The sequence below is a fragment of the Podarcis muralis genome, chromosome 9 (genome assembly GCF_964188315.1).
Source record: "Podarcis muralis chromosome 9, rPodMur119.hap1.1, whole genome shotgun sequence".
In the NCBI taxonomy this organism is placed as follows: domain Eukaryota; kingdom Metazoa; phylum Chordata; class Lepidosauria; order Squamata; family Lacertidae; genus Podarcis; species Podarcis muralis.
Genome location: NC_135663.1, coordinates 35043402 through 35187580, shown reverse-complemented (window position 1 = coordinate 35187580; position 144179 = coordinate 35043402). Strand labels below are relative to the sequence as shown.

The following is a 144179-nucleotide window of genomic DNA, read 5'->3' as shown; positions in this document are numbered from 1 at the left end:
TGCCAGAGGGTCCTGGAGAAGTGGTCTGCTCTTCTTTCTGCAGTCCCACTCTGGGGTGCCTACCCAAGAACACACACCAGGAGGGAGGCCACGGAGAAGGATTGACACAGGCCAGGAAGCGTCTGGGCTCTGGCCAGCAGGAGTTCCGCCCAGGGGCAGGCATTCCTTTGCTGGCTGTGAGGAGAAGGAGCTGTCGCTACAGCCTCGAAGGCCCAGATCTGGTGAGGCTCACCTCCCCACAGCTCTGGAAGGCAGCAGCCAAGCAACTTCAGTGAGATAGCCTGTTGTGGGGGTGCTGGGTTGTGTCCCCTCAGAATTTTGTGCCTGGGGCCATGGGCCCCCCTCACCCCCATGCTACACCACTATGTTCTACCTCCCCCTTTCAGAAGCAGTGTGCCCGTGAATGCCTGTTGTTGGGAATCACAAGTGGGGAAACTGTTGTCTTGTGCTCATGTCTGCCTTGCAGGCTTCCCACAGACATCTGGTTGGCCCCTGTGAGAACAGGATGCTGGACTAGGTGGGCTTTTGGCCAGATCCAATGGGCTCTTATATAAAACTCTTGCACTTGTATGCTTCTTACATTGACCAAAATGAAAGTTCCTTTAGGCCTTTAAGAAATAAAACACATTGCTTTAAAGGTGTCATGAATTCTGCTCAGATTGCCAGTATGTATTTATTCACAAAGGACTCAAAATAGCTACCAGCTCTCTTTGCTGAAAGGCTGCTAAGACAAGGGGCATCACTTTCCTCCCCTCACCTCTGGAGTTTGTAATCTGAATTCTGTAAAAACAGAGAAACAACTTGTATTCTCCAACAAGCCACTGATTAGATCAATTTCGATTAATTTTGGATCTGCTTACGGTTTCGTCCCTGTGTGAATTTGGTTTGAGCCTTCTCCATTGTTGCCAGTGTTTGTGCGATTCTATCTTTATGGGGAGACGTTTATATGGGGTGGCGTCTGTCTCCTGGAAAATGCTTTTCCAGCTCCTGTCGGTTGAACTTAAGGATCTGTGGCAGGGGGTTTGAGATGCCGAGCATGTTTATATCAACAGAAGTAGAGAGGGTTTCTGTCCAAACTCTTTCCTAAATTGTCATACCTTGAAGGAAAGCAAAGCAGAAGACAAAATTTATTCTCAGAGCTTGACGGACCATGCATTATTTATACTTTAGAATCTTTCACTGTTTTGGTGAGAAAGAAGATATGATCCCTGAAAGCAGCTGCTGTTTTCTTTGCATATTTATAGGAGGCAGCTTGAAACTAGCAGTGAAAAAGGTGAATTCCATGTTGGGGATCATTGGGAAAGGGACTGAAAATAAACCTGCCAATATCGTAATGCCTTTAGACAAGTTTGCGGTATGGCTACACTTAGACTCCTGTGTAAATTTCTGGTCATCTCACCTCAAAGGGGATATTGTAGTGCTGGAAAGGATGCAGAAAAGTGAAAGTAAATAGAACAAGGGGCTGGAGAAACACCTGTATAAGGAAAGGTTCCAATGTTCTGGGTCATTTAGTTTAGGAAAAAAAGGTAATGGGGAATATGGTAGAGGTGTACAAAATCTGGAAAATTCAGAACAGACAAAATATTATATTATCTCCAGAGTCAGAAGTAGTTGTTGGCATCCATCTGTCTTAAGAGACAATGGAGTGCGCCTCTGGGGGTGAAGTCGAACTGCTGTGTTAGCAGCACCAAAGTGACCTCCTTGGAGTGCAAGACTGGGCAGTGTGTATGGAGGTCCTGGGTTGCCCAGACAACAAGACCCCACTCTTGGCCTTGCTGATGTGGTCCAAAGGACAGCAGAGCAATATGTTTGACAGCAGCTTGGCTACAGGAGTTGCTGGAAGAAGGCTCCACTCTGGATTTGTAGGGTTTACTCCTTAGCCTTTTCCTTTCCTGAAGATGCCCCACAAGGTGGTGGAGGTTTAGGATCAATTTTCCTTCTCCTAGATGGGCTACCTTTCCAGACTGATGAGCCCCATCTGCCCTTCACTTCTTTCACAGCACATGCGGCAACTGCTTTCTTGAAAGTTGGACCCATTATTGGTCTCATCTGCTCAATCTACCAGAGCTGGTCTTCACATACAGGGAAGTCCCTAAAGCATCAAGGGCTTGAGACACTGGCTATCCTCACCTATTTTAGCCAACCAGCTGAAGCCAGGGGGTGGCTGCTGTCACCTGCTGAAAGCTTCTAGGAGCCACAAGTGAGAACTGAGTCCAGGGTGGCGGCCAAAGGTGGACAAACTACCCCAGAAGGAGTGCAAAGTGTCCCTACCAGAGGCACTACCCCATACACCCCATCAGAAGTAGTATGCCTCTGAATACAAGCTGCTGGGAACACAAGTAGAGGAGTGCTATTGCCCCCAAGCCCTGCTTACAGGCTTCCCAGAGGCATCTGGTTGGCCACTGTGAGAACTAAAGACTGGACTAGATTGGATCCCTGATCTGCCCACTCCCCAGTGCCACAGTCTCCCCTCTCCCAAAATTGTAAACCCAAGACTTCATGCAAGGGCAGGGTAACTCAGGCCAAGCAACTATGAGACTCAGGGCTAGCAAGTGAGGCCCAATTTGAAGCAGTGGGGCGCAACTTGATTATTATTTTTTTTGGTAGGGCCCATTCACGGCCAAAGTCTGCAAAATCTTATAGATATAAATAAAATCTATCTAGACTGTCCTGGTGCAGGGGCTCCCTTCGGAGCGGCACACGGGGCCCAATTTGGCCAAATTGCTCCAATTGCCTTAAGGTCAGCCCTGATGAGACTGCAGGGGTTGGACTGACAAGCCCTGCACCTTCTAGGTCCCTGGTTCAGAGTACAGACTCAAGGACTTGCTATGTAAATAAAGGGAGAGGCACTTATTGAAAATCAGTTTTGTCACCTCTTCCCCCCCAGACCCCGAGACAATGAGCCCAGCCACTTTTTATTCACAGTCGCATAAGCACTACACTACAGCATGGCCATAAACCTGTAAGTTCAACCACTGAAATATACACCCAATATGTAGCAATGGAGATTTGTGTTACTGCTTTATGAATGAACACTGTGTTTTATGAATGGACTCTGTATTTTGTGAATTACCTAAGAGCCACCAATAGGGCTCTCTAGAATCTGACAGCTAACCAATTGGGTACTACCAAACAGCGATCCCTACTGCTGAAATCAGGTAACCAGCAGGGAATGCTTCAGGTCAGCCTTTGCACTGTTTACTGAACGCCCCCTGCTGTGCAGATAATGGAGAAAGCTCGTAAATTGTATCCTTTCTGGCATCCTGGCCAACTCTATTATGCTGGTGTAAACCCTGGTGCACCAGAAGCCCAGAATAGCAGTAAATAAAATCCGCTCATACATCAGTGACTAATAAGACTTGTCAACCAGTTCTTCCAAAGTCTTCCTAAATTATAAAGTTCCAAAATACAGGCCAAAAGAGAGCAGGTCTGCGAAGAGCGAGGCATACAATGGGCACCACTAGTGAAAAGGCCCTCCTCCGTGTAGCTCCTCCCCTGTTATTTGATAGGGTGCCCACCTGCCCTCCTTCTTGACATGGAATGCTCTCTATTGGAGTCTCCAAGTCCAGTACAAAGACCATAAGAAGGGAGAGCAGGGACCTTGAAGTTCCCAACAGCTGTTAAGCAAGCAAGCAAGCAAGCAAGCACACAGGTCATCTTTGTCACAGTCAGGATGCCTATGTCCTGGTCAGGCCTGCACCCAATTTTGTTTTTGTACAAGCTTGTTTGTCCTCAGTAACCAAAATTATATTATCAATATATACAAGCAGAAAAGTTGTTTTCCTTCACCTTCAAGGAATTGTACAGAACAAAGTGGCACTAATACAGAAAAGTTCCAGGGTGGCAACAGAAAGCAAACTAAAAATGCTTTTGCAGTTCATCAAAACTATCCAGCAATATCAAGTTATAGGAAAACTGGTGCTATTAACAGTAATCCTTCTCGTTGGTTAATTGGTTCGGCAACTTCCATGCACATGATGTGCTAATTATTTCCCCCAAGAGTTAAATGATAACTAATCAGAGGCAGCTACAGTTGCAAATCGCAACAAAATATCTGTGAAAGGAAGAGGAGCAGATTTGCTCAAGTGAATCATAGAATCATAGAATCATAGAGTTGGAAGAGACCACAAGGGCCATCGAGTCCAACCCCCTGCCAAGCAGGAAACACCATCAGAGCACTCCTGACATATGGTTGTCAAGCCTCTGCTTAAAGACCTCCAAAGAAGGAGACTCCACCACACTCCTTGGCAGCAAATTCCACTGTCGAACAGCTCTTACTGTGTGTGTTGCAGGTAGAAATACTGTTTGTAATGAAGTGTGAGCAGTAGTTTATTTGCTCAAATTAACAAATAAGAAAGTTTTGAGAATTTAAATTCTAGATTAAAATTGATTACTTGAGAATGGAATTGTAACAATCTGGTGGGCAGACCAAAGCACTCGTCAAGAAAGCTATGAGATTCAGGTGAGGGTCAGATGCCTTGTCAATCCCAGCAGGTATATAACAGGAATACCCGGCCTGCCCAGGATTATTATTATTATTATTATTATTATTATTATTATTATTATAAACTTCTTAAAAGCTGTAGCAAGTATACTTTCAAGGTTGCACTCTTTTCTACTTGGCTCATAACTTACAAGAAGTGCAAGGTATGGAGATAGCAAAAGCTAAATCAAATGAGAACACCAAAATTGACCACAAAATGCTGTACGTTAGCATTTTCTCAGCATTTTTTTGCTGACAAGTCTCAGCACTCCTGGAAAGAAATACTAACAAAAATCTGATTATAGGGTTCCTTCCATGCTGCAGCAACTGTTTCATCTGAGGCAGACAGACTTTGAATTGGTCATTGTGGTACATTCTCTCCATCCACCAAGTTTGATTTATGGAATAAGAGATGGGATAGTAAGATTTTAAAGTGCCCACTACTGAGTTGCTCAAGGTATTCAGGCTTGTTTTAGGAACTGATGAAATACTATGAAGCAAGACTGTGCCCATGTGGTTGAGGAGTTATTGAGGAACTTATTCATTATGTATTGCTTTGCTGCCTTTACAGAGAGAGGAATTTCTGGGACTCTTTTTATCCAGAATGGAAGGCTGTCTATTGCTGTATAAGTTAGAAGTTGTGGATAAATAACACCTTTTGAAAGTGGCCCAGTTTGCTGTTCTAGCAGTTTAACTTAGGAAGGACTTTGTAAACAGGAATGTAGTAGACAGTAGAGGTTGTTTTCAGAATGCCTAAAAATCTGTTTATTTTCTGTCCTTTCTTCCCTTTCTCCAAGGGAACCCCAAATCTTAGGTCCAGCACTGGTTGATCTCACCTTCCTTCCCTACCTATGCTACAAAGCCTGAAATGAGAACATAGACCTTTTCTCCCCACTGAGCAGAAGGTGTAGTGGTTAAGAGTGGTGGACTCGTAATCTGATGAACCAGGTTCGCTTCCCCACTCCTCCACATGCAGCTGCTGGGGTGACCTTGGACTAGTCACACTTCTCTGAAGTCTCTCAGCCCCACTCACCTTACAGAGTGTTTGTTGTGGGGGAGGAAGTGAAAGGAGATTGTTAGCTGTTTTGAGACTCCTGAAGGGGAGTGATAAAGCGGGATATCAAATCCAAACTCTTCTTAATAGTAAACTTAAGCTGCCTCTGGCAGTGGTGGTGGGGATAAGCAAAGCAAATCCAATGTACAGACTTCCTTCCACTCGCCACAACACTCAGCAAATCATGGGAGAAGCTCAGGGAAAACACATTCAATACACTACTATTGCTGTTGCCACAATTGAGTCTGGTGAAGAGGACTGGGGGGGGGGTGGTGAAACCAGGCCTTCCATGGGCTTTGTGTACTATCTCAGCAAGAACAGCCAGATTCTTTGCCTCTTCCCCAATAAACTAGACAAGACCATAAATGAGCAACTTTCTGATGCTTCAAAGGTATAATAATGAGTTGCTGTTAGAAAAATTATGATGGGGAAACTGAAGGTTTCAAATGGTTGATAGGATTCTGGTTATGTGCAAGAGCACCTGAAACCATGAGTTTTCAAGGGGAGCTCAAGTTAAACAGACAACTAAATAGTGTATTAATCATTCTACCACTGCTGCTGCTACTATGTAAAATAGTTCATAATTTACATTCACTATCTGCGCCAAGCTGACTGAACAGCTGCTTTAAAGAGGCATTTTACTGTACAAGTGACGCTGGCTCTCTGCCTAACATGTCTCACAGGGTTATTGTGATGATAAAATGGAGGGGCAGGAGAACCAGCTTCCATTTGCTCCTTGGGGAAGACTGGGATATAAATAAATAAATGAGCAAAATAATACAGAATTCCTGAGGTTATGAGTTTTTCAAGTGTGGTAACTATCCCGGAAATTATTGTGGGTTGTATCTATGCATTTCTGAAAATCTACCCAAAGGCGAACTCCTTTATTGTCTCCTGAGACAGACGGATGCCAACATGCTCATGGACATGTTGAAAGTAGACATGTGTCTACTTAGGGGAAGGCAATCTAGGTAAACCAACCTGTCCGTCAGACCACACTGATATTAATTATTACAGACTTTAGTTATCTTTTAGGCTGATGCAATTTGTATCTAGTTCTTCCATTTACCCATCCATTAAAAAAATCTTTTCTATTACTTTGACATCCCTTAAAAAATCGCATCACAATTTCTTCAGGCCTTAAAAGAATTCATTTCCTAAGAGTGCCTAGTTTTCATGGTGTGGAGATACATGTAATTGTCCACAACAGAAACTGGAAAATAAAGCTCCAGCATTTATGTCCAGTGTTTATAGAGGCATTTGTCACACTTTTATTTTCCAGAACTTGTATTCATCCAAGATTTTAAATCACACCAGCAGTGATACTTGCTGCTGTCTCGGAGGCAAGTTGGAATGCACAGTAAAGGAGACAGACTATTATGAAGAGTGACATAAAATATAATTTAGGTTATTATACCACTGAAATTTGAGAGGTGAGGTCACCAGAATGGAACTGTGATCTTATTTCTGTTAACATTGTCAGATATCTAGGAGTCAAGGAGAAAGCTGCAACCTAGAAGAAAATAAGTCTTCCAATTAAAAACTACAAATTAAAGGAACAGAAGCATATGGCTGTCTACTATGATAACAAATCTGGCTATTGTAACCCACCATGGCATGGAATGAGTCCCCTACTCTCCAGCAGCAGAATTATAGCATGGAAAGTGTGTGTGTGTGTGTGTGTGTGTGTGTGTGTGTGTGTGTGTGTAACTGAGATTAGTGACAGGTTTACTATCTGAGGCCAAGGTGTAGAAACAAAGTGAAACAATGATTTGAAGATAGAGAAAATGGACAATAAGGAATGACGAAAGCAGTAAAAATTGGAAGGGAAAGTCTAGTCGCAACTTTTGTGATGGGATGAGGAGAGAATTCTCTTAGTATTATCATCTTCTCTCAGGTGGGGATAAGCCATAGATGAGATTTCATTCTTTTCAAGTTGTTCCTAACAGCTGGAAAACCCATTTTAAATATTATGCTCAAACAGAGAAGGGAGTTGATAATCCTACATCCAAACTTCACTGTGGTTTTTGCCCCACAACACACAACAAAACTTTAGGACAGTTCGACCTGCCTCCAAGCTACATCTCATGACCCAGAGTGTGCGTTAAAGCTGAGGAAGGTTCTTCTTGGCTTTAAAAACATGCATTTTTTATTGAAAAAAATCAAAGGTCTCTTTGAAGTTTAGGAAAACAGACACAACAGGCAGAAGAACAGCTGGCAGTGAGCACAATGAGTGACTAATTATCACGAACAAAAGTTCTCACAGTATGAATAAAGCCAAAGGCTACATGCAGAGATCTGTGTAGCAAGTTTAAAAGATTTGCGGAGGGGGGAGGCAGGAGAGTAAAGAAAAGAAAGAGATTAAAATCGACCTTAAATGTGCAAAATTGACAGAGCAGTAAACACTTTGTAAGCAGGACATGCAAAGCCAGATGGTAAATATTACACAAACAAACCCTATCTCTTTATCCCAAAGCAGTATAGCGGTTCCAATCCTATGCTCACTTTCCTGGGAGTAAGCACACTGAACGCAGACTTATGCTGAATAAACATGCATAGGCAGTGGCGTAGCATAGGTGGTGCGCAGCCGGGGCATGCTCCTCATGTCGCCCTCCCCAAGCCAGCCTAGCACAGCTTCTTGAGGCTGGATTCTGAGAGTGGCATGAGAAGGACCCCGGCCACAGTGCATGGCTGTTGCATCCTTTTCATGTGCCCTCCCTGAGTGGAGTGTTTCAACTATGGGGCGTGTAATTCTACTTTAGGTGGAGATATCACCAAATTGCAGTTCTCTAGCAGCCAGCTGAAATCCAATGAGGTAGATGAGTTCCCTATTTGGCAAAAATTATTGGTGCACCTGTAGCTCTGCTTATATTGCAAATGGCTATATACGTAACTGAGGAATCTGTCTAATGGTAACTTCCACATTCTGAATTTTAATATTTGTTTCCCAGCTTTTCTTAACTCGATGGGATCATACTCCAATATGCCAGAATAATCTCTTAAAAGCTCTATGGAGGCATTAACTAGAGCTTCTCCTGTCCTTGGAAAAGCCTTTACCACTGATCCCATAGAAACAATATTGTGGGGTGGGGTGGGGGGTTTCTGCTTGCTTTACCTTTTGACCCCCTTTTGGCAGCTGTAAGAGGAAAATATCTTTTTCGTTCATCCTAAATTTAAGTCAATGAGGTGAAAAGGGATTTGAGTTTCAAATCTAGCTTGTAAATGCTTTTTTTCTTGAAGCGTTACATAAAAAAATGGAATGGTGCAGGTATATTTGATAAAAAAATATTTAAAAGTGTCTAAAATCCTTAGAGCTTTATATGCATGGTTAGAAAACACAGGAAGCCTGTCTTTTTCACAGCAGGTAAAGTCGGCCAGAAAATGAAAATACTTAACAGAATGGGCAAAAGAGAGATTGACTCTGAAATCCCCAAGATATTTTCTTTTTGAGCTATCTTTAAAAAAAAAAAAAAAAGTTGTTAGCTAAAGTTATGGTAGAGGACAAGTGATGGAGTATACTCAGTAACTGAATTATGTCTTGCTTAACATGAAGGGCATCTAAAGGGTAGGAGACAGTACCCAGAGATATTAAACTTATAAGATTTCTTACCCGAGTTCACCATAAGATCCCAGGATGGATTACAACACTTACATACAGTATCTGTTATAAAAATAATGATGCCTAGAACTCTTCCAAATGGAACAGAGCAAAATAAACTGAGCAAAATATAGGTGGGTCCTAACAATAAATGCAGGTAATTTGCATCTTACAATGTGTGAAGGCAGGAACCGCTAGAACCCGGCCCCCCCTCCCAGGTGGAGGGCTGCTTGTCTGGTTTGGGGAAGGTGGTGTAGGGACTCTGGGATCACAGCTGTTTGTACAGGTGTGTATGTGGGGGAATGAATAACTGTAGAGTGGGCTTCCTCCACTCTCCATTTATTTATTTATTTTCCCCACCCACGCAAAGCTGTGCTCGCATAAGTAAAATAAGCACAAGATGCGAGTTACCTGTACGTCAAGTGTCAAAAGCCAGGGTAAAGGGAAGATAGGACATGTGAGGAAGTACCTGGGTCTGGTCCCACCATTCCTCCAAGCCAGGCTCTCGGATATCTCCCAATAAAAAAAATTAACAAATAGTCCAGCGGCACCTTAGAGACCAACTAAGTTTGTTCTGGGTATAAACTTTTGTGTGCATGCACACGTCTTCAGATACACTTGCTGAATTACAACTTATTACTAAACTGAAAACTATGGAGAGACCTGGTCTGAATAGAGATATTGGATTCTTGTCTCATTACACATGCTAAAGCTATTTTTCGTCATCTGCATTTTGCTTTTTCCTGTAGGACTAATTGCGGTCGTTAACAGTTGTCAACAGGTTTATCATACCCATTCAGTCAATCACCCATCTCCTACTACCCTTCTGGGGAAAAACCCACCCCACCCTCCCACTATATATAAGGGTCTGGTGACTTCTGTTTCAGTGTATCTGAAGAAGTGTGCATGCAAGCGGAAGCTTATATAGTCGTACCTCGTTTTGCCAAAAAGGGTGCAGGGCAAACTGATGCGTCTGTGCACACGCGCAGAGCAGTTTGCATTTCTGCACATGTGCGAAGTGTGATTTAGTGCTTCTGTGCATGCGTGAGCGGCAAACCCAGTTTCGGTACTTCCGGGTTTGCCGCGGACATTCGCCGGAATGGACGCTAGACAAGGCGGACATTCGCAGAGGTATTACTGTACCCAGAACAAACTTAGTTGGTCTCTAAGGTGCCACTATTTTTGAAACATTATTTTTGCTGCATTGTTTTTTAAAAAAATTATTTTGTCTGCGTCAGACCAACCTACCTGAATCTCTATCTTCCAATAATTCTAGTCAAATGCAGAAAGGGCACCTGAGATACATGACATTCCTGACTGACAGACTTTGGCTCTCATTTGTCAGAAAGATTCTACAGACACTTCCTCCAGGGAGATGGGAGCAAGCCTTTAAAAAGCAGATTGGCCTTGCATCTTGTTTCCTCCTGCAAGGCCTCTCTGGGTCTTCCAGACCATCATTGCTGCTTCCTTGTTCGTAGATGTCAGAGACTGCCTCCCGGTCTCAGCTCACAGAAGACCAACGCTAGCCATTAGAACTGTACAGAAGTCTTTATTGGCATTTAGTTTCCATTTCCAAACACTAGCGTGCGTCTCTACGTCTGAACCCTAGACCAGCGAAGCCTCGTCTGAGTCTCCGCCCCCTGTACACCAGCTTAAGACTCTAGCCTTACTCCACCTTCTACGTTTCTCCTTCCTCCTCTGGGTCCTACTACCCCCCTGGGTGCCTTCTTTCCGGGATGCCTCGGAAGCGGACCCTTCGGACTCCTCCCCTTCTCTCCGGCGGGCTTTGGGACCCGGCTCTCTCTCCGGACTGCCCATTGCGTCCCCCTCCTGTACATTTGAACTTGGCGCGCGCGCGCTGCCCCTGACCTTCCTTTTGACCGTTACCTCGCTCTCTGATGCAGGCGTGGCTAACCCTGACTCATGTCCTTCCGCTGACGGAAGGCTGCCTGCTGCCGATGTTTGGGACTCCTCCCCCTTACTGCTCTCCGGTGGGAAAGTTGGTCCCGATTTCCAGCTGCTGCTCTCTGAATCCCCTCTGGCCCCTCCTTCCTGGGGTGTTCCCTCTGGCAACCCCCTGGCTCTGACCACTGGGGCCCCTTTCTGTGAATCCTCTGATTCACTGGAGAGACTTAGAGACCTCGGATGGCTACCCTCGCTGACTTCTCCCTCAGATTCCTCTCCCTCGGTCTCTACTTCCTCCCTCTCCTGTCCCTCTGCTCCTGAACCCCTGACATCCATCCCCCCCTCGAAGCCCCCCCTTCCCCCCTCCCCTCCTTCCGGTGCGGGTACTGGGTGCTCCGTCGTCGCGGGGGTGCTTGCCGGATACAGTTCATCCCCCATGTACTCGTCAACGTCGCTCTCCTCTGCTTCCATCTCTCTGTCTTCATGCTCGAACCCCACGTTCTCCCCCAACACGTCCATGTCCGTCTCGCCCCTCTCCCCCTCTTCGGGTGGTCCCATCCAAGGACCCCTCAGCCACTTCCTGCGCCACTGCTCCTCTGGTTGATCGTCCCACCAATACGAGTGGTCTGAGGCAGACCCCGGTGGCGAACCCACCTGAGAGCTGGGGACTGGTGCCTGTTCCTCGTCCGAGTCGAACCCCAGGAATGTGCTGGCTGAAAGAGTGGGGGTGAAAAGCCAGTCATCGAAATACTCTGCTGGCATGGGCCTGTGCGGGAAGAGGGCATGAAACTCCTCTTTGAGCAGAGGTTCCTCCAAGGCATAGTCCGGTACCCAGCTGTTGGCACTGGCCGGGGTACCCTCTCTGGCTAGGAAATATTCTACTCCCTCTTCCCCCCATCTGGAGTCCAAAATCTCTGTGACCTCATTGATGTGTCCCTTCCTAGGCGGCCCCCTCACTCTGGGCCCTTCACTGCTCTGGTCTGGTGCGGTGTCTGGCTCCTGAAACCTATGAGGTGCTTTGTAGGGCGTGAGCACCGATCTATGGAACACCGGATGCATTCTGGAACCCTCCGGAAGAGCCAACCGGAAGGCCACTGGATTGACCTGCGCCTGGACTTGGTAAGGTCCTAGCTGCTTATGACCTAGCTTCTTCTTAGCTAATGATCTGGTCGGCACTGCTTGCGCTGCTAGCCAGACCCAGTCACCCACCTGTATGTCTTCCCCAACTCTTCTGTGTCTGTCGGCCTGCACCTTGTATGCGTGCTTAGCTAGTTCTAACTGCCTCCTGAGCTGTTCGTGGACTTCCTGCAACTCTGACGCTAAGGCTTCCGCTGCCTGTGGCTCCCCCTCCCCCACTCTCTCTAAACCCGGGAAGGTTCTGGGATGCCTCCCGTTGTTGGCGAAGAACGGCGTCACCCCCGTCGACACGTGCTTCGTATTGTTGTAAGCGAACTCGGCGAGCGGCAGGTAGTCCACCCATGTCGTGGGCTGCTGGTTGGCGTAGCATCGTAGGTACTGCTGCATGACGGCGTTGACCCTCTCCGCTTGTCCGTTGGTCTGCGGGTGTCTCGCCGACGCCAAATTGACTTTGACGTTCAGAATGCCCATCAGCTTCTGCCAGAAGTTCGAGATGAACTGTCGCCCCCGGTCGGAAAGAATAGACCGTGGCAGACCGTGGACCTTGAACACGTGGTCTATGAACAGTTTGGCGGTCTGCTCTGCTGTGGCTACCTTCGCACACGGAATGAAGTGTGCCATCTTAGTAAACATGTCCACCACCACTAGCACTGCTGTCTTTCCCCTCGAGCTGGGCAGATCCGTGACGAAGTCCAGGGCCACCCTCTCCCACGGTTCAGACGGTGTCTGCAGCGGTTCCAGCAATCCCGCCGGCGGTCTGTGAACTGACTTGGCCCTTTGGCAGGTGTCACATCTCGAGACGTAATCCGCTACTTCCCCCCGCATCTTGGGCCACCAAAAGTCTCTGGCTACGAGTTCGACAGTCTTTTCTTTGCCAAAGTGCCCTGCGGTGGGAGCGTCGTGTAGCTGCTGCAGGACCCTTGCGCGGAGGTCATCTCCCGGCACGTAGAGTGCTCCCTTGTGGAGGAGCAACCCATCGCGAATCTGGAACTCGTCGGCCCTCGCTGTGCCCCTGTGCACCTCCTCCATCTTGGCCCGTGCGAAGGGGTCTTCCCGCAGCGCGCGACGTACGGCGTCCAGGTCCACGGTTGCCGACGCGCATGCCCACGCTTCCGGTGCGAAAATGTGCTTGGCCGCCGACGGTGCCGCCTCCTCCAGGTATTGCGGCTTTCTGGACAATGCATCCGCCATCACGTTGTTGTCGCCTGGGATGTACTCTATCTTGAAGTCGAAGTCCGCGAAGAACTCTGCCCATCTAATGTGTCTCTGGTTGAGGAACCTAGCCGTGCGCCAGTACTCCAGATTCTTGTGGTCCGTGTGGACCTGCACTGTATGTCTGGCTCCGATGAGGAAGTGCCTCCATGCCTTGAATGCTGCATGTATGGCTAGCAACTCCCTGTCCCAGATAGTGTAATTCTGCTCCGACTTGCTGAGCTTCCTCGAGTAGAAGGCGCACGGCCTCCAGTCCCCCTGCTGGTCTTGTTGCAACAGGACAGCTCCCACGGCTCTGTCTGAGGCGTCCGTCTCCACCCTCATGGGTCTGCTGGGATTCACATGCAGCAGCTGCTCTTCGGACGCGAAGAGACGCTTGAGTTTCTGAAAGGACTGCTCCGCTTGCTCCGTCCAGATGAATTTCTTCTTCTTGGAGCTGAGCGTGTCGGTGATGGCCGCTGTCTGCATGGCAAATCCCTTGATGAACTTGCGGTAAAAGTTGGCAAAGCCGACAAACCGCTGGACTTCCTTCCGATTGCGTGGGCTCTTCCAGTCCAAAACTGCGCGAACCTTGGCGCTGTCCATGGCGAGCCCCTTGTCCGACAACTTGTAGCCCAGGAAATCCACCTCCGTCACGTCGAACTGGCACTTCTCCAGTTTGGCGTACAGCCTGTGCTCCTTCAGTCTCTGCAGAACTTCCCTGACATCCCTCTCGTGCGCCTCTCGCGATTCTGAAAAAATCAGGATGTCGTCCAGGAAGCATACGCACTTCTTGTAAAGGAGCCCCGCCAGCACGTGATGCATAAAGGCTTGGAAAGTGTGAGAGCCATTTTGTAATCCGAAGGGCATAACTCTGTATTCGTAGGTGCCCAGTGGCGTGAACATGGCCGTCTTCCACTCGTCTCCGTCGCGCATGCGAATCAGGTTGTACGCGCCACGTAGATCCAGCTTGGTGAAAACGCGTCCTTTCCGCACCGTCGCGAGCAGGTCGTCTATCTTGGGCATGGGGAAAGCTGAGGGCTTGGTTTTCGAATTCAAGATTCTGAAGTCCACCACCAGTCTTTTTTGGGGCGTATCCCGCTTCTTCACAAAGAATACGGGACTGCCTCCCACCGCTTTCGACTCCCGGATGAACCCACGCTTCAAATTGTGATCTATGAACTCCCTGAGTTCTTGCAGTTCATCCTCAGACATGGAGTACAGTTTCCCAGTTGGCAGCGTCGCCCCCGGCAGGAGGTCAATCTTGCAATCATAGGGTCTGTGAGGGGGTAGCTTGTCCGCCTCCTTCTCGCAGAATACCTCCAAAAACTCCGCATACTTGTGGGGTACTGCTTGCAGCGTGCCCAACTGCAACTGCGGGTCCTCCTCTTCCCCTTCCGGGCTGGGTATAATGCAGTGTTCTGCACAGTAGGAGGAGCCAAAAGTCAGGTGGCGCTGGTACCACGCCAATGCTGGGCTGTGCCTGTGCAGCCAACTCATGCCTAATACTATAGGCGTGTCGGACAGCTGGGTGACATTGAAACTGATAACTTCCCGGTGATTCCCAATTTGCATCACCATAGGCGGCGTCTGCTGCACCACCTGCCCCCCTAGCAGTTCCCTGCCATCCACCGTGACAACCTTCAGGGGCAGTGTGGCTGGCAGTAATGCTACGTTGTGTTGTTGAATGAACTCCAATCCTATAAAGTCTGCGTTACTGCCAGAGTCAATTGTAATAGGCACTTCTAAGGTGAGTCCATTGGGCAGCTGAAGCGATGCGGTTAGCTGCACCACTGGCTTGGGCGGGAGGGGGTCTGTGGGCTGCAAAATCTCTGGGGACTTCCTCACTGACTCGTCTGGCTGGGCCCCAGTGCCTCCTCTTCCAGCCAGACCTGGTCGTTTCCCTGCTGTGGTGCTCTCTGCTGAGTTGTTTCCAATACTGTCACTGAAGCTGCAGTGTGCTTGAAACTCCTCTGGGGACACTCTTTCGCCATGTGCTCTGCACTCTCACATATATAACACTTCCTGTTCCTTCTAGGCAGCTTCGATTTTACTGCTCCCGGCGTTAAGGCTCTGGTAGCTGAGTGAGCCCTAGCACCGCCAATCTCCATCTGCTCCTCGCCCCCTCCCTGTGGAGGCGTGGACTGCGCACGCGCTGCCTCTCTGGGCAAGAGGGAGGGCACTCTCGCTGGTGAACGTCCCCAACGCCCTTCTTCTTTGCTCCACGGACGTTCTTCCTGCCTCACCCCAATAGACAACGCTCTTTCAACCACTTGCTGAGTGGTGGTGGGTCTCTCTCCCCTTGCCATCTCATCCTTGATCTGTGCATTCAGACCCTCCCAAAAAAGGTCTCTAACCGGCGGAGAATCCTTATCCCAATTCAGCGCGTTGACCAATGCAAAAAACCGGGAATGATACTGCCTTACGCTGGCTTTCCCTTGTCTTAGCCCAAATATGTCCCTCCTGGCAATGTCCAGGTCTATTTTGGATAAGAAACAGGAGTCCATCGCCTTAATGAACGCATCTGCGCTTTGGAGCGCTGGATCCTTATCTCTCCACAGGTTGCGTAGCCATGATTTCGCGTCCCCATGCAAATGAGACAAAATAAACCCCACTTTTTCCCGCTCATCTCTAAAGTCTCTTTCCAGCAGCTGCAGCGCAAACAGCACATCTGCTCTGAAATTGGGGTACTGCTGCAAATTCCCATCAAAGTGAGATACAATGCTGCCTCCTCTCTTCCCCAAACCGATCCCCTCGGACCTGGGTGCTGGGATCCCCTGCTTTACAAGCCCTTCCAACCTGGCTTGAAGATCTCTGCATGCAGCTGCCGCTTCTTCCTCTCTCTTCCTGGATGCGATTATTTCAGTGTTGAGTAGCGTCACCGCTTCTTGCAGGGAAGCTATTTTCTGTTCTGTAGTCATCTTGCCTGACTCTTGTGAGCTCGCAAGGCACCAGTCTTCCACCCTCCCTGCCTCGCTTCCTTAGCGATGCTTGAGGCGAAGAAAACCGATGATAACTTGAGACGAGGCTTACTGTCAGAGACTGCCTCCCGGTCTCAGCTCACAGAAGACCAACGCTAGCCATTAGAACTGTACAGAAGTCTTTATTGGCATTTAGTTTCCATTTCCAAACACTAGCGTGCGTCTCTACGTCTGAACCCTAGACCAGCGAAGCCTCGTCTGAGTCTCCGCCCCCTGTACACCAGCTTAAGACTCTAGCCTTACTCCACCTTCTACGTTTCTCCTTCCTCCTCTGGGTCCTACTACCCCCCTGGGTGCCTTCTTTCCGGGATGCCTCGGAAGCGGACCCTTCGGACTCCTCCCCTTCTCTCCGGCGGGCTTTGGGACCCGGCTCTCTCTCCGGACTGCCCATTGCGCCCCCCTCCTGTACATTTGAACTTGGCGCGCGCGCGCTGCCCCTGACCTTCCTTTTGACCGTTACCTTGCTCTCTGATGCAGGCGTGGCTAACCCTGACTCATGTCCTTCCGCTGACGGAAGGCTGCCTGCTGCCGATGTTTGGGACTCCTCCCCCTTACTGCTCTCCGGTGGGAAAGTTGGTCCCGATTTCCAGCTGCTGCTCTCTGAATCCCCTCTGGCCCCTCCTTCCTGGGGTGTTCCCTCTGGCAACCCCCTGGCTCTGACCACTGGGGCCCCTTTCTGTGAATCCTCTGATTCACTGGAGAGACTTAGAGACCTCGGATGGCTACCCTCGCTGACTTCTCCCTCAGATTCCTCTCCCTCGGTCTCTACTTCCTCCCTCTCCTGTCCCTCTGCTCCTGAACCCCTGACAGTAGATCTCTCTATTGATATATGGGGTGTGTGTGTGTGCAGCCAGTGGGGATGGAGCAAGCCATGTTGCCCCACTTCCTGGTCATGACCTGCACAATTATCATGTGAAAGGCGCTATTGGGTCGTAGCTATTGGCAGCTCTCCCTTTTCTCCACCTTGAAGTTAAATAAGAATTTGAAGGTATACAGTGCAGCAAAAATAATGTTTCAAAGTAGCTGGCACGATGCAGATTTTTGGAATGGGTCAACTAGCTTCTACTCGCAAGCTTGCTGCTAACTCACAGTAAGTGTAACACTCAAATATCAAAGCAATGAGAATCAAGGAGAAAATAATAACAAAAGTGCCAATTTTGTACGTGCAACCAGTGTGCTGTGTAAAACAACTTTATAGCAACAACATATCTAATAAAATGCTGTAATCTTTTGAAAATACAATAGAAAATATAGTTGCAGTAAAATAATTGCTTTTGATTGATTTTAGGCACGCTTATTACTTGCTCTGTGGGTGTTCTGTCACTTGTAATATGAGCTGGACTTCCACAGAGAAATATCCTGGAGAGAACAAATTGTTCAGGCTCAGAGACAGACCTGTTAAAACTTTGTTACTCCAGTCTTTTCACATGCTTTCTATGCAGACTTGCTGACTTCTCCAGATTTGATTTTTTTTAAAAAAAATTGGCTGACTCTCAATGGAACATTAAAAAAGAAGAAGATAAAAAACCCACCTTCTTGAATTGGAAAGGTTATCTCATAGCATACAATGTTAGAAATAACCTTTCCATACCCTAACTTTAAATACCAGTATTAGATATGCACACTAATTGGAAACCTCTCTTGCTGATAGTTTGGAAGTAAGTGTTAAATAATCAAGTATTGACTAGAATATTATTTAATTTCTTATTTTAATTTTTAATGTCAGGAATGTAACTATCACTCTGCATTGCGAAACATGAAATAATCTGGACTTCTGAATTTTAGGACGTGATCCCTAACAGAGGCCAGAATGCAAAGCACAGAACAATTAATTCCATGTTTCCTAGCAGACTTTTGGCTTGTGTTTCTCAGTCAGCATTTATTTAGGACACGTGGCAAGCCACTTATGAAACTCAGGAAACTTTTTAAAGTAATGTGTGATAAAGGCACAGAGCCTATTTAAATAAAAAGGCCAAAAATCCTACTGAGCATTCCCAAGTGAGCATTCCTTTGGATACCAGTTGTAGATTACAACTCCCATTTCACCTGAAAAAAGGAGATAAACCCACACGTTTACCGTTCCTTAATTATCCTGATTCTGGGCACAACTTACACTACAAAGTTTTCTCCAATGCAAAAATGAAAAATTAAAGCCTGACCCTTTTATTACTTGGATGGGAATGATAAAGTTACTATGAATGTGGTGGATCTTATCCATGCAATGAGTTGCTACCTTCTCCAAAATGGCAGCAGGAAGTTAAGGCATTTGAGTAGCTGAGGGCTGAGGCAGGGGCCTCTGGCATTTTGCCCCCGCTAGCTGCCTAGTTTACCTCTGTGGCTGAGCCAGCCTGCATACAATGCAATTTTAAGCAAAGTTCTCAGAAATTCAATAGTCTGGCTATAATTGCGATGCATTGGCCAATGTACTATTAGAAATCTAGGATTAACAAACAGGCAAGACACAACTTTGGGAAAGGTAAAACATAATTTTTCCTGCTTGCAACTACTGACCTCACTGCACAGCACCACCTGCTGGCCCTTTTGCTAGCACCACAGCAGACATTCCTATTTTCTAATGCTCATAAGGCACAAAAAGGTATGTCTTACTTTTCAGTTGTGGTAAAATGGGTGTCTGTCTTACTTTTCAGTTGTGGTAAAATGGGTGAATTTAGCAGTATGGAGATATATTACTTTGGCACCACCTGGCAGCGTATTCTAGTTTTTGTAGAATTATCATTACACTTTTTTTTTGTTTTTTGTTTTGATGAGCAAGACATAAAAACAAAGCTGCTGGCATCTTAAGATAGATGCTTGCATGCTAAATGAGTGCACAAGTTATGAGCTTTTTGCCACAGATTACTTCGGAGCATAATGTTTATGTTAATAAATGGTTCAAATTTTATCACAGGAGTGCAGTACCTGGAAATTGCTTGGGCCAAAGACATGCATATGTTCTAAGAGTGGTAGAAAGGATTTGAATAATGCATATCTCTGCATGGAAAACAATTTTCTTTGGGATGCTGGGGTGCTGTGTTCAAACTCCTTCTACCACACCTGGAAATATTTGGGTACATTCCACACTGTTGCTTTAAAAATCCAGGAGGTCGGATGAGGACTGTTGTATTTCTAGAGGAGGTTCTGTTGTTGGTGGGAATTTCAGGTATATGGTTGTGAAAGTATTTTATTCTCTTGATAATTATGCTGTTTTAAATGTGCATTTTATATTTGATTTCCTTTGGTAATGTTTTCTTTTGAAACGTTTAAGATAATCTTTGTTGTTGCTAACTTTGTTGTGGTAAATGTGCATTCTGTAGTTGACCTTCTTTGGAAGGTTTTGTTTTGAAATCTTTGCGATAATATTTTAGTTTCGTGTTTATTATGTTGCTTTGAATGTATACTTTATATTTGACTTTCTTGAATAATGTTTTATTCTCAAATGTTTTATTGATGTTTTAATATAGGCTGAAAATTGCCTTGAGATTTTTTTTCTTAAAAAATATAAAGCGGCGTAGAAATGAAAGGAAGAAGAATAAAAAAAATGGATCATCTCCTTTTATTTTAATGAACTGCTGGTTAAAGTGTATTACAAAATAAATCTGAATTTTAAGCACACTTAAAAGTGCACAGGAAACCTTGACCATTTCAACAGTGAAGAGGTGAAGCAAAGTCTTAACATTTCTGGATCCCTGATGCTATACTTTCATCAAACTCTAGCACAATTTGGGCCTTTTGCATTGGTGTCTACTCCTTAACTTCCCTGGCCACACTTCAACCCTTTTAGCTCTATCCAGAATGCTGTTACCAAGGTAATTTCTAATAGTTTAGACCAGGAGTTGCCAACCCTTTGGGACTAGTTGAGCATTTTGAATTTTGAGAGAGTGCTATTACCGCCAGTAACAAAATGGCTGGTATAGCATAACACAACATGGCCGCCATGAGGGGCATGGCATGACACAAAATTAGACATCACAGTCATAATGAAGCTTTCCCCGTAACTTTGTTAACCATCATTGTATTTCTATTCTAGAAAAGGTTTAACCTTTTCTGCCTGCCATGCAGCAATGAAAGGCACAAGAACCCTGCCCCCTGGGTTTATTGCAAAGGGCCCCCTGGTTTATTGCGGTCATAAAAAGGCTGAGAAGCAGGTCACTGACCTGCTTGCTGTAGAGTACAACTAAGTTGTAAAAGTGGTAGGTAAATAGTAAGGTTTTGCCATTCGGCCTCTCAATATACAAAGAGTCATTTGCCTAAAGGTCAAAAAGGCTAAGCATCTGGCTGGCTGGTATTTTGGGAAGCGTTTTAAAAGCTGTTCCTTGTTTCTTTTTAAATTGAGATCCTTTTACTCTGCAAAGATTTCTTTTCCTTTTAAAAAGCTATATATATTATGTATTAAATATATTGGCTTAAATGTAATTATGCAAAGGATTTAAGAAATGCTAGATTCTTATTTCATATAGTTGTAAGAGTTGTATTTATCCTGAAATTAAGTCAGCCACCAGCCTAGCCCCCCTGCCGGACAGGAAGACGCCATCTGGGCGGTCCTGATATATAGTTGTCAGGCATTTGTTTAGAAACCTTCAAATGAAGGAGATCTTTCAATGTTGATGTGAAACTCAAGATCCTTGACATATGTTTAAGATAAAAATTTAAGATTAACCATTTGTTTTAGAAGGCAATAGGGCAAGGAGGGCAAGAGGTGAGCTGGTAATTAAGATTCCATGTAAGATATATTATTACTTATTTGTCATTTATATATAGCTCTTTGTCTCCCTTATAAGGATAGAAGGAAATGGGTGTATCTATTGTGATTGGTTCTAGCAAACAGCCAATAGGAAATCCAACCAGGCTGATTGGACAGAGGCAGCCCAAGGAGGAGCAAAGGGGGCTGGATTAAGGGAATATAAGTGCTGGCCATAATGGCAGGAGGCCAGGCCAGAACTTGGTAACCATATACCACTGTGCCTCTCATTTATTTGTCTGACAAATAAATTATTATTTTAATTTCTCTATTGCTGCGTTGAATATTTCATTCCAGCTAAGCGTTAACCACAAGCAGGGTGCTACATTTTATGGTGCGCCTGTGACTCGGATAAGTGGTCTGCTGGAACGCAGTCCCTTCGCCCTATTGGGCAGGGTACAAGAGAGAGGATCTCTAAACTGCTTTTCCAGCGCGCACTGGTAAATTTTTCCAGGGGGAACGCAGAAGTCTCGTCTGTCTGATACCCTGCTCACTGGCGGCGACGGACCGGGGGGAAACGGAACCAACCAAGGGTAAGTGCACAAAGGGATTTTTGGCCCTCCAATTAATTGGGAGGAAGAGAAGTCTTGATCAAACTTCTGCGTCTCAGTAAGTGGGAACTGAGTATGCTAGGTGGTTGGGTATATCAGATGGTGGTCTGGTGGGGGAAAAGGGAAGAATGGGAGGTAGAGTGTGGTGAAGTATCTTGCGCATTGTATGTGTGAGAAAGTACAGAGCAATCTGTAGCTGACCTGAGTGTGGAGTGGGTAGTACTTCGGTTCCCAGTGAGGCGACTCCATCTGGGCAAGAAACCCCACGAAGCGTGTGTGTGAGTGACTGAGTGGATACTTCACAGGGCCATACAATGGGAGTTGGGGGTTCAAAGGGGGGAAATACACCTCTTGAATGTATGTTAAATAATTTTAAGAAAGCCTTCTCAGGGGCATATGGAGTCAAAATGACGCCAGAGCGCTTGAGAACGTTATGTGAATTAGAGTGGCCGAAACAAAATACTGGATGGCCATCTCAGGGAACTTTTGATATAAATTTAGTAAGCAAACTTTGGTCTAACATCACCAAAGAAACTGGAGGGTGCCCAGAACAATTTTCATATATAGATTCCTGGCTGAGCACATTAAATAAAAATCCTCCATGGATAAGGGAATGCAAAGTCCAACGATGCAAATTATTGGCTGTAAAAGCCGAAGCTAGGAAAGGAATCTTGCCAAATAAACTCAAACCCATTTTTGAGGGACCAGAGGAAGAGGTGCTTCCACCTCCACCCTATGCTCCACATAGAAGGGAGCCTAATCCAAACCCTCCACCAGTTGTAACCCCAAGGCAAGAAAGTGGAACGAATAATGGGGGTAGAGACACAGAACTTGACTCCTTGATAGATTATGATAAATATCTTCAGGAGGCATTGGAGTCCTATAATGAAGCCCAAGCAGAAGTGGTTATTCCATCTGTGAGTCCCAGTAGAACTCCATCTACAGTCTCTTTTAGTGGAACAACTGATTGCCTACCCCAAACCCCTGTACATCCAAGTCCTAGAGAATTATTACAGAAGTTACAGGGAGACCTTAATCGGTCAGCAAGCAATACAGCCAGGCGTATAAAGCTGCTAAAAGAACGCCTTGGGACAAATACCATCCCCTATGATTTGAGGCCCCTAGAGCAAAGTGAAGAAAAAGGTCACGTAGTAGCCCCTCTTAGAAGAGTATTTGATGCACTTGAGGAGCCTGTGCTGGTTAATGGGCTACCTGGACCACGGCCACCTCGAACTTCGACCCTGCAGTACATTCCATTCACAACTACGGATCTGATGAATTGGAAAACACACACCCCATCTTTCGCAGAAAAACCTCAGGCTATGATGGACTTGGTGACCTCAATAGTAAATACTCATAGTCCTACTTGGACAGATTGTCGCCAGCTCCTGAATACTCTCTTCACCACTGAGGAAAGAAGAGACATAATTGAAAAGGCACAGATATATTTGCGTGAGCAGGCCAGAGTGGGAAATATTTTTAATATTGACCGTCATCTCCAAGACAACTTTCCCTTGGAAGATCCTAATTGGGATCCAAACAATGCAATTCACCTGGCCAGGCTTACCACCTACCGCCAGACGCTTGTGCAAGGTATCCGCAGGGCGTGCCAGAAGCCCACTAATATGTCTAAAGTCTCAGAAGTAGAACAGAAACCAAATGAGAGTCCGGGAGACTTTTTAGAGAGGCTGCAGGAAGCCTATTGTATATGGACTCCTTTTGACCCTGAAGCCCCTGAAAACAGTAGAATGATTACTGCTACATTTGTGGCCCAGTGCGCTTCTGACATTCGTAAGAAAATTCAGAAATCAGAAGGATGGGAAGGGATGCTGATGAGCCAAATTATGGCCATTGCACGCCGAGTTTATCGGAATAGGGATGAGGCTGAGAAGCAAGAGAAGAAGAAGTGGCAGAAGGAAAAGATGGTAATGCTAGCCACAGCAGTGAAGCAAGACTACCGCCCCTTAAATGGAGGAAGAGGGCGGGGAAGGAATCCACCACTGGGAAGGAATCAATGTGCGAATTGCAAGAAGGAGGGTCATTGGAAGCGGGAGTGTCCTGAACCCCTGAGGTTGGAAGAAGTACGCCCAGGCCCAGGCCCAGGCCCAGGCTCCGGCCCAAGAAACCAGGGACGGGGACGGGGAATGATCCGAAATGGAAGATATCAGAGACCTGGACAAGGACAGAGTAGAGACAATTTCATTGGACTGGCAGAGGAGGATTTTACCCAAGACTAGGAACGACCGGACTCCATAAAGTTAGGCTTCCAGGAGCCCACGGTCACGATTCAATTAGGGAGCCATTTAATAGACTTTATGATTGATACTGGGGCTGAATACTCAGTACTCCCAGAACTATTGCAGAAAAAGGCATCCAAAAGTGTAGTCATTAAAAGTGCCACTGGTCAGTCAGCTAAGAGGTCTTTCCTCCAACCTTTGGAATGCCAGATTGGGGGACATCGTTTAACCCATCAGTTTTTGTATATACCTGAGTGTCCAATACCTCTCTTAGGTAGAGATATGCTGTCCAAACTGCAGGCCCAAATCACCTTCACTCCTCGAGGTCCAGAAATGAAACTGCCATCAAAGGCAGCAGGAATAATTACCCTCTCAGTACCTAAGGAACAATCATGGCGCCTAATGTCAGCCTTGCAAGTCCAACCCACATTGGATACAGAATTAAACAAGCTCCTCCGAACCCTACAGGTGCCACCAGGAGTATGGGCCGAAAATAGCCCACCAGGAATGGCCAAGAATATAGCTCCAATTGTAGTAACCTTAAAACCTATGGCTACCCCTGTATCTGTAAAGCAATATCCTTTACCCCGGCGAGCAGCAGAGGGCATCCAGAAACATTTGGACCGCCTATTAAAATATGGTCTGCTTAAGCCCTGCCAATCAGAATGGAACACACCTCTTTTGCCTGTTCGGAAACCTGGGACAGATGAATACAGGCCAGTACAGGACTTGAGGCTCGTAAACCAGGCTATCGAGACCTTGCACCCAAATGTACCAAACCCATATACCCTGCTGAGTTTGATCCCACCAGAAGCAACATTTTTTACTGTATTGGACTTGAAAGATGCATTCTTCTGTTGCCGGCTGGCACCACAGAGCCAACCTATATTTGCCTTCCAGTGGGAAGACCCTTTAACAGGAACAAAAGGCCAGCTAACCTGGACAAGATTGCCCCAGGGATTCAAAAATCCCCCAACTTTATTTGGCACTGCCTTGGCGAAGGATCTAACAAGTTACCCCTCAATACCTGGAGAAAAGGTGGTTCTGCAATATGTAGATGACCTTATACTAGCAGCAAAGGATTTTGATACCTGTAAAGAAGGGACAGAGGAACTGCTCCACTTGCTCTGGCAAGCTGGCTACCGAGTTTCCCAGAAAAAGGCACAGTTATGTTTAGAAAAGGTCAAATATTTGGGCTTTGACATCTCACACCAACAACGAGCATTGAGACCAGAGAGGAAAGAAGCTATTTGCCTTATCAAGGAACCTACCACAAGGAAACAACTTAGAGGATTCCTGGGAACAGCAGGGTTTTGTAGACTATGGATACCTGATTTCAGCAGTCTGGCCAAGCCCTTACATGAAAGCACTCGAGGTGCAGAAAAGGACCCATTCGTATGGGGACCTGAGCAGCAACAAGCCTTTTTAGTTATCAAACAACGACTTATGGAGGCCCCAGCCCTTGGACTGCCTAATTCGGAAAAACCCTTTCAGCTGTATGTACATGAACAGAATGGGATTGCAGCGGCAGTCCTGACCCAGAGATTAGGAAGTTGGAACCGTCCAGTAGCTTATTTGTCAAAACAATTGGACTCAGTAGCAAAAGGATGGCCTCCATGCCTAAGGGCAGTAGCGGCCACTGCAAGCCTTGTCAAAGAAGCTGATAAATTTACCTTCGGCCAGACGATGTATGTGAATGTACCTCATGCTGTTCTGACACTCATGGAATATAAGGGTAGTTATTGGCTAACGAACCCAAGGATGGCTAGATACCAAGGCCTATTGTGTGAAAATCCCAGGATTCATCTACGAGTAGTGAATATGCTCAATCCAGCGACTTTGCTGCCCCTACCAGAGGTAGATGATGAGGAATCACATGATTGTCTCCAAGTAATGGATGAAGTTTATTCCAGTAGACCCGATCTGAAAGATGAACCATTGAAAAATCCAGATGTTGTATATTATACTGATGGTAGCAGTTACCTGCATGAAGGTGCCAGACGAGCAGGGTATGCTGTGGTCACCAATGAGGAAGTTGTGGAAGCTGAAGCTTTGCCTGCCGGCACCTCAGCACAAAAAGCTGAACTTATAGGTTTAACTAGAGCTCTGCAATTGGCAGCCGGATGTAAGGCAAACATCTATACTGATTCTAAATATGCCTTCTTAACCCTGCATGCACATGGAGCTCTATGGAAAGAAAGAGGTCTAATAGGAGCCCACGGGAAGGCCTTGAAATATGGACCTGAAGTAGAAATCCTGTTAGAAGCAGTATGGGCTCCAGAACAAATTGCTGTAATGCATTGCAAAGGTCATGGACGAGGAAGGGATCCAATAACCAGAGGAAATCATGCTGCTGACAAAGCAGCCCGAGAGGCAGCCCAAAAGCCTGTGGGAGGATTTATAGCAGCCCTCATACCAGAGGTAGTTCCAGAAGAAGTTAAACCTCACTATACCCCAGAAGAGAGGAAGTGGGCTGAACAGGAAGGAGCAGTTGTGAAGGACGGTTGGATGATCCTGCCGGACAATAGGATTTATGTACCTCATCATCTAGCAGGCACAATTGTAAGAAATTATCATGAATCTACTCACCTTGGCGGTACTGCAACCAGAGAGAGTCTCAGTCGGAAGTTGTATATTATTAACCTATCACAATTAGCAACTTGCATTTCACAGAAATGTGTTCTTTGTGCTAAAAACAATCCCAGGCAGGGACCGGTACAACCTCCTGGAATCCAACATGTGGGATATGTCCCCATGGAAAGTCTAATTGTGGACTTCACAGAGCTGGTCCCTTCTAAGGGATTCAAGTATCTCCTTGTGTTTGTAGACACTCTTACCGGATGGGTTGAAGCTTTTCCCACCCGAACTGAAAAGGCACGAGAGGTAACTAAGAGACTCCTCACTGAATTGATCCCGAGGTTTGGATTACCTAGATGCATTGGAAGTGATAATGGGCCAGCGTTCATTGATCAAGTAGTACAAGAAGTATGTCGAGTCCTACAAGTGAAATGGAGACTGCATGCAGCCTATAGGCCTCAGAGTTCAGGGAAAACTGAAAGAATGAATCGGACTCTGAAAACCCAATTGGCAAAATTAACCCAGGAAACGGGATTGGGATGGGTAGATGTGTTACCCATAACACTGTTTCGTGTTCGGTGTGCACCCACAAAAAGACTTAAGTTGTCATCTTTTGAGCTCCTGTATGGGAGACCGCCCTCCTTTGTTCAGGATATTCCAGCTGATCTTAAACAAATAGGAGACCATGTGACACAGGGACAAGTGCAATCTCTCTCCCGTGTTTTTGTTTCTCTTAACAGGTGGGTCCTCGAGCGCACGCCGTGCAGCATTGCCGAGCCGATTCATCAGTTCCAGGCTGGCGATAGCGTATGGGTGAAAGAGTGGAAACGTGATCCACTCGCACCTAAGTGGCGTGGACCTTACACCGTCCTGCTCTCTACTCCAACAGCGGTGAAGGTAGCTGAGGTGACCCCCTGGATTCATCACTCCCGTTTGAAGAAGTCCGAAGGCAGTTGGACGTGCAAAGGTGACCCCTCTAATCCTTTAAAACTGACTCTCTCCAAAAACCCCTGTATCTAGCCCTACCGGGAACGGGCTAGGTCACGGGCAACATTAGACGACCGGCCTGCTGCAGCCACAACCTGGAAGCTGGCTGACCTGCGCACGCCTGAAGCTTGAGGAGCATCTGAACCAGTGATTGTGAAAGGGAAGATTCTCTTATACAATTGATTGACTGCCCCCCCTTGTGGAACAATTATCAGAGATATTACTCATTGGGGATCCTCGGGATATATGTTTTGGTCTTGGTGGTTCCCCATTTCTGTCACTGGGGGAATTATATTGGGACTAATATTTATTTGCTATCACAATAAGGTAATCTTTTGTGGAAGGAATGCATATGCTAGACATCAACATGATTTTATTATTAATCCTGATCCCTTGGGAAGGGGAAGGGTCCTTGAATCTGACCAAATTTGCTAAATATGGATTCAGCCATGACCACAATATGTGGGTAGGTTTAGCTGAAATGGTAGCCAATGTTGCAAATAGGACCAATTGCCTTGTTTGCTCTCTTGGGCCAGATGATTCAGAGGGAGGTATGCCCTTATTACCGATACCATTAGATGCCATTGGTATGGTAAGCGAAATGCCACACCAAACAGAAATACAGAATTTCCCCGGATGGAACTCAACTAAACCATTACGAGTTATACCTGTACAAGGGGAATTCTGTGTACATAAATCATCAGATGCAGCTGATTCTACCATGATAGGCTCTTCTCATTGTCACTATACTTGGGATTATATTAAGAATAGTCATACCTGGGCACACGGTACTACCCATCGAACTCGGAATACCTTGCCCTGTGCACCTCCTTTTATTCATGCATGGAAAGTGGTATGGAACATAACTGTGACAGAAAAAGGCAATCTAACATACTGCACTGTGAACTCTCTACCTCTTTTGATATTTCGCCTTCTGTACTCCACGTACCAAAAACCTCAGACCCGATGGTTGTGGTGGATATGTGGAGAATGGGCATACAAGAAACTCCCTTCCAAATGGAGTGGGACTTGTTTCCTGGGATGGGTATTACCACCAATGTGGATTATGCCCACTAGTTCGGCCAAGCGAACACGAAGGAATGCTGATATTTCTCGTATAGCAGGAGGAAGTACCCAAAGTTGGAGCGGTACTGATGATTGGCCGCCAGAGCGCATTATAGCCTATTATGATCCTGCCTCCTGGAATCCTGGTGAGCTCATACAAGGGGCACGGGATCCTATTTATAATCTAAACAGAATAATTCGATTGCAAGCAGTAGTGGAACTTGTAACCAATGCAACGGCCCAGAGTTTGAGACTTATTGCACAACAGTTGGATGAAAGTAGAGCCGCCATTTTGCAGCTGAAAATGGGAATGGATTATGTACTTGCCAGGCAGGGAGGCCTATGTGGAGTCTTGAACTTGACAGGGAATGCCTGTTGCTTTAACATTTCTGATAATGGTGAGGCAATCCGTGTGTTGGCTACAAAGATGGAGAATATAGCACATGTCCCAGTACAAACATGGGAAGGATGGGATATGGGATGGCTCACCAATTGGTTACCTAATGTCACAGGACTCAAAGGGATACTATTGTCTTGCTTGTTTTTCTTGACAGTAGTGGTAATGGTTTTATGTATGATGCCATGTATCATTTCATGTTTTAGAAGTACAATTAGCAAGATGGTTTCAAATGAAACTCTACCTCATATCATGGCCCTATACAGAGCTTTACCTCAGGAATATGATGAAGGTCAAGCTATCAAGGACACTTGGTATGAAGGTCCTTGAGCTTGAAAGGGGGGAATGAGGCATCTGAATATAGACTGCATTTTTAATCAAGGCTTATATTGGCTTATATTTTGATCAGGTTCCTAAAATTCTAAAAATAATGTTTCTTCCAAGGTAGAAAACCAGCAAGCGGCTCCAGCAAGCAGCTGGCAAGCAAAGGGCCCCCTGGTTTATTGCGGTCATAAAAAGGCTGAGAAGCAGGTCACTGACCTGCTTGCTGTAGAGTACAACTAAGTTGTAAAAGTGGTAGGTAAATAGTAAGGTTTTGCCATTCGGCCTCTCAATATACAAAGAGTCATTTGCCTAAAGGTCAAAAAGGCTAAGCATCTGGCTGGCTGGTATTTTGGGAAGCGTTTTAAAAGCTGTTCCTTGTTTCTTTTTAAATTGAGATCCTTTTACTCTGCAAAGATTTCTTTTCCTTTTAAAAAGCTATATATATTATGTATTAAATATATTGGCTTAAATGTAATTATGCAAAGGATTTAAGAAATGCTAGATTCTTATTTCATATAGTTGTAAGAGTTGTATTTATCCTGAAATTAAGTCAGCCACCAGCCTAGCCCCCCTGCCGGACAGGAAGACGCCATCTGGGCGGTCCTGATATATAGTTGTCAGGCATTTGTTTAGAAACCTTCAAATGAAGGAGATCTTTCAATGTTGATGTGAAACTCAAGATCCTTGACATATGTTTAAGATAAAAATTTAAGATTAACCATTTGTTTTAGAAGGCAATAGGGCAAGGAGGGCAAGAGGTGAGCTGGTAATTAAGATTCCATGTAAGATATATTATTACTTATTTGTCATTTATATATAGCTCTTTGTCTCCCTTATAAGGATAGAAGGAAATGGGTGTATCTATTGTGATTGGTTCTAGCAAACAGCCAATAGGAAATCCAACCAGGCTGATTGGACAGAGGCAGCCCAAGGAGGAGCAAAGGGGGCTGGATTAAGGGAATATAAGTGCTGGCCATAATGGCAGGAGGCCAGGCCAGAACTTGGTAACCATATACCACTGTGCCTCTCATTTATTTGTCTGACAAATAAATTATTATTTTAATTTCTCTATTGCTGCGTTGAATATTTCATTCCAGCTAAGCGTTAACCACAAGCAGGGTGCTACACTTTCTGTATTCCAATTTCTAGTTATTTTATTCAGCAAATCCCCCCCATAATTTCTATTGATTTTCAACATTTCTTTTCTTAATTACATAATCATTACAGCTAGAAACCACTTAATTTCTAAACCAACATCGTTCTAACATTCAATAATTTTACAATGTTTTTTAAGATAGTCCTTAAATTTCTTCCAATCTTCCTCCGCCGTCTCTCTTCCCTGGTCCAAGGATTTTGGTTGTTAGGGGGAAAGGAAGAGCAAACTATGGAGAATCCAAGAACTAGAAAATAAGACAGAAACAGGAAAGGTGCACTAATGGGAAGGGGGAAAGAGCAGATCTTTAGGACCCCAGATATCCCTATTTGTTGTGTCCAAACAAATCAACCCACAGCTCTGACTTCATTCATTGGATAAAAACACTGAAAGGTGGGAGCAGGTGGCCTGATTTATTTCACAGAAATTGCTTAGAAGGGTATCTGCACATTTTGCTTGCTAACTTTCTAGGAGGGCTAGAGACTTATTTAAAGAGTGGTTTAATAGTCAGGGAACACTGAGAATTATATCTCTGAGTTGAATAGGGGTATCCTAACTACTCTTAGCCTTCTTAACAAACCACACTTCCCAGGATTCTTTGAAGTCAGCAGTGATTATTAAAAATGGCATGATGCTGCTTCAAATGTGTAATGTTTTATATGGGGCTATAGCGCAACAGCAATGGGCAAAAATAATCCAGAACATGTATCATATTGAAAGTTACAGGATTTCAGCAGGAAGCTGTGGGATATGCACTGACTGGAAATGAAGCAGTGTGACCATGCCGACACTTGCAGGTGCGAAAAGTACTGAAACTGGGATTGCAGGTGACTGCCCCAATAGCATAATGAGCAGAAATAATCATGAATGCACAATAAAAAGAATGTATTGGAGGGGCCTTGTGTGAAATATTTTAATACATTTGTCTCCCCCCCTTTACTTTAAGGCTCAATTTGTAATTTATTTGAGCTGCTATGACTGATTATCCACCCCTTTAAAATCCGCACTATTTCAGAATCCCAGTACTCTCTCATCAGATTCTATATACAGACTATATGCCTTGGGATCTATTCTATTGCACAAGACCTGGTGAGCTTTCTCATATTTTTAAACCACAGAGCGTAGGGCTTGCCGATCAGAAGGTCGGTGGTTTGAATCCCCGCGACAGGGTGAGCTCTCGTTGCTCGGTCCCTGCTCCTGCCAACCTAGCAGTTCAAAAACACGTCAAAGTGCAAGTAGATAAATAGGTACCGCTCTGGTGGGAAGGTAAACAGCTTTTCCGTGCGCTGCTCTGGTTCACCAGAAGCAACTTAGTCATGCTGGCCACATGACCCGGAAGCTGTCTGCGGACAAACGCCAGCTCCCTCAGCCAGTAAAGTGAGATGAGCGCAGCAACTCCATAGTCATCTGTGACTGAACCTAATGGTCAGGGGTCCCTTTACCTTTACCTGCCCCCCACATTCCTAGGGGACCTATTTACAATCCAGGAAGTTTCTCCACACTCTTACTCCTCTGTGCCTCAACATGAAGAAAAACAACAGCAACAGAAAGTAGAAATGCGATTCAGCTGCTTTTATATTTTCCTTTCATGATGCTTAAAAAGAAATTCAGTTAATTTGAAATCCATTCATTTTAAATATCTGATCAAATAATTAAGTGGTTATGCTGAGATTGGGGTATGGATCTATTGCAAATGTATCTTAGTTGTATGGGCTTGATTGGCTTGATTATTTTTACAGCTTTTATTTCTGCAACTTGTCCTGGATGCTAGGTAAAGAGGAAATTGCAACATCTTCAGGACATGTGGAAGATACAAGCCACAGCAGCCTTGCCAAAGCTAAACAAGCCTGTGTTGGGTCAGTGACCCAATGCGAGACCTCATGGAGGGCCTTACGCATGCTGCCCTGAGCCCCTGCATTGAAAAATGGTGGGAGATAAAACAAGTAAACAAAGAGTACAGATTAGCAAATTCTGTTGATAGAGAAAGCGACATGAAAAACAAGCTGTCATCAAAATAGATGACTGCTGTGTATACCCAAATGCCAGTGACGTGCCAGAAGAAAATAGATGGTCCCCTGGTTTGCCGGAGAACCTTACCCTAATGTGCGGCTCATGCAATGCTTTTACTAATAAAGAAGAGGAAAATGCATTCTGCATCTGCCCTGAAAGCACCTTTATATATAGTATTGTTTCCTGGAATTGAAGACAACCTGGAGTTGAGCCCCAGAACAAATTATGCCATGCACATTTATCCATATTTATAACAAAACGTTGCCGTGTGGAGTACTGCTATTTAGCGCCAGCCAGCCAGCCTTTCAACAGGATACTATTGCACACCCCTTCTCCATTTCTACCCCTTACAGTCAGTCCGTTTTCTGTGCCTAGTCATAGAATTGCAGAGTTGGAAGGGACCACAAGGATTATCTAGTCCAACGCCCTGCAATGCAGGAATCTTTTGCCCAACATGGGGCTTGAACCCACAAGCCTGAGATTAAGAGTCTCATGCTCTACCAACTGAGTTATCCTAGGTTCAACTAGTGAGTATTCCTAGTCCTCACTGACCCATTTATGAGCCCCTTTCTATTAGGTAGCCCCCAAAGTTTTTCTGTACTACTTCAAATCTTGGGATGTCCTCCCTCAGCCCGCTAGCAACAGTGTGGATGGTGTCACTTTTGCGACATAAGGATCAAGACTTGGAAAATAAGTACACTGTTAGTATATAGCACATCCTGTCTTTCTTCCATGATAAAATTCAAGGCAGTTTACACGAAGGTCTTATCCACAACTCCTCTTGTTCTGCTGCTCTCTCCCCCCCCCCCCCAGGGAAAACCACTCTATAGCGCCCAATGGAAACAAATGGCAATTCAGGTTTCCTCTGGATTGCCATTTGTTCCGATTGATGGCTAAAGAGTGGGTTTTCCACTGGAAAGGAGCAGGGTAAGGGGAAAACTGCTCGGCCCCAGTTTTCCAGGCATAGCCCATGTGTAAATGTGTTTCCATTCTAGTCTTCCATCCACACAGTGGCCACTCCAGTCCTGGTTTGTTTCAGCAAGGTAGGTCCATCGTAAACTGCACCAAGCACCAAATACACAGATGACAGAGGTTTGGTGCAATTGCTCTTTAGTAATGCACAGGTGTTTTATCTAGGACAAGCTGCAATTAAATAAGCCCGCCCCCTCCTTTCTTCCAAAGTTGTTTCAGTGATTTCTGAATTGTCCTAGTTAAAGTTGGCCACTGGTTTGAAACAGCTGCTCTGTGTGAAAAGTTGCTGTAGTCAGTAGGAATGCACCTCAAAGTCTATTAAGGCTCTAGAAAAGAAGCACATTTTTGAAATGCCATGTTTGCTTATAGTGATAGCTCTAGTGGCAAGGAATGCTGGATTTGGTGTCATTTGGACACCATTATGCTGCATCAGTATAAAAGCAATTACTCTAAATCTGGGATGCTGGGTTCACATGCATTAAGGTTAACAGCGTTCAGGAGATTTGTGTTGACTTCAACAACGAAACTAGTTGACCTTTTCATCCACAGCTGCCTCTTTCGAAAGCTGAAGTCTTTGCCATTTGGCTGGATTTTCTATCCCATCCTGTTATATCTCCGCCTTAGATATGCTGAGTTGCACAGCAGTTTTCTTTGCTTCTTAAAACACAAATTACTACCCCCCAAGTGTATACCAGAATGGGAGGAATGAAAAAGGAATTTGCTTTGGGTTTTATGGCCCATTTAAGGCACCGGCTCAGACAGGTGGAAGACCAGGGATAGGCATATGTTCTACATAACGATTATGTAAAACATAATGCAGCCAATCCAAATGCATATTCACACATAACAGCTGTCTCAGTTGATTCTTCCAACTGAAGGAAGGACAGGAAAGAATGCACAAGGGAGGCTTTCATGCAGGGCTAGTGCCAGACTTTGGGGACTCACAACAATGCTGTCGATGTGCCCCAGAACTCCTACCCACTGCCCCGTGCAGGGGCAGCAATACCTGCACCAACCTCCACCCCCAACCAGAGCAAGAGATCTGCCCTGTTCCTTGCCATGCATAATGGTGGCCGCTGGCTGAGGAAGGGGGGTGCGGGGGGAGCGCACTGCCCCCGGCAGCGCGATCCTGTTGGGATGCCATCGCAGCTGCCTCCCTGCCCACACTGGGTGCCACATCCCCAAAGGCAGTGTCCTACGCCCTCAGGATGAGCACCACACCCCTGCAGACAGCACACCATGCCCCTGGGACACGCGCCAGTCCCACCCCTGCCTGCTCTCCTCCCCCCGGTGCTGGAGCATGAAGCTCCGCCACTGATGGTGGCCACTTCACTCTTCTCCCTCCTCCTGGGCCACTACTCACCACACTTCCAGGTGGGTCTCTGGAGCTATTTCAGCACTGGATGTGAATGCGAGCCTAGCTTGGCTCTCGTTTACAGCGGCTGCCTGGCGTGTTTAATTATCCACAATGCACTGCCCAAGATCTATAAAATTCTATAGTATATCAATAGATTTTATAAATCTATAGTTCTAGTAGGACCAGAATTATAGTTTTTATAGATCCATGGGCCTGGGTAGTGCAATTGTGGTAATTAAACATGTTATGAAGTCACTGTAGACTCAAATGCGGCAGCATGGCCTTCCCTCCAATGAAACAACTCAGAGGGGTGAGGTCTGCTTGGGGAGTGGTGGCAGGGCCTTGGGACCTCCGGTCTGTACATAGATTGTATACATCCTTTGCCACAGTCACTCCAGAGGGCCCCAGTGGTGGTCACATGGTAGACTACAGAGATCATTTGTTCTCAGCTAAATAAAAAATGCTGACTAGAATCTGCTTAGAGATGTTAAAGAGAGAACCGACTCCCCCCCCCCCCCGCACGTATTCTGATAACGTGACAAGATTGTTTGTTCACTCTGGGTCAATAGCAAGTCCTATTACTGTACTGTTTTGCTCCTACCCTTTTATGTAGCTAAATGTTTATCTAAGGCAAAGTTCTTCACTCCAGCTCTCAGAAGGGGATAGTGCGGTGACCCTTCAGAAGGAAAATGCGAGGATGCATGCAGCCCAGCTTGAGACACCCTTAAACACCCCCAAATGTAGGTAGGAATGGGTTGGCTTGCTGTGCTGACCAAGGAGTGAACAACAGGACTGGAAAAGGATTAAAACACTGGATAGTTTGTGCAGCTGTGAGAATGAAAACAATGCAGTTGGGAGTGGAGCGTTTCATTTTTACGATGACTGCCTTGGATTGCTATCCCTGTGGACTCTTTCTGCAGTTACGTTTAGTAGTGTATGTGTGATATGAAATGCCAGCACGGTATGGTGTTGCACTAGGAATGTGGAGATCCGGGTTCAAATCCCCATTCAGCCATGACGTTCATTGGGTGACCTTGGTTGGGCCAATGACTATGTCTCAACCTCACTTACCTTACAGGGTTTTTGTGATGATACTGGCAGGGGGAAGTTGACAACTTCTTATGGGAAAGTTGGGATATAAATGTAGGAGTTGTCATCAGCACCAGCATTGTCATTTTCTTTTTTATATTCCACAAAATATGCTCATTTTGTTTAAACCCCTTCAAATTTAAGGAACGTTAATTCTCCAGTTTCCCTGTAACCACAAGGGAGAAAAATCCCAAACAAAAATAAAGTCCAGAATTAGTTTATTATCCCGCCCCCCTTTTTAAAAAAAGGATTGTAAGGTAGGGAAATTATCTGCATTATGTTTATGTCTTTTTCAAGAATACTTTAATCTTAAAGATGCTTTAATATAAGGTGCTAGAAGGATTTTGTGGTTGTACTTGGCCTTGATTTTGTAATACCTGGTGCTGTCTGGGCAAGATCTCCGAATCCACATCAAGTATGAGCCTGTGATGCCCTTTCCATCTAAGCTAGCTAGAGCCCATTAATAATAGTCTCATTAAAGTTGGGTGTGTTTTATGCAACAGGCCCTGTATGTTTGAGATTAAGGGATTTTTGTTCTCAGCAGATTAATGCCTTTCAAAAAAGTTGGTTCAATTCTGGTTTTCCAGAATCATTGGCTAAAATATCTTGACATCTGGAAGAACCTCTGAGCCTTTTTACACATTGCAAATCCTACACAGAAAATTCTTCCACTCAGGAATTGATGCAGGACCCACAGTTCTACCCACAGTTCTCTCTCCACATTTATCCTCCCAGCAATCCTGTGAGGTAGGTTCAACTGAGAGAAAGAGTGACTGCTCCAAGGTCACACAGGGAGCTTCAAGGCAGAGTGAGCATTTGAAAGAGGTGTGCATGCACTTCCCCCGTTTCTGTCTCTGGGGACAGGGGAGAAATGACCAAATGGCACTCATGGCACTCGCTCATTGGCAAGAACTAAGAAGATGGAGAGCAAGGGCTTATGTGGTGGTGACTAGCAGTGCATGTACTTTGCTTATTTTCTGAAACCACCATAGATTACTGCAGCAAGTATGAGAAGTGTTGCAGCTCTGAAGTTAATAGTCTTAATATGCAACCAGAAAGGGGGACTATCTTTCTTCAGTTATTCAGATGGGCTTTGGATTTCAAAAATGTGGTAAACCACCCCTGATCATTGTGCTGGTCCTCTGACTCAAAGTCCTCTTTTGAGGGCACCTGGCTGCTCTGCTGAAATAAATGGTAAGAGGCGCCAGCACACTTAGCCTTGTTAAAGAAGCTGAGGACATTTTGGACACAAGGGGAACTACAGCAAGGGCAAAAGCAGGGGGAAGATGAGAACTATTACATGAGTGTTTGTGTGAATGAAAGGAGCAGGAGAGCCAGAAGGCACTCTCAACCACTAGGACTAAGAAGTTACTTTCCATATATTTCTACGCAAGAGGGCAGCAGCAGGCTACAGTAGATGGGAAGGAAGACCCGTAAAGACTACAGGTGACTCAATTCATCCCTTACAGGAGGAGGAGGAGAAAGATGGTCGTAGTGGCTGGGGACTTGCTACTGTGGGGTACAGACTAAGGACGCAGCTGCCTGTTGACTGGATGAATTGACCCATGAAATATCTCTGGCTCTGGTGTGCAGATCCAGGGCACGATAGACCAAAAAAGTTGCATAAATTGTAATACTTACTCTTCTGTTGTCCAAAGTTGTAAATTTGTGAATCTGTTTCAACTCCTTTAATTTCTACAGAACGTGGAAGGACAAAAGAGCACAAAAGACTGTGCTCTCAATATATCTGCCAGGAAGATTGCCAGTTGCTGATCTATGTCTTTTTGGTTCCTGGCTTGTTCTTCTATTGGTTTTAAGACCTATTGCATTTACTGTTTGAAAGTCATTGCTGAGAAGTGATTGATAAAAGAGACATGAAATACATGGCAATTATCCACCATTTGTAAAAAGAAAAATGGCAGGGATATAAATAATGAAAATGTTAAAGAGTTTTGTTTTCGTTGTTTATATCAATATTTCATGGGGAAATTTTCCTTTAGGAACTTTCTACTTTGAATTTTAAAGTTGATTTTAATAGAAGAACATGGCTGACTGGAAGAAGTAGGTATCGATTTCAAGGCAGGGGGCATTACTGACATAACAGCCTTTTCTTCCAAGGAGGCTCTGAATTGTCTTAATTTTTGTTCTGACAAAAGAATTGTATAGATCTAGTAATTTTTACCATCAGTTTGTTCTTAATGTGTGCTGATAACTTTGATATTCTGGTTTATGACATTGCAGTTGGAGTGGAAAACAGTATTTTTACCAGGCTGAAGGTGTGTCAAGTCCTGCTTGTCCTTAGAACCCACTCCACAAGATATCCCTAAATACCTTCATCCAGGGGTCAGCAACCTTTTTCAGCTGTGGGCTGGTCCACTGTCCCTCAGACCATGTGTGGGGCCAGACTATATTTTGAAAAGAAAAAAAAGAACAAATTCCTATGCCCCACAAATAACCCAGAGATGCATTTTAAATAAAAGGACACCTTCTACTCATGTAAAAACATGCTGATTCCTGGACCGTCCATGGGCCAGATTGAGAAGGTGACTGGGCCGCATCTGGCCCACGGGCCTTAGGTTCCCTACCCCTGCCTTAGCCCAACGGGCTAAGGTAATAAACAAGCAATCATATTTTTTCAGAATCTTTGACAAAGCACGTCTGTCCCCTATTGACCAGCAAAAGGTAAAAGCAAAAAAGTAGGAAGAGACTACCTGAAGAGAATGTCACATTTCATGACATGGCTTTGACAGGATTTGGCACATGTGAATCTGGTTTAAGGAGTAGGCCAGCAACCTCATACCAGAAAAGTGTTTTGTTTTTTGCTTATCTAAGTACTTGAGCAACTAATGTCAGGTAGCACCAGGCCTTTGGCCCCAGTTGCTCAAATGCTAACTGTAGATGAGGCAGCTCTTGACTCATAATTAATTTTCTAATCATCACAAAAGAGGAGGAATAATGATCACTTGCATGCTGTAGATTGTGAAAGTGCTATTCTTAACTGATTTTGAGTGAACCTCTAGATTACATGTCAAAAGTATTTCCTTGAAACCAGATGTCTCTGTTTCCTAGCCAGCAATGAAGAATATATGGCATGATGTTTGACAGCTAACCTGTAACAACTATCTAGGATCCCTTGAAAGGTTTGGGGAGTTACAGTACTACCTAATAATCAGATAAAGGGGATATTCAAGCCTCTTTACCCTGGCTCTTCACAAAGTTATATTTATCCTCTGGGGATGGTGTTTGTTGAACACAGGTAGTAATTTTTCTTTTTTCCAGTTACAGTAATGTGATGTTTGAATGTATTAGGGCTTCTTCCGTGATTGATAGCTCCAAGGACTTGAAGTACATGCTTTTGGTATTCATAAAACACTGGGAATGTAAAGTGCTTAAGGGCTAAGATATGCTAAGATACAGGGTATAGATATAAGATATAGGGTATATAAGGTATAGTCACCATATTGGTCAACACTATTAAGCCTAGATAGACGGTCCATTCTGGAAGATAATGCCTGATAGTTCCAGCGCTGTTCAGAAATATCTTTTTGTCTGCTGTTGCAAGCTGGCTGGGAGGTGGTTGCCTTTATTTTTAAGAAAGTTAATTAAATTTAATACATGTGGGGGCAGTGATGAATAATGGTAATTTATTAAAGGAGACTTGGTTTTTGAGCAGGGTTCTAGGTGGGAAATAAATGGAGAGTAAATTAACTGAAGAGGGGATGACTGGGTCATCTGGACGTGGGGTGATCTCGAAGTGTGGTCCTAAGTAACTGAGGCATTTATTTTATTTGGGTTAATTTTGATTTGAATGGCAAATTAATTTGCTTGCCTTCAGTGAGATTTAAATAAGTTCTCTAGAAATTGGTTCTAGAATTCTATCTCTACATAAATATTGCCTAATTCCAGTGTTATGCGAATCTGTGTCCTCATTTGTCTTCTATTTTTGGTCATGTGTACGTGGCCATCCTGAACACAGCCCAAGGCATAATGTTTCTGCAGCTCCCAGCCTGCCTTCATATGGTTTGTGGCCAGTGATGCAAAACAACAACAACAACAATTTTATTATTTGTACTCCGCCTATCTGACTGGGTTACCCCAGCCAAAAGAACTAGTATCTGTAACAGATGATGAGATACTATGAGCATGTGTCAATTAAGGTGTCACGTGAAGGTAACAAAATAAGGAATTACTGTTCAAGACATCTAGAGATTGGTCTGCCAGTTGTCAAATCCTGATCCATACTATAGAAGTAACTTCCAAGGGACTATAGCACCTGAATGAACTGAAGGTATTTCCAGTTATAAGTGTAAATTAAAACAGAAATACTGAATTCAGAGAGAGAGAGAGAAAGAGAGATCACAATGTTTTGCAATTTGTTATAGTTAACTCTAGTGCCTGAATGTAGAGCACCCTTGAGCACTTAGTTTCAAACTTGACTAGATTTGGTTCTGAATTCCAGAACTATCCGCTTCTTGGTAAAAAGCTCTGCAGACTCTGGCAAAACTCAGAATGCATGCAGAAAGCTGAACCCCCTCCCTTCTCTTGTTGGCTAGAGCTGAGGCCAGGTGCTAATGGTCTAACTCAGTTACATATTGTCATCAATCCATGCCTTGGGATTGTACTTAGTGAGGCTTGGTATGCTGTCACATGACAGAAAGAAAACTTTGAAGGCACTGAGCAGGTTTTGCTAAGTCTGGTATGGATCTAATGAGAAAATCTGGTTCAAAGATGATCTGGAGCCTATTGGATCCCACCCACCCTCAAACATCTAGCAAAGTAGACCTCCTTTTCTTCATGCACTCTGGAAGAAATGTACTGGTAGCAGCTCCATGTTATTCTGCGATTTCAAAATTTCGCCACAATGACACCTTTCCTGCCCCAAAACTTTTCGCTTTTGCTGGACCTCATTTATACAAGTACCACTTAAGGACAGAAAGGTGCACCCTACCAGATGCTGGCATGACTAATAGACAAAAGCTGGGGAACTGACTTCAATAAAAAATAAAAATAAAATAAAATATATGATTGTCTCCTCTCCCATTTAACAGGTAATTTTTGTCCAAGTCTCTTAATATCATGAGACTGTCTTGGGTCATGGGTTGCAGAACAATTATGGTGATAAATGTTAATAGTCCATTTAACTGCAATTAAAATTTTCTGTGTCATAAACTTTAAATTAAAAGCTAATGCCCCCTCTTCCATCACTTTCCATAGCTGTTCTACTACTGTTGCATTTGCCAAAATAGGTTTTGCCGAGGTGTGCATTGTGGGTTGGTGACAACAAATGGCTGCATAAAGCAGATAGTGGCACAGTGCTGTGTTTTCATGTGTAGCCTACAATGTCTTATTAGCTTTGAAAGAAGGTGGTCTCTATGCATGTGTGGGGCATGACCTTGATTAAGAGCCAGATGCCAGAACAGCCTGGCTGGCTCTAATAAAACCAGTGAACCATATAAGTAGCTAGATCTGAGGTTAATTTTTTTCTGATGTTTTTAAACCATTGAAAGGTACTGCAATTAATTTCACATCTCCCTAAAGTGAATTTACTAGAAACCTGCATACATTCCAGGATCCAAAACACTGAATGGGTTGTTTGTGTTCAGTATGGCTTCAGGAGATTCCCTTTTGACCAACTTACCCACAGAAGCCACTTGAGACCCCAGTGACAAGTTGGAATGCAGGAGTAATCCCAGTCCTGTTACTTCAGGGGAAGTGCCACTCCTCCCAGAACAGGCTGCACACCTAATTTCTGGACACAGAAGCAACCCACCCACACCACTTCCATCTTATCAGGATTCAGCCTCAGTTTATTGGCCCCTATTCAGTCCATCACTACCTCCGGACATCTATCCAACAACATCACAGGTTCCTTGATTCCTATTCAATGGAGATAGAGAGCTTGGTGTCATCAACGTACTGATGACACCATGATTCAGGTCTTTGAGTGACAGTTCCCAACAGATTCATGTGGATGTTAAATAGTGTAGGAGGCAGAATAGACCCTTGTGGGATGCCCCAGCCCCAAAGCCATGGAGCCAATCAACAATTTCCTAGCAGTTTCCAACAATTTCCAACAATTTTTTCTGGCAGCGACCTTGCAGGTAGGAGTGGAAACTGTAATGTGGTATATCCAACTCCTACCTTCTTGTCTTACTCCAGAAGAACACCATGGTCAATAGTGTCAAAAGCTACTGAGAGGTCAAGGAGAACCAAAAGGGTCTCATTTCCCTGTCTCTCTCCTGATAGTGGCCATTAGGATGGCAAATGCTGTTTTGGTGCCCAAACCTAAAGGTGTTATGTTGCCACCTAACTATTTTAGGTCTCACTATTTCCCCAAATTAAGGGGAAGCTTCAGGAACAGCCTCTGACGCCACACAAAGAAGTTGCAGTCAGAGTATTTTTTCAAACAAATGATCAGAAAGTCAATCATTATTTCACTTTGAGACTGCTCATGCATCGGTGCCAAATGCCATGTGAACTAATTTTGCATCTGATCTTCCCATTTTCACCACCCAGTCAAATGGAAAGCCACCTCCAGAGCATCTTTCCAGGACTAGATCTTATTGTTCATATTGCCCATCTGCATGCAAGTAGTTTCAGTAAATAAACAGCAGTGTCAGCAGCAGGAAGTGAGAAAGTGTTGTTGCAGGGAGGGTTTTCAGGGAAGGGATTATTGCCTCTTTCCTTTTCCGGTAATTGCTGTTCTAGGGAAAAAACTACATAGAACGTTTATTTCTTCTTACAACCAAGGGCATCAGATCAGGAAAACAATTGCTCCTTTCCAGTGGTGTGGAGAGAATTTCATATGGCAAGAAGAGGGGTATCCAATATTTGTAGGGGCTTCTGCAAACATGTTAATTCAGAATACATCCTGATTTCCTTGCACAATGTTTTTGCAGGGGTTAGACTATGCTTAGTTTTTATTGAGCATTCATTCTGATTTGTTTACAGGGTGGTTATACAACAAGGAGCATTTATCCTGCATCCATCCAGATTTGCTTGCGGGATATCTACATTTTTTACTATTACTTTTTCATTCATCCCATGCTTTTTTCAGTGCATTTCCCCATCACTTTCCTAACTGCAAAAAGTCATTTTTTAAAAACTGGATTTGTTGCACAAGGGTAACAGAGCACTTCAATCCACTCTCATTGTGCAAACCTTAAGTTCTGGCATGCACCTGAATTCCTTGTACAGAATAGAGACAGTCTGGTTCATTCACATTGGGAATTTGAGTGGGGAGGATTCTGATATCTTTAAACTGGACATTGTTTTCCAACACACCTGGGAATCTCTGTGCTGAGGAAAATGTATAACCTGTAATGATGTGATGAGAAACCTGTGGTCCTCCAGCTCCCATCAGCTCCATCCAGCATAGTCAATGGTCCCTCAGGAAGGTTGGGCAATGCGGTTCAACATCTGGGGAGGGCCTCAGGTTCCCCATCCCCACTGTAATGTACAGAAAACAATATGAAAAAGTCAGGGAAACGTTAAAATACAAAGTAATACAACGTGTTGATCCTTGCTTTACTGTCACATATAATCAAATATTTAAAACCAAACAGAGCTAAAATGTTTGAAATGCAAATATCTTTGCACATTGTTTGAGTGAAGGTGATATCCTTAACTGAAGGCAGGAAATGATAAAGGATATCGTTATGGTTTTAGATTGCAAGCCCTGAGAGGGTAGGGACTGCCTTGTTTTAAGTGAATGTATGTAAAGCCACCCTGGGAGTCTTTCTTGGCGCTAAATAAATAAATAAAAGTGGGGTATTATATCCTGCTGTGCTTGGCCCTATTCAAGCATTATATGGCAAGTTAAAGAAATCTTCACCTAAGCTCATTTATCGGAAACCAACAAAGACTGTTCAGTTTCGTGGCAATAACTTGGCATGCTGTGGGTCCTCCGACATGCCTGATCACTTTCTGAAGCTTGTCAACTTCCTGTAAATCTTACCCCCCAGGACTTTATCATGAAGTAGAGCACTGTTGTGGGAGGTGTTTTTTCTGTAAAGCGAAGTCATATCTGGCTCCTTTTAGAGGAAGTGTGAGTGCCAATTAACAATGGTAATATGGGTGATCTTGCAGCAATTGTTTACTTGGAGTTTCATAAAGCTGTTGACTAGAGAGATGGGTGAATTTTGGCTTCTTTCCGCTCCTCGTTTTTCCCATCTACAGTTCAGTTATCCACATTTCTTCATCAGTTTGCAATGTAAAAACAAAACAAAACAAAACAAAACAAAACAAAACAAAACAAAACACACAGTAGAGTTGGAAGGGACGCTGAGGGTTATCTAGCCCAACCTCTGCAATGCAGCAATTTCAACTAGAGCATACTTACCTGAAGGTGTTTCTCCACCCTTGTTGTTCAGCCTGGACACTAAGATCCAGCACCAAGGGCCTTCTGGTGGTTCCCTTACTGCGAAAAGAGAACCTACAGTGAACCAGGCAGAGGGCCTTCTCGGTAGTGGCGCCTGCCCTGTGGAACACCCTACCATCAGATGTCAAGGAGATGAGTAACTATATAACCTTTAGAAGACATAGGAGGCAGCCCTGTATAGGAAAGCTTTTTAAGGTTTAATGTTTTATCATGTTTTTATATATGTGGAAGCTGCCCAGAGTGGTTAGGGCAACCCAGTCAGATGGGCGGGGTACAAAAAAATTAATATTATTATTATTATGGCCATCCAACCTCTGCTTGAAAACCAGCAAGTAAGGAGAGTCTACCAGCTCTCGTGGGAGTCCATTTCACTGTCAAACAGCTTTTACTGTCAGAAAGTTCTTCCCGACATTTCGTTGGAATCTCCTTTCTTATAACTAGAAGCCATTGGTTCGGGTCCTAGTCTCCAAAGCAGGGGGAAACAGCTTGCTCAAATCCTGTATGTGACAGCCCTTTAGATATCTGAAGGTGTCTGTCCTCTCTCCTTTCAGTCTCCTCTTTACCAGGCTAAACACCCAACTTCTTCAACTGTTCCTCATAAAGCTTGGTTGGGAATTGCTTCCTTCATGCAGGCTTCCTATGAGCATCTATGGGAAGAACAGGTTGCTGGAACAGATGAACCTTTAGTCTGATCTGATTAGCTCTTCTTATTTTATTAACTTGAATTAATGTGGCATTTGTGAAGTAAGGCATAAGAATTTGGCACTAAGGAGGATTTAGGGGCATCCTCTTTCTTGGGGTTATTTCTGAAATACCATTGCTTACTATGGGCATGCTTGGAAGCTTATAGTTACACAAACAATTTTGTCTGATCACTTCCACCAAAGAAATGAAGGCCACCAGGAGATATCAATGCTTGGCTTCCGGTCCAGCCTGCCTTAATGGAGGCAGCCCCCATGATAGCGGGGGATCACCGGCAAATGAAAAACAAGGATGACAGAGGGTAAATCACCCTTGCAAATTCCTCCCAGGGACAGGGGGAATGGGCTTCACTCGCAGTTCATCTTGGTACCTAGCTCTCGCTCTGGCATGGAATGTGGGAGGCAGGTAGGCGCTGAGTAGAAAAACAATTTGCATGGCAAAAACCCTCCTACGCCACCATTAAGAAGTAAAGGTTCTCCTTTTAATTGGATTTTTAATTGGCTTTAATATACCGTCGTGTGATGGAAAAGGTTTGCAACAATATACTGCGGAACATATCGGCTACATGAATCAAAGGTTTGAATTGAGATAAGATTTTCTTCAGCGTGAGAGTCAGTTGGGGAGAGGGAAGGCCATTTTATTTTATTTTAAGTTTCATTTATATATTTATGGTTCAGCAACCCCTCTCTGGAATGCAAGACAAAAAAATATTTACAAGTGAGGAAGGGATGTTGGAGTAATATTAACACGCAAAAATGGAAACTGCTTGTGATCTGAAATGAAGAAAGGAGGGGGAAGGGGAAGCTCAAGTATGACTATGTTGGAAAGACAGAGTGGAAAGACAGAGTACCGTAATTCCCCTCACCTCCGTTTAAATACAACAGACAAGGAAAAAGAGACTGAGATTTGTTTGTGCTACTGACGGAATGTAATCTAAGATAAGGTTTAATTGGGCCATAAATCTCTAGCTGGAATTAAAAGAATTTTGGGGCTGTGATAAGAATGCTGCAGAGATTCTGGGAGTTGGAAAGGAGTGTTAAACCATCAGCACATTTGAAAATTATCTATCTATTCCTAGGCTAAGGGGAGAATGACAAAGATCTGCTAAATGTTTTACTAGTGAGACAGAATGGTTTCTAACAGACTGTCGCCTGTTCCAAGACACAGATGCAAGGGACGGAGAGATAAGACTTCTGAGAAACTTCAAGATTCAGTTCCGCCCCAAGCTATTATGGGAAAAAACAATAGCAGGGAAGTGAAAGAGACAACACCATATATGGACAGGAGGAATCTCCATGGATGTAACAGTTTTTACACACATGGCAGAATAACGATAATAGTTTGAGTTCCTCGCTTGAAGCTTTATAAATTTATATATTATAACATCACAAATGGAAATCATTAATTATGTAGTTGTTGACTAAGGGATTATTATTATAACTGAAATGTAACTGATATTAATTAAGATTATGGAACACAGTGATATAAGATCGGAAATGCACCCAAACCACCATGTGGGGAGCCACTTTAACTAAGATGTATTAATTGGAAGTTGAATGGCATTTTGATAATTGTATAATTTGGGAATTAATTGGTCATTGTTATAATTTGGCTAATATTGGGAGCATATTGTAAAACTAATTTTTAAAATTACAAAAAAGAAAGAAGAAATAGCAATGCTTGGCTAAAAATGCACCCTGCAATTAGCAGTCACGCCACAATCCACCGTCCTAATCATGCTAGGTATATCCTGTTCCTGATACAAAGAAATCCCTTTGTTTCTAAAGGAAGAACTTTTCTCTGATCACCCAGATTGCTTATGTTATGAAACCAAGTAATCGTTATGATAACAAAAGCTCCATTTAGTTTCTGAAAGAATAAAAAATTCAATAGGCAGTGTGCGGGCACACACACAATGTGTATATTTACACAGAGACACAATAAGGCTGCCTAAATAAAGCAACGGAGCCCTTGGGCATCTCAAACTAACTTATTTGCTGCAGCAGGAACTTTTGTAGGAAATATATTGCCTTACTAGACACAGGCTATTTGGACGGACACACATGCAGCTACTTTTTCTGCCGTAACATTTAACATATTTTTCTGCATTTGCTCTAATTTATGCTCAGCTTCTTCGGCAAGTAAGAATTCCCCCACCCCCTTTGAGTCTTAGGATTGGTTGCTGATATAATTCAAGTGTTTTGACATATTGAGGGGGAGAAAAGGCCCATCATCTCTTTGGCTCCTTTGTTGTGAGTTCTTTTGTTCCCTGCAACCAGCCCTCATACACTCAAGATGGATGTCTGTAGGTGGAGGTGTAGCTTGAAGAGAAGTGCAGGGGAGATTGAATTTGTTCAGTGCCTGAGCATCTCTGATAAGGCCATCATTTGCTTCTCTCGTGGAGACAATCTGTCAGTTGTCTGATGCAGACCTTGCTCAGGGCCTGGCTCCTGCCACCCATGGAGAATACACACAATTACTAGGTAAATGCTTTGATACTTCAACCCTTTGGCGTTTCTAGACTGGGAAAAGGAGCCGTCAGGGAACTCTGTCCTTCTGTTGCATCTTTCATGTTTTGTCTCTTTTCTGCCTCACATATTTGTACTCTAAGGTGAATCTCCCCCTCTAGAAAACATTTATTTCAGTTAAACCCCTCAGCCTGTACCTAAATTGCTCTGATTAACAATATAGCCATTTCCTCACAAGGAAATCATCTTCTTCCCTCTCTTCCCTTGCTTCTTCCTATTTCTTTTTCTCCTGGTGGCCAGATGAGAGGAAGTTAATTTTCACTTGAATGATTTTGGGATCAGGCTGAAGGAGCATGGAGCAACATCACTAGCTGCAAAGCCATTGGTTATCTTGTCCATATGCCTTCAATCCCTCCTAATGATGCTGGGAGTTTAGCAATCGCTGGTGCCAGTTCCATTTTACTGCAGTCCAGATGGAAGCTTAATGCTAATAGTGAGGAGGATTTGAATGGGAATCAAGGTTATTCATGACCTGCCCTGCCCCTTCCTGTGGAGCCCTATGGATTTTTGCCATGTGAACCAGACCTCTCTCCCATCCATCCATCACCCTGCTCCTTTTATCCCTTCCATAGAACAATGGCTCAAATTAGTTTACACAGATGTGTGCTTGCGAAAGCCCCTTTGAGCTCTGCCACATTTGGGTCATGCAGCTTGAAGTTTACAGCTTCACAGACTTTTTTTTTTTTAAATGGGCATCTACTAGGATGAAAGACAACACAGAAGGAATAAATGAAACGTGGAATAATTAGTGCTTTTTGTTGCTGGTTTGTTGTTTATGTTGAGATAAATATTTGATTTCCAGCATTTTAAAATATTCATCATACTGCATAAAAATGGTGAAGAGCATAACAAAATACCCAAGTCATGAATATTAAGCTTTGGCATTGGCAATATTTCATTGCTTTGGTGAACAGCTACTAAATTTAGAAAACGGAACAGCAAAAAGGAATTAGCCGTTTAAGAATCACTAGATAACTCTTCGTTATTCGGGAAGATGAGGAGGAAGATTTACATTTTATGCAGCAAAAATGCTTGCTGCTTGTGTAGTGGGATCTGCTGAAGTGAACACCACACAATGTGAAGGGGGAGATGTTTGTGCCTGTGGATATAGAACCCATCAGGGAACGATGGGCAATGGCAGCTCCTTGGCATGCAGCTCATTTACCCACATGGATCTTGTCTTCATATTGCATTAATTATCATCACCCCCCAAAAGAAATTTGAAACTGTAGTTTTATGAGGCCTTGGGGCTTACAAACAGAATTCTGACTTTACTATCCTTAGGTAAAGGTAAAGGGACCCCGACCGTTAGGTCCAGTTGCGGACGACTCTGGGGTTGCGGCACTCATCTCACTTTATTGGCCAAGGGAGCCGGCGTACAGCTTGCGGGTCATGTGGCCAGCATGACTAAGCCACTTCTGGCGAACCAGAGCAGCACACGGAAACGCTGTTTACCTTCCCGCCGGAGCGGTACCTGCTTATCTACTTGCACTGCATGCTTTCGAACTGCTAGGTTGTCAGGAGCAGGGACCGAGCAACAGGAGCTCACCCCACTGCGGGGATTCGAACTGCTGACCTTCTGATCGGCAACCCCTAGGCTCTGCGGTTTAACCCACAGCGCCACCCAAGTCCCTATCCTTACGAAACTACAATTCACAGGTACATCATAAACCTTACATTGCATTTAAAGAGATTTGCAGTCCAGTCCTAACAATGTAGTCCTATATATACCTCCTTAGAAATAAGTTCCAGGACAGGCTTGCCTCTATTTTTGGTCATCCTGCTCTAATTATGTTCCTGCCTCTTTATGTAATCAATGATCCTGCACCAAATGATATCCTTAAGTGTAGAATAGCAATAATTCCCAAAGGTCCAACAGTAAAGCTTCATTGCATCTGGACTATATTTTTATCCAGGCCTATTATCCCAGCTATGCTTGGTGCCCATTGACTCTAAGCATCAAGGTCAAACACACATACACAAAACCCATCACTTCTGGCAAGCTGGTTTGTGACCCTGTATGTTTCTTACAGCAGAAATGCTATAAGAAGCAGCAGGATCCACTTGCAGTCCTGTCCACCCCCCAAATTTTGTTGCAATGAGCAAAGATGTCCTCTGTCTGTTAGATATTCTGGCCACTAGGCAGCAGCAGCAGCAGCAGCAGCAGCGGGTGATGCATTCCTTGGAGAGTGGATCTGCTGGCCCTGTGGATCCTGCCACCAGCCCTGATTCTGACTTTGTTACCTTGGAAGCTGTTTGACTTCTTTATCCTTTGCCTTGTTCAGTGCTTCACCTAGAACCAGCCAGTTGCTCTGGAGTCTGGACTTGCCTCTTTGACCTTTATCCTCTTGGGACCGTTTCCCTGATATGTTTTTGCTCTATTATATGTGCACCCTAACCCTGAACATCTCCTTGAGATGTCTCTGTAACAACTTGGCCCTAGGGAACATGTTCTGCAAATCTACTCATGATCCAGGGTAATCCTGACTACAATGAGCTGCCAGACTTCCTTGAGTGTAAGACTGACATCTTGGACATTCATTAAAAAGGCTGGTTTTCTTCATATCCAATAGAATGCTATCTATATGTATATCTATGTGTATATATGTATGACAAACTACCAAATCCTGGTCTGATATTTAACCAACAGACCCGTCTCTTTTACAGTCCAGTAATTTCTCTTGCAACATTACGTAGTAATTTCTTGGATGACCCTTGCATCTTTCCACTTTTCTTGGTATGGTTTCCTTCCATTGCTTGTCCAAAAATGTGCTTTTTTTCTGTTGCATTATTAACAGCTGATGCTACTATTCACATAACCTTTTTCCTGACTTCTGTCTTGTTAGTCAGCCATGTTTTTGACCTCCTGCCCTGACTTTTCCAGGAGGGAAATGTCAATGGACAAACTTGTAACCTGTTTTGGTGACCCTTAAAAATGCTGTTGATTTCCTCCCCTCCCCTTGATAATTTTATAGCTGTTGTCGCTTGGCAAAGTGCAGAGAGCGCAAAGGTGAGTATAATTATGGCTAGAGGCAAATCCTTGAGATGCTGAGCAGGGTCATAGCTCTGACTTGAGCTGGAATTTCAAATGAGGAAAATCTAGTAGTAGAAGGAGCAAAAAGGCAGAGACAGGAGGGGTGTGTGTGTGTGTGTGTATTCTAAAGAAACATAACAAAATAATAAAACTTTTCTTTAGAAAATGGTTCACGTGTGACAAATAGTATGTGGTTTTTCTAACACCCGGAAAGCTTCACTGAATGTTTAAATTTGTTCTTGTCTAATAGAGGTTTAAATACCCAATGATTATCTGCGTTTCTTTTAAGGCTGCTGCCAGTTCACTTGGAATCAAGATCAGAATAATAATTTGAGGATTCTGATGGCTTTGCTTTCCATAACACTTCCCTGGAGTCTGCTTTAAAGATCTTTCATCAATTTTTCTTAGGCAGGAATTTTTTTTGAGACAGATAACATGTGTGGCTGTTTTAGCAATCCCTTTATGGCTCAAAGATTCCCATACATTGCTGTATGATTGTATCCAACTATCAGAAGTCACAGTATTAGACTTTGTATTGTGGCTGAAGGGAGTCCAAATTAATCAGCATTTCAATGCGGGCTAGAAATATGCAATTGGGGAACTGGCTGATTAGTTCAAATCAAGAAGTCCTGGTCTCTCTTTGGCCCCTTGTTGACATGCTATGTATCTGACATAGCAAGTCTATGTTGCATTGGCTCCATGGCCAATAGTCTAGACTTCCCCAAGTCTTCATTGCCTGCCCACTTTCTTCTCCCATCTTAATTTTTGTCTTGCTCCTTCTTTCTTTGATTCTCTCCTCATCTGCATTATATATTTAAAGCACTATGATGACACTTTAAACAGTCATGGCTTCCTGCAAAGAATCCTGGGAGCTGGAGTTAGTTAAGAGTCCTGACAGTTAAGAATCCTTTGAGCATCCATACAGCTACCATTTCAATGCTCATTTACATGATATAAAAATCACATCTACATGAAGATAAATACAGCTGTAAAGTGACACCCCAAAACCTTTAAAAAATATATTATTTGATACATACATGCAAAATGGTAGTAAGCTGAATTATAAGAAGACCAAGAAGACAATTACATCCTCGATCCTTCCTATCTTTCAATATAACATTTACCTAATTAACAGTACGGGTTTCTGACTTCTTGAAACTTTCATTCATTATGCAGAGTGCTTGAAGTCAATGTACATGGAATTTTTATTTATAAAGAGAGAAGCTGAATATGTATGAGGTTTAGCACTGCTTAATGATAAAAACCATAATAATTGCATCCATGCTATTAACAGAAATGCACATTTTCTGTTCTTGTTGCCTTGGGATCTGTATTTTTTTTTTTAATATTCCTTACACATATATTCACAGGAAAATACACTGTAAACTGGTTGGCTTATCTAATCAGATGGCAAGATTTGAGTTAAAGCAACAGTATGCTAAAAGCTCCTAGACTTGAGGCATGCTTTGTGAATGGAACTACATGTTACACATGCCTGTGTTGCGTTCTTCTTCTCTACCGCACTAATATCTCAGAATGCTTAGCCATATCATGATGTGCCATCCTCCTACACTCTCCTATCCCCTCCTGCTGTTTCTAGCAACTGTTATTCAGAAGTATCCTGCATCCTACAGTGGAGGCAGGCCATAGCCATTGTGGCTAGTACTCATTGATAGCCTTATCCTCCATTAATTTGTATAAGTCTCTTTCAAAGCCATCCAGAATGGTGGTCATCAATGCCACACTATGCACTCTGTAAAGAAACACTTTTGTTGGTCCAAAATCTTCCAACATTCAACTTCATTGGACGTCTACGAGTTCTAACGTTATGAGAGTCAGAGACAAACTTCTCCCGATCCACTTTCTCCAGGTCACACATACTTTTATACCCTTCTGTCATGTAGCTTCTTCTTTACTTTTCCTTCTATATTAAAAGAACCCCAAATGCTGTAACTTTCTCTCACAGGGTAGTTTCTCCACCCTCTTATTTTTATAATGTATGCAAGCTACACCCGTAAAATGAGCAATAACTGGTTTTATTTCCTAGTTTCTGTTATGCAGTTTTTAGACTGGCATCCATCTTGGCAGCGCTCCTAATCCTGGATAGCTTGATTGGTTAGAGGGTGGTGCTAATAATGCCAAGGTTGCAGGTTTGTTCCCCGTATAGGGCAGCTGCATATCCCTACATTGCAGGGCGTTGGACTAGATCAGAGCTTTCTAAACTTTTTATGTTGGTGACACACTTTTTAGATGTGCATCATTTCGCAACAGTAATTCAGTTTTACTAGCAGACCAGCCCTGGAAGGAGCGCTGGGAGCTCGGCACACCTACACACTGCAGCCGAGACACTAACATGTCACAACACACAGTTTGGAAAGCTCTGGACTAGATGATCCCTCCCAATGCTATGATTCTGTGATCTGAACATAATTATGCCCCAATTATGCTCAGCTGCAACTTTCCCCTCTAGAAACACTTTTTACTTTTGGCCACTAGGTGGCAACCACATAAACAGATCTTTCCATTTGGGTTGCCCTTTTCTGAACCTTTTCCAACTCCACAATATCCATTTTTTTGAGGCTAGGCGATGCAAACCGTAAGCAACTTTCATGTGTTTGCATCGAAGGGTTGTACATTAGTACTTAGTATAGTACTAGTACACCACACCCCATGAGTGGTATTCAACATTAGCGATACCAGCAGCTGGTCTAGGTATGGCAGGTTTGCACCATCTGTGCATGTAAGAAAGCTTTTAAGTAACATCGCTGCAGAAATTCATCATCTAATCCACTGGGAGGAGGGTAATTCATCATTAAATGTGAACATATAGTTCATGCTGTATTCCTGTTATTCACAGAAAGATTTGACCACTTCTATACATCAGGCGGGACGCGGGTGGCACTGTGGGTAAAACCTCAGCACCTCGGACTTGCCAATCGCATGGTCGGCGGTTTGAATCCCCGCGGCGGGGTGCGCTCCCGTCGTTTGGTCCCAGCGCCTGCCAACCTAGCAGTTCGAAAGCACCTCCAGGTGCAAGTAGATAAATAGGGACCGCTTACCAGCGGGAAGGTAAACGGCGTTCCGTGTGCTGCGCTGGCTCGCCAGATGCAGCTTGTCACGCTAGCCACGTGACCCGGAAGTGTCTGTGGACAGCGCTGGCTCCCGGCCTATAGAGTGAGATGAGCGCACAACCCTGGAGTCTGGCAAGACTGCCCCGTACAGGCAGGGGTACCTTTACCTTTACCTATACTTCAGGCATTGGTTGGCAAATAAGTGTGGAGGAGCAGCTATCTGAGGGCTTGACCACACTTCCTCTTGTGGAAATTAAACTCTAGTTCCCATCTGCAGAGTATGCGGGAGACTTACTAGTTTGACCCTTTACTTAGTTCTTTTTTTTTCCACCTAGAAAAACCACGCAAGACACTCTCAGTTTAAAGTTTAACATTATAACTTTTACTTGGCAGTTGCCGATTAAATATACAATGCAGGTAGGTGATACTAAAACATGTTACATAGATTAAACTATTAGAGACTAACTGATACTGACGCTGAGGCAGACAACAGCACAACAGAACATACCTGCTTTTCTGTTAAGACTCTTCTACTAACTGCCATAAGTCTACCAACAGCCGTAACTGCCACTGGCACATGACATCACAGAGTTCTACAGTTCTTGCAATTAACCTTTTACATAGGCATTTGGGATGCTAACATCCCACACCTCTTGTCCCACTGCTTCCCCCCATGGAAAACTGCTCTTTAGCACCCAATTGGAGCAAACCGCAATTCAGGTTTTCTCCAGATTGATGTTTGCTCCAATTTAGCACCAAAGAACAGATTTTCCCTGGGGAAAAGAGCAGGGCAACAGGAATCACAGAATCATTGAATTGTAGAGTTGGAAGGGACCCTGTGGGTTATCTGGTCCAACCCCCCCCCCCCCAATGCAGGAATCTCAACTAAAACCACTCAGACCTGTGCTTTCTAGGCACAGGACAAGCAGAAGTGTGGACCAATCCTGATTTGGCTGGGCACTTCTTCTATCTTTTATATGTGTACGTTTTATATTCTTGTCATTTTGCAAAAGTGTGAGCCAATACAGTGGTACCTCGGGTTACATACACTTCAGGTTACATACGCTTCAGGTTACAGACTCCGCTAACCCAGAAATAGTGCTTCAGGTTAAGAACTTTGCTTCAGGATGAGAGCAGAAATCGTGCTGTGGCGGTGCGGCGGCAGCAGGAGGCCCCATTAGCTAAAGTGGTGCTTCAGGTTAAGAACAGTTTCAGGTTAAGTAGGGACCTCCAGAATGAATTAAGTACTTAACCCGAGGTACCACTGTACTTTGTGATGTGCAAAATGGGTCATAATAAAAGTTAAGAATTGTGGGGAGATTTGGTTCCAAAGTTTCACTCTAATCGAGAGACCAGAATGCCGAAACGTATTCCATCATGAAATGTACACTTAAAAAAAAGGCTTTTTGCAAAGTCTAATGACTACATCGTAGCTTTAACCAAACTCTACTAATCAAATATTTTGAGCACTTTAAACTACTGGCATTTTGCAGACTTTACAAAGCGGAGAAATAAAAGCTTTCCCACCAGTTTCATCTTGTTACTGTAATAAGTTTTTCGGTGTTCCTCTCCTGGATAAATAAATCAAAAGGTTTTTAAAATATGTTCACTGTGTGACTTTCATGCTTTTCTTTCTTGTTGTGAGCTTGCCAAGATGAGTGAATGTTAAAACATACAAAAGAGATCACCATGCTTCTAGCCTCACTTAAGGAAAGCTGTAAAGTAGGTCAATAAAGCATGTTGAGGCAATTATATTGTAATCCAAATCCTGTAAATTCCTGGAAGCAAAACACCGACAGGCATTCACAGCAAATTTATTTTCTTTTAAGGATTGCTGGCTCGCATGATGCCATCGCTCTGAGGATGGGAGTTCTTTTTCCACTCTGCATAGCTGTGGGTTGTTAGCAATTTCATGCTATCTAGAATCGTAAGCAACAATGGAAAGTGACCCTAAACTTTTATCTACCCTAAAGTTAAACTTTAAACGATTCCCCATTTATATATTAAGATTTGTAGGAAACCTCATTGAAAGATCTTGTGGAAATCCTATTAAAATTCCATAATAAATCCTATTAGGACTGCAGTCCTAAACACAATTGCCAGGGAATAAGGACCATTGAACGTAATACAAGTTCTCATGCGTAAGAGAGGGTGGTCATGCGTCTTGCTTTAACACAGAACAGTCATGTGTTTGAATGGCAGTCTGTGAATGTAAATGTTTTAGTATCTAGTCAGTTTTTTTAGAATTTGCCTGTAGGCCACCTTGGATGTAGAAGTGGTAGCATGAACATGATTTAATAATAATAAAAAAACCCTAATTATTATGTTTTGTTCTTTGCTGAAGATATAGGTTTTTACAGTCTTTCAAGCAACATGTAATTTTCATCATTGAAAAACATATCATTCCGTGCAGGCATGTCTGTTAGTAGTGCATGCCTTAAGTTTTTCCCCAGATAAAATCCACTAATTAGAAGTGCAAGTTACTTGTAAAAGCTGAGCTTGGTTTTTACCTGTAAATTTAAATTAAAGTTAATCTCCCCTTATTTCTGCATCATGTGACAGTGTGGGCACAGGGTGTGCCAACGTAACTTGTATACATCGCAGGTCATGCCACCAAGTAGAACTGGGGGTGGGGCGGCCCCTTAAATGAAAATCTGTGGGTCCCCATGGCCCCACATAGATGGGCCTATGTGCACGGGAGTAAAAGTGCTGTGATGGGAATAGGGAAGGTGGGTGCTTCTGAGACATTCCAGGGTCTAGCAACTCTTCAATTTTGTGATTCTATGATCTCAGCTGCCTTCAAATAGATAGCTGGTACTGTTTTATCTTCATGCTAATAAATTCTCAATGAATGCTCAATAAATAGGTCATCCGGAAGTAACCCGTCTTATTTGTGAAACAAGAGTGCTTTGGCATTTGGAGAATAAAACTTTCTTCAGTATTGCTAATTTTGATATTATGATTGGGTTCTTTATCTCCATGCATGTTGCTCGATATTGTGGCCATAGTCCAACATAAAATTCAACGGCCTTAAGCCGCTGGTTTTAATCGGTTTAACTGTGTCTACTTTTGTTCTGGCTTTCGGTCTCTTCCTCTCGAGTGCAGCAGAGAGTACGGCTGTGTAAACCATTCAGTGAATTCAGAAGGCTTGGCATAATTATTTAGTTTTGAGATTGCTGCTGGCGTCGGCTGTCTGCATTACACCTACATTCCATATCAGAGCACAATGGAGTTTCCTAGGGCTATGAAAACTACTGGCACGGTGACATGAGGTCACACACTAGCAAGAAAATGGGTGCTTAAAGAAATGAGTTAAAGACTTCTCAGTAAGAAATATGGCATGTGAACCTTCATAGACTGCTTTGCTTCTGTACTCTGTAAAAGAAAGGAGTAAGAATGTAAGAAGTTGCTAATTGGCTTCCCTAAGTTTGTAAAATTAAAAACCGGCAGTGCACACATATGAGAATCAGCATGAGACTCAGTGGAATCCTCTTGCCTGCAGAACCTGAGCTGTACACTATAGTGCACATGCCATTATCTGCAGTAGATTCAGCCATTTCACTTCTGCCCTGGGGCCTTGGTGTCTAGGATATCTATTGGCCAAGCTTTCATCAGAACCAGTGGAAGAGAAAAAATGGGGAAACTTGCGGGCTAGTTGATACAAATGCAAAGGATCCTAAGAGATGCCACCCCTCTATTGGTAATAATCTCCCAAACAGGATCTTCAGAAACATTGGTTTGCCTTTTAAGGAAGAAGAAGAGAAAATCCTGGGTGTCTAGGTTCAAATGATACCATTTGTAGAATTGTTATGTTCTGTTGTTCATCACAATTTATAGTACACACTGAGCAAGAGTCTCAACATCTTGCCAGAGTAGTTTATAACTTCTATTTTCTCTTGAATTTTGCTTATATAGACTTTTTACTAGTCATATTTTTACCTCCTTTTTGTGATTCATAGGGTCCATGGGGATTTGCTTATAAAGCTCACTAGTTGATAATAAGCAAATTGTGCTCATTGAATTTGAATACGAGTGTCCTTTTCTTAAGTCATTAAGAAAGAGAGTGAGCCAAACCACCTCTGTTATATTTCCCTTGGGCACATTACTGCTTAGCATGGTCTTTCCTTAAAATTGGCCTCTTCAGTTTTAAAAATCTATGATAGGGCTTCATCTTTTCCCTCTGGATTCCCAAGGCTCTTTAACTGGCTGATGTGAGGTGGTTTATATAAAGGCTTGAAAATGTAAATTAACCATATGTACTGCTGCTCATTCTCCCTTGGGACTTGCTAATTTAAGGCTGGGAGATGGCGGAAGGCAGTAGCACTCTTAGACGCAGGATTCTTTTTCCAAGACTGAGTCAGCAGAAGTGGTTCACCCTGTGGTGAGTAAACTTGGACTCTGCCCCCCCCCCCCCGAGCATGCTCCTTCTGCAGGTGAGACCAATGGCCCTTCTAGCCTGTGTACAATGACTGGCAGTGGCTCTCCAGAATTTCCAGCAAGGATTCTTTCCCAGCTGTAACTAGAGACGCTGGGGACTGAACCTATTACCTGCTATTACTACTAGTTTCCGACTACCTGCTGGTACTATTGTTAATGGCATAGTGAATACTTCATCATTAACAATTCCTTTTAAACAAGCAAGGAGAGAGGTAGTTTTCCAGATCCCATACATGTGTTGTTTTCTTGATAATAGAACTTCTAATATATTCTGAAAAAGTTTTACTGTATGCTACTGGGAATCCATATGACCTAGATCATAATGTTATAGATTTATAGGTGCTAGAATTGAATTAAGGTTTGGGGGTGTCCAAGCTAATTTCTTTGGAGGTAGCAGCTAGACTCATGTGTATTTAAGTTGTTGTGTGATAGTCCCTGTTAACATTTTAATTAGTGTGTGTGAAGGCTTATTAAGTCAGACCCTGTGTGCTGGACCATGTGGCAGACATCCTTAAACCTGTGAAATCAACATGGGCTCAAAGGTAATGGAGTCAGCTTAATTTTCTTTGAGGTGAGAGGCTGGGGGGGGGTTTAGCACAACAAAGCATCAAAGAACTAGGTGTGAGAATGCAGATGAGTGGGCATCTCTCTGTGTTACAAGAGACCAGGGCTTTGATTATCAAATTGGAATGTGCCTGTTCTCTGGGAAAGGCAAGCTGCAGGGCAGGGGTGCAGCTGCCTTTGGAGGAAGCTGGCGCTGCTTGGGATGTGATGCTCAGAATCTCCTCCCAGTAGGCACAGGTTGTATATATGTGTAAATCAACCATATGTCATAAAGACACCACAGTCTCCACTGTGCCTCACTGTCCAAAAAAGAACACAGACTCTGGTAAGTGCACCTTGTATCCCTGGAATCTCACACCACTTGGAGGCGTGTAACATTATTTTTTGAAATGCTTCTCTTGACACTATTGTGGAGTTGAATAATCATGCCACCATTCCTTCTAGCTTCACCGCAAACCTGGAAGATAATGGAGCCTTTGACTAAGGATGATAATGTAGCCCATGTTTTGTTTCCTCTATGTGCTTCCATAAGCCTTCACTTTGCACGTCTAACTTTAGAGTGGGGCTTAAGCACAAGGAGTTAGAATATGCTCAGTATGACAACAAGGCAGAGCACCTCAGTAACATCAAGGAAGTGGGTAGGCACTCTGGCTCTGTTTTGCAGAGAACACTTGTCTAGGAGGGGCTTGCTTGGATCTGCAAAGATCTTCCTGCTTATACCACCATCAAAGGGAAAGGCTTCTTAAACTACTGCCTCGCTTGTTCCAGCCTGTAACTGGTAGCCATACCTCCCCTGCCGGCCGCCATAGGGATGTTGTATCAAATCAGTAAATCAGTCCTAAGGATCCAGGGCTACCAGAACTTATACTGGCACTTGACCCCCACTAGAAAGATGGAGCTTAAAAATAATCAATATCCTACAATAGCCTTTTGACTCTCCATCTGGCTGTGTTTGAAGTTTAGCTGTGTGATTCTTGTTAAGCAGAGAAACTCCATATTTTGTTGTTGCTGCTAAGATGTCTTTGTGACCCAGAAGGAATATGTGGAGATGTATTTTAAAAAAGAAGAGAAAAGTCAGAGGACAACAAAGAGAGGAAATGTACAGCTGAGTAGGGATTCTCTTTCATTTTGTCAACAGAATTTGGATACCTCCTCTGCTTCTGCAGTAATATTATCATATCTCTCCCCCACCCACAAATTCTGGATTTGGCTGTGAGAAAGGGCTTGATATACCTATTTGCTCTTATTTAAAAGCATCATTCATTGAAAATTTGTTTTCTTCTTTCTTACTTCTACCACTGTCCTGAAATAGTCCTGAAGTTTTTCATCAAGCAGTGGTTTAATGGTCTGCTGGATTTCTGTGTTGCTAATTGGTCTTCAATCCATGCTTGTTTCATTCATTTATTTTGATTCAGTCATTTCATTTGGAAGCATAGGTGCCCATGCAAATGCACATACTGAATGAAGTTGCCAGGGCAATCATTATGGCAGGTAGTAATTGCCATTTTAAAATTCTGCGTAGCTGCTTTGCCCTGTAGAACTACAGTGCAAATACATGTAAGTTGTAAGCACCTTAATCAAGCTGCCTCCGGCATAATCCTTTCCACTTTTTTCTCAATTAATCATGTAATTTAATATGAACTCAGACCAGGGTGGAGGAAGAAAATGAAGGAAGTTTGTTCTGCATCACCACTTTGCTTATTTGACTGGCTTTTTAGGCCCAGCATGTAGTGAAATATGTTTGGAGAGTCACTGCAACATGACTACTCCTGTTCCTTACCATGATGGTTAATGCTGTGAAGTGACAGCAATCTCAGGGGCAGGCCTTATGGCGGGTTTACTTTGCATACCATCACTGCAGAACCCCTGGGTTACAACACCTGTGTAACCACATCACAGGCCCAACCTAGGTGCTTGTTGCTGTTATATGGCTGCTGGGAGAACATTTTTTAATACTGATTTTATTTATTTTCATGGTACAGAAGATAATTTTTGAGAAAACAGTTGTTATAACAGTAAAAGGTAAAGGTACCCCTGCCAGTACGGGCCAGTCTTGACAGACTCTGGGGTTGTGCGCCCATCTCACTTAAGAGGCCAGGGGCCAGCGCTGTCCGAAGACACTTCCGGGTCACGTGGCCAGCGTGACAAAGCTGCATCTGGCGAGCCAGCGCAGCACACGGAAACGCCATTTACCTTCCCACCAGTAAGCGGTCCCTATTTATCTACTTGCACCTGGGGGTGCTTTCGAACTGCTAGGTTGGCAGGCGCTGGGACCGAGCAACGGGAGCGCACCCCGCCGTGGGGATTCAAACCGCTGACCTTTCGATCGGCAAGCCCTAGGCGCTGAGGCTTTTACCCACAGCGCCACCCGCGTCCCTAACAGTAAACAGCAATAAAACTTAAAAAATTGTCCAGTAGCACCTTAAAGACTAACTAAGTTGCATGCACACAAAAGCTTATACCCAGAACAAACTTAGTTGGTCTCTAAAGTGCTGCTGGACATTTTTTTTAGTTTTATATTTATTTCGACTGCGTTAGACCAACACGGCTACCTACCGGAATCTAGTAAACAACAAGTAATTTGTGCTGATAAAATTGGACTTTTATCATGCCATGTGTTAAAGTTTCATTTGATTACTCTAAGAGATCACGCCACATTTCCCCATGAGTGCAGGGTGGATTCCTGCCACAGTCTGAACAATTTATGTATCCAATAAACATTTGCCATACATTATAAAGGAATATGGATTGTGTTTGCCCTTTGCCACCCTCACCTGGCATGTTAGTTTCTCAGCCAATGCTATTGACCATACTCTGTTATACCAAGAATCAATGTTCAGCTCATCACCGGTATTCCAACATCTGGCTATCTCCATATGAGCAACAGTCAATAGAAAGGCTAAGAGGTCATCTTTTGGATAATCATGAGCAGACAGAATCCTAAGCCCAAGTGGTGCTCGTGCAGGGGACATTTCAATTGTTTTGTTGTATATCAAGCTTATTTGTTTGAAGACAGCATCCCAGAAGGGTTTGATGATGTCACAACACCACCACATATGGAAATATGTACATTTGACTGCGCATCCCCTCCAACAATTGGGATAGACTTCCTTACATATTTGGGATAGCCTCACCGGTGTATAATGCCAGCTATGCAGAAGTTTTAATGAGGCCTGGCAGAACACTTGAGTAACCAGGTTAAATTGCTTCTCCTGCTAATGAAGCTAATAGAGATCTCGGGTCCAAGATACCAACAAACGTTTCTCCCTACAACATGGCAAGGACATATTGCAGCCAAGTGTGTGATACAGAGACATTACATCTTCAGCCAGTTTCTTGTAGTTTTCTGACCAAGAGAAAATTATCACTTCCTTTCAAGTTTCCCAGTACTTCCACTTCCACTTTCCCTGAGCCCAGCCTTGGCTGGGGAGTGTGGGGTATAAATTATTATTATTATTATTATTTAGTTGCTCCCTGTTGGTGAGGACCAGGTCCAAGGTAGATGATCCTCTTGTTGCTTCTGCCACCTTCTGGGAAACAAAATTGTCAGAAAGAATGGAGGAATTTGTCGGACATTGCATTCTTGGTAGAGTTTGAGGTCCAACAGATAGCGGGGTGGTTGAAGTCTCCCATGACTACTTTTGAATGTTTTATAATCTGCCCTGGGGAGGTATCATCCAAGTCTTTGATCTGGACGTGGCAGCCTATAGAAGACGCCCATAGTAAGGTCGCTGTAAGGCCATCATCTCATGTCAGCTATCATAAAGCTGTGATGTCAGGATTCAATTGCATCACTCAGCTGCATGCCATTGATCCTGAGGGTGGCGTGTGTGATGGGCTGATGCAATATGACACCATATGTCGCAACCAGGAGTTGGAAATACAGCATTGCCAAATGAAATTATGTCCTCAATGTGAAGTGGTTTGTTTATACACAATCGTCTTTGCATTTCCTAAACAGGAGACAATAGACAAATTTTATTGTCACTTTTGTGTTTAGCACCTCAAAATTAGTAAAGATTGGCTATTTTCATTTCAGAGGCATTTTGTGCATTGTGCAGTGAAATGTATCATAAAGACAGAGGGAAGAAAAACAGAACTAAAGCTGTAAGTATGCATACTTCCCTAAAAAAGGCTCTGTACCACTAGCAGTTTGGAGATCCTTTCCACATGGATCCTTTCCACAAGCCTATGTCTCAGGAATAATGCATCCACACTGGGGGGACTAGTAGCCTGGCTCTTCTATATGCATGCTGCACCAAAGGTCCATCTGAGTTATGTCCTTTTACCTGCAGCATTTGTCAACATATTTTCTTTGATCTCTGATCTAAAATGGTCATTGTGACCAACCTGTTTAATTTAGGCTGCAGACCTGGCATATCCTTGTAGTACTGTGATGTATATTTACATGTAATGATTCACTGACATTTTATTTTAAGCTTCAGAGGAAGACCAGGCAGTGGGTTGGAGGTGCTTAATGCTTTCCCTGCTGGTCTGTGGTTCAAGATTTTATTGATGTATACATTTATACTCATTCTGTTCCATTGGGTCAGGGCAGCTTCCAGCAATTTCACCAGCCTCTTTTTCTTTTCACAAACTTCTCACAGTCTAATTATCCACACTTACCTGTCCTGTGTATTTTCCAGGCATGGTCTGCACTTTAAAGCTCCATGTCTGTACACACTTTTTCTGCTCCAGGAAAACCTGTTCTTTAAAGCTGAATTGGAACAAACAGCAATCCATGGAAAGTTTGAACGGATTGAGGGGAAAGAAAGAGGGGGAAACTAAATGCACCACCTTCTTTCATCCCACCAACATTTTCCTCTTGCTGTTACTTCCCTTATCCCAAAATATAGGTATCTGACAATGTAACACTTTGTTCACCTCTGCTTCCAATTTTCAGACCACCAGGGCTGGTGCAAGAGATTGCGATGCCTGAGTCTCCTCCACTTCTTTCTTTCCTGCCTCACCCTGCTGCTGTTGCCTCTCTTTCCCCTACTTACCTTTTTTTTGCCACTGCGTAAAACTACACTTTTTAGAATGGTCTTTACATTTATTTATTTAGACATTTACCCCTGGTTTTCTTGATAAAATAAATTCCAACAGTCCATATGGCTTAGTATTGCTACAGTAGCAGTGTCTTTCCAGGGTTTCCGATGGTCTTCCTTAGAACTACCTGGAGATGCCAGGAATCGAACCTGGAAACTTCTGTTTGTCAAGAAGATGTTCTACCACATAGAGATGGTGGTGACAGTTTGCCTCACTCATTTTGTCTCCTGCTCATAGGATTTATGGTTCTTGATGCCCCCAGTAATGTGAAGGCGACCAAGTCTTGCTGGCTTCTTGTCATGCTCAAAGGACTGTTGGCCTTCTATTTTTAAAATGTTGAGGCAAAGTTACACTTAACTACACATTATATGTATCTTATCCCTCAGATTTCCAGAGTAAAGGGTGCCTTCGAGGTTCCCTGCCAATCCCCAACAGACAGGGAAAACTTCTATGGCTTTAAGATTTATGTTGTCCTGCTCATTGCTGAGTGCTTCCGTGGTAAGTGGCGCCTTCTGTTTTTGATTTCCAATACGTAGCAAAAGTTTATTAATATACATTTTCTTCATGTCAAAGTTGGATGCCATCCTTGTTGTGAATTGATATCATCTATCTCTGTGTGAAACATTTTGTCTGATTCTATTATCTCTCCCTTTTCTGAACCCCCACAATTTAAGATGTGCAGCGTAACTTTCTCTTTGCAAATTGTAACCATTCATAAAACAAAGTCCTATCATGAGCTCCATTTTGAAGTGTTCTGACATATGAAATGTGTCTGCCTATGCTTTTAGTTATTTGTCAGAGAGTCCCATTTGAAAGGTTCAGTGCTGCTAATTTGCTGATCTTGTGCTTTCCCAATTGCCTGGCAGATGTTAATTTCAAACAAAGGCTTACATTTGCTCTGAGATTGGAATTCCGTCTGGATTGCACATTAATATCTGAAACATATGACTGACTGAATGACCACAAGGGAGTTTTACAAGCTTTTGTCCTATAATTAAATTCTGACTGGCTAGACTAACAAGATTTTGTCTAGATGAAGGCACATACAGTAGAGTAAAATTATCTGGTTCTTTGAGTTGTAACACCTCATAACCAGCCAGTCTTATTTGATAGTATAAATGCATTTGGAGGCAGGATATATGTATTGGTAAATTTGCTAATCAGTTATATTGCTGGGCTTTGTAGCAACTTGCTCTTAAAACAACTGTTGTTAAGGGAGAAATCTGATTATGTTAATGCTCCTTAGCAAGGGAGTCATTCTGTGCTAAATGATGGGGGGATATATTAGTTCCAGCTCGACTTCCAGTTCAGAGAGGCTGATGTACACGAGTCCCACTTCCTGAAACAAAAGACTTTGGCTCTTGAACAGGAAAGCCTGTAGCTCATTTTGCTAGTTGTGTAGCAAAGCCATGCCATTGTTATGCAGTAGCCAATGTGTTGTTGCTTTATCCCGGGCAAAATTAAAGATGAAGAGAATGTAGATATGTTAATACCACGCTGTTCCACTAATGCCCTGTCCAGACCTTGTGCCTGTATAAGGAATGCCAACATGAACAGAAGGCACAGAGGGTGCACATGCTGCTTGCCCCACCTGTAATATTCCAGTCCCTGTGCCAGTCCCTGCTTGCTCTGCCCCTGACCAGTGCCAATCAGAGCAGCATCCAGGAGGGCCTCGACCTCACGCTCAAAGAGGCCTCAAATTTAGATGCTTGTTAATTTCTTGGCATTTGAGAAGTTCTGCACACTGTTTTTATGCTCATTGGAGCAAAATGAGACGCACCCTCTTAGCTTAGAGCTGCAGATTTAAGCAAAAAGGAGACATGATTTGGAGAGATGTCAGGTGGGTTTTGGATAATCGAGTCTTACCAGCGCAACTGAAGTTAGCGTTCCAGGTGGAGAAATCGAAGTTGGAAACGGAATTGTTAGAGCCTAAGACTAAGGTACTTTCAAGAATGTATAACTTGCTGTTAAAATGGAACACACAAGATGAAACAGTAAAATCAGCCATGATAAAGTGGGCACAGGACATTGGGCATAATATCATGTTTGAGGACTGGGAAAGGCTGTGGACTACTGGGTTGAATTTCACTGCTTGTAATGCTTTAAAAGAAAATGTAATGAAAATGATATATAGATGGTACATGACCCCAGTCAAACTTGCAAAAATATACCACTTGTCTGATAATAAGTGTTGGAAATGTAAAGAAAATGAAGGAACATTCTTTCACCTCTGGTGGACCTGCCCTAAAGTGAAGGCTTTCTGGGAAAAGATATACAATGAATTGAAAAAGGTATTTAAGTATACCTTCTCTAAGAAACCAGAGGCCTTTCTTCTGGGTATGGTGGGCCAAGGGGTGGTAAAGAAGGACCGAACATTCTTTATGTATGCAACAACAGCAGCAAGGATACTTCTCGCGAAGCACTGGAAAACACAAGATCTACCCACACTGGAAGAATGGCAGATGCAACTGATGGACTATATGCAACTGGCCGAGATGACCGGCAGAATCCGAGATCTGGGAGAGGACACGGTAGAAGAAGACTGGAAAAAATTTAAGATTTACTTGCAAAAACATTGTAAACTGTATGAATGCTAAGCAGGATGCTTGATTATAAACAATTTGGCACCATTAAAATAGATGAAGCGAAGTAGGAAGATAGGTTAAAATATAAGAAAAAACAATCTTTATTTTGGATAAACATTTGGTTAAATTTAATTGATAGTTAGACAGTAAGGATGGAAGTAAGGTGATAATTTGCTGGACTAAATTCTTTTAACATGGAAGGTAGGGGCGGGAGATGTGAGGAGGTCACAAGAAGATAAGAAAGTATGTTATGTTTTGTTATAACTTGGTTTGTCTATTATATTGTAACTTAAAAATTTCAATAAAATATTTATAAAAAAAAAAGAAAAGATTTAAAAAAAAAAAGAGTCTTACCAGCGCAACTGGATTCCCCCCCCCCCATGCCCACCTCAAATTGGTTCTGGAGAGGGTTCAGGAGAACCCCTAGAGCAGCATGTGAGGGGACAGGGGTGAGGCTTGTTCCATCCAGCAAGTTGAAAAGTTTGCACCGATGGAACGATAGCCATAGCAGTGCGTTGAATTCCTCTCATTGTGTTTTTGTAAACTGATAAAGATTTGTCATATTAAAGAGTATTAAATGTTCTTAAATATCCATAAAATATATTGGCCCTGATAGTACAAGATAGTGATGAGCATGTCCTCTTAGATCAGCTCATTGTACAAACAAACTGCTCACTCTTTTGTGTCATTATTTTCATTTTATTATAGCTATGGGCCTTAAAAGCTGGAAGTGGCCTGGGCATTCATGTTCCACAAGTATTGCTGCAGTTGACTCTTCCCATTGCTCTCTGTTTGAATTGCCAAGTTAAAGACGATTCTTCTTTGCCTTTAACACTTAAATAAAATGGATAGTTTCAGGAGTTGTGTGGTTTCTTCCACTACCACAGGATTATAAAGGAGGAAGCTGCAACAGCTGCAATTCCGCATTCTGTGTGATTATTAAAGGAAACACAAGCCATGTCCTGCATTAAGCACATGATTCTGTTTCACCTTAGAAGGCCAGTATGAAGAAATAGGTGTGATGTTGTAACAGCTGCTTGGGAAGTTTATTTTCACAGAGAAGAAGCTGAAGAAAGAAAGAAAGAAAACTGAGGCGAGGTGCAGTATGGCAGATTATCTCTGCAGACTATAGTCATGGAAATACTGGACAGAAGGGGAAAGGCCATAGTTCAGGGACAAAGCACATGTGTTTCGTGCAGAAGGTCCTAGGTTCAATTCCTAGGATTTCTAGGCAGGGAAATCCTCGAGAGCCACCGCAAAGCAGTATAGACAAATACTGAACTCGATGGATGAATTGTGTGACTCAGTATAAGGCCGCTATGTTCATATTATGGCTGAAATGAAACACCATTTGGGTGTTGGGTGGGGCTGTTGTGAGGGACTTTATGTGTATGTGCTGAATATGTTACTGGGCTAGCTGAACACTCCTGCTTCTGATAATTGAGTGCCTTTTGCAGGCTTTAATTAATGAGGTAAGTTAAAGCTTCTTTTCAAATGGCACTGCAGAAGGAGATTTAGCACACATAAATATTACACCACTCTCCTGGAATAGCCTTGTAGACCCCTGGGTCTCATTTACCCTGGGCTATATCTTCAGCCTGAGAACAATTATTATGTAGTAATTATAATGGACCATTCATATTCTCTCTTAGGTCCTATTTAAGTCTTTCATCTTTTGCGTCTTCAACAGCTCACGTTGACCTGCATTTAAGGAATGGCACTAAATTTAAATTTGAAAAGACATATTTAAAAATGTTCAGTGGTAGGATGCTGTTTTGAAAGAATATGAAGATGATTTTTTTTTTTTTTTTTAAAGCTGGGGAAAGTAGAAATGGGAGCTTTAGTGTACAATGGTAGGGATAGGTGAATCTTCCAATGTCAGTTTCTCTTGGTTTGTCATAGAATTGTAATGTTGAAAGGGATCACAAGGATCATCTAGTCCAACTCCCTGCAATGCAGGAATCTCAACTAGATCATACATGGCAGATGGCTATCCAGCCTCTGCTTCATTTTAGTTTACAGTGGTGCCCCGCAAGACGAATGCCTCGCAAGGCGAAAAACTCGCTAGACGAAAGGGTTTTCCATTTTTTGAGTCGTTCCGCAAGACGAATTTCCCTATGGGCTTGCTTCGCAAGACGAAACGTCTTGCGAGTCCTTGCGAGTTTGTTTCCTTTTTCTTAAAGCCGCTAAGCCGTTAATAGCCGCTAAGCCACTAAGCCACTAAGCCATTAATAGCCGCTAAGCCGCTAAGCCGCTAATAGCCGTGCTTCGCAAGACGAAAAAACCGCAAGACGAAGAGACTCGCGGAACAGATTAATTTCGTCTTGCGAGGCACCACTGTACCACATTGCTGCATCAGTTTGCACTCTAGAAAGTCCTCACAAAAATTTGTCAGCATCTTACTGCACATTTCTCCTAGTGTACATACTTTTTGTGTGCAACTTCACTCGATATGATTCATTTTGTGTGCTATTTTTACTAGCGCATATTAACATTTTATGAACACATTTCCCTAATATACTATTCCTGAAAACAAAACTGCACCCCCAAATTCAGAGAATTGCAAATTTTGAAGGACAGCTGTCGTTTGGTTCCCTTACTGATTCAGGAACTGCCAATTAGGTAGATTTGAATTCAAATGAGAAGAGTACTTCATTTCTTCTACCCCTAAAGTGAGTAGGGTTAATGATTAGCTATGAATGATTTTAAGATATTGCAATATTGCTTCTTTTCAAAGTCTCTAAATCATATAGCACACATTCCCAGATCTTAAAACAAGTTAGACCTATTTACTTACCACCCACATCAGAAGGAATTTCAATTACCTGGAGTCACATAAAACAGGAACCAGGACAAAAAAGTAAAAACTTTTTTCTTTTTTTGATCTCAGGCTGTTAATAATAATCTTCTAATCACATAGATGCCAGCATCAAGAAAGATGCTCACAATTTCACCTGAAGAGCAAATTGAGCTTGGTCATCAGAACCTCTTAAAAACATCTTGACATTTCTGAGATACAGGTTTTGAATTATATGACTCAGTTCAGGGATAAGTAGTCAAGTGACTGATGTTACTTTCTTCCACAGAGTTTTCAATGCTTCATTCATTATTTGAATGCATTGCCAGAAACTGCTACCCATGCTTATTTTTCCTTATATAGTGACTATGTGGTAAAACCAGCTGTGCCCTCCTCCAAGATTCAATTCCATCCGCCCCCCCCCCAATGAAACTCAATATCCCATGGTTATTGAGCATGCTCAGGTCTCATTCGCTTGTTCTGGGAGAAGGGATTTCCTCCCACTCCTCTTTTAGGTTATTCTGCAAAACTCTGGAGTACTCCTGAGCTTGCTGATTATTCATCTTATCATCCATTACTTGAACTTGGTATAAAAGACAGTGATATAGAATGCCATTGACATCAAGATCTTAAAACACGTTGGTTGATCCTGTGACTTTGACGGCACACACAAAGCTTATCGCATGCACAAGCTTTTCATTCTCTTCTGTGGGAATGGAAATGCTTTGTGGTTGCAATGGAAAACCATTTGCTCATGCTCATCATTTTCCTCTTGCAGAAGAGAATAAGAGGATTTTAAAATTGTATATTTTAGGTGAACATAAGCCACATTGAAATAATAGGTCGTATATTCACATATTGGTTTGGATCTTACATTGCTCTTCCATTCATGTTTGGGTTGGGGCAACATCTGCTGACTCCCCAATCCATCTTCAATCACCCACATTATTTCCGGATGTGGAAATTCAGTCACAAGGCCACAGGAGGATATTTTTGTGGGAGGCTGCAGCAGAAAGGATGAGGTGGGAAAACTCTGTTCCATTGACACTCCTGTTCCATTCACAAAAAGAAAAGTATGACCCACCTAATGTGAAATTGATTTCTATATAATATTTTTCAAGGCATTTCTCCTCTAATATTAAATGGCTAAGCAATGAGAATTTCTATTCTATATTCAGTGGTTGATATACAGAGCTACTTCTGTAGATTTGTTTCCCTGGGGCTCTTCTCTTTCCCACTCCTTCACCTGTCATGGGCAGAGCTCCTAAATAAATCATGAGAAAAATATTGGTTCTGTGAATCGACTCCTAAAAAGTAATTGTGATACTTGATGCGATGGCCGCTTGAGACCGTCTCCTGGTGACACTAGGCCTTGAAATGGTGCTTCTCTTACCAACAACTCATAAGAGAGGTCTTTCTGAGGTGAACCAAGTAGCCTAGAAAGTGAATGCAAATGTTATTTTTCTCTATCCTTGAGAAAATATGCTTTGTGCTATATTTGAGACAACAGCAGAAATAAAAGATAGACAACTCAGCTCTTTTTTCCCCTCACGAAAATTTAAATCTAAATTTACTATCTACCTTGTCCCCCAAATTTATCATGTACTAGAAAAACGATGAAAAACTTTACCTGAGGTTTTCTCCCCTTTTTGGAAAGGGAATCTATTTAAATTTTGTAAATGTGAAGCAAAACATTTTTTATGCCTATTATCAGTTATTTGAACTAGCATTTCATGGGTTTGTTGCATGGGTTTACTTGGTAAATGTGTGGAGTTTTTCTGGGTGGGATAATTTTGGTAGCTATGAAATGCATGAAACAAGAACCACTGAAGCAAAAATGGGTACCCAACAAGCCCCCTGTGAGGATCAGTAGTGTAGTGGTTAGTTTGTCAAAGCAGGTTCAGAACTCACTGGCTGACCTTGATCCAGGCATGATCTCCCAGCCTAATCTACCTCACAAGGTTGTATCTTACCCTTCAAGTGCCCCAATTTATCCAGGACATCCCAGAATTACAGAAGCCATCCTGGCCTTTGATTTGGTTCCAGAATGTCCCATTCCCCCCTCTCCAGCCCCTCCGCTGCTGAGCTCAGGAGGAGGATGAGCTGGCACTTGCAGAGGTGCCGCTCTCTCAAGCGAGTCAGCTGACTCCCACAAGAGCGCGGCACCAAAAGACGTCCATCCCAATTTTCACCAGTCTTCTGTGTTAATGTGTATATACCCGTACATAAAATAGATTCCATAAAGGTGGTACCAATGTGATGTACATTTGACAGCCATTTCTTCTACGTGCAGTATGCACATGTGTGTTTTGACTCACTGTTTAGATAACACTGGCAATAGAAAGAAGCACTCTGAAGTACAAAAGGCAAGTTTCCCAAGCTTTTGGTCCTGCTTTGAGAACAGTTTCAGAGGTTTCTATCTAGAACATATAGCATCCTCATTTGAGCTGCTTTGCATCTTACCAAAATCCCTTGCCACACTAATTGGGAACCCAGATATAAAATCTTGTATAGGCACGCCAATTATATATAAGCGTTTGGAGTACCACATCTATCTTGCTTGTCTAGTCTAGCCCAACTAGCTAACAAGTTCCACCTGCCCAGTAATTATTACTATTTGTATATTATGGTTTCCCAATTAGAAGATTTCTCAGGAAGGGTTTTTTTTTTTTCAAAAAAGAGGTCAACACCTTAAAAGATTTAATATATCTTTTCATCCAAATGTGTTAAAATTGGATGGCAGAAGATTACCACTCGCATCTTCCCTTGTGCCATATGTAGCTGTGTGTAAGCATGTGATGCTGCTATTATATTGAAATTATTCCCTCTCTCCAGTGCTTCATTTATGCAGAAGCTAAGGAAACTGCAGTTTAGGGCCTCAGATTATGAATTTCAAAAAAAAAACAAAAAACTACATTTTTTACTACATTTCAAGTTTATATATTTGGTTAAAAAATAAAGGAAACTAGGGAGACAGGAAACAGTTGAAAATAAAGAAAATAGGCATTATCATTCTGATATGACAATAATATAGTTAATGAACCTGAGAAAAGGTTTGACCTAACCTTTCATCAGTCTCATGAGTAGTTGACCAGTTGACACATGCATGCGCATGGATGTCTTTGTTTCAAATGTACATACTTCAGCTTAATGGCAAAGTGAATGTGGCCTCAGTTTTCCTTTTGAAGTGAAGTTGGTTTGAGGGAAAGTACACTAAGCAATAGTATTTCTCAAGAAACAACAGGCTGGCTCTACGTCGTGCATGATAACATGTGTACACTGATTCAAAAGCCAGTGGTGAAAGCGCAGTAAATGGTCATGTTTACACAGCCTAAGTTTACTTAGTTATTGATGAACACGACTAATTTAGGTCTACTAATTTCAGCGAGTCTACTCTGCGTGAAATTTAGTTGAAAACTACTCTCAGTGTATAACTGCTCATGAGTTGCTGTACATTAAAATTGTTCATGTATTCTAAGTAGGAAGTCATAAGGTATTTTCATTTAAAGGTATTTTATAGTATACAAATATGCTTATTGCAAGTTATATATTTTAGTTTTTTAGTTTTTAGTTGCATCCTCACCTATTTACTAGTATGTATGCAAATATAGGGACACGGGTGGCGCTGTGGGTAAAAGCCTCAGCGCCTAGGGCTTGCCGATTGGAAGGTCGGTGGTTCGAATCCCCGTGGCGGGGTGCGCTCCCGCTGCTTGGTCCCAGCGCCTGCCAACCTAGCAGTTCGAAAGCACCCCCGGGTGCAAGTAGATAAATAGGGACCGCTTTATAGTGGGAAGGTAAACGGCGTTTCCGTGTGCGGCTCTGGCTCGCCAGAGCAGCTTTGTCACGCTGGCCATGTGACCCGGAAGTGTCTTCGGACAGCGCTGGCCCACGGCCTCTTGAGTGAGATGGGCGCACAACCCCAGAGTCTGTCAAGACTGGCCCGTACGGGCAGGGGTACCTTTACCTTTACCTATGCAAATATAAAAGTTTACTATTACTATTTTCAGTTCTGTTAGAATAATACACTTTTCTTTGGCAATGCTACAGGGCATTAATAACATAGGTCGTAATCTGGTCCTGCCTCTTTCAGAAAAAAGGTGTTTTGATATTTAAACTGTGGGCTGTTAGAAGGCTTTACCCCTGTTTTTGGATATTCCCAATTGCTATCACAGATTCATATGTAATTAAGCTGGCTGCATGATATGTAATTTACATATAAATCACATTTAGTCGGCAATTGCACGTGCAGCTTGTAAATGTGTGGGCTGTATTCATAAGACATCATCAAAACCGCTTTGAAGTTTTATTACATTCAAGGACTGTAGGTCAAGAGGAGTCAGTGCAGCACCCTCAGCACAAGGGGAATCCAAGTGTCCACAGGATGTAATATGTTCAACAAATTCTTCTGGTGGTGGTGAACAGGGAAACTATATACAGTGGTACCTTGGTTTAAGAACAGCTTAGTTTTTGAACAACTTGGATTAAGAATGCTACAAACCCAGAAGTAGGTGTTTTGGTTTGTGAACTTTGCCTTGGAATAAGAACATGTTTCACTTCCTGTTAAGTGTGTTCCATTTGCAAATTGAGTCCCCCGCTGCTATGGGAAAGCACGCCTTGGTTCACGCACACTTTGGTTTAAGAATAGAATTCTGGAACAGATTAAGTTTGTAAACCAAGGTACCACTGTACTAATACCCACAGTATAAATACTCTGAAACAAACAAATAAAATATATGAAACATGGTAGCCAGAAGATTGATTTCCTCCCCACACCCTGATGGAAAGCATAATTTGTCTTCTGGACAAATATTATGTGCTTGTCTTTCAGGCTTGGGACACTGTCTAGAGTCTTGAGTCCAAAGACAAATTCTCACATACTGTTGAGGTTAATGAAACTTAGGTACAACCAACTTTATTTAGAATGGAGTTTGTCATCTAGAGAGGACTTAAGATTCTCTTTTTGTAAAAAGTTAACACCACCTTAAAGAAGAAATGGCAAATACCATAATACTGTAAGTAAACCAATAAAAAGAACCCCACTTATTTTTTTTATTTTTTAATAAGCTTCTCAAAGGTAGGATTACCAGTTTCTGGTAGCTGAGGCTGATTTGGAAATGTCCTAGCAGATGCTGTGGAATATCTTACAGAAAGGGTGGCTTCGTACTTCCTATTGTGGGTTGTTGGTTGCAATTTAGCTGCAGAATTGCATCATAGCTAACATAACACCACAGCTTAACAATCAATTTAATTGTACATTCTGTTCCATTAGATTGTACGTGGATAAAGTTTTTTTGCTCAGAGCATTCCCATCACTTCCCACGTATGTTTGGAAGAGACTGGAAAAAATCCAAGTCATGATTTCCATGTCATTCATGTTCTTCCTCAATGCTTCATCCTTTTGGTAAAGAGTCCCTTAAACTTTTCCACTTGTGCACGTATTCCAACACCAGAAATAGCACCAAAGCGTATGATCAAATTTGTTTTAGGGTTGGCCATTTTTACCACCTAAAGCTTCATACCTTTTGCATTTTACTACAAATGCAGGGCCACATGCACAGTGATAGTGCCTTTGGGTCCCCTTATATGTGGCTGCATGCAAATGGTATATAGTGGTACCTCGGGTTCAGTACTTAATTCGTTCTGGAGGTCCGTTCTTAACCTGAAACTGTTCTTAACCTGAAGCACCACTTTAGCTAACGGGGCCTCCTGCTTCCGCCGCGCTGCCGGAGCACAATTTCTGTTCTCATCCTGAAGCAAAGTTCTTAACCTGAAGCACTATTTCTGGGTTAGCGGAGTCTGTAACCTGAAGCGTATGTAACCTGAGGTACCACTGTAGTGCTGGCACTGGTACTTTTAAGACAGTGGCTCCTGTGAAGCTCAGCTTGTCCATTATTAATCACAAAGGTCAAGAAGTGTGAAAGCTGAGGTTCAATAAGACTTCTTCCAGCAAGAATGGTAGTAGAGGAAGAAAAATTGATACAGTTGGAGGATCAAACTCTGTAAGGAATTAGTGTGATGCATTTGCTCACAACCCTTTCCCTCCCATCATAATCCGGCACGCATAGTTCCTCACTCTGTTTTCTATTGCATTGTTAGATCTCTCTGACCCTTCCAAAGCAGCAGCATATCTGCTTAGTACTCTGCTTGATTATTATGTAGGCACAATATCTGCCTTTTCTTGAATGATTAGCACCAGCAGTCCTAGGACCACAAGTCTGTACCTCTTTCATATGGTAATGAATCCTTCATTTCCCATTTAGGATTATAGCACTAAGGAAAGCCCATCATTTCTCTGTCTCCCTTGAAACACTCCATTGCATGCCTGCACATACATGAGTAAAGCTTGCTAAATTTGCTGGACTGCTACACTTTTATATGCCAAAGATCAATTATTTTGCAGGGAACTGTTTGTTCTTCTTTATGGATTAGCTGCTTTAGGAATTGTTCCTGCTAACCTTTCAGCTAGCAATCATGACTTCCTTGCTTCAGAAGCAGACTGGAAAGCAGAATTTCATATTACATCAATGCAAATGTTAAAGGAACACTTTAAACCAGGGCAATAGTCATCCCTACCTTTGAGGTTATATTACAGAATTCACAAACAATGACTTATTTGTGATTGCATCAAAGATAAAACTTTTTGTAGATGATGCAACTCAAGACGCAGGAAATCATGTGATCGTAATTCATGTCTGGGCTTGAGCTAATTTCTAGATGCTGTACAAGAAAACCAAACTTAGTCTCACCTCCTACTTCTAGGCTAAGTATAGGTAACAACTTCACTGCATTCTAAGGCAGTAATGTGAACCTGCCCAAGTACTCTCTCTATACAAACACACACACTTTTACTTTCTCCACAGTTAAGACATGCACTTTTAAAAACTGCTTCTTCCCGGGGGGGGGGGGGGGGGCAGAACTTAAGATTTGTATCGATTTTTTTTTTAATTGATTGGGGGCAGCTGCCCATGCTATGAAGTACATCAAATTGGGGTGACCCCCCAAGATCATCATTTTGGGTGTGCCATGGCCCCTTCTGGGTTGTCTGGACAGATGCAACCCCTGGATCCCTTAAACGGGATACCCTGATTCTTTGGAGTAGGGGCCCCCAACCCCCCACCCACTTACTGTAGACTAAGGATCCACCCCAACGCCTTGCCTACCGGTGCCAAACCACTTACATCTGCAACCAATCCTTAAGGCCATTCCAAATGTTCAGGAACCAAATGTCATTGCCCACCATTGAGAAATGCACCGTACAGGTTCCTGTTATCAAATGTGATGCCTGGGTGCTGAGTCACCCTGCCCTCAAGCCATAGTGCTGTGTGTAGCATGGCCCCTCTTCAGTTCTGCCTTTGTAACAGCTCAGATCACAGAATTGCTATTGTGCTTGGGACAAATATGCTTGAGAGAGCACAAGGATCCTGCTTCCACTGCATTCAGGAATGCTGTCTCCACTCTGACAATACTTACAAGAAGAGACTATAATTGCCAACAGCCACTGGTGTGAGAACAACAACAACAACTTAGTCTTCTCATTACTGAAGGATTGGGGGCGGCGGTTTTAATTCCAGGAAGAAAATTAATGTTAAAATCATGGGATTATAGGAGCATAGACACAACTTGCTGGAACTGACTGCGTTGCTAGGCAACATGGGGCCACCAAAGAGGCCAGCATGTGCTCTTGAATGTGAATGTACATGCTCTTTATGCAAAATGTTGAATTGGGTCCAAACAAAAATACAATTGAATTAGGTCCAAACCAAAAATAGTAAAGAATGCATACAATCTATGTTGCCATATGATAGCTGGGGGGGGGGAGTATTTGGAAAGAAACAAAAACTGCCACATTATCTTTGCTCTGTTTCCTCCCCGCTCTGTATTTTGAAAACAGGCATTTGCTTCTCATTAGGAGTCTCTTTAAATATTTGGGTGTGTGCTGACATAGTAAGTTGCTTACTAGAAATCGCTTAGGACTCCTGCCTTTGTTGAATGGGACTCATGTGAGTTGTGCAACATCCTGCTACCGTGAGGGGGAAAAGTGCTGAGTAATGCCAGAAGCAGAGCCCTCTCCTATGGCTGATGCAAACCTGGAGAATTTGCATCATCATCACTCAGCAAGAGTAACTTGGTATGACAGGAGCTTATATACAAGACCATGCGGAAGCTGAGCTGGCTTCCAGTGAAAGAACAGCACCAAGGTAGTAGCTGTGTGTGAAAGGGCAGGTGTTCCTGTAGCACTGAGATAGCAGGGAAAAGTAAAAGACACCTGAAGAATTTTATACCTGTTGGCACAGGTGGGTTGAAAGGCTACAGGCAGTGAATCTCTCTCTGTGTGTAGAAGCAATTAGCTAGACAAAGGCAGAGAGAGGAACGAAAGTGCCTGCTGGAGAGTTTTACAAAACATTCATTCTTGGAGAGTGCTGGTAGCACTGAAGCATGTTTAGGAAGCCTCCCGGACCGGTAGTCTGTAATGGCAGCTACCTGCAGGAGCAATCTAACGGCAAGTTGCCCTCCAAGTGCAAGACCAAGGCAGCCGAGGGAGACAAAGTGGTTTTGAAGAAGAAAGTAACTTTACTGAGAGGGATTTCTATTATAATTGGCACTATCATTGGAGCAGGAATCTTCATCTCTCCCAAAGGAATCCTCCAGAACACAGGCAGCGTGGGAATGTCCTTGACTGTCTGGACTTTCTGTGGCATCCTTTCACTCTTTGGTAAGTTTGTGAAAGTTTATAATTGATCCTTGGGGGGCGGCAGGTGGATTTAAAAAATCACAAAAGAGACAAAAGTTTGATACTGGAGATCAAAAGCCTGATTTGAGACCCAGAACTAACACTGCTTCGGTATTTTGGGGGTTATTTTGCCGCTTGGCAACCACTGTAAGTTCCAAAGATTGCCATGCGAAACTCGGTACAGCAGGACTTTAAGACCAAAATTGTATTTCTTACGACTCCCTGAAGGAATTGCAGAGAGAAGTCTCCTTTATCACATCATAAAGTTTGCTGTTTGTGTTGGTTTTCAGTTTAAGCTCCGAAGAACAGGTAGCAGCACACTCATAGAGGGGCTGGCAGCTGGGGGAGGTGAACCGCTTGGTCGGAAGAACACCTGCGAAATGTACACCTAGATTGACCTAGTTCCCCATTGGTTAGATTCTACTTTTGCATGAACTAAACTTCTTTTGAACTCTCTGGTGGCAGGAAGAAGGGAATAAAACAGGAGCACTCTAACTCAGTGATTCCTAATTAGCTTAGTACTGTGGACCCCCTGTTTTTCAAAAGCCAAGCCATGGACCCCCCTACTTTTGAAAAATTTGATATCTCTATGGTGTTTTTTTGTTCTGTCAAAATGCCATGGACCCCCTTGGGTCAGTTGTGCAGACTACCAATTGGGAACCACTGCTCTAGCTAATTTGATTTTTTCTTTAAAAAATATTAAATCAAAATCTCGTTTGAATGATGACTTGGAACCCCTCACTTCTAACCCTTAATCTTAAAGCCAGACACTGCTAATGTTTAGAAAAGCTATTATCTTGATAATGGCATCTGTAGTTTGAGCATGGATATTAAAATTGAAATTCTATACTTATTTACCAGGGATCTTGCTGGAGCTTACTTTGAAGTAGACATATATAGGATTGCAGAGTGAAAATATATTCTGGAGCTCTCCGTTTAAGACTAAATGGCCAATGTATATACCAGGTTTTTAAAACTTTTTTTAAAAAACGATATTCCAATTTTTAAAAAGACTTTATAACATTTATCATCTATATAGATGAAGAAATAGCCTGGTCATATCCAGAACCTCTAAATCTATCAAAGAATGGGTCCCTTGATTGCCTTAATAAATTAATCTCAAAGAAGCTGAAGTCCCGCATGACCTTAGGTATTACTATTAGCCTAGACGACTTATTTTCTGGTATTAGGAGCAGTGGGCAAATGAGAGGGGAGTAAAAAAATCTCTGCTCAAGAAGTGAAATATGTGAATTTTGCCCTGTGTCAACTTACTGTGCACTTGAAAGATCAGAGACAAGGCTTTATCCGCCCTTGCAAAACATTTTGATCAGAATCAGAACGTATAGCTGTTGGGCCAACAATAATCTACAGGGCCAGCGTAAGGGCCAACCTCAAAATAATTTCATTTTAATCAGTACAGGAGATGGATTTTGTTTCTATTTATGCTACGTTCTAATTGAGCATCAGTGTCTAGGAGTGATGTGATTGGAACAGATGAAATCAAATGCATTCTTCTTGCGTTTGTAATGCATAAATTTACATTTTTGTGCTAAATTCTCTTAAAAGTATTTGGCCAGTAAAGGTCCTTTTAGTGTTCTCTGCACAGCTTTGACAACAATTTGATAGACACTGCCTTCACACTGTTTCCTCTTCCACTCTTCTTCCTCATGGATTATGCAATAAGAGATCCAGTTACAGAATTCTTAAATAAAAAAAACAAAGCACAGGTCACAGGTAGCTGTGTAACCCTTAAATGCAATTCTTTGAAGTTAATTTTAGAGGAGAACTTTCAGATAGCACTGACTTTTCCCACAGAAAAGGAGCTTATGTTGATTGGCATATGTTAAATAATTCTACTATCTGTATATACAAAATTGGTCTGCTAACCGTTATGTAGATTGAAGTGAAAAGAAATAAAATTTGAGATGCAAGTGACTTTATCGGGTCTATTTAAATGCTCTGGTGGCCCTTAGATGTGATGCTTTAATAAATACATTTAAATGTAAAAAGAGAGAGACTGAAATGCTCAAAAGTAGCCATCAGAATATTCAGTGAAATTATGAAATAATGTTAATGCAAACCATTGATAAAAATCTCCAGTAAAAGGAAAGATGATTCCCTGTGACAATTTTACAACTGATTTATATTGATTATGGATTGCATGGGTTATGAATGGCACTCTATTCAAAAAAATAACAACACCCAAATTAATATAATACAGTGGTACCTCGGGTTACATATGCTTCAGGTTACATATGCTTCAGGTTATAGACTCCGCTAATCCAGAAATAGTACCTTGGGTTAAGAACTTCGCTTCAGCATGAGAACAAATCCTGGCAGTAGGAGGCCCCATTAGCTAAAGTGGTGCTTCAGGGTAAGAACAGTTTCAGGTTAAGAACGGACCTACGGAACAAATTAAGTACTTAACCCGAGGTACCACTGTATTGTTGACTGTATTTTGTCTCCTAATCACAAGTCTTCCCTTTTTCAAGACAATTTGAATAATGGCCAACTGTCTGCAGAGGCTCAGGGCGCTCACAATTAATTGAATGAAGTAACACAACCAACTACAGGACTTCTAGTCCTGGTTGGAAAGGGATGTTTGCACACTGAAAGTTGCTGGATTGTGATTCAAAATAAACTGAGCAATCCTAACCCCACTTATCTGGAAGTAAGCCCTGTTGAATTCAACAAAACTTACTTCAGAGTAGACTTGGTTAGGATTGTGCTGTTTAGTCATATCCAGAAAAGTCCCATTGAAATAAAAAAAAATCATAGAAGGGGAAGGGGATCCATGGATCATCTAGTTCAGCCAATGGACTTAAGTCCATGAATCTCAGTGGATCTACTCTGGGTGTGCCTTAGTTGGATGCCATCCATTGTCAGAAGTTAAGTCAATAAGTAAGTTTTTTAAAAAATAAATCTGAAGCATTTGCATGAATAGGTCTTGTGTAGTTTTCATGGGGCGTGGAGCATGAATGTAAGCAAATGCCATTGGGCTACATGTATGCTAAGAAAATGTATGAGGCTGACTATTCATTATAGATAAGCATAGCTATCTTTCAGAAATGATGCCTTAATATTAATTATAATTTTGTAGGTGCGCTCTGTTATGCTGAACTGGGCACAAGCATAAAGAAATCTGGTGGGCATTATACATACATTCTGGAAGCCTTTGGCCCTCTACCTGCTTTTGTAAGAGTGTGGGTGGAACTGCTCGTTATACGGTAAGTCAATTCTGTCTGCATTTGTTTTGTTGTCTTGTACTCCCAGTATGCTTTGGAAAGTCAAAAATCAATTAAAAATATGGTGTGCGTGGACATAGTCCAGCTGTGTTCTGTCCCTTAGTTTGTGCTTCCTGTTCTTCCTTCCCAAGATTTTCCTTTGTGACATAGTTGGACTGCTAATTGTTAATTTGTAAAAAATAAGAAACTCTAAAAAGCAATATTTTAAAAAATAAAAAAATGTTTAATTTTGTTAGCTCTAAAAAGCTGAAGCAGAACATTAATAATACCCAAACCTCATGTTGCATCATAATTTTGGTTTAAAACTGTCCAAGCCTTGTAATTTCCCCCCAATAAATCACAGTGTCTGCTGGCTTTTATGAAACTTACTTGCAGGTAGTAATCATCATTTTCCAGCAACTCCCCTGGTGCATCCATGAGACATGCACACCTGTGCTTGATTCAGATTTGGTCAGATGGGGCTATACAATATGAAAGAACCCTCCCATGTGTCTATTGCACATGGAATTGTATGCATGCAGAGTCTGGCTTTGTGGCAAATATGGCTAGGGCTAACATTTCACTATGCTTCGTGCCTCCGTTCTACTTCAATATAGTATTGACTATGTAGTATTATTTCTAAACCCTGCCTTGGAGTCTTTGGTAGAAAAGAAGCTGTAAATCAATGCCCTGCTTTCTCTTATAAAAGGGAGCCCCACTGGAATTTCCAGTGGGTTGGGCATGGCAGGTTGTGGGAACTCTGTGAGTGGGCACAGTGTTTTAGACCACAATATGCACCAAAAGTTGACAAGGAAGAGGGTGACTGATGGGTGTTCAGGAGCAAGATCTGGAGTGGTCCCAAACAAATTTAAAGCTTCACTTGTAGGTGTCTTTTAGTAAAATGTGAAAATCTATGTGAGGCTGAAATTGTGTTCTGTTGCCCCAGGGTGATCTGAGAATATTGCACTTCCTCTAACACTTTATTCCCTGCGTGAAAAAGAAGTAGAGCTGGCTAAACTGGTTTCAACCTACAAGTTCTCCCGCCCCCTAGCCCAAGAGATTCCATTTTTATAGTGGCCCATTTACAACATTGTTAACCTACAATTTACACTGCCAGTTGGCTTAGTAAATAAGCACAATGCCTTGTTATGTTATGTGAATTGCTCAGTGTTTACTATGCTGTTTAAAATAGCTCTCATATCACAACAAATACAGTTTGAGCACCTGTGGGAGCTAACAGGTTTATCTGTAGGCAGTTTAGCTTGTGGATGTAGTTACTCTAATTCTGCATCTGACGAGCTTGTGTTACTAAAGATAATCCATACAAGTGAAACAAATATGCGTTCTCATTTCCTCTCCCTCTCCCGCCCCATGTCCCATGTATTTACGTAGCTTATTTTAGTTGTTCTTATTGCTTCATACGCCTACGTAACAAGCTGTAGCAATAAAGGATTTGGTTAACAACAATTGTGCTCAGTCACTCTGAATGGGATATATATTTGAGGTGCGTCACTCTCCTGGGAACACACTGAATTGATTAGCAAGTGTTAATCCACACCCAACACAAAACAAATAAAGGCAAGATCCTTTCAAGCCACGATATGGCATGCATCCTGGGATACATGCTTGTCCAGATCTGCAGTTATCAAGAGTGCCTCCCCTGCCAAAATAATGCTTTAAGTCTCTGCTATAAATTGATTGGCATTGTGTCAATAAATTTGGCATCTATTTATTTTTTTAAAGGATGAGTCAAGTACTTTAGCATAGTATGCAATGTATATAAGAGAGCCCCAATCCTGGCTTTGCTTTCATAAAGAAAAGCAGTTTCGTGAGCCTGGAATTTGGAGCAAAGAAGTGGGCAGGGATTGAGGTGCTTAACTCTTTCTCTGCTTCTACATTCAAAATAGCCTTAATGGGGAATCATTTTCAGCCTGAATGCAACTCTCCAGGTGTCATTTTGACCCTGAGGACCCTGCCCAGCAGAGCCGTCTTTCCCATTGGTGTTAGTGGTTCGTTGCGCCAGGGCGCGGGCCTCTCAGGGGTGTCCTAGCGTGCATGCCCACCAGCTGCACCCCACCAACTATATGGCTGGCGGACGAGCAGCTTCCTTCCCAAGCCTCCGCAGGAGGAGAGCGATGTGATGCCCGCAGAAGCTGTGCGCAGCTTCCCTCCCAAGCCTCTGCATCTGCTAAAGGCGGCCCTGCTCCCGGCCGTTGTTCTCCTCCTGCTTCTTAGCGAAAGGCAGCACACAGTCTTCCTGGGCGCCCCGATGCCAGAGAGCATGTCCGCCAGCATGTTTTCCTGCTTGATCGCTGCCACCACACTAGGGATCGGGGTGTTGGGGGAGGCAGAGGACATTTTCCACCACCCCCTCCCTTGTTTTGGAGTTGCCGGGGGGGGGGGCACTGGAGGGATCTTTGCACCATGGCACCAGATATGCTTAAGACAGCCCCACTGCCCAGTTCCCTTATTGGACGATAAGGCCACCAGTGGCTACTAGCCACAATGCCTATCCCCTGCCTTCAAGGTCCTGGGAGCCATGCATGTGCATGAGCCCTGCTTGAAGGTTTCCCATGAGCATCTGAGTGTCCACTGTGACAACACGATGCTGGACTAGATGGGCCATTGACTTGATTCTCCTGTTCTTCATATAGTTCTTGAGTACCTTTGCCTGGCTGGAATTTGTCCTTGGACTGTAATATTACCTCTCACTTGCCTGTCTCAGCTTCCACCTAGCCAAATCAGTTTGCAAAGACACTTCTAGCTATGGTTTCTAGTTTCTCAAGACACTCAGCACACTTCCTCCACCGAATGTAGCTGGGTTAGTCAATATGCCGCCCTACAGATGTTGACTACAACTGCTATCTTGACCATTGGCTAGGGATGTTGACTAGGGATTTTGGGAGCTGGATTCCACAACATCTGTTCTTGCTTTGTTTAAGAAAAGGGTCTAAACCAGAATTGGTTTAGAGCAGGAACCAATTCTAACATCACACCAAGCCACGGTTATGAAACACCATTCCCTATAGTGTTGGCATATGTTCTATGAATTTGAATTCTATGTATTTGAATTCCAGCAATTGTTTATAGCAATCAGTTTCCTCTGCTTGTAGATTTTTGTGCAAAGTAAGTTTCTTTAGGGATAGTTCCTCATTTTAATAAGGCCTGGTGACTGTGACCGTCACAAAATGTAGAAATGATGCTTATGAAAACCTCAAGATTATGAGCCAAGAAAAAGTCCCAAAAGCACAGGAATCGCAGCTACCAAGAGCACAAAAGGGAGAACAAAAGAACTTGTTCCTGTTTAAATGAATTTCATATATATATATATAAAATCATTTTTAAAAAGAGTGCAAAAAACGTTTTTCTGCTTGGCAGAATGGTAGTCGCAATAGTTGTGTGAGTTATATTTTCTGATGTTACAGTGTTCACGTGACTAGACTGTTCACACAAGCAATTCATAATTGCAAATGTTATCCAGCCTTCATAGGATGAATACCTTAATGACAATGTCCTAAAACTCTGGAAGTAGGGATGGGCAAATCTATTAATTTCTGTTTTTCTCAGCTTCACATATTTTAAATGTTGTTCAGTTCTCTACATTTCCACATCAGTTTGCATTCATGAAAATTCACCAGCAATTTGGCATGTGTAATATATTTGACACAGCCTGACATGTCATGTAGGCATGTATACTGTAAATAATCTCCATATCTACCTGTAAACTGACCAACCTTTCCCCCCTTTCTTTCTCTATTGCAGCCCTGCTGCCACAGCAGTGATTTCCCTGGCATTTGGACGTTACATGTTGGAACCATTTTTTACCCAGTGTGAAATCCCAGACCTTGCTATTAAACTGATTACAGCTATGGGAATCAGTAAGTATCAGTTTTTAGGAGAAATGGGCTGAAGCAGGTGAAAGGCAGAAGAAAGCAAGAATAAATTCTGCACTCAATTAATACAACTCATACGAGACAAATTAAAAATGTGAATTTGTAACTGAATTGTTTTAATAGTCTTAAAACAGACTGTTCTCAGAGATACTTCATGATGACCAAGGGGTTTTATTTGAGAGTGGGAGACAATATGAAATCAAACACTCTTGCTAGGAGTTTGAGTTGCAGTGGCTGGGTAAGGCTTTTCTTCTGAGGTATGGTAAAGGGTGAAAAATAACCCAGCAGGGTAGGTAAGGTAAGGTACAAATGCAGAAAGCAGCAGCTGGCTGATATCTTTAATTCAGACTAGAGAACTGACCAGATATGGCAATGATACTTATTAGATAGGTGAAATCTGTAACTGGAATTACTGAATCTGTCAGACTCAGAGCTTTCATCCCTAAATCTCCTAAGACAGCTTCTTGCTGAAATAGAATAGCTCTGTCTTTCTGGCCCACTGTCATGATGGTGCAGGCAACAGGGAAATGATGTCTACTCTTTATGATCCAAGATGTGGAACACTTGGCACATGACACCTGGATTGTTTTAGATTTCTTGGAAAAACAAAACACGTTAGTGGTTGGCAAACATTAGCTCAGCTGCAGAGTCTGAAATTTTGTGGCTTGTTTAGCACTGCAGAGTTTATGGCCTACTATTGTAGACTGGGAGGAACCAGCTATCTAACTAGTTGAGATGGATTGGTCTGTCCAGACTGATGAAGACTCATTGAGAAAAGCTAGGCCTATGCTGGGCAGTACTTGCTTACACACTTTCAAGGGCCAGTCACACAAACTTGTGATATTTTTCACTCTCACACTTAACCTTCCCGTTTAGTGTAAAGTGAAATGAGTAGGTCACCTTGTAGTCACAGGTGCATCTGGGGGACACAGTATTCCAGGCCCCATGGTGGTGAAGTTTCCTTTGTCAGTAGAGTATTAAACTTCTGATTATGAGCCTAGTCAGTGTTCAGTATTTGGAGGTCAGCAGTGCAAATTATGGGCTATGGATACTAAGTCCTGTCTGTGACCTTTGATATTATTGAATATCAGTTGTTTCTTGACCAATGTGGCAGCTGACAGGTGCTTCAATATTTGCTCCAGTTTTTACACATTTATCTTCTTCCCAAGCCCCAGCAATTATGCAGAGACTTGATATAGGGGTGAGACTGAATATGAAAAAGGTGACTGTAACTGAATCCAGTAAGGACTGAAATATTAATGTATTCAGGTTATGAAGAGAGCATGGCTACTTGGCATAAAGATGATTTTGGTCTTTTTACAGAGGCCACTACGCAACATAGATTCCACATGTGCTCTAAAGCAGTGTTTACCAACCTTGGGTCTCCAGCTGTTTTTAGATTACAATTCCCATCATCCCTGACCACTGGTCCTTCTAGCTAGGGATGATGGGAGTAGTAGTCAAAAAACAGCTGGAGACCTAAGGCTGGCCAACACTGCTTTAAAGTCAACCTCTGGCCATCCTCTGTTGAGCACAATTAAATCTTCTTGGGTTTGACAGAAATCCCCTTGTTCCACATATCCCTTTGCCACAAGACTGCAATATTGCATTGACTTAATATAATGGCAGGACGCGGGTGGTGCTGTGGGTATAACCTCAGCGCCTAGGACTTGCTGATCGCATGGTCGGTGGTTCGATTCCCCGCGGCGGGGTGCGCTCCCGTCGTTCGGTCCCAGCGCCTGCCAACCTAGCAGTTTGAAAGCAACCCCGGGTGCAAGTAGATAAATAGGGACCGCTTACCAGCGGGAAGGTAAACGGTGTTCCGTCTGCTGCGCTGGCTCGCCAGATGCAGCTTGTCACGCTGGCCACGTGACCCGGAAGTGTCTGCGGACAGCGCTGGCTCCCGGCCTATAGAGTGAGATGAGTGCACAACCCTAGAGTCTGTCAAGACTGACGGGCAGGGGTACCTTTACCTTTAATATAATGGCAACTGGACCCAAGATTGGATGAACTAGGGCCACATTTTATTAACAACATCTGTAGGAGAAATGAAAAGAACTGGAAGCTATACTTTGAACAGATCCATTAAAATCAATGGAACTTAAGTTAGGGCTTGATATATGTTCCATTGATGTCAATTGACCTACACTAAGTGTGAATAAATCTGGATCCCTAGATTACATCTTTTGGAAATTATATAATTACGTCCTGTGCAAGCGACATTGCCTAACAAGTGAGCAAAAGGGCAAATCTTCAATTTCTGTTTTCCAGCTGCTGCACATATAGTTTATCTATCTATTACAGAACTCTTTGTACTAAGAATATGCCGAAATAGTAAGCTGGGCCCTTATATTAACAGATATTACAAACAGGCAGCCAGACCCCACATTAGAAAGGAAATTAAAGGCATCAAGAAGGAGTGAAGTCATGCAAGACAATTCTGGTTACACAAGGAAATGCACTCATTTTGCATTTTCCTCAGTTGGATTGTCCTTGAACTTCCAGGTCCCAAAGTTATTTGTGAGTGTGCTTTTCCACCAACCCAAAACGTGGAGAGAGAATCAATACCTGACCACCTTATTCCTCTCTTAATTATGTTAAAACCTAAAGGCTCTATCTAAGTAATTGAATTAAAGTTATGAGCTTTAGAGGTTAATGTGGAAAATATTTCATGGAAAGATAATAGTAAAACAGATGTTTGATCCTGCATTTGCCCCTGGGACAGCGTTGGTGGCTGGATGCAGGAAAGGGTTCCATTGTAAACATTTGTCTTTAATTTGACCACAATGTGTGTATAATTTGGAATGGGATTTCATCATGATTAATTTAATGGGGCAATCTTTGAGATAAACCAGGATTACCGTATGTGCCTTAATTAAAAAGAAAGAATCAGTATGGCAGAAAGGTGGAGTCCTCCTAAAATAATGTCACCTGAGGAGGGAGATAGGAGTTAACAGCAAGTGGTTGGCATGGAGACCAAATGAGAGCCTGGGAGTGAGCTGGAGGAGTTGCTGCTTCAGAATGGAGTCTCTTTTAGGAAGCACTTTGAGAACAAGGCAGGCCGCTGTCAGGAGAGACACTGAAAGATGTGCATGAAGAAGCAATTATAGTAAGGTGAACTGGAATGACTCCAGGATGAGGCATGCTAAACCCTGCAGGGCAAGCCTATTTGCCCTTGGAGAATAAAATACTGATCACCAAATACAGTAGAATGTCAGCCCTGCTTTGAGCACACAGGCAAGAAGAAGCACTATCTGGGTCCCTTGAGGTAACAGCACTGTTACCTCTAATGAACTGGGGAGGTGAATTTGCTATGGATCACTTGCTGAGCTAAGATAATGGTTTGAGAATTAGAATAAACAGGAGACCCACTAAGATAAACCAGGGATTTCCAAGCTGCTGCTCGCCAGATGTTGTCGGACTACAATTCCCATAAGCCTCAGCTCTTGTGGCCAATAGTCAAGGTTGATGGGAGTTGTAGTTCAGATTTGTCATCACATGAATTACTGTGACTAGACTGTCCTTATCCAGAGGCAGTTGCAATTGGTGCATGATCTTTCATTGGTGAATATGCCACAGAAGCAGCTTGGGATGGATCAGTCAGACTCTACCCTTCCCCCACAACAAGACATCAATCCTGATCCTTTAGGATAAGTCAGATTCTGTCTAGAATAGTCTGAATACCACCTCCATAGTCAGACAAACTTCCACAAGCAGTACTTCTGTTTGGATGCCTGATGAATTCAATTTTTGTAAATTCCAATTTGTGCTGTTCTGTCCTGATCTTCACTTCCTTGACCCATGTGCAGATCAGTACATATTCCCCCCCCCCCCCAAATTTTGCAGTTCTGTGAATCATGCAGTACAGTTTTTGGCTCACAAAAATATCAAAATGTGTTTAATTTTTTTTATTTGTATATTTGTGATAGAAAATGTTATTATAATAGATTAAAATCACTATATTTATAAATGTTAAGTAGCTCTATTTTTTTTGGTAGTGCCCCATACCTATCTTTAAATACAAAACTGACACATATGAGATTCCATATCCATTCCATACTTTTCATACTTCCATAAACACATTCTATGTAATTCTTTGTACCCCTGTCTTGTTTTTTTAGTTTAACACGCACACCCACACTCCACATTAAACTTAGGAAGATTGTGCAAACTTTGCAGGTGGATGAACACACCGATGTAGTTATAAAAGCAAACCCCATGTGCTGTAATATTAAATGACACCTTTGCCCTCTTTTTATGACTAACTACAAAGCCACAACAGAGCAGCCACAAAACAGGCTGGCAGCCTCACAACCAGTTTGAACATGGCAGAACTTACAATAAAGCCTTGCTATAAATACTGATAAACTGTTCTCAAACAGATGCTGGCTTTTTCATTGCAATAAGCATGACTCACTTAAGAAGAGTGATTTATGATTCATTCCTTGGACTGCTCAGAAAGGAGGCCACAAGATGCTGTGTGAACTTTTGTCATCCACATAACTCAGGTTCTTGCTGGCTATTAACTAACGGAAAATCAAGCACATATTTCTGCAAGGCAGGTCGCTGTATTGAAATGTTGCTACTAAGTGCTCATAGGAGCAAAGATGCTTGGATTACTCATTCATCCCTGAGTTGTATAACTGTGTTCAAGGCAGAGAAGCTGAACTCTTTTTATTCTGATCTTTCCTTTAAAAGACCAAGTCGGTGTTTAAAGTCCTTTCATACACTTCACCATGGCTTCTTGTCAGCCTATATATCATTGTGCAATTAGCCTGAAAGAACTGTGTTGCTAACAGATATTACAGTTTAATGTCTTTTCCCCTCAGCATATTACTGAGTCGCTGCTTCTCTCCCACCAAATCATCATTGGATTCCCACACCTCTTTCAGGGATCATCTATATTTTTGTAAACACACCCCCCCCCCGCTTTCCCCCAGGAAAACCCACTGCTTACTATTGAATCGGAGCAAACATTCATTGGTTTTTCTCCAGATTGACGTTTGCTCCGATTTCATGCTAAAGAGAAGGGTTTATAGGGGAAAGCCATTGGACAAGCTGCAAACCACTTGGACCCAAGGTTTCTTGACTCGGGACAAGTGTGGACAGGCCCTTAGTTTGTGGCATTGTAACCAAGGATGTATTCAGTTGTGAATCTAAAGAATAGTTCAACATAACAAACACAAGGTTAAATTAATCCTGAGGTTGTGGACTCTGTTGTTTCATGTTGAGGAAGCTGGTGGCCAAGTTGTGTAAAGAAACACCACATGCTGTACACCTATAAAAAATTCCTGTACGTGTGACGATAATTGTGAATCAATATTCTGGCAATATGAAGCATTACACTAGTTCAGTATTTTTAGTATGCAAGTTCACAGCCTCCATCTTGGATAGTCTGGATTTATAGATCTAACCAGGGCAGATACACAAGGCTTCTGTTGTGTCTGCTAATCTCCATGACTCTGCATGAATCTGTCTGCGCAGTAAATGTGATGGTGGTTTTCCAGTTAACCCAGCCTTCCAGTTAATCCTGAATGAGTAGCTGGACAGAAGAAAATAAACAATATTTTCTTTCTTTGGCTACTGATTGACCATTAATTGCCCTTTTCTTTAAACATAAGGATTAAGTCATTTAATTATATGCACATTTGTAACAACCAAACAATCACTTCTCTGGGCCCAGTGCAAACTTCTAAACATGTTATTCTCCCCCTGTAATCCTTTTTCTGTTTTGGAAAAATTGGAGATTGGCCGATGTCTTTTAAAGATTTTGTTGCTGTTGTTTCTTTGGTTTAAGCTCCTTAATCAGACTGCCTACTTTATATTTATAGCTGGTCATGGCAGCATTGCAATGTATATAATATATTTATATTTATACATGAAGAACAGATTCCTCTAGGCCCCTTCACACATTACTCTAGTTCAGCTGGAGGCCCAAGGTTGGGAAACACTGGCCTAGAGTGACCAATCAGGGGGGGAAGAATTCAGGGAGGGAGGGTAGATATCAGCATGGTCACTGCTAGGATGCTGGGGCCCTGGGAGCTGCCCAAGATTTCCAGGTGCAGATGTAGGGCAAGCAGGAATGAGCAGTGGCATCTGGCTAGCCACAAGAGAGCAAGAAAACACATTGAGCATGGACATCTGCATTGGGAAAGTCTATGCAAGCAGCCTGTCCTTGCTCAGTGCATGAATGGCAGGGCTGAGGAAACCATGCAATGTAGGAATAGGGCAAGTGGTGCAGTCCACCTTGTATTCAACTAGCCAAACTTGGCCCTCCAGCTATTTTTGGACTACAACTCCCATCATCCCTAGCTAACAGGACCAGTGGTCAGGGGTGATGGGAATTGTAGTCCCAAAACATCTGGAGGCCCAAGGTTGGGAAACACTGCTCTAGGCATCTAGCTGCCCTTTTAATTTCCCCAAATACCCTCAGCCTAGCATCACTTTGGAAGACTGTGAGAAAGTAAAAATGTAGCTACTGTGCAACCAGGTATCCTCATTATGGCAGAGGAGGAGTGTAATTACTAGGGATGTTAGAGAATTCTGACAGAAATGGGGGCAGAAATCGCCACTGTTTGCAGACAACCTTTCAGCTCAGTCATCATATATGAGATCCCTGACGTCATATATAATAGCATCAGGCATAGGGCAGGTTGCTTGACAAAATGTCCTGGTGGGTGAAATCAGTGTGTTTTAGGTTTAAAAAAATTATATATTTTTTTTAAAAAAATGTTTTAGATGCCTTGAGTCCTGGTCTGTGAAGTGGTAATTATTATTATTATTATTATTATTATTATTATTATTATTATTAATAACAACTACAAGTAATTGCATCACCATGCAAATAGGGTAGGGAGAAGTGCGTGTGTCTCAGACATGTGAAGGCACTTGAGGTCACCTGCTTGCTAAAGCTAAGCATGTCTGGACCTGGTCAGTACCTGGATGGGAGACGACCTGGTAACCACAGGGAATTCTGCCTTAGGTTCTAGAGGGAAAAAAGGCAGGATACAGATGCAAGAAAACAAACAAATTAATTCATCAGATGGAAACATTTTTTTTTAAGTCATTCCCTCTGCCCAAGAAACTCTGCGGAATTCTTTCCAGATTTCCCAGTGTTCTTTGGAAAATGTCATTACAGTTGAACTGATACAAAACTGATGTAACTTAGTAGGTAATAGTCTTTTGCTCATGTACTTATTCATAATTAACAATATGGAAGTAATTCAGGCTCCCCATGAGAGCTGAAAGGTTCCTTATAACCACCTTGCTGAATGCACATTCCCCAAGGCATCTCTCTAGAGGAAACCACACAGAACCTTTAGGAGAAGAAATGAATGTGAACATTGAGCCCAAAGGGCAATGTTTTGCAGGGCCCATAATTGCGAGGATTTGGCACTCTGATTGTTTTATTCCATTGTTCAATGTTTTCAATGCCATACAAATCTGCAGTTAAATCAAACCAAAGATTACAACTGAAATGGGAAAGTGACATTAATTTTCAGTTTAAAGGCTGAGTTATACCAGTTCATCAATTATCAACACTGAATGGTTCTGCCAGGAAGGAAGAGACTTTAATATCTGCTGTTGAAAGCTTGCAAAGAGATTTATGGCTGGTAGAACGGCAGTGGTGGTGGGGGGAAAGGAGTGCTTTAGCAAAGGCATGTTGAGGAGAGTGGGATGATGAAAAAAAGTGTGTGGCAAGAAGACTAATGAAGGAAACGTTTATAAGGGTAACTCCACTTCTTCTGCAAATGCCTAGAATGCATGCTGGGGAAAGCTTTCCCTTGATGAAGCTTACGGTGCTTTTGGAGGGATGAGTAGCACTTTCTTTTAACTATTTTCTCTTCTTTTCCCCCTTCCAGCAATTGTAATGGTCCTGAATAGCATGAGTGTCAGCTGGAGTGCCCGCATCCAGATTTTCCTAACCTTTTGCAAGCTCGTAGCAATTTTGATAATTATAGTCCCTGGAGTTATGCAGCTAATTAAAGGTATGAAGTGAAAAGTAAATGCTATTTTAAGTGCTTTTATCTCCCCCTTCCCACCCTTGTCCCTACCCATATAGTGCTGAGGCCAGCAAAATCTCTTAATTAGTCTCTGCTTGTTCAACTTAAGCTCCATACTGTCATGTAAATAACTGGAAGTGGAACTATGCTGAGAAGAACTTATATTTACAGCAGCATGCTGATGAGAGCGTATTGAGGCTGGATCCATAATGTTTTAAATGAAGGGCCAATGAGTTGCTCCTCTCAAGAAAAAAATTATTAGGAGGGTAAATGCATTGGAACGGAACTTCCGATAGGACATTCAAACAACGATTTTATACTGTATTCCATTTAGCTCTGTGTGTGTATGCGCGCACGCACACACACATGCACACACACACACACACACACACACACACACACATACACACACACTTAGAAGACAATACATAATCGGTGAGCAAAATTCTTCCACAATGCTCTTCATTCATCAAATTCCATTGCAAAAAGGGGAGGGGTTGTGGGCGGGATCCGATGCCTGCCTCATGCAGGGGGCATTAGCCTCCTGCCACCCACTCACCTGGCTGGCGCACCACGCCCACGGGTAAGCGCCCAACCAGGCGGCTTGGAGGGGGCGCACGCACCATTGAATGCTCCTTGCTGTATAATTTAGAACAGGGCTGAAGGGGACTTCAAACCCATGGGGCAAATTCAGCCCTTGAGGTCTTCCTCAAATGCTTCTACCTCTCTGGACTGTGTTTCTTGAACTGCCATCATTCCTGTTGTTTGCCTGAATAGAGAGATGTGTCTGTGTAAACCTCTGACTTTTAAAAGGTTTTAAATACATCTTCTTGTGCAATCCAAACCCAGACAAATGGTGATTAGTGGCCTATGGATAGATGAAACAAGCCAAGTTCAAACAATAGCTTTTAAATCTGACTTGTTTCAACTAACTGCACAACAGGCTAAACTGTGGTTAATCTAAAAGAAGGGTAGAAGTTTCCACTTTCCTTCATTTGACCATGAGAAAGGAGGAAAGGAGGAGGATTGTGTGAACCAAGGCACATGTAGAGTTATTTTCATAATGCTAAACTGTGGTTATGAGTTACATCCAAACACAGCCAAACTCTTGATTTAAAATTTTCCAGCTTCTTCCTTCAGGTTTATATTCCCACTGATTGGCTTTCACTTTCAAAACTTTTCTCAGCTTATTCCTCTATGCTGTTTAAACAGATGGCTAATTCTTTTAATTAAGGGTTACTTTGAATCTAATAAGATAATCAATGTGCCAGCTGTTTTTAATACCACATGTTTATGGATATAATGTGAATAACTGTTATTGTATTGGAACAAACTGCAGTTTCCTGTTACATCCAAATGCAAGAACCATGGTTTGTATAGGCTGCAGTAAATTAACAAACCATGATTTGAAACTATGTTATGACAAACTTCTCACAATTTTCCATATTTGGACATCATTGAAAACTGCAGTTTGTTCCAAAATGTAAATGGAAGTTTCATATTTGCCTACTTTGCGTATGAAGGAGGAAAAGGGAAGCTGAAAAGCCCCAGGAGCTGCTACTCCCTGTGGTGAACCACTGAACTTCACATGACAGCCTTCTTAGTGAAGAGCCTGCCAAACTGACCCCACCCGCACAGGCTCACCACTGGATCTTTCTAGAATGAAGGGACTGTCAATATATTCCTTTCCTAGCTGAGCCTTGATTGAGCAATAGGCCTCCCTCAGTTCTACTGTAGATTAATAGTAGGGAGAACAAATTAACTGTGCTGGACAAAAATTGCTAAAATATTACAGGATGTGTTCTCAGTGTCCAAATAATGCCCGTAGCAAATTTTCTGACAATTTTCTGTTATACGTTGTGGTGGATATAGCTTTAAGCAAACATATGTTTGTTTTTGGAATTCTGCCACTCCACCCCCCCCCCTTATGAAGTAGAAAGTTGGGGAACTGCGTTCTGTAAGTATAACTGCGTGTGCTCATGAGGAAGGAATTGTTTTGTCAGTAGGTTTTCTTGTTAGCTGTTCTTAAAAATTAGCAGAACTGCTTTCAAAACAGTCTTCACTGGGAATTAGGGTGAAAGGGTAAATATTCCAAACAGCTGTGGGACATACAGCCTGTTATATGTTTGTAGCCACCTCCTGGGGCCTATTTCTAATATGTTTACCCTTAGGTGTTGGTTCTGATGGTACTGATGTTTGCTTAAATATAATGCGGCTTTTGCTAATTATTGTGTGTCATGTAGTATGTGAAACACCTGCAAGAGTATAGCCATTAGATTGAATGATTATGCCCTTGTTTATCAAAGGCACTACTTTTGTATCCAGTGTTTCAGTAGTTGTTACTTCTTGTATATGTTATCTCTTACCTGATCTGTGACATTTATTGCAAAGTTGCAAGAGCTTTGTTGAAGTCCCTGGATGGTGTTCATTTGTAGCCAGAAGGTGCTCATACAGAAGGATGCCTTTCTTCACATGCTTTTGATGTCCCATTTGTCTAAACTTAAAGCAGGGGTAAAAAGGTAAAGGTAAAAGGACCCCTGACCATTAGGTCCAGTCGTGACCGACTCTGGGTTTGCGGCGCTCATCTCGCTTTATTGGCCGAGGGAGCCGGCGTACAGCTTCCGGGTCATGTGGCCAGCATGACTAAGCCGCTTCTGGTGAACCAGAGCAGCGCACGGAGGTAGTCAACCTTTTTATACCTACCGCCCACTAATGCATCTTTCTTGATGGTAGAATTTCCTTACCGCCCACTGGTGCTCGATGGAAGGAGGATTCAGCTTGTGCCGTGGAACCCCCTACTGCCTACCTAGAATCCTGAAACTCCCACTAGTGGGCGGTAGGGATCAGGTTGACAACCTCTGGTCTAAAGTATGAGGGGCTGATTACTAAACAGGAATTAGAATGATTTTTTTTAAGAAAAACAATAAATGGATTTATCTCATGGGTGATTATGCTGGTGATCTGCACTCTTTGTAAATTGTTGATATATATTTTAATCTGCTTTTCAGGAGAAACTCAGCACTTTAAAGATGCATTTGTGGGGAATGCAGCCAGTGTCAAGGGATTGCCTCTTGCTTTTTATTCAGGAATGTATGCCTACTCAGGCTGGTAAGTGGTATGACAGGTTAGATTACATTGAATGCCTGACCATTGTATGCTCAATATGCTATTAGGTAAATCTCAGCCAAACTGATGCCCTTTGTAAACTTGGAGCATGGCAGGAGTCTATGATATAGATGTTAAGCTTATAAGATAGATGTAAGTGCTCTGGCGTATGCTTTGTATGCAGAGGGTCCCAAATTCAATCCCTGGCATCTTGAGGTAGGACTGCAAGAGACTCCTCTCTGAAACCCTGGAGAGATACTGCAGGTCAATGCAGAAGACAATGGCTATCTAAATGAACCGGTGGTTGCAGCTTGGCAGTGCACTCTTGTATGTGTCTTCCCTGACATAGGCCCCCCACTAAATTCAATGGGACTTATTTCAGGATGAGTGAATATAGGATTGTAGCCTAACTGACTTTTCCTGGGGTGGGGCCCACTTACAATTTTCTGGGAGATTTTTGGGCACTCTAAGGTGTACTCAAAAGCCTAATCTGCTGTACAGAGTTATTATGAGTATTAAGTGACAATTAGATTGCATGTGAAAAATTCTATATTGGTAAATAAAATTGATTTAAACTTTGCTTTTATAGGTTTTACCTCAATTTTGTTACTGAAGAAGTAGAGAATCCAGAAAGGTATGTTCTTCCCCTCACTTTAAAAAAAAACTGATCTTAAAAGTCCCACTGCTCTAGAAAATAAATTAATAAACCTATGCTCTTTCAGATAATCTTGCATGCCAGTCAGGTTGCTTTCTCCTTGCAATGATGATATCAGTTTGAATATGCTTTTGTTTGAAATTTTGCTAATTATTAATTCGACCTGACCTGCGTAGGTGTATATCTTTTCTTGTGTACTGAAGACAAAAAGAAAGTACCGTAGTTCTCCCCATTTACAGCATGTCAGCAATTTTCTATGGGAAACATTGAATAGATGCCTCTGACATGTCACTGGGAAAGGATAAAGCTTTGAATGCAGATTTCATGGCATATTTAAATGTTGATTTGCTGTGCATAAGGTTGCTCAGTCATAATGTGATCTCAGCACATTAAGGCCCAATTTAAATTTGCCACGTGGAATACATCCATGGAAGTGTTCCATGTAACTGCTGTTTGTGGATGGAGGTTATACTGAATGGATGTATAGTTGCCTTTGACTGGACTTCACTGTCCAGGGGTCCTTTACCTTTACTAAATGGATTCGTGTGGATGTTATATGAATGTGACTCTGGCCCCACCACTTTCCTGAAACCCCAGAAGGTTACCCTTGAGGGAATATGGGTCTCAGGGTAATAAAAGTTCTCCATCTCTGATGTGTAGGGTTGCATATTTCCCCCCTACATGGCCTTGTTATGCTTCTGAATATACAGTTATCTGCTGTCCTGATATGCTGGCAGCCCTTTGATGCAAAGGTGATGCTGTGGCCCTTCATTCTGTGTAGGTGGGCTATATCATTGTGCTGTCAGTGTGCTCAACCCGCATTAGGTGCATTGCTATGTGAGCCCCATGCTATCACATTTAAATTGAGTCAATTTGGGCCCACCTAGTCTTTGGCTATTTCAGCCAAAATGGATAATACCTAGAAAAAATGTAGACTAGATAGAATTTGACAGTGTGTTGCTGCACATATGCATTGTTGCTTCTCTCTTGTTAGAAAGCCATTGGGGTACTGTAAAATATTCAGATGAATGCTATTAATGGAAAATAAAGTGGAAGACAATGTGTTTAATTCTGCATTAGGGGAAGTATTCTTCATATGAAGTTAGAACGTTGATATTTTTTTTCAGGATTATTGAAGTAACCATAAGCAGACTCCCTCCAGTTACTGCTTGCGATACAAACAGAAGCCTTTGTAGTAAATCAGAAGTATTGGCTTCATTATAGAGTCCTGACACAGAACCAATTAAATCAAACAGTGGTTAGTACTTTAAATTTAGTTTCTATATGCACTAATGGGAAGATGCAGCATAAGATTCTATCAGCACATCTGCATCCCAAATAGTTGAGACATTTTTCCAGCAACACAGAGGAGTGAAGTGCTTCTCTGACTCAAGTGGAGGAAAGGTGCTTGATGATTCAACAGCTCAGCACCAACACCCAATAAAAATCAGAGCTAGTCTTTTTATTGGCTTCATTCATCTTTGGATGAGGCCTCTAATGCTGAACAACTGGAGATGCAGAGCTTAATTATTTGAACAGGCAGGTTTTGAGGCTCATAGCCACAGGGAGTTTTGTATCACTATCTTGTTTGCTTTGCTGTAGGTGTTTTATTTAAATCTCCCACAGAAGTTCACACTGTACACAGGACTTCTCTGTAGAACATCATTGTGGAACTGTTGCTATTGCCATAAAAAAGGATTATAATTCTTCCAGATGTGTAATTTGTAATATTTTGTGAAGAGCTGTAGATGCAAATTACTGCCTGGAACAAGGAAGTGTATAATGAATCCTTCTGTCTCGTGCCGTGCCAAAGTAAATGTTTGCCTCAAAATCAGTCACAGTTGTATGTTTCCAGGTGCACTTCACCATGTAGAATAACTGGCAGCTGGTATTCCTATAATCAGTTCATGCTCAAACAGTGATAATTAACCTTCTGCAACATTTAGGGTGGCAGAGTGACTGAAAAGAACTATGTGGCAAACACAGATATTTGCACCTCAAAATAGTAAATCTCCATGGCATGGGGAGATGTTGAATCAGTAATTTGGTACAGGGATATGTGGAATCATTTGCAGAATTATATCTGCGACTGCTTTAGCCTGCCATATTCAATTTTTCCTTGCTTACTTCACTTAAAACAATCCCGTACAAGCAGGTTGTGTTTTCTGTTTTTCCAAGGGAGAGATGAGGGTGTCAGATACTGAGCTGCAAAAGTCCATCTTTTGAATCCATGACTGGGCAGCTGTTCGCATCCATAACCAGTGTTGCATTTATCAGAATACTAGTGTTTTGGGAAACCTTGACCCTTGTCAAGCCTGTCCTAATTGACAATGGCATTATATTGTATTCCCCTCCCTCATGTATGTTTTAGACCTTCATCCTACCTATGTTGCAACAAGCATATTGGAAGGACCCGTTTGTTCTATGGAGTATAGGGAAGTGGAAACCATCACGAGATTTCTGTATTGCACTATATACCAATTTTGTTGCTTATTCTAGGAACTGATCTCAATGTTGTAGCTTAGAAGTCATTGTTCATAACTGGAAACATTGGTGCAAATATATTTCCTGGGACATTAATGGGGGAAAAGTATAGCATAACTCATCACATTTGTCTTTGTAGTAGATTGTTGTGTCATTTTGTCTGTTACAGTCAACTCTCCAAAGTAAGCATGGGATAAACTGGAATGTAAACTTTTAGGCATTAGTTTCTTCAAAACATTTTGCTGTACAAGAGTAGAAAACACTGGCTACTTTGGAATTCACAAATTAAATCCAGGTGTATTTGAGGTTTAATACATTACTACACTTTGATTTAGGATATTTGTGAAAGCTGCATAAGGAATATACCACTTGGGTGTATTGGTGTTTGTTATTTCCTGGTTTCTCATGTGACTTGGGCTAATCCATGACCCCTAAAAAGGATAATTACACAGGATAGGAACATGGGATGCTGCATACAGAACATACAGAGTGAAACTATCGGTTCATCTAGTTCAGTACTGTCAACACTGACTGGCAGTGCGGCTCTGCTGGATTTTTAGATAGGAGTTGTTCTCAGCCTACCTGGAGATGCCTGAACCTGGGACCTTGTTCATGCAAAGCATGTGCTCTGCCACTGAGTTACAGCCTTTCAATTATAAATTAATGAAGAATACAATAATGAAATAATTTAATGAAGTGAATGAAGAACAGTGATCCAGTAATGAATGGTACAAGCTGTTGAGTCACATAATGAAGTACATGAACTACCTGCTTAAAAACATCTATTTGTACATATTTTAGGGCATTTTAAAATTAAAACAATAGGTAACATTAAGGGGAGACATGAAACCTTAAAAATGAAATTTCAGGAAAGTGCTGCAATTATTTAGCGTTAAGGTGAAAATTCCAGTGTTGTCACTATAAAAGAGTAAGGGCCTAAACATAAATAAAATGGAGAGACCCAAGGGCAAAAATTCTTCAATATCTATCAAAGCTAAAGCTGGAAACAGTTTCTCAAAAATTCCTTTGTCATAAATCCTTGCTAGAATTTGTGGCAAAATGTACATAGAGCAATTCCTTGTTTAAACATGAAAGTTTGCAAATGTTCTGTTTCCATTTGTTAAATAAGTTTGAGGCCATCCAGGTAATCAATCATTGTTTAAAAAGTTACACTGTGCAAAGAATGTATTATTGAGATGTATAGTGTTTGTAAGCCTACTCTCAGATTGATAAATCATGTCTAGTGCCTGTTGGAATACAGAGAATGAATTGCTTTGCTATGACCTTGGGGTGTGAGATTAGTCAGTTTGTCTATTAGGCTTTTCCAGTGTTCTTCTCACTTCATTTATTCCTTCTGTCCTTTGGAGCCAAGATGCAGCAGACTTGGAGCAAGTTGCCAGGGCTTGATATAATCACTCATTTTGGGAAAGCAGAGTATCAGAATGGCCTGAATGATCTTTGTGGGTTTTTAATATCAGATTTAAATAATCTGAGTGTCATATTTAATTAATGCACTGTCTGCTTCCTATTTATATTAATTAATGGCTGAAAGTCAACACATCTTGAGTCAATGAGAAATGAAAAGACGAAGCATAATACTGAGGATATTTCCAGACTTGAGGAAGGTGTTGTCGACATAGATAAATGAGAGGTGAGCAGCTTCCCAAATGTCACAGTGCTTCCAACATGTTGGTGAATTCCAGCCCTTTAAATTTTTTGGCATGCTGCAATCTGATGTACTATCATTCTTAGTTAAATCAATAACTCACACGATACTTTAAATATCAAGCCTGATAGGTCTAACTTCGCTCACATGCCCTGAGCTCTTTTGAAAGGTGGACAGTGACAGAATGGGAACTGTTGGATGCTCAATGTTTTAGAAACATCATTTACTTTGGAGCCTAAATGGTAACAGTTCACCTTTGGAAAGTGTATTCATATTTTGAGATTTGAAGTCTTGAAGCTTGATTGTGTTGTCTTTTGAATATAGGGCTGATAGCATACCCCACAAGTGTCCCAGAAAAAAAAAGGCTGTCCCATCCCATTTTCTCTCACGAGAGCACAGCAGCCATTTTGGGTGGTATGATCTCGCATGATTTCATACTGAGATCCCTTTGTTATCACTTCATTGAGGGGTGGGGGTGGGGGGTAGAGCATCACAGGATTTTTGACTTGCCAAAATCTAGAGCCCTTGAATCTACTGCACTCTGCCATAGTGCCTAATTTCTAGACACACATGCACACTCAGCCATGGGACACTCCCAAGTACCAAGGGGTAGAATGGGGTTGCCAGAAGACAGTAGGGTGGCCATGCATTGCAGAGGACAGCACTCTCTATTTTGAGGGCTGTCCAGTCCAAGTCTAGTTTAAAGATGAAGAACCATAACAACAGGAGCCCAGAGCCCATCAACAGTTAGCAGCTTGTGGCCTGCGGTCCAAGCAGGTAAACAAATCACCCAGTGTCTGCCACACTATGGTGAGGTGTATTGTATTTCCCTTAAAATATATGTCTATATTTATGGATGACCATATGGGAAATTTGTACAAATTCTTATCCTCTCTTTGGGTGATGCATGACTGGCTGGTCTAGAAGAGAGAAGCAATATGCTGCCTTTGTGCACTCCTTTATTTAACATGGTGCCTTTTCTCCCATTTAAAGTACATGGGTTCCCCCAAATAATCCTGGAAATTGTGGTTTGTTAAGGGTGCAAATTGTTACTCTGTGAGGGAGTAAACTACAACTTGCAGAATTCTTTGTGGGGAAGGCCATGACTGTTAAATTGGGGTGGTATAAACATGCTTTAAAAGTAATGTGCACATGAGCGTCTTCTGCAGGTCACCTCTTCAGAGGATATGACACATTGCTAGCCCTCCTCCTGTAGGAATGCCTATTTGGGGGCACACTTGTATAAATGATAACCTTGAAATGCAGAATGGATCTTCTGGTTTGGATCCAGCTTAGAGCTGCTGATCTACTGTTGGTAGCTTGGGGATATTTATAGATACTGTGAACATTAGGGAGACCATAATTAATGGCATGAGGTCAAACTTTAAGTGACTTTTCCTTGTCTTCAAGTTTACACCTCTCTGCAATTTCCTGAGACTGCTTCTGAGGAATTTGTTTGGTAGTTTCACTACATCTTCAGACATGGGTCCCCACATGAAGGTCTGTGTGTATCCTCACTTAGTTATAGCTGATGAGTCACAAGTGAGATGGCAACTCACCTATAGTGGGAAGTAGTGCTGGCAGCAAAACCACATAACTTTAAATACTAAACATTTCCCTCGCCACAGGCAAGATCACAGGAAGGCACAAGAAGAAAGCAAATGCATTACATACAAGTGCCTGCGGCGCAAATCAGCCTAGATGGCTCAAACAAGTGATACAAGTCACATGCCAAAGAGTCCAGATGAGATAAGACAAAACAAAACATTACTTCTGGAAAGTCTCAATCACCAACTTGAGGAAAATTCCTTATCAGCATCAGATAACGTTGATTGCTCAGACTTTGCACATGAGTAAAACTCATTCATTGAATCTTTCAAGGAGTGCATTTCCATACTACCCTTTCACCTTCCTTGTTTTTCACTGAATGTACAAACTAAGAAGTGACATAATGATCTAGTCTAGGAGTGTGGAATCCCAGATGTTGCTGGACTGCAAGTCCCGGAATCATTGACCTTTAGCCATGTTGGCTGGGGCTTGTGGGCACTGGAAGTTCAGCAGCAGCTGGAGGGCACCAGGATCCCCCTTTCAGATTTTCGTCAAAGTTAAGTACGGTACCTCTCTATAGAGTCAAGCTCTATCAAAGCTCCATTGAACCTGAGGGTACTTAATTCTTAGTAGACATGTATAGGATTACACTGTGAGCCCTGATTATTTGAATAGGGAGTTAAGCAGGTATAGATGAAACCATATATTCAAACATTTGGCATATCATTTTTCAAAAAGGAAATATTGCTCTTATCTACTGAGCATATGAAGGAAACTTTAGCTGGATTTAACATGAATTATAAGCTGTTCCTTAATAAGCAAAATTATTTTTTCTTTTCAAATCACATATGTAAATGTTAGACGAAAGGAACAAGCTATATTTTTTCTCTTAGTGTCTTTAATGTAAGGGGCATTTCCATGCACAATGTGCTAAATATTCATGCTGCCCATGAGCTATCATCAAAATATATTTTTGTCTTTTTTAACTTCTTATTGAGATTAAAGTGCCCTGTTTTAAGGAATTAAACAATTACCCTGTGCTTAATTGTGTGTGTGTGTGTGTGTGTGTGTGTGTGTGTGTGTGTGTGTGTGTGTTGTTCTGCTTCACGTATGCATAAAAAATCCATTTGGCTCAAAGTCAATTTGTTCATTCCTCTAAGGCCACTATGCCAAGTAAATGGTGTAAAAATGGTAGGATTATATTGTAATATTTTATCTTGAGGTAATCAAAAGTGACATACATTAATCCCTCAAATGCTATTCTATAGCTCATTTGCTCATGTAAATTTAAAAGGTGTCCAGGTACCTTAAAATAAAATTGAAGGGCAAGGCTGACAGTATTTCCTTTCACTTTTATTCAGTATGGTTTATGGGTCTAGAAATACTTTTAGGCTTTTATATCCAGGTCAATGTAACTAGCTGGGGGTTGTTTTTTTTTTTAAGTAACTCTTTCACACATAAATCTTAACTAGATTTTGACTATTACCTATGCAGCACACATAGAACTATCCCAAATCCTTAGGTCAGAGGTCTAGACTGTACAAAAAATAGCCTGGTTCCCACTAAGCTATGGCTTGATTAACAAACCAGAAGTTGTCCTAATATATGGTTATGTTTTCCAGCTGCGCTGGCTTTGCGCCATTGTAATTTGGTGAACATACTGGGTGGGGTTTGACTGGGTTCACATGTTAACAACCAAGCCAAAGATAAAATAAAATAAGGTTTGTGATCAAAGGTTTGTATTCAAACAACAAACACTGAGCTGTATCCAGTGTGTTCTGTCCATTAGTGCAAGACACCTTGTGCTAGCAGATGGCGCAGTTTAAAAGCAATGCATCAAAGGAATCCAGTGCAACAGTTGTGCTAGTGGAAGCTTGTTGTACAACAACAGATTGTGAAATCTGCTGTGCCACCATCTTTGGCCATGTGCTTGTGTATACTCTTACACTGCACAATCGGGTGAAAAATAGATCTCTTTTATCAGGGACCATCCCATAACAAATGGAAGCTGGAATACACACACAAACCTAGCCTGTAGTCACATGGAATCCTGTAGGGACAAAATATTCATCCGTTTTGCCTCTGTTGCAGTCATGATGCATGAAATCTTAGCTTTTCTTCTCCCCGTCCATCTATATGGAGTGTGGGGTCCATTGCATGTTCAGGATAAGCTGTGGTAGACTTCCAAGACTGGGTTGGGATGAGCATTCTGTTTAAACGGAGGATCTTACCTACATCAGACCAAGCATGATGACTAATCCAACTCTGGTAAAATGGAATGCATAGGACTGGATATGCATAGGTTATTAAGCTAGTAGCACGTAATTTCCACTGATTGAAATTGATGGGACTTAAGTCAGTATAACTAAATTTTCACATTCATTTTAATGTGTCATAAATATGATTAACTTAGTCTGGATTCAATGCACACATACACAGATCCTCCTGAAGCATTAGGAAGAGGGCAAATCAAACTTTTAAATGCAGTGAATATGAGCTTTGCCCCTGTCACTGTTCTCGTTGGCTTCACCTTCTGAAATGGGAAACCTTTTATATCCATGGAGGCTCCTTGTGTATTTTTGAACCCTGCATAATTGGGGCTAATGTGCCTGCCCCTGCTGACCCTCTCCTGTGTTTATATTGCCCTCTTCCTAATGCCTAAACAGGACTATAGTTTTAATACAATTCTGCTTTTTATTAGATATTAATATTCTTTAAGCCATAAGAAATTGAGGCTTTGACTGAAGTTTCAGAAGCAGCCAGCTCTTCATGCACTTGTAATATATTAACCCAGAAAGAGAACCTGCCCAGTATGATAAACAAAGCAGATTAACTTGGCAAGTACATTTTCTGCCTATGTAACCTGGTCATTATTAATCACAGTACAGTCACGTATAGTTGTACAAATAGAAATTCAGCAAATGTGTGTCTTATAAAACTAATTTCCTGAAATAAAAAAACAAAAAAACCATTTCTTTCCAAAAAGAGCATAGTGAATGTTGTTGCCCAGCAAATCTGGCTGGTGGCCCAACACTAGCAATGTTAATGATCTGTTTGCATTTCCATTACAGTCCTTTATCTTTAGAATTCTATAATTTACCAATAAACTCTTTTTGTAAGCTGGCATTTGAGCTTTAACTGGCCTTTGAAAAGGCCACAGGAGATGAGATAATTTGTTTGAAAAGTGACTATAGTAATGTTAATTTAAAATACTTTTCAGAATTTCACATTCTTTAACACAATTTAATGCACACATCTAGAGTAGACCAACTGATCCAAAATACAGGCACTTTTGGATTAAACACTCCATAAATATTTTTAGATGGTTCAACAAAAGTGCAGTGTCTTTTATTTTTAACCCATTATTTCTGCCTGCATGATTATATACCATTCCCATTGTCAATACTATACATAGATTCTATGCATGTTCTTATGCTGGCACCCACAGAACTTGCCACAGAAGGATTGTTGTTTTGGTGGGGCTGCGTGAAACAAATAGGGACTAACATGTGATGGGACTGTTGAGTTGAATTTAACTTACAAAACAGTTTTATTTACAGCACAATCCTAGACATCTTTATTCAGAAGTAAATTTAGTGGGGCTTACCCCTACCAGTGTAGGATCACAGCCTTAGCACGACATGAGCTGTGGAGGACTGGTATAGTATTTAACATTTGTGTACTTATGTTCTTTTCTATTTACAATATGGAGAAACTATGAGGAAGGTGTTTCATTTTGCTATGTAACCCTGTTGCTTTAACCAAAATGTACAGAAAGAAGATCATTGTACTATTGATTTTTTTTTTTTAATCAAGAACTTGTTTGTTTGTTTTAATCCTTGGGTCCTACTTGGGCAACAGCAGTAGAAGGAGCCAGTGGTAGTTAATGCTACATAAAGCACAGATGGAAGTGGCAACAACTTCCTGCCAATGGCAGTAACAGTAATTACAGCAGATTGCGTAAACCAGATGGGCAAGCTAGATGGGGGCAATTAGCATTACAAAACAAGGAAACTGGAAAATTAGGGTGGGGGGTGTAGTAGTGTGTATGTGTGCATAGTGGGAGGGGGTGTCAAATGTTTTTGCTTTGCCTGCTTGACCAGAATGTGTATCTTTAGGGTACATCTGTTTGGCAATTCCAAAGGGGGATTAGATATGGGTCCAAAGCACAGCTGATCCTTGCAGTCTGCATGAACTAGTGACCTTGTCTCCTGCTGGTTTTGCCCTGGCTCTTGGCAATACGTTTGTGAAGGGCGCTATACAACTTGTGCCACACTGAGTTGAGCATGGCCCCCTCACCGTACAGGGTAGTCCAGAAAAGCTTGAGAAACCATCAGTTGTTGCTACCTGACTGAGACTGCAAAAGAAGGCATTTTGTGGGCACCAGGGTGGTTGATGCAGCATGGGCTGGCAGGCTGTTTCAAATTGGGTCACAATTTGAGAAGACCTGACGTATGCCAATAATTAGTTGGGACTATAATATTTGGGACAGAGAGAGGTTTCCCCCCTCACTTTCTGTTGTTTTCCTGTTCTCTTGTCCTGATTTCAGCTTTCCATTTCTGGATTTTGTTGTCTGTGAAGAGAGTCATTCGCTGTAATATCATATCATGGGAAATGGAGATTATCTCCAGCCGCAGCTTTAAGGCTTTAGTAATCTCAGTCACTGGAGGGTACTTTCTGAAAAACCTATCTGATTTTTTTTTGAATTGCTTTTCTGAGAAAAGAGCCCAAAGCACTTTAAGATCAGATGACTTTCTAACCTCCTGTTTCCAGCTTCAACGGCAATTGTCTCTGTATTTTAATGCAAAAATTACAGGTGTGCAGGTTCTCTTTAGCAGATAGTTTGCCTTTCTACACTTTATCTGTGACAAAGGGTGTGTTGATATGCCTGCCAAGGGTCCAGATGTCACCATGCCAATCTTTGGTCTGTGATCAGTGAAAATTCTGGGCTGCATGAATATTCATTTCAGTCAAGATCTATTTGTTTTGGTCATAACAAGTACGTACAAGATTAAAATGTTTTGGGAAAAGGCTAATAGTATACAGTAGGGCTGCAAGATCATGTTATACAAGATCATGTTACACAGCATTCTTTAATCCAAGTAACAGTCAAACACCACAAAGTTTTACATTGAAAAAACGGCCCCTCTCTGGATAGGCAACAGCGACGGAGGAAGCCGCTCGGGTGCCTGCCCACTATGGAGTCTGCCTGCCTCCTCCCACTCAGCCACCCTACAGCTGGGGAGGAGGCAGCGGGCAGACTGTGGCTCGGCTGCGCTGCAGGCCTGCCTAGCATTTTGTCACCAAAACCTCAGTGGGTACACCCGGGGCAGCCAGCACCTACCACACACCCCTTCCTCTGCCCCTGATGGGTAAGTTATTGTTTGAAAGCAAACACCCCTCCTCACGCCTTTTGGTGAGTCTGACCAATACTTGTGACTTTCAGCAACCCAGGAAAGAATTGTATCCTCACATTCATGGCCAATGTCAGCAGGCTACATCATGAGATCTCAGAACGCTGACAGGACCACTCACTGAAGCCAGTGGCTCTTTGTATTCACTTATTGGTCCAAATTCTGAATTCCTGTTTTGCAGCAGCAGTGGATTTGACCTGTCCCAATACATACCAATTCCTCAAGTTGTGATTGGCTGCACCTCCCTGGTGATTGCAAACTTTGGAGCTAGTCTTGCTTCTGCTTAAATGTGTGAAATGACTTGAATGCCCTCCAGTTTCTTGAGCATTTTAGTCCCCTGCAAAAGAGGTTTTCTGTGTTTCTGGCCCAGCTGGAGAATATCAGCAGGTGTGGAGTTACTGTATTGTTGCCCCAAGAATTTCAGTGGGTGTGGAGTTGATATTGGCCTGCTGTTGTGAAATGTCCAAGAGAGCAGTGTGTGTTTTAATTTCATTAAACATTTCTCCAGTGCTCAGCAGTCACCCTGGTGGCCCATGCTACCTGATCTGAAAAAGACCAATGAGAAAACTTAGCTCTCCACTTCAAGGGCTTAACTGAAGAACAGGAAACCACAGAGGCTCTCTTATCAAGTGCCTGAGATATGTACACTAGGTGGTTTTCTTTCTTTGAAGCCATTCTTTCAAAAAGCATCATTACTAATTTTAAAAACTAACAACGAATAGCTTATTTTCCCTTTGATAATCTTCAAATTCAACACAGGACTCCTAAAAATAGAGCTTTGTTGAACATTTAGCTAACAGAACTTTCCATAGCCAAATTTTCTGATTTTTCGGCAAATCCTGTTCTGCAGTATTGCTGCCCAGAAATATCGTGGAGAACTTGTTGCAATCAATGGATTAACATTGGATATTACCCAAGGTCAGGGATTTGTTTTACCTCCTTTCCGTTGCTTTGAGGTGGCCAGCAACCTGGGGCCAGGAACCTATGACTTTACAGATGTTGCCAAGCTACAGTTTCCACCATCTTTGACTGTTGGCCATATTGGCTAAGGCTGCTGAAGTCCAGTAACATCCCCTAAGCTAACTGGTTGCTTCCTTGACTCCCAGTGCATGATTACTGAACAAAGAACCAGTCAAATGCACACGCTAACAGTCAAATGGGTCACGAAGAGTCGGACACGACTAAACGACTAAACAACAAACAGTCAAATGCACCACAAGCTCTTGTGTTTCATATCCCTCATTTTCCCTAGCAGAAATGCCTGATGACTTGCTGCTATAAATTTTGCACTGGGGGGGGGGGATAGTATGGATTTTTAGAATACCCATTTTAAAAAGGGAACTTGTTGCTTGTTGAGTTTCATATAGCAGCACTGAACTATTGCAAGACAGGTGGCTTCATATTTTATCTCTTGAGAGCCCATGGCCAGGCTGATCTCTCTCACAGAAACAGCGAAGGCTAAATTCCTCTGTCAGCTATACTGAGCCGATTGCAGACAAATTGCTCTTACCTTGGCTGTTATGAAACTCTCCTGGAAGAATTTTTTTTTAAAAAAATCCTAGTAATTCTGAGAACTCAGCTGTGCAATTGTTTGTGAATCTCTAGTTGGGAATTGATCTAGACTTAGAACACTGAATTCCCTGATAGAAAGATGAAGGAAGTTCAGAAATTCTGGAATACATTGTTAAATTGAATTAAGAGCACTTTTAGATGAAAGCTTATGATCATGTTAGGTCTTTTGGGACAGTTATGTTGGGTAGGAATATGAATTAAGAATTTGGGGGGGGGAGGAGGACTGATCGCTGAAGAATCCTACTTTGGAATGAAGGAGTCATAGATATAAAGGCTTTTCTGGGAGACTATTATTTATTATTTTGTTGCTTTCTGCAGAGATGATGCATCCTTCCAGATACATGGAATAAATACTATTGACATTTTGTAGCCTTTTAAAAAATTGCTTTTAAATAGAATTGAATTCAGTGGTAAAAGTCTATTCTTTATATTTGATAATCATGGGCAGTGCTTTTTTCTGGGGGGGACACAGGGGGACACATACCCCTAAACATTTTGTGACTCTTTGTACTTTTGTCCATTTACTGTATTTATTTTTCCCAATTTCAACTATGAAATGGTGATTTTCTTAAGTCAAAATGAGAGTACCCCTGAACATTTTTTTAAAAGAAAAAAAAAGCACTGATCATGGGCACATTTGATAGCTCTCGTGAATGTGTTAATTTGGTAGATCTTGAAACAGCTGTCCCAGTGTAGGCTGCTCAGGGGCAAAGGATGACCTTCCTATTTATTTAAGCACTTATACTTGTGCTTTGAACTTTAAACTACAGATGCATAGAAAATGAACCTTTTGGCAGATGTAGCTTGGCACACAAGTGAGAAAGTCTGCACCTGCTGAATCAAATTGCCCTTTCCTATGCACCTGTTAAAGGTATAGGAGCCCTGTCTTCCCGTTCCCTATATTCATGTTACAAATAAAAATTGCTGTCTCCCCAATCTCTCGATTGTTGTCCTCCTCTTTTCCATCCTGCTCATCTGTAAACTCACTGTTCCACATCAGTTCTGCAAAGAGAAATGCCTAAGCCCCCTATATTTTCAGTTCACAGGCTCTGCCCCCCCATCTTCCTCTCCATCTTGCTTCAAAAACTCTTCCATTGTTCTCTTCATACAGATAAGCTAGATCATCTTTAGCTGCCTTTTATTCAAAATAAAAAGGATTAGCTTATGCACAATTTTTTTTAAAAAAACATGCTAAATGCAACATGTAGTTTGGCCATGAGCCTCATTAGTTAATAATGGCAAACCTGTGTCTCTGCAGATGCTGCTGTACTTCATCTCCCATTAGCCTTGGCTAGCAAGGCTAGTGATCAGTAGTAGGAGTTGTATTCTAGCAACATGGGGAAGGTCACGGGTTTTGCATCCCTGTGTTATGTTCCATTAATTCTTGAATGATACTATTTTAGTGCATGCTGGTCTATTAGGCTGCAATCCTATGTACACTTGACTGTGAGTTTCACTGAAATGAATGAGGCTTCTAATTGAGTAGACATGTATAGGATTGCAATGCACATGGCAGGATACAGCAGAAAATCACCTTGTGATCTTTGTTGGCAGCTCTGTTAGCGATGATGGAGTGTAATGTAGCAAACTGGAAAATGGTGATTCTATTTTGTTTTTGCCTATATGAACTCAAGGAATTGTATTTTGGAGCCATCAAAATCTATTGTTAAAATACAGGACTGCTTTAAAAGGAGAGAGAACTGTTAGGAACATTTTCCTCACTGTACTACATCTGAACAAAATGTTTTGTATGCCCATTACTAGTTTCAAAAGCTCCATCAGAGTAACTGTCAGGTTGAGCAGCCTAGACAGCCTCTTCTATTGCAATGAAAAGGTTTGGGGTTTTGTCTTCTACAAACATTTGAAGCAGATTTTCACCATAAACACAACCCGCAAAGCAGTCTATGTCACAAGCTCATCTGCAGGCAAAAGGCTGCAATAATTACAGTGGCAGGAAATTGAAATCTGACAGGCTAGTTTATTTCTAAATACCATCATCCTCCCTTTGCTATGCTTCCCATCCCTTTCCCCTGGCTGTGATGTTATTGATATGTGGCATACAGTCTCTCTTGGCTCAGCTTCCCAGTGCTGTGAGACCCAATCTGTTCTTTCCCTGGTTCAAAATGCCCTTATTTCTACCTCGAAGGTCCACAAGAGTGAATGCCAGTTCATTGCCTAGCGCTGTTCATATAATGCTGCCGGTAAGTTTGATATTAAACTTCGGTAAGCTTCTCTTTCTCTCTCACCCCCAACACTCTCCCTACTAAAATGATTTTGGCTGGGGGCACTGTAATTCTTGCTCATAAATCAGGTGCTCAGAGATTTAATCATTCTAAATTCACATGAGAATCTAGTGCAATAAAATATTTCTCACTCTTTCCTTCATCCTTTTTTGTAATTGTGCCACCATACTTTTATTTGTTTTTAAGACTTGGGAAATCTGTGCTCGAAGATGTGTCTTGGGGCTGTTCAGTGTAGAAAAGCTAGAACCACTTGATCCTGTTTGGATTAATGGTCTGAATGTTACGGATTTCTAATGCATCCTTAATAAAATATTTTGGAAAGTTGCCACAATAAATTCCCTTACTCCTTTATATATAGATTGCCCCCTCTTTATATGTGAATTTATTTCAGCTTTCCATCACAGTGCATACCATAAGCCACTGAAGGCAAAATATCACTGAGTGCACTTAAGTCTGTGCCCATGGGGTATGGATAATTTGAAAGAAATACTTGTGTCCCTAGTCATGGTGTTTCAATGGGAATGCCCTCTGGTATGTTGAAAAGACAAAATATTGCATTTCTAGTCCCATTTCCACCTCTTATTCTTCAATTGCTTTGCCTTATTTATTTACTAATAATATTTGTATACCACTCAATATGCAAAATCCCTAAGAGGTTTACATAAAACACAATAAGGTCATGTTGATGGGTTTTTTTATGAAATCATTTTTATTGGTTTTACAAATACATAGTCCAGGGATATCCCTGGAAACAAATGAGGATGGAGAGGAAAGATGAACCTTCTGAGCCAGGGAAAGCCTGAACGAAGAGGCATTTGAAACCTGAGACTGTTTATGCCTCACAAACAGCACATGGAAGGTTATTCCAGATAGTGGGTACCACTACCGCGGCCACATTCAAGATGCAATAAGAAGGCATCCTGCCAGTCTGCAATATGATCAGGAATGCCTCCTCCTCAGATCTGACCAGGTATAACCAGGAACATAATGGAGAATAAGATCTATCTTACTATCAAGATGCAAATTACTACAATTGCTGTGATGTACTTCTTACTCCACTGCTCCATAGAGTAGAGATGGGAAACCTGTGGCCTCCCAGATGTTATTGGACTCTAACTCCCCACCAACCGCAACCAGTTTGGCCCAACAGTGAGGGGTGATGACAGATGTAGTCCAGCTATATCTGAAGGGGTACTGGTTCCGCCAGCCCTGCCATAGAGGTTTGGGGTCAAAGTTTTATTTGCACCTCTTCTGTCCTAGTGTTGCCAGGGGTACCAACTTGAATAAAAATTTTTTTGGGGGGGGAGGTAAGTCCCATCCCACATAATTGATCACATGATGCAGTGCACGCACACCATTTGAATGGCAATGCCCATCAACTTTGGGGCCCCCGGGCCTCCTCAAATATTTTATCGGGGGGCAAAGCCCCCACAGCCCTTTGGAGTTGGCTCCTGTGAGTGTTGCTATCTGTTCATATGACATGTTCACATTCAGTGAGCCTATGGAGAGCAGGATGGCATTTCCTGCCCCTGAGCTTTCAAATGAACTCATGGAAGTTGGAAGTTGGCACAGAATCTGCAATCCTGTTCCCTCTCCCCTGTATTGCTCATGTTGGGCGAGAAGCGGCTTTTTGCACAGCCTCCTCAATTTAGAGTGGATGAGCTGCTGCAAGGCCATAAACATCCATTGTCGTTCAAAACCCATTGACGCTAGGAATGAAATGTATTGACAGTCACTGAAGGGAAAGCAACATGTTTTTCTTTTCACACTTTCATAATAACCAACGTAACCATCACTTATAGCCTAAGGCCACTGTAATAAAAATTACAGGAAATACATGCATTAGCATTTCAAATATGCATCAATAAGGGTCAGGAGTACTGGTAAATACATATCTTTAAAATAAAAAGCACAGTCCTTGCCTTCCCAACTACCTTGTTTGTGCGAGATTATTCTGGAGGGTGGCACTTGTGTCCTTTGTGATCATATTCCATTTAATTCACTGTTGCAAAAGGTGAAGGGGAAGGACACTACTTAAGAAGAAGGGTGGGAAGCTACTGAAATCGTTTCTTTCGTAATAATGCATGCTCTGAGTTGAAGAATGCAGGAGGAAAGAGTTTAGGTTAACAGAGAGCAATCTCACTTTTTCTGTAAATAAGCAGTGTAGAATGATGGATTGAAATTATGTGTGCGGGCAGAGCAGCAGGCTTTGAAGAGAGCCAGTGTATGCTCTGTTGTCATCCAGATCTCCATACATTCTCAATTGGTTCTGGAAATGCAGTTAGTGGGCACCTGCCACACCGCAACTGGCATGCTATTCCCCAGTAAAGGGGAGCTACACAGAAGACCCTGCTCCGAGTTTATACATACAGGCCATGTATAAACTGGATTGAGGGTGGTTTTGAATACTACCCAGAAGTGCTCAAGAGAATATAAAGAATGTGACCGACTATCCATAATAATTTATGTCTACCCATCATAATTTATTTTTGTATGGGCACATGACACTGGTAGGTGCCAGTGTCCTGCGTGTCGCATATGAAGCTTCCTGAAATCTCTGCAAGGGAAATTGAAAGGGGATTATATTATGCAAGGGATTATATCATACTTATTGGCTTGGCAAAGAACTTTTTTTTTTTGCCACCAGCTCTTCCCAAAATCCCGCTCGCAACTCTACAGACCCCACCTCCTTTGCCCACAATCTGGGATAGCTTTCTTTCTTTCTTTCTTTCTTTCTTTCTTTCTTTCTTTCTTTCTTTCTTTCTTTCTTTCACATTGTGCTGGCTAGAATGATGGGGAGTAAGGTTGGGGGGAAGGAGAAGGCTTTGTTTGCTTTTTCCATACACATACATACACAGTGCATAGGAATGCTTGCCTCATTCTTTAAAATAAAGATACTTGAGATCCTTTATGTAAGTTCCTGTAGGAAAATATTATACAGAAACATCTTGAAATGCCTCTGGTGGTAATTCTTTTGACATACTAAAGTTGTAAATGGTCTGGAAGTACAGAATAATGGCTCTGACTTCATTTGCTGTCATTGTAGCTATGTGAAAGAGCACAAGACGCTTGCTGATTAAGGTTTAGTCAGCTGTGACGTTAACTTCTGGCCATTACTGCAAAGCTCAGTTGATACTGTCCCAATTTATTTTGGATTTCTTTTATTTTGACATGGTAGATTGATTCAGTAATTTTTACTGAGTAATCATCCCAAACCTGCTTAATTTAAAAACAGGAACTACAATCCCATTGCTTAATGGCTATGGGGCATTGCTTTATGTTAACAAGGAAAGGCAAGACTTTCCCTTGGGGTACGCTAAATGCTGTCGGAAAGGTAGCAATAGGGTGGCCACATGTCACTGAGAACCAGCGTGGTGTAGTGGTTAAGAGTGGTAGTCTCATAATCTGGGGAACCGGGTTTGCGTCTCCACTCTTCCACCTGCAGCTGCTGGGTGACCTTGGGCCAGTCACACTTCTTTGAAGTCTCTCAGCCCCACTCACCTCACAGAGTGTTTGTTGTGGGGGAGGAAGGGAAAGGAGAATGTTAGCCGCTTTGAGACTCCTTCGGGTAGTGATAAAGCAGGATATTCAATCCAAACTCTTTTTCTTCTTCTTCTTCCTGCTTTGCAGCAGTGTTCTGTTTGAAGGCCTGTAAGAAGCATCAATTGCCCACCAGCAGTACCTGTCAAACTAAGTAGACAGTCCATACACCTGGTTGCAGTCTTCCTAAATGAGATCTCAGACGGTAGCGCATGAGACTCTTAAATTCAGGGTCATGGGTTCAAGCCCCATGTTGGGCATTTCAGTGGGTTGGACTAGATGATCCTCATTGTTCCTTCCTACTCTACAATTCTGATTCCCCCACTATGGTGAGATTGACTGAATTCCTATTAATCCTATGATGTTTACGTGTGTGTGTGTGTGTGTGTGTGTATGTGTGTGTATATATATATATATATATATGCAGGTTTTGGTGTCCTCGGGTGTCTTCCCGTGTAAAAGTTGGGGTGTCTAGGCGACGTTTCGACGAGGTCTCACTCGTCATCTTCAGGCTGGTGCTTTCGGCTTCTTGTTACTGGAACAGAGCTCTGTTCCAGTAACAAGAAGCCGAAAGCACCAGCCTGAAGATGACGAGTGAGACCTCGTCGAAACGTCGCCTAGACACCCCAACTTTTACACGGGAAGACACCCGAGGACACCAAAACCTGCATTCCTGTACCCGTGAAAATCTACGAAAGCATATATATATATATATATATGCAGGTTTTGGTGTCCTCGGGTGTCTTCCCGTGTAAAAGTTGGGGTGTCTAGGCGACGTTTCGACGAGGTCTCACTCGTCATCTTCAGGCTGGTGCTTTCGGCTTCTTGTTACTGGAACAGAGCAGGATCTCAGTGTTTGAGTTCCTATAAATACTGTTGAGGGGTGTGGTGTATAGCCTCCAATGTTCTGGGCCGAGAGGAAGTTCCCAGGCTAGTGTGCCTTTTCTTCTTTTGTTCCTTAGTTGCTTGAGGGATATCTTGAGTGATTTCTTGAGTGATATCCTGAGTACCACTTAGGTGGGTCATTAGGTGTGGATTAGTTGCTAAAGCCTTTGTGTCTTGACCTCTTGAACTTTGTGAAGAGTTTTTCTGAGAAGATGGCTGTAGTTGTGCTCTGGCTTGGCTTCGTGTATAGGGGCGAGCTGTGGTTTTGTGGCCTGTGCCAGCCAGATCTGTGTAGGGATTGCAGGGGGGTGCAGCATCCGGAGGTGCCACCATGGTTTGGCTACTGGATGGTGTCTGTAATTTATCTGTGGAGAGGGTCTGGGTTTGGGTCTGGTGTGGTTGATTGGTGATGGCGTTCTGTGTGCCTCTGGATCTGGTGTCAGTTTTTGTGGGGAGGGCTAATTTCCAGATGTCTGGCAAGCGGGATGTGTCGTCACGCTTGTTCATGTTGTGAGGGTGTTTCTCTATCTCGATGGCTTCCATGATTATTCTCTTGTGGTGATGTTCCATGTTAGAGAGCAATTTGGAATCTGCAAAATTAATTTCGTGTCCTGTTTCTTTCATGTGTTGGAAAAGAGAGGAAGTTTTTTCTTCTTTTTTGACGGCATTCTTGTGTTCTGCGATACGTGCATTTATTCGTCTGTTTGTTTGTCCAATGTACGTGGCTGGGCAGACTTTGCAGGGTATTTCATAGACCCCTTGGTTTTCCAACTGGATTTTATCCTTGGGGTTTCTGAGGATATTGGCTATCTTTTGGTTGGCGCAAAAGGCTGTTTTGATATTGTGTTTATGGAGGATTTTGCTAATTTTATCTGTAGTGCCCTTGATATAAGGAAGGAGGGCCATGCCATTGTTTTCTTCTGTGTCTTGGTTTTTGGGGGGTGTTTCTTTTTGGATTAGCTTCGTAACCCTGTTTTGCTGGTATCCATTGGCAATTAACACATTTGAGAGATTCTGTAACTCAGTTGTCAAGTGGTCTTTGTCAGCCAGGCGTTTGGTTCTGGAGATGAGAGTCTTGGCTACGGAGTTTATTTGTGCAGGGTGGTGGTGTGATTGTGCATGTAAGTAGCGGTTGGTGTGTGTTTTTTTCCGGTAGATAGTGTGTCCTAGGGAGCCATCAGGTTTTTTGTAGATTAGGACGTCAAGGAAGGGAAGTTGGTTGTTGGCTTCTATTTCCATAGTGAATTGTATTTTGGGGTGTAGGCTGTTGAGATGTGTGAGGAAGCTGTCCAGTTTTTCCTTCCCGTGTGGCCAAATTACAAAGGTGTCGTCAACATATCTGAGCCAAAGTTTGGGTTTGTGTTCTGACTTGTCTAAAGCATTGGTTTCAAAGTGTTCCATGTACAGGTTTGCGATGACCGGTGAGAGGGGTGATCCCATAGGTGCTCCTTCTATCTGTTTGTATCTTTGTCCATTGTGGATGAAGTACGTGTTGGTTAGGCAGTGGTTGGTCAGGTCCAAGATGTATTCGGGGGGATTGTATTTGTTTTGAATGGCTGTCAAGGCTTCATTAATGGGCACTTGTGTGAAGAGAGATACAACATCGAAGCTCACAAGTAGGTCATTGGGATGTAGGTTTTGCTTCTTTATTGTTTCTATGAACTGGAAGGAGTTTGGAACGTGTGAAGAGATGGATTCTGCATAGGGCTGAAGTTGCTTGGCGAGAAATTTAGCGAGATTTTGTAGAGGTGAGCCTATGGAGCTGACTATTGGTCTGAGTGGTGTTCCCTCTTTGTGTATTTTGGGGAGGCCGTAGAGTTTGGGGCATCTGGATGATTTTTCTCTGGGGATGATTCTTAGCTGGATTTCTTCACTGATAGGAGAGGCTTTTATTTTGGATTTGGTGGTTTTTTCCAGATAGGTGGTGGGATCTGTTTTTATAGGTTGGTAGGTAGGGTCTTGGAGTAGATTTGATAGTTTTGCTTGGTAGTCCGATGTGTTCATCACAACAGTGGCATTACCTTTGTCTGCTGGGAGAATGATTATGTTGTTGTCTTTCCTCAGGTTGGTGAGTGCTTTCTGTTCTTCTTTGTGTAAATTGCTTCTGGGTGGTTTGCTGGAGCAGAGGATGTTGGTGACTTCAAGTCTGATTTTATTGGCTTCATCTGGGTTGATTTTGGTTAGGCTAGCTTCGACTCCGCATATGATGTTTTCCGTGGGGATGCGTCTCGGGGCGACTGCAAAGTTGAAACCTTTGGAGAGTACTTTGGTTTCAGTTGAGGTGAGGATCCTGTCTGATATGTTATGTACTGTTTGTTTCATGGGTTGTTGTGGAGGGTGGCTGGGCTTCTGGCGTTTCTCTAGTTTGTGGAGTTTGTTGGTGTGTGTGTCTGTCTTATGTGAGGTCTCCGTTTCAGCTCTCCAGACGGCTAGTTGTTTGCATTTGTCCCAGAGTGCAGGGTGGATTTTGTTACAGAGTTTGAGGTGAAGAGTGAGCAGATCTTTGTTGGTTTGGTTTAGTAGGTATCTTTTCTTGTGTAGTTCGTTTCTGATTAGGGATAGTTCAGTTCGTTTCAGGATCCTTTCGGTGGCTGGGGTTTTAGAGTGGAATTTAAGTTGGAAGCATGTGGGAATTAAGTTGTTGTCTCGGCAGTTGCGTAGGAACAAGAGATCACATAAGATGGTGGCTCTTCGGGTTTCTAGTTTCTCGTAGGTTCTTGTCAGCTGGAAGGTTTCCTCCCACGGAAAACATCATATGCGGAGTCGAAGCTAGCCTAACCAAAATCAACCCAGATGAAGCCAATAAAATCAGACTTGAAGTCACCAACATCCTCTGCTCCAGCAAACCACCCAGAAGCAATTTACACAAAGAAGAACAGAAAGCACTCACCAACCTGAGGAAAGACAACAACATAATCATTCTCCCAGCAGACAAAGGTAATGCCACTGTTGTGATGAACACATCGGACTACCAAGCAAAACTATCAAATCTACTCCAAGACCCTACCTACCAACCTATAAAAACAGATCCCACCACCTATCTGGAAAAAACCACCAAATCCAAAATAAAAGCCTCTCCTATCAGTGAAGAAATCCAGCTAAGAATCATCCCCAGAGAAAAATCATCCAGATGCCCCAAACTCTACGGCCTCCCCAAAATACACAAAGAGGGAACACCACTCAGACCAATAGTCAGCTCCATAGGCTCACCTCTACAAAATCTCGCTAAATTTCTCGCCAAGCAACTTCAGCCCTATGCAGAATCCATCTCTTCACACGTTCCAAACTCCTTCCAGTTCATAGAAACAATAAAGAAGCAAAACCTACATCCCAATGACCTACTTGTGAGCTTCGATGTTGTATCTCTCTTCACACAAGTGCCCATTAATGAAGCCTTGACAGCCATTCAAAACAAATACAATCCCCCCGAATACATCTTGGACCTGACCAACCACTGCCTAACCAACACGTACTTCATCCACAATGGACAAAGATACAAACAGATAGAAGGAGCACCTATGGGATCACCCCTCTCACCGGTCATCGCAAACCTGTACATGGAACACTTTGAAACCAATGCTTTAGACAAGTCAGAACACAAACCCAAACTTTGGCTCAGATATGTTGACGACACCTTTGTAATTTGGCCACACGGGAAGGAAAAACTGGACAGCTTCCTCACACATCTCAACAGCCTACACCCCAAAATACAATTCACTATGGAAATAGAAGCCAACAACCAACTTCCCTTCCTTGACGTCCTAATCTACAAAAAACCTGATGGCTCCCTAGGACACACTATCTACCGGAAAAAAACACACACCAACCGCTACTTACATGCACAATCACACCACCACCCTGCACAAATAAACTCCGTAGCCAAGACTCTCATCTCCAGAACCAAACGCCTGGCTGACAAAGACCACTTGACAACTGAGTTACAGAATCTCTCAAATGTGTTAATTGCCAATGGATACCAGCAAAACAGGGTTACGAAGCTAATCCAAAAAGAAACACCCCCCAAAAACCAAGACACAGAAGAAAACAATGGCATGGCCCTCCTTCCTTATATCAAGGGCACTACAGATAAAATTAGCAAAATCCTCCATAAACACAATATCAAAACAGCCTTTTGCGCCAACCAAAAGATAGCCAATATCCTCAGAAACCCCAAGGATAAAATCCAGTTGGAAAACCAAGGGGTCTATGAAATACCCTGCAAAGTCTGCCCAGCCACGTACATTGGACAAACAAACAGACGAATAAATGCACGTATCGCAGAACACAAGAATGCCGTCAAAAAAGAAGAAAAAACTTCCTCTCTTTTCCAACACATGAAAGAAACAGGACACGAAATTAATTTTGCAGATTCCAAATTGCTCTCTAACATGGAACATCACCACAAGAGAATAATCATGGAAGCCATCGAGATAGAGAAACACCCTCACAACATGAACAAGCGTGACGACACATCCCGCTTGCCAGACATCTGGAAATTAGCCCTCCCCACAAAAACTGACACCAGATCCAGAGGCACACAGAACGCCATCACCAATCAACCACACCAGACCCAAACCCAGACCCTCTCCACAGATAAATTACAGACACCATCCAGTAGCCAAACCATGATGGCACCTCCGGATGCTGCACCCCCCTGCAATCCCTACACAGATCTGGCTGGCACAGGCCACAAAACCACAGCTCGCCCCTATACACGAAGCCAAGCCAGAGCACAACTACAGCCATCTTCTCAGAAAAACTCTTCACAAAGTTCAAGAGGTCAAGACACAAAGGCTTTAGCAACTAATCCACACCTAATGACCCACCTAAGTGGTACTCAGGATATCACTCAAGAAATCACTCAAGATATCCCTCAAGCAACTAAGGAACAAAAGAAGAAAAGGCACACTAGCCTGGGAACTTCCTCTCGGCCCAGAACATTGGAGGCTATACACCACACCCCTCAACAGTATTTATAGGAACTCAAACACTGAGATCCTGCTCTGTTCCAGTAACAAGAAGCCGAAAGCACCAGCCTGAAGATGACGAGTGAGACCTCGTCGAAACGTCGCCTAGACACCCCAACTTTTACACGGGAAGACACCCGAGGACACCAAAACCTGCATATATATATATATATATATATATATATATATATATATATATATATATATCCCTCCCTCCCTCATCATCTCCAGACATTTTGCATTTGTAATTTTTCTTTTAAATGCTTTCAATTTCAGTCTTTCCTTTTGGGGACTTTAGTTTGTACCCCAGAAAGTGTTCTGTTGTATGCCCATGTACCTGTTCAGGGTGTTTGGAAGATCACAGACACGGCTACTTGCTACTTGCTTGCAATGAATGCTGTTGGAGACACGGAAAGGAATTTAACAGCAAATACTTAACTGATGAATCAGTAATTGGTGCTGGGAATTTTAGTTTAAAATGACTGTGTCAGTACACAAAGCATACCCTTGCCAATTTAATACCTAGGTGAGAGAAAGGGTATCTTTTAAAGGTGCTAGATGGCATTTTAGCACCAGAGCTGTGATGTTGGCTAATGCACTGCCCAGTGATTGAAAGGGAAGTATAACTTTTAAGGTGAAAATAAAAACGTCTCATTGCTGAAATCAGGAAACCAGGTCTTTCATATTAGTATTAGTAGTTGCTTTTTGTCAAAGTTTTTTTTGTGTTTTTTTGTTTTGTTTTGCTGTATGCCGCCATCTAACAAGTAACACTGGCTGGTGTTACATGCTAATGGATTGCATCCCCTTAGGGACTTGGTCGTATTGAGAGAGTGAAAGAAGGCAGGCGAATGTACCACTTTTACATTAAAGCATTCATACCTCAGAGGTCACGAAACCTCTTATTCTGCTCAAGGCTTCTGGGGACATAGAGAGTCTCAGTCTTTTAGCAGAGAGTAATGAATGGCACTTGCTGACTCGTTATCTTTCCACCCCCACCCGTCTGTCAGCAGGGGTTAGTGCTACTCAGCATAATGAGCCTGGACTCTGCCTGCCAAATACATGCAGGTCTGAGAGTGCTTTCTCCCCAGTTGCTTTGTAAAGCCACTTTTACTTTTAGAGAAGATGGCGTTAAGATGTGTACTAGAGGTGTCTCGCCAAGCTTTTTCTCTAAAGGTTGATAAGTGCTGTAAATGTGAGCAGAGAGTCCAAGATATGGAGCTGAAGCTTGAGATTGCCGACAGGGTAATAATGCCTACCTTAAATGTCTTTGGGACCGGGTTATTTGAAGGACTGTTTTGGAGGCTGCTCAAGGGCCCACCATCTTGGAACCCAAGATGGCATACATGTGGCCCTGACCAGCACTGGTATGTGGCCCCTGGAAGGTTGACCAAAAAATGTTTCCCATCCCTGCTTTATAAGGATAGGAAGAATTTCTAGGGTATAATCCAGGCATAGGCAGACTCGGCCCTGGTTCTGTTAGCTAGGGATGATGGAAGCTGTAGTCCCAAAACATCTGGAGGGCCAAGTTTGCCTATGCTTGGTGTAATCTGACAATTCTAGTGTGTGCAGATCGGTTTTATCATGGCATAAGCACAGACTGAGGGAAGAAGTGCCATGCCAGGAGGCTGCTGTGGATGCCATCTTCCACTCCCACAGAATGTCTAGGCCTCAACTCAGTTGAGGCAGGATGCAGGGGTGAATGATGAGCAGAAACAGCACTCACACACCTGGTGCAACTTTGTTTTATGGGTTTGAGAGGTGATGGGAGAAGCGCCAGTCTGGATGGATCAAGAAGATTTTGCAGACTGGTTGTTGAGGGCATAGATCATAAGCTTTTATTGCATGATTTTTGTATTGTAATGCCTTTGTGCTGTCCTCAAAATGGCAACGTGACTTTACAAAGCCATTAACATAGGGCATTTTGAATTCTGTCTTTTGGAGTTCTAGTGAACTGTTGTGCCTCCTCAAAAAAAGAAAAAGAAAAAGAAAGCTTATATTGTGTTCATTCAGGATCATCCTGCTTGTCGGGTGTGAAATATCATAGCCATCTTGTTTGTGTGCCTTCCTACTTCTGTTCAGTGCTATCCATGGTATCTTATGAGGTCCACCTGTGAGATTGTGCTGAATACTACAAACAAATCTTTGATTTCCCCCTTATATAGTTTATATTTAATTCTGTGGTGACTGTCAATTTTGGAATTTCTAGAATACATTGATCTCGCTTACTCACTTATACACACACTTCTCATGGGCCTGATTTTTCCAATCATATCTTTTGCTGGAAATTTACTGGAGCTGTTCTTTACATCCAACCAGTAATATTCACAACTGAGTTGCCAGGAGAGAGTAGTGTTATTAATAATCTATATAAAGCACTTTAAATGTGTCAAGTGCTTTAGAGCCATCCTCTCATTCATCATTGAGGCAACTCTTTGAGATAAGTATTAACATTTTTCAGAAGGTGAACTGAAGCTGCTAATGATTTGCCTAAGGCAACCCAATGGCCCATAGCTGAGCTCAGATATGATTCCTGGCTTCCCAGGTCCAGTCCCTTTGATCTCATAAATAAACGTGAAGCTACAGCTTGAGGATTATTCTTTCGAGTGTCTGTGTCCCACTGACTCAGAAACAAATCTTATGCTACCTGTAGAGAAAAAGGTATTGAGGAAAAACTTTGACTTCCGTATCTTTGCATATTAACAAAATGGCATGGCTAATTAGGCCAGTTAGAATTCCTTACAGTATGGTCTTTTCTACAGAGTAAGCAACAGCAGGCAGATAATAGTATTTACGAATAAAGCCAAGGCAGAATTTGTGTCCTGTTTGGAATTTATGCAATCCTGATTATTCATATTACAGTGTTTGAAATATGTTGCTTGACCTGCAGTATTTAATATTTTTCCAGTATATAAAAGCATCAGTCACAATGGAAGTGCAGTGACATACATCAAATATATTTGCCAACCAGATTGCTTCAGTTTTGGACTGCAGATGGATAACAGTAAATTTCTTTCTGTCTTTCAGAAATGTACCGCTTGCCATTTGCACATCAATGGTTATTGTCACAGTTGGCTATGTGTTAACCAACGTGGCCTATTTTACAACTATTAGTCCCGAGGATCTGCTAGCTTCCCAAGCAGTGGCAGTGGTAAGTCATAGTAGAATGTATCATGCAAATGAGTAAAGTTTTCAGAATAAGTTTCTTGATCATGATGGAAAACAGAGTTTACTGAATGAACTCCTTAAAACTGAAGAATGGGAGAAGGTATTGAGGAATTCTACCAATTAAGTTGATACATCTTTCCCTCTCTTTTGGCAGACTTTTGCTGAACGTTTACTGGGAAGTTTTTCCTTGGCTGTCCCAATTTTTGTTGCACTCTCTTGCTTCGGATCTATGAATGGTGGGATCTTTGCTGTCTCCAGGTGAGTCAAATGTGGGGTGAGGGTAAAGCCATAAAATTTGGATTTAGCATGCAAACTGGGAATATGACTTCAAAGGGGGGAAATCAACATTAAATAACGGCATGAGTTTGCAGTGAATTTTCCTCTCCTTTGCTTCAATACCACTGAATACAATTCAGTGAAATGCATAGAGGCAGGGCAAGAATACAGCTATAATCTTGCACACTTCCCATTCATTTCAATGGAATTTAAACAGCAATTTCTGTTGGAAACACCCCCCCCCCCCATTTGCTGTAATATTGCAGTGATAGTGGCTTAAGGAGAGAAAAGAAAACTGAAGCAATATTAACTGGCCCTTGTTTTTGAAGACTGACTGAGAGTGGCTGAAGGTAGAAATGTTCATGCTGATTTCCCGGGCTTCTAAATTTCTTTTACATCAGAACTTCTGATGCTTGTCTTGCATAGTAAAAAAACCCAGCACTGCTGAGGATAACTTTGAATGTGTTCTACACCTCTAGTGAGTTGCTTCCATTCATCTTGGTAATGAGTGTCTTTAAAAGCTGTCCAAATTTATTTTCCCACCAGGATGTTCTACGTCGCATCCCGCGAGGGTCACCTTCCTGAGATTCTGTCCATGATTCATGTTCGCAAGCACACTCCTTTACCAGCTGTCATTGTTTTGGTAATTCCTATAAACAAATGTCCCTGTACAAGGCTGCATAGAATGAATCTGCACTGGAGGATTCAAATGTTATTTAAATGCTTCTTGAATCTCAGTTATTTATTTCTATCTCATACATTAGATGCATGTGAGGGGTGGAAAGTAATTGCAGAGGTGATCTATTCTAGAGGCTCCTCCTTTTGACTCTCTGTTAGTTGCATTTAACTCTCGCTGGCTGGTGCCTAAATCACACCTCATTATGTTTTATTTGAAAGGTTGAAAGAGAGTGATTAGCTAAGCTCCTCTCAATGGAATGAATCTTCCTAGATAGGGATGCAGAGTAATAAAATTCTACATAAAAGCTACACACTAGCGTACTCTCTGGTAAGACCCTGAAGTCACATTACAGGTATCTTGCAGAGAAAATGCAAACAACAGTGATAGATAGATTGGTATTGCCACCTGCCTTCAGGGCACTGGTTCCAGGTTATAAAATAATGTTTGTTTTCTGATTTCTATGCTTTTTTCAAATTTTTGTTTTGGAGAATCCAAAGCTGTACTCCTTAGTGTGCTGGCTTGGATACAAGTTCTTTAGAAACAATAACACCGATTCCCAAATAAACATATTTATCTCCTCTGGTCCTGTTGAAGTAAGATGACATGTGGATTTTTACAATGCAATTCATGTGCAATTCATATGGTTGTGATTCTGAATTTCCCATTATCTGTGTCACCTTTATCACAGAAACATCCTCACAACTGGAACAATAGAAACAATGCTGCTTTCTAAATCACATAATTTGTAGCCTAGGAGAGGGCACTCTCGGGGGCAGCCCCAAGGTTGTTGAATTTCCTCTCCACAAATCACTATATAGCTTTCAGCGAATGCTAAAGATACACTTCTTTACCTTAGCCATTGACATATGAGATATGTTTTTTTCAGTACCTGCCCAATTCCTGTTAAGGTAAATTGTTTTAACTGTTTTTAAATATAGTGGTACCTTGGTTCTCAAATGTAATCCGTTCCGGAAGTCCGTTTGACTTCCAAAACGTTCAAAAATCAAGGCGCATCTTCTGATTGGCACAGGTGCCCTGGAAACAATAGCTGACAGCCACATCGGACGTTTGGCTTCCGAAAAACATTTGAAAAAAGGAACATTTACTTCTGGGCTTTCAGCGTTTGGGAGCTGAAATGTTCAAGTACCAAGGCGTTTGAAAACCAAGCTTCCACTGTACTGAATCAATTTTTTTGGTAACCTACCCAACACAGGATTTAACTTTGTCCTCCCACCCATCAGCTGGCATAATGAGTTGTGTTTGCTGATGGGCAGGTGGGCATGATTTAGGGGGAAAGGCTTTGTGGGTCAAATTGGACCACTAGTAGGCCAAGAAGGGCCCGGGCTGGAAGTTCCCCACCCCTGATGTAGTGTGCTAAGAGCTATGGGGACACCACAGTGTTAATATAAGGAAATACGGCAATAACAGTTTGGGAAATAAAGCACACTTCTCCTTTTAATTTATTTTGCAGCACCCTCTGACAATGATCATGCTCTTCTCCAGTGATCTCTACAGCCTCTTGAACTTCCTCAGTTTTGCCCGGTGGCTTTTTATAGGATTGGCAGTTGCTGGGATGATTTACCTCCGATATAAGCGCCCTGAGATGCCTCGTCCTTTCAAGGTAACCTCAGGAATACAACTGTTTTACATGAATTCCATGTTTATACCATGTGTGCCTCTTCTCCCCCATGGGCATTTTAATAGAAATATATTTTGTAGTCATGCACCTACTTCTATACAAACTTGCCCATTCTATAAGATCGACTTCTAAGGCCTTTTTCTGGGTCTTTTCAGTGGGTGGTGACCAGGAATAAGGCTAGGTCAGCTGTGGTACCACTGTTGAGCAACGCCTTCACAAAAATATTTATTTGGCAGTAACCAGGGCGGGTGCAAGAGATTGCAACACCTGCTGCTGCATTCCTCGCTCCCCCTCCTTTTCATGGCAATAGCAGCACTGCTCCCACTCTCATTTATTTCCTCAGCAACGTTAATTTCCCTGTTGCTCTAGCATCACTGCTAGTGCTAGCAAGGCGCCCCACCTCTTCTCTCCCAGCCTTGTGCTAGGAAGGTCCAAAAGGGTGCTTCCTTAAAGTGGAGCATTCTGGGAAGCGTGGCTGTAAGACTGGCTTTGCCACTGCTCCTCTAATTCTAGACAGCATTTGTCCCTGCTGCAGCAAACTGCAGGGGCAGCACTAGCAATATCACAGCCACCCCCTACCCAGAATGCTTTGCTTTGTGGAAAGATCGCCTTGGTCCTTCCTATGAGAGTCAGAGGAGGTGGAGTCAGGGAGCCTTGCTGGGCAGTTGCTGCGTCAGCCAGGCCAGCAGAGGCAAACAACAAGCCAGTAGGAGTTGCAGTCTGCCACCCCTCCACATCCGTTGCCTGAGGCAGTTGCCTCAGTTTGCCAAATGGTAGCTCCTGTAGTCCAACACCAACTTAAAACTGCTTACTGCCCTGAGCATTTGATGGATGATAGTTTTATGTTGTTCCTCGCTGTTGCTATCCCCCTCCGCCCCAATTAAATTTTGGTTTGGATTTTTTGACAGTTTACTTGGATTTTATTGTTAATTGGTTTTTGTGGTTGTGACAGGCATCGCTGTTGGAAACCGAAGCTGTTACTCATATTGTAGCATTTTCTTGATTTTAAAATCATCTCAGATTATGTTATCAGTTGTGATGACAGAAGCACATATTTCCCCAAGTTTATGATGGCTGCATAATGCTATCAGCCATCAATGCCCATGTCCAAAATGATATTTAATTTGGCAGTCTCTTGCCAGGTTATTTATTGTACTTGGGAAAGAAAATCAATATGTACTTAATGGTTTTAAAAGGCAGCCCGTAACCTAGGCACCTTCCTTCATTGTAAAATTGATTCTAATGAGCAATTACAAAAGGCGCCATCTTTGCTGCAGTTGCTCCTGCCTTCTACTCCAATAGAAGCTTGAGAAAGGGACTCGGTACTAGAAAATGCATTTACAAGACTTCCAATTTAAAGACTGTGCATAGCAATGTAGTGTTTGTCTGAGTGGGTAATTAAGCAGCTGTTGGGATGCCTATTACATAAAAGTGCATTTAATTTGCTCTCTTTAGCTACTTGTATTTGCAGTGCCTGTCCTGAACACCTGTATTTCTATGAGACTTGCAGTGTGCCCCTGTGTTTTATCCGATTTATATTTCATGGAACATTAAATACCAGCGTCATTCAATAGCCAAGGTCAGGGTATTGCAATAACGTCTTTTGGTGTGTGTTCCAGGTGCCGCTCTTTATTCCTGCTCTGTTTTCTTTCACCTGCCTCTTCATGGTTGCACTATCACTTTATGCTGACCCTGTCAATACTGGCATTGGCTTTGCAATTACACTGACTGGCGTCCCTGCCTACTACCTCTTTATCATATGGGACAAGAAGCCAACGTGGTTTAGACGGCTGTTAGGTGAGTAAACGCCAATAGGAAATCATTCCCTTTGTTGTACATTCAGCTTTAGACCATACAGTAACTCTGCAAGTTTTAATTTTTTTTGGAGGCTTTGTATCCACTAGTTTCATTGCCATAGTAAGGCATCTACCTCATTATTTTTAATGTAAATGCCAATTTATTAAGCAGTTATTCTGTACCAGTAGAATTCAATACTTGAAGTAATACTCTTTGAACAAAAGCTGTTTTAAATTACTGAATCTCCCCTCAAATTCCCCAAGTAAGGATATATCTAACAAAAGCCATGGGGCCATGCTCTCTGGTCAAGCAGTAAATGATACTGAACTTTTATTTTACCTTACTGGCACTTATCATGGACTATCTCTATCTGCTTGGAAAAGAACATATAGTGAGAGAACCATATCCCCCCACCCCCAATAGCCTACTTTGACCCAGTTTGTTTCTGTCATTGTCCTGTGTATTGACATCAGAATTTTGGTTGTGTTTGATCAATGTTAAAGAGAGCTGTTCAGCTGCAAAGCAAATGCAATTAATCTCTGATCAGTATTGATCAACTACTAGGAGATGTCAACAGCAGCCAATATTTCCATGATTAGTACTAAATACCACAAGTAATTTGTGCAAATTCAGGGCTGATTTATGACCCAAACCTAGGTGCTAAAGATAGCACCACAAAAAAATAAGTATTAATTTTACTTAAGCATAAGAAGAGCCTGCTGAATTAGTCCTATGGCCCATAGTGGAGCATCCTGTTCTCACAGTGGTCAACCTGATGCCTATGGGAAACCCACAAGAAAGACCCACAAGTGCAGTAGCACTTTCCCTGCTTGTGATTCCCAGCAAGGCAAAAGGCAAATGTCAGCCACCATTTCTCAAAGGCACTTTTCACTTGTAAAAAATCCACACTGTTTTTCTTTCTCACCCAGAATCAAATTAGCCATCCCTATACTGAAAACACAAAGTTTGCTTTTGTTTTAAGTGTATGTGCTAGTATAACAGAGTTTCTTCTGAAGTTGGCAGCCTTCTCACGACTTGACTTGAAAAATGAACTTTTCTACTTCTCAATTTACTGCACTACTTCAAGGCGTACTGGATCTTTTTCAATTATCTAGTTACATAAAAGCAGAACAAGAATATTATAAGGTAGATACAGTGGTACCTCTGGTTACGTACTTAATTCGTTCCGGAGGTCCGTTCTTAACCTGAAACTGTTCTTAACCTGAAGCACCACTTTAGCTAATGGGGCCTCCCGCTGCTGCTGCGCTGCCGCCGCGTGATTTCTGTTCTCATTCTGAAGCAAAGTTCTTAACCTGAGGTAATATTTCTGGGTTAGTGGAGTCTGTAACCTGAAGCATATGTAACCTGAATTATGTAACCTGAGGTACCACTGTAATTCCACTTGTAGCTTAGCAGCAGAACCCAGCAAAATAGTTATCAGTAAAATCAGCATTAGAATTTGTGAAATAATTTGACTCTACAGTGCAGATTTGAGAATAATGATCTGTCTTCTTAACCATGATAAAATTAGATCACTTAAAAACAGTGCCATGAGTAAAAGGAATATAAAATTAAGATGCACATGACATTCTGTAGGAATCTTTCCTGCTATTAAAACTGATGTCTGTAGCAGTTTATTTTTCTCTGTCTGAGAATAAGGCAATGGAAGCAATATCTTTCACCTGATAGTCAACATTTCCAAAGATTTGGATCATATTTTTATGAATCAGTGTGGCCACAGGATGCCAGTATTGAACCATTTTATGCGAGCAAAAAGAAAACATTCCCTTCCAGGCAGTTACTGGAGAGACTTGATTTCTGCTTGCTGTGGCAATGCAGCTGATTCTTTGAGCTCTTAAAAAGAAGCCTGTTGTTTTCTCTGGCATGAGAAAATACAAATACCTGTAAATGATACAGACATGCATTACAAACCTGGCTAAGATAATATTTACAGATATTAGTGTATTTCACCGTATATGATTAAATCCTGGAGAACTGTAGTTTGTTAAACTATGTAACCATTTTTAATTGAAATATAATGGTTATTGTTTACTTAAATATGCAATGCTTTGTTAAATGTAGTTTGGTACTAGATGAGACTATCAAAGGATGTCAGGATGGATGCTCAATTTGTGTTTCAGTCTAGACTTCATGTCCTTGAGGGTCTAAGCTACTGTACATGAATTGTATGCTTTTCTATCTCAGTGACTAGAAGATTGACTGCACGTTAACCGTGTTCTAGCAAGCTAATATAATGTTACAATATAATGTTACACTGAGTTGCATCCAAAGACCTGGGTGAACCTGGGTTTGGATAACATGTGAGCTATAGTTTAGCTCATAGTAGTGGTGCTGTGGGTTAAACCACTGAGCCTCTTGGGCTTGCCGATCAGAAGGTTGGTGGTTCGAATCCCCGCGATGGGGTGAGCTACCGTTGCTCGGTCCCTGCTCCTGCCAACCTAGCAGTTCAAAAGCACGAAGTGCAAGTAGATAAATAGGTACTGCTTCGGAGGGAAGGTAAACGGTGGTTCCGTGTGCTGCTCTGGTTTGTCAGAAGTAGCTTAGTCATGCTGGCCACATGACCCGGCCAGTAAAACGAGATGAGCGCCGCAACCCAGAGTGGACCTAATGGTCGGGGTCCCTTTACCCTTTACCTTTACTAGTGTAGCTGCAGTAGTACTGGAGGACAAATAAAGTGGCCTAAGTCTGCTCTCCAGGAGCCTACATTTTTTTATGTTCATGCTAAACTAAGGTTTGGCTTAGCATTCTGTGAGAACTGGACTTTAAGTCCCATTGAAATCAATGGAGCAAGTAAATTCAAATGTGCCACTGAAATCAATGGGAGCCTAAATTCATCTAATTTAGGCTGCAATCCTAATCTCAATTTCTTCGGAAATAAACCCCATTGAATTCAGTAGGATTCAACTTCTGAGTAGACATGGCTAAGATTGCACTGTTAGTCCAGAGATCCAACCCTCTGTTGCATGCAAGATTAATCTTACAAATGGCCTTTCATAGAACCTTTCAAAAAGTCTCCTCTATTTTTGTCCTTTATAGACAAGACAACGTTAACATTGCAAATCATCTTGGAAGTTGTTCCATCAGAGGGGAGTGCCACATCATGATCTTCTGCAGCTGAAAGTAGCAGAGAGGCCAAGCAACCAGCTTCTTCATCAGTCAAGGAAATGTGTGTGTGTTCACCTTCCTAGGCAACATGGAGAAATAATGAACTGTGGAGGGAACTGTTTTATAGTGTCAATATTTTTATGTGTGGTTATCTGGTACTGCGGACTCAGGCCACATTCTTGAAAGGAGAAGCTATGGAACCTTTGTGGAACAAAGTGTATGCTCTCCTATGAAAATAGAGTCAATGTAATCTGAAATTCCCTTTATCATACAAGGGAAGGGATCAGTTTTTAACACTGATGATTTGTACTGTAGTGTAAATGAACATTTGTTTAAAAATGTTCAAGACAGCTAAAAAAACAAGAGAGATAATGTCTGTATTGTGTGTATTGGGCCTAAAGAAAGAAAGGAGTAAAAAAATGTGAGTGCAAAATTACTCCATCCCTTGTTAATATCTGTTTTTGTTTCATTGAGAACACTACCAAGTTCAAAACTATGTACACTCTATTTACCTTTTCAGTTCTTGCTGATATGGATGGGCATCCTGTTCTTTTATACCAGGAGTAGTTAATGTGATGCCTTCCATATGTTGTTGAACTACAGCTCTCATAATCCCTGACCATTGACCACGTTTGCTTTGGTGGGTGGGATCTGGAGTTCAACCCTGTTGCAAGGGCACCACTTTCCTTACTCCTACTTTAGATGAACCTAGCAATGTATTTACAGAAAAGCACTCTCTGAATGAACGGTGCCGACACAGCCACAGCAGCATCCTGCACGAGGTCACTTGGACCGGGTGCTGTACTATTTCTCAGCTGCAAATCAGCACAAACACATTATATTGGATACACTGGATTGTGCTGATTCAGCTGAATTATTGGCAACACTTTATTGATGACTGGAAAGCCTTTAAGAAGAGAGAGCCTATTGTCTCCAATCCTAGCCTCAGTCCTACCATGCCCTATCTCATCCCACTAGCCCAGTAGCAAAACCTGTGTTGCTTCAATGCAGCTGTCCTTCTGCCTAATACTTAAAGGCACAGAAGCTTATAGGGTTGGACCATAAGGGAGGTTAGCATCTTCCCTGTGTTTGTGATAAAGCATCTTAAGAACAAATGCTTTCATTAGGCATGTGGATTATTTCCCAGTTTTAACAGTTTCTTTTAAAAATGACAGCTACCAAAACTTTGGTTATTTCCAGTCTGGAAATTTGGGAATTATGCCCAGAAGCTTAAGAACCAAGTAATGAATGGTGTCTGCCTCAGACAGCTTTGGAATTCTGTTTGCTATGGACAAAAGCCAAATGGCCAACTGTTTTTGAAACTCAACGCAGAATCAAGGAGTAGCTGGTGACATGTTGTATGGTTTTACTTTTCTTTGAACAAGAAGCACACACACAAACCCACTACTCACTTTGCACACACAAGTCTTGGTGTTTTCTTGTGTAACTTTTGTCCCACCCTATATCTTGTAAACTTTAGTCCCAAGTTATCAACTGAAATCAAAGAAAATTCTTCCTCCAAACTCAAACATTTCCTAACTTCCTATTGCAAAAGTATTAATATTTAAATATTCATCTTGAACATCATATGTTGTTTGCCTTTGGTTTGAAGTAGAGGTTAACCTCTCACTAAAACCTCTGTTGCAAAGTAAGTTGCTATTCTGCGTTGCTAATCTTGCTTATAGTCATAGGTTTCTGGCAACAGGAGAAAGAAGGAAGTAGTTATTCACACAGCATATATGGAATCCAAAGTTGTAGCGATGTGATGGTGACTGAGATGGATGTCTTTAAAATGGCATTATACAAAGTCATGGAATATCAGGCTGTCAATAAGTGCTAGTCAATATGTCTGTATATTACCTTCAGTATTGGAGACAATGTATTTCTTAATACCAGTTGCTGTGAAACACAAATTGAGAGTGCTGTTGTGATCATCCACTGCCTGTAGGCTTCCCACTGGCATAGCCGGTTAGCCACTGTGCTGATATTAAAAAAAGTCTTTTGTTAACATAAATTCCTAACTTGGGCTATAGTTCAATAGTTGGCTTGTGTGTATATTTAAAGGACACCATTTCTCAAACTTCTGCTGCTCCTCAAGCCCCTATAGTTAGGAAATCATTCCAGTTTATTTGTATCATAGTAGTTTTTCCTATTTAAATATTATTTATTTAGAGTGTCTGTGTTCTCTTACTGGGGAAGGTTTTGCCCAGTATCCTCTATGTGTGATGGACTCATGGGAAAAACCTGTCCCATGAGCCCTTGCTGAAAAGGGGAGGGGGATGCCTGTATAAGGCTGCTTCCCCTGGAGCTCTGGAACAGTTTGCTTTGAGAGCTTCCCACCTACCCGCCCTCAGGTCAGAGCCTTCACTGGGCAATGCTGAACTGATCCTGGTACCCAATGCCATGTCAACCCTTGCCCTGCCTGCTGCTGTCAATAAAGATTTGGTCTGATTTTATCCCATCACCATTGTATTTTGCTGCTCTCATGGGTCACATAATGTTCCTGCCTGGGCAAAAATTTTGACATACAAGGGAAATGAAAGAAAGGAAATAGGAAAATCAGAAAAACAGGCACCAATTTCTAAGCAGTTGTTCCTATAATGACCAGCTAGTACAGAATATGCTTTCTTTGCCATTAGTTTCAAAGAAAATAACCCCCCTCTCCAATTTATTTCACATATAAGTAATCTCAAGGGTTAACTTGAAAGCAATAGTTATACAAACTGATGTTACTTATGCTGACAGTATTCAGTTGAGTTCTTCTATTCCAAAGTTTCTTGGTTTTTTGTTTTGTTTTTTGCATTTGGAAGCATAACATTAAGAAAAACTGTTATAGACATCACTTTTTAATAGGATTAGTGGCACCCTCACAAGCTCTGTGTCCTTAGAGAAATTGCCTTCTTCATTAATTGTGCAAGTGCACATTCTGTACAGAGTGAATAATTTGTAAAGTAATAGTGTGACTTTTAGAAAGGCACACAGGAGACTTATTATTCTAATTAATAATTCCATTGCATGAATATTTACAATCATAATAATACGGAGCTATATTAATGAGGTACCCTCTGTGTGATAAAACAAGAGGAGTAGGTTGCAAAGAAATGTATAGCTGTACAAAGCCCAGAGAGTAAACAACGTTGCACATAAAACAAATCCTCACATTTGGGTCCTGGAGATTGGTAACACCACACGTCTTACAACCCAGTGCCATTCAGATGGCTTACTGAAATTCTCATCAGCACCATCTGGCATAGCCATGAAGGATGGGGCTGATGGGATTTGGCAGTCGGAAACACCTGGAGGGTTGGCAAAGGCTACCTTACAACAGTGTTTCCCAACCTTGTGCCTCCAGCTGTTTTTGAACTACAACTCCCATCATCCCTGACTAGCAAGACCAGTGGCAAGGGATGATGGGAATTGTAGTCCAAAAACAGCTGGAGGCCCAAGGTTGGGAAACACTGCCTTACAACATGGGATGTGCCACAGCCATAACACAGGGTGTGGAAGAGGTGATCTAAAGGGGAAGCACTGTGGGTGGGAGAAGTTCCTCCACCCACTGCTAGATTTAACTCCAGTCTCCTCTGCCTGTTTCTTTCAGCTGAGCTTACCATCAACCTCAAGGGCCTTGCCAGGAGAAATGTGGCTAGCTGGTGGGGTTGTTGGGATTAAAGTGGCAGGCAGGGCAAGGATTCGGGACCCCTCACCCACTTGATACTCCTCTGCTTTATATCACTCCCTGCTTTGCAACCATGTGGCAGAGCCACATCTAGTTAAAGCCCAAGTATGTGTACAGACCTAATTAAATGCCAGCATGCAGCACTACAGCAAGAGGGATTCATAACAATACCTTAGAGCACAATCTGCTAGACCTGCTTACATGAATAAGTGCGGGAAGGATGAATGCTGTAAAGTCCTATCCATCTCCATTTACCATCTGCCTATTGATTTTAAGCTGCCTGATACAGTGAGCAGGTGTTGGTCAGGAGCAAAGCTAGAAATATCTGCTATTACTCCATTTGTGTTTCACCAACAGTGAGTAATAGAATATACTCTGACTTTGTTTATACAGGTGTAATCCAATGGGAATCGGTAAGAATTCAGCAACTGAATCTTCTTTTATTTACAAAAAGCTGTGCAAAGCCTTGCTGCTAATATAAAAAGGCTGATTAAGATCACATAAACCTAAGAAGGAAATGATAAACTTTGGCCAGAATAATTAATTACTACATATGCATTCCATTATTAATAGGCATTTGTAGTGCAATTCTAGGCACCTGCACTCAAAAGCAAAGCCTACTGAATTCAACAAGACTTATTCACTGTCCAATGGGGAAAGCTGACCAGTTTTGTAAACAATAGCCAGTTTGGAACTAATTTTATTTGAAGAAATTATGCTTGATCTCTAAAGAGGAACTTAAATAGCTTAATTAATCAAGATCTTGCCTTTTACATTTATAGCCAATGCATCTGAAGAAAAACAGACATATTGCTGGAGACTGTTTTCTTTAATATTGAGAATTTGAGATAGGCTCCTCAGTTTTAAAGAAGTAGTTGGGCAGTGGTCAAGAATTTCCTTGACAGTCGGTTAATGTTCTCTATTAAATGTTTGCATGAGTTTCATATTTTCATTTCTGAGTTTAAAATTATTACATTGGGAGTGGGACGTTTAGGTTGTTGTTTAAAAAAAACTTAATTTCCCACTTTCACAGGCTTAGCCAGTGAGAGATGTTGGAAGGGAGTGGGGAAAGAGATGAAATTTTAGCAGGTAATAAACTATCTGCTGTCATTCCTTTATATTATATAATGAGATCCAAAATACACTGTAGATTATTGGCAACAGCACATTTTGCCTAGTTTAATTATGATTTCAAATCAAAACAGTGGATGCTTATTGATTGGTAACTTCTCAGGCAAAGGCAGATAAGTGAAAAGTACTCAACATTCTCTTTTCAATATACCAAGCAAACAAATCTAAAAAGTCTGTAGTGGAAATAGAACTGCTTATAAATGTTGCAAACTGAACGCAATGAAATATGGTGTTTCTAAAATGAAGTGCAGTGACTAAATTTCTCGGTTGGTCCTGCAGCTGGAAAACATGCTGTAAGGAGAATGTAAGTTTTGCAGACATATTGCCCCTATTCACATGTTACTCATAGCATTTACAGCTTGAAGCAGGAGTGGTGCTGCTACCCACAATGTAAGGTTCCTGCATTAACCATCCTTTGATTTCCACACATCACATTTGTCATGAAAAGCAGCTGTTAATGCACAGAAGCTTCACATGAACAAAAGACTTATGCAGCCATACTCAACACCCAGACAATCTTTGGAGTGAACCACATTCAGTGTGAAGACACTGGAGGGGTGAAGTTGCCCAGGGATGCAACATCAAGGATGTGCCTGGAAACATATTCTAGTTCTTGCTTCAAAGCATGAGTGCCCTCTCGAGTAATATATGAATAGGGCTGGTGCCTATGAGAAATAAAGCAAACTAGGATTAACCCACTAATTTAAAACGGCACTATAGTACTTCAAGCACTAGAGATGTTTTCTAACAACAGAGAGCTTCTATTCGGATGACTTGTCCTTGTTTGCACTTTTTCAATTTTTCCTTTGAAATCTTGACAAGCCTTTTCATTACTGGATACATCCTGTGGGGTTCCTGTTCCTATTTCCTCATGATGTAGAGAATCTCCAAGCAGATTAGCCACATCGCTGGTGTAGCAGTTCTGGGTTGGAGAAGATGCATATCGCAAGGAACTGGAAGGTGGAGAAGGATGCTGTATGCTAACAGCAATGGGTTAAATTGTCACACGAAGGCTGCTTTTGAGTGGTCTCTGCTAAATAAGAGTAACTTGGAGATCTTTAAACTGTTGTAGTCTTGATATTAAGGACTTTGCATTCCAAGCAGAAACATGTTGGTCTGCAATCGTTGTCAAAGAGGAGTGCGTGGCTAATGTGTGTGACACATACAGGGCCTATGAACATGATGCTCTGCAGTTCCTTTAATGTGCTCCTGGATCTGTTTGCTATTGGAAATGGGTGATATACACCTGTAGTTTTGGAGAAATCCATGTCAGCCCATTCCCTTCCCCCTTTGAATCTTAATTTAAATAGGACAATGTACAGGCATCTCTTTTTAAAAGCAAGCAAGACTGGATCCCTCAGGGACAGCTCTGATGCGGTGTAGGAAACCAGGAACAAAATGAATTTCAATCAAAAGTAAATATATAATAGTGTAATGAAATAGCCACGGAATTGTCCTGAACTAAGGGTAGCATCATTCCCTCAATCAACAGATGGATGAAGCACTCTTTTTGACCCTTATTAGACCCATTTACTGGACATATAACTGTAATAAATATGCAATTAAGTTTTACTGTATTGCAGTTTGATGGCTAGCAGTGATGCTTGCTCAAAACATTCAGCAGCTATTCAAACGCCCACACACCTGACAAAGTGGCTGGGATAAGAGTTATGGGAGCAGAAATTGGTCTTTTTGGGGTGATTTGTTTGATTTTTGTATGAATTTGGAAATAGTGCTGAAGGTGATGCTGTTACTTCTAATTGTACAGAAGAGAATAACATGTTAGGCCAATTCCAGATTCCTGAACAAAAGCTCTACATACCTCCAAAAAGTGTGGGAAAGCCCTAAAAGTATGACAAGGATGGGTGAGAACCTATATATGCATCTAAAGCAGTTACTGGTTGTACACTAACATTACTTACATTATGTAAAATAAATTGAAATATATTTATCTTCTAATTGTAAAGCTTTTAATTGAGCTCCTCTAGTACTGTTGATGTGTTAAATATGTATATATGTGTATACAGTTAAAACAAGTTATAGAGAAATGCATTTTTGCTAAAAATAAAAATGCCCATTAAAAAGTCTTCATATTTTAAAATTCAGTTGCCACCAGGAACTGTTATGTGGTATTTAGGCATAGTGAATTACTGTGCACTGTCCCCATAAGCACAACACAAACTCTTCTCTCCCTTTTCCCCCTTGGCCTTAGAGAAATCTCTGCAGGCCTGTATTAAGAGCCTTGCCAGGAAGCTGTGTAGAATCCTATAAGTCTTTCTACAAGGAAGCCTAAATTTGACAGCGGGTATTCAGCTGAAAACCAGGGTTTCATTTCATAAGATTTTTTTAAAAACTGAAGAAATGGAGACAATTTATTTCATTCATTTCTTGTACAGAAATGAATGCCAGATTTATGAATAAAGGTGCTTTGTCAATATTTTGCAGAAGGGTTTCTAATGCATATTGGGAAATTTAAGTTTTTGCAATCAAAGTGTTCTGCTTCCCAAGCATAACGAATCCACTTTTAAAAAGCAGTCTTTTTGCACTTGGGAAAGTGATGGGAGGTTGCAGCCATCACCTGCTCCTCCTCTTTAAGGGTATTCCGTTAAAGGGATCAGGGTGTGTGGATCTCTTCTGAAGCCTGGGTATGGGCTAGGGCCATGCCAGGACCCCATTGGGGACCCTGGAGGTGCTCTCAGTTGAGGTACATCGGGGTTGGCAAGGTTTTACCTGCCTGGGCCGGGCAAGTCCGGTGCAGATTTCTCAGTGGGCCGGATCGCGTGCACTTGCATGATTTCCGGTGTCTGTGCATGCACAATTTCTGGCACCGTGGAACCGAGTTCCCGCGCCATGCCGGTTTAGCACAGCATGCGGGGACTCACCAAGCAGGTGGCTTGGTTCAGGGGTGTCTCGTGGGCTGGTTAAACTGCCCCCGTGGGCCACTTGCAGCCCACGGGCCACAGGATGTCGACCCCCGATGTACATCAACAGGGCTCCTCCTACTGGTGGTTGACCCTTACTAGACTACCTGCATGGCACAGAAGAAATCAGATATAGTTGGTTCAGTTCCAGTGCTTAAGCCAATGCCACTCACATTCTGTAACCAATAAAGTTGTGGCCTTTTGAGCCCATTAACCTAAAATACTAGTGTCCATGTGTTTCATTATTCAACAAATGGGGGAGGGCTCGGGGCCTTGACATGCAAGAAAATAAGGATGAGCACTCATTGTGGTGGAGCTCCTCACCAAACAAATATGACAGGCTATTCAATAAAGACTGGATATCATCTAACCTCCCCATAAAGATTGTGCAAACAAATCAGGATGAATGGTTAGAAAATAGGGCATCTGGAGGAGCCCAGCATTCTGAATGTCACATATCCATTTGTTGCTCATTCATACTCATTCAGAGTTCAGATGGTGGTTCCATGAATGGAGGAGGGAAAGGGGGAGTGACACTACAAACTGCGCAACCTTCAACTCAAATATATTTTAGCAAAAATATCCAACATTCTGCAAGGACTTCTGGCTGGAATGCTTTCTGTCCCCATGCACCCTCTAAATCTGTTCTGAGGGTTTCTCCAACCCTCTGGAGAAGATGTGGGGAAGGTGCAGGGGTGCACAGAGAGAGGAGCAAAGGAAGTTCTGTTGTGCAAATGGCAATCCCTGTGCAAATGGAACTACTTCATTCAACAACACCCTGACTTGTCCAATAGAGCCACTATTTCTTTGTGAGTCTAGCTGTATGGCTTCTAAGTTGCCTACAAAACAGGAACCTTCTGTTGGAAATTTGGCAGCTCTGGAAATCAGCCCTGAGTGCTCACTGGAAGGACAGATCGTAAAGCTGAGGCTCCAATACTTTGGCCACCTCATGAGAAGAGAAGACTCCTTGGAAAAGACCCTGATGTTGGGAAAGATGGAGAGCACAAGGAGAAGGGGACGACAGAGGACAAGATAGTTGGACAGTGTTCTCGAAGCTACCAGCATGAGTTTGACCAAACTGCGGGAGGCAGTGGAAGACAGAAGTGCCTGGCGTGCTCTGGTCCATGGGGTCACGAAGAGTCAGACACGACTAAATGACTAAACAACAACAAAAAGCCCTTGCAAGGATAATTGCCCGAGAGCAAAAAGTCGCCCTCTTTCCTGTCTGTGAGCCCAAGTAGATGTGACGCTAAATGCACATTTGTATTCCACATCCACAGTTTAAAAATGCAGATGACAGCTGCTGGGGAAAGCAAACAATTATGGAGACTGCTGGAGTAGGAGTTTCATGCCTTCCTCCATTGCAGGAGTCCTGTTGGAATTCACTCCTCCAGAGCTGCTCTTTGCCTTGAGAAGGAGGTTAGCAAAATTTTGCCCACCCTACATATGAAACAGGGGAAATCCTTTCCTTTTTCACAGTGGGAAAATTGTGCTCAGTGCTACCTTTATCTGGTTCTCAGGATTGCACTGTGCATTCTGGCACCACCTTTTTAGTGATTGCTACTCTGCCATAGAATCATAAATTTGGACAGACTGCCTAGTCCCCTCCCCTGCTTGATGCAGAAAACTCAGAGCTAGAGCATCACCAGCAGATGGCTGTCTAAGGAGGGAGAGCTCATCACCCCTTTAGGTAGTTGGTTCCATTGTCAAGCTTCTCTTGCCCATCTCAGTCGCTGATAGAAATGTTGATGTGTTGGACAAAGCCATGCTCAAAATAGGTCATGTGTTTCATGGGCAGAACGCTACATGCAAGTAACTGTATGTGTGGTGGCTCTGTTCAGATGTTCAACCAATATAAGTATTGTGTATGGACTCTGCTGTTTTTCTGCCTATGTATGTGAATTGCATCTGAAGACCTGAATGGGGCTTACATATCAGATCACACACAGTGCCTTCATGAAGATGTTTTAAAATTGTTTTATCTGTTTTTAATTGTTTTGAAAGGGTTTTAGTATGTTTTTATTTTGTTCTGGATATTGTTGTTTTTAATGATTGCTTTATTACTGATGTGTTTGCTGCCCTGGGCTCCTTTGTGAGGAAGGGAAGGATATAGATTTAATAAAACAAAATAGAGGCCCTTTTAATTATGAATGGTTCCCCCCCCAGCCATTATTTCATTTGGGGAAGGGGGAAGGGGCCTTCAGGACAACCTGGGAGCCATTGTCATAACAGCCTTTGGATGATTTTAGATTCTCTATCACTGGATCAATACCTATTGAATGAGAAAGGGCTTATGGCACACTGTGGGGGGACAACCCTGGGAATTATTATTACCTTGTACAACCTGCACTAAATATGTTACGTACCTAAGTTGTGTACCTGCCGACTACCTGTTTGGCCTCTTTTATGAATGCTAAGCTCACAAAGATTCAGAATCAATAAAAACAATTTCTGCAGGGAAAGGAGAAATGTTATTGGGGAAGCTGAAATATGTTTTTGCATTAAAGTGTCTCTTTTCCTAGATTATATGGATATTTTGGAAACAGGACTGCCCACGTTCAAAAATAAAACAAAATCCTCCAACGTACTATAAAACTTCTTTCTCCAGGAGAGCAGACTATGTAGAAGAGAGAAAATGGTTTTCTGGTGAAGTAAATGTACAACAAACAACATTGTGTACACTAATTCTGGGCTGAAGGCTGCTCTCTGCAGGGAATGAATAATGGCAGGGCAGCCAGTGAACAGCACCATCTAACTTTCACGTGAAAGCTCCAATATCAATGAATTTGCTCCTAAGCGCCTTCTGTGGTTTCTGAGATGCCACGGCTGTAGCCTGATATTCTACCCAATGGTAAAATTAGTAGAACTTGAGTTCTTGAACTCTTGGGGTGAAACTAGACCTGCAGCACCAAGGAAAAGGTCACAAAGAAGTTAGCAAGATTTTGAGTTCATCAAAACTCTTCGCCGGAGCTGATCATACACATAAAAAGAAAGGAAAGGAGCGGGGAAAGACTGTTTTTGAGCAAGACGGAGAAATGCTTTTCAGGTTGAAATGCTTTTTAAGACAGAATGGTGGAGGTTTTATGCAGACTTAGTTGGTTCTGGTCAATGTTATCCTACTTCTAATGGGCCAGCATCACTATGTGAAATCTTGTAGACCTTCACGCTACTTATTATCCCAGTTTGCTACACATGCTTATGCTACACAGAAACCATTAACTGTTTCCAATGACTAAGGAAGTTTACATTGTTTTCCACATGTAAAATTTGCCATGGAGCATACTTGTATTTTCTTAAGTAAGTGAGGTTGAATTTTATCTGTGTTCTCATCCACTGCCAATAATAATGCCCATTTTGGATTCCTTTATGCACCTTGCAATGGCATCCCTTGTATACTGGTCACACCATCTGTATGCTCACATGAAGTAGGCTTGACATTTAACTTTTTTTTTTTTTTTTGCATGCTTCTTGTCCATTTTTCACTATGGAGAAGGGTGTAGATGAAAATGCCATGCAGAGATGGAAAAGTGTTTCAACCTAAATGAATTCAAAATGCACTTAATTCTAAAACTGCCCTAAAAACCTTTTCTTGCTAGATTATTGATTTAAAAAGATAGTTGGCAGAGGCTTTCTGATTCCTGAGCAAAATCTTCCCCAGAAATTGTTAATTATGATTGTTAATTGCAATTGTTAAGACCAAAAAGGTTACCAGCCTTTATTATCCACACAATCCATCATGCATAGATTTGGTCTGATTCCTTATCTGGGGACAGAGCTGGCTCATTTGTGTAGCTTGCTTGATTATGGGTGATTTAAATGTATTTGCTTGCTTGGAAGTCTGATCCTGAAAACTAACGCAGATCTAATCACCCAGGTTATAAAAGCAATCAGGATAGATTCCATGTTTGCTTATTTTACCAGAATCCATGCAGTGACGGTTGTGTCCACACCCCACACAATCTCTTTGGGAATGCAAGCACTAACACACTGCAGCAATGGACAACACATTCAAAATAACAAATCTCAGTGTGGAGACAATTTTAATTGCTTCACATTTGGGAGCTGCATTTTAAGGAGACATACAGATCCCATTCCAGTAGCAGTGGTGTGTGAGGAAAGCCCGATTATGGATTTTGCATTAACATCCTATTTTGTAGAAACCCCGTTCTCTTCATTAACAAAACATAGCCCTGATTTGTTTCATGGCATTGCTGCTCTTTTGATTTATGAGTCTGTTATTGTAAGAATTGATTACTGCAACTCTGTTTGAGCTGGTTTTGCTATAAATAACTATGTGCCACATTTAATAGGTTTTCCAAACAATTCATGTTCACCTGATATGGGTCAGGAAACCTAGTAATATTTCTTCATTTCCCTCTTAGGCTTCAAAATATCCATGTTTACTAGCTGATAATGTTTAAAAATCCTGAGAATGGGTTCCAGGGGTTTGTTGTTGTTGTTTTGTCCTTTATGTCAGATAATCTCAGTATCATTTTAATTTGCTTGTTAAATAGCTTCTTTTCCTGTTCTCTGCCATAAGCCTTTTTTTTTTTAAAGACAGACTTTTAGCTTACAGTGGAAGAAATATTCATTCACAAAGAATAGCACCTTAGGCTCCTTATTTCTAGATTTCATATAGACAGACTAATGAAACTTAATCATTTTTCTTCCAAATAAATAGTAAGTCACACATTATGAAATTATCAGGCCACTCTGGGTGTCACCAAATGAATAAGTTTTGCTGGGGAAGGGCCACAGCTCAGTGGTTAGAGCAACTGCTTTGCACACAGAAGGTGCAAGATTCAATCCTTGGCACTTCCAGGAAGGGTGGGAGAGAGCTCTCGAGAGCTGCCACTGCCAGTTGGTGTAGACAACACTGAGCTAGA

At 42.3% G+C, this 144179-nt stretch overlaps 1 protein-coding gene and 1 long non-coding RNA gene across 3 annotated transcripts; one reads left to right on the top strand and one right to left on the bottom strand.

Moving 5' to 3' along the window:
* Positions 1-37531: 37531 nt before the first annotated feature.
* Positions 37532-54083, bottom strand: LOC114604532 (uncharacterized). Of its 2 annotated transcripts, none has more exons than XR_013394176.1 (3): positions 54030-54083; positions 43091-43255; positions 37532-37655 (listed from the first exon to the last, which is right to left on the bottom strand). It is a non-coding gene; the product is annotated as an uncharacterized LOC114604532 (long non-coding RNA). The 2 variants fall into 2 exon arrangements; XR_013394175.1 differs by lacking the exon at positions 54030-54083 and adding an exon at positions 44148-44229.
* Positions 54084-77111: 23028 nt separating this feature from the next.
* On the top strand, positions 77112-133597 carry SLC7A11 (solute carrier family 7 member 11). Its single transcript, XM_028744809.2, has 12 exons — positions 77112-77666; positions 80785-80911; positions 84671-84786; positions 92664-92789; positions 95813-95912; positions 96499-96543; positions 123908-124031; positions 124203-124306; positions 124871-124967; positions 126475-126624; positions 128262-128439; positions 131497-133597. The coding sequence occupies exons 1-12, from the start codon at positions 77390-77392 to the stop codon at positions 131562-131564; spliced, it is 1512 nt and encodes a 503-aa protein (XP_028600642.2). The 5' UTR covers positions 77112-77389; the 3' UTR covers positions 131565-133597.
* The last annotated feature ends 10582 nt before the right edge of the window (positions 133598-144179 follow it).

What these genes read in the sequence shown, in the direction of transcription:
- SLC7A11 (XM_028744809.2), top strand. Translation starts at nt 77,390, where the DNA reads ATGTTTAGGAAGCCTCCCGGACCGGTAGTCTGTAATGGCAGCTACCTG. An exon ending in TGGCATCCTTTCACTCTTTG is followed by an intron (nt 77,667 to 80,784) that starts GTAAGTTTGTGA and finishes ATAATTTTGTAG; the next exon opens with GTGCGCTCTGTTATGCTGAA. An exon ending in CTTCCCAAGCAGTGGCAGTG is followed by an intron (nt 124,032 to 124,202) that starts GTAAGTCATAGT and finishes CTCTTTTGGCAG; the next exon opens with ACTTTTGCTGAACGTTTACT.